General features: G+C 36.5%; 5 protein-coding genes, 1 long non-coding RNA gene, 1 other non-coding gene, 1 pseudogene and 4 gene segments (V, D, J or C); 5 read left to right on the forward strand and 7 right to left on the reverse strand.

Annotated features, from left to right (window-relative positions):
• The first annotated feature begins 6,030 nt into the window (after nt 1-6,030).
• Nucleotides 6,031-11,769, forward strand: LOC132104110 (SH2 domain-containing protein 2A-like). Its single transcript, XM_059509339.1, has 9 exons — nt 6,031-6,123; nt 7,063-7,265; nt 8,772-8,947; nt 9,094-9,183; nt 9,365-9,542; nt 9,647-9,922; nt 10,543-10,873; nt 11,075-11,214; nt 11,309-11,769. Exons 1-9 carry the CDS (start codon nt 6,096-6,098, stop codon nt 11,468-11,470), a joined length of 1,584 nt encoding a protein of 527 aa, XP_059365322.1. The 5' UTR covers nt 6,031-6,095; the 3' UTR covers nt 11,471-11,769.
• A 240-nt stretch (nt 11,770-12,009) lies between these two features.
• Nucleotides 12,010-17,980, reverse strand: ssr2 (signal sequence receptor, beta). Of its 2 annotated transcripts, none has more exons than XM_059509340.1 (6): nt 17,834-17,980; nt 17,088-17,245; nt 16,843-16,941; nt 12,824-12,932; nt 12,580-12,657; nt 12,010-12,490 (listed from the first exon to the last, which is right to left on the reverse strand). In XM_059509340.1, exons 2-6 carry the CDS (start codon nt 17,243-17,245, stop codon nt 12,380-12,382), a joined length of 555 nt encoding a protein of 184 aa, XP_059365323.1. In that variant the 5' UTR covers nt 17,834-17,980; the 3' UTR covers nt 12,010-12,379. The 2 variants fall into 2 exon arrangements, with proteins under 2 accessions (XP_059365323.1, XP_059365324.1); XM_059509341.1 differs by lacking the exon at nt 17,834-17,980 and adding an exon at nt 17,769-17,789.
• Nucleotides 17,981-19,667: 1,687 nt separating this feature from the next.
• Nucleotides 19,668-23,093, reverse strand: LOC132104661 (interferon-inducible GTPase 5-like). 2 transcript variants are annotated; one of them, XM_059510227.1, is made up of 4 exons: nt 22,997-23,093; nt 22,593-22,673; nt 20,654-21,221; nt 19,668-20,438 (listed from the first exon to the last, which is right to left on the reverse strand). In XM_059510227.1, the coding sequence occupies exons 3-4, from the start codon at nt 21,219-21,221 to the stop codon at nt 19,810-19,812; spliced, it is 1,197 nt and encodes a 398-aa protein (XP_059366210.1). In that variant the 5' UTR covers nt 22,593-22,673; nt 22,997-23,093; the 3' UTR covers nt 19,668-19,809. The 2 variants fall into 2 exon arrangements, with proteins under 2 accessions (XP_059366210.1, XP_059366209.1); XM_059510226.1 differs by having other exon boundaries at nt 22,593-22,676; nt 22,997-23,068.
• Nucleotides 23,094-41,615: 18,522 nt separating this feature from the next.
• Nucleotides 41,616-94,011, forward strand: LOC132104108 (growth factor receptor-bound protein 10-like). 3 transcript variants are annotated; one of them, XM_059509335.1, is made up of 17 exons: nt 41,616-41,811; nt 54,672-54,784; nt 60,829-60,922; nt 67,725-67,971; nt 69,836-69,971; nt 83,925-84,081; nt 87,501-87,616; nt 89,125-89,199; nt 89,476-89,613; nt 90,269-90,379; nt 90,575-90,673; nt 91,025-91,102; nt 91,546-91,662; nt 91,758-91,824; nt 91,947-92,034; nt 92,119-92,212; nt 92,752-94,011. In XM_059509335.1, the coding sequence occupies exons 2-17, from the start codon at nt 54,698-54,700 to the stop codon at nt 92,896-92,898; spliced, it is 1,851 nt and encodes a 616-aa protein (XP_059365318.1). In that variant the 5' UTR covers nt 41,616-41,811; nt 54,672-54,697; the 3' UTR covers nt 92,899-94,011. The 3 variants fall into 3 exon arrangements, with proteins under 3 accessions (XP_059365318.1, XP_059365320.1, XP_059365321.1); XM_059509337.1 differs by lacking the exon at nt 41,616-41,811 and adding an exon at nt 43,129-43,147; XM_059509338.1 differs by lacking the exons at nt 41,616-41,811; nt 54,672-54,784; nt 60,829-60,922; nt 67,725-67,971; nt 69,836-69,971 and adding an exon at nt 82,964-83,168.
• LOC132104109 (uncharacterized) lies at nt 62,193-89,334 on the reverse strand. Of its 2 annotated transcripts, none has more exons than XR_009423510.1 (3): nt 89,098-89,334; nt 88,827-88,932; nt 62,193-62,702 (listed from the first exon to the last, which is right to left on the reverse strand). It is a non-coding gene; the product is annotated as an uncharacterized LOC132104109 (long non-coding RNA). The 2 variants fall into 2 exon arrangements; XR_009423511.1 differs by lacking the exon at nt 62,193-62,702 and adding an exon at nt 87,579-87,702.
• A 1,997-nt stretch (nt 94,012-96,008) lies between the features above and the next one.
• Nucleotides 96,009-96,080, reverse strand: trnap-agg (transfer RNA proline (anticodon AGG)). The gene has a single exon. It is a non-coding gene; the product is annotated as a tRNA-Pro (tRNA).
• A 4,739-nt stretch (nt 96,081-100,819) lies between these two features.
• Nucleotides 100,820-101,582, forward strand: LOC132104662 (immunoglobulin lambda variable 1-51-like). The segment is given in 2 exon segments: nt 100,820-100,894; nt 101,272-101,582. Coding segments are annotated over 2 exon segments (360 nt in total).
• Nucleotides 101,583-101,929: 347 nt separating this feature from the next.
• LOC132104865 (uncharacterized) lies at nt 101,930-114,322 on the reverse strand (annotated as a pseudogene).
• LOC132104113 (immunoglobulin lambda variable 3-25-like) lies at nt 107,098-108,160 on the forward strand. The segment is given in 2 exon segments: nt 107,098-107,207; nt 107,586-108,160. Coding segments are annotated over 2 exon segments (531 nt in total).
• Nucleotides 114,323-114,560: 238 nt separating the features above from the next.
• LOC132104112 (immunoglobulin lambda variable 2-23-like) lies at nt 114,561-115,422 on the forward strand. The segment is given in 2 exon segments: nt 114,561-114,645; nt 114,900-115,422. Coding segments are annotated over 2 exon segments (546 nt in total).
• Nucleotides 115,423-117,579: 2,157 nt separating this feature from the next.
• Nucleotides 117,580-125,348, reverse strand: LOC132104866 (Ig kappa-b4 chain C region-like). The segment is given in 3 exon segments: nt 117,580-118,072; nt 119,321-119,440; nt 125,288-125,348. Coding segments are annotated over 3 exon segments (504 nt in total).
• Nucleotides 125,349-134,503: 9,155 nt separating this feature from the next.
• LOC132104663 (growth/differentiation factor 6-B-like) lies at nt 134,504-136,943 on the reverse strand. The gene is made up of 2 exons (XM_059510228.1): nt 136,507-136,943; nt 134,504-135,944 (listed from the first exon to the last, which is right to left on the reverse strand). Exons 1-2 carry the CDS (start codon nt 136,856-136,858, stop codon nt 135,055-135,057), a joined length of 1,242 nt encoding a protein of 413 aa, XP_059366211.1. The 5' UTR covers nt 136,859-136,943; the 3' UTR covers nt 134,504-135,054.
• Nucleotides 136,944-140,424: the final 3,481 nt, after the last annotated feature.

Here is a 140,424-nt window from a genome sequence, read left to right on the forward strand (position 1 = left end):
ATAAACACATTGCATTACACCAAATACACCAAATATTGTTATTTTTTAGCAACCTCATATAACCCATAAAAAAAAAAGTAACAATATATTAGCAGCCATTGTATTCCTTAGATGTACAGGTGCATCTCAATAAGTTATAATGTTGTGGAAAAGTTCATTTATTTCAGTAATTCAACTCATTGTGAAACTTGTGTATTAAAAAATTCAATGCACACAGACTGAAGTAGTTCAAGTCTTTGGTTCTTTTAATTGTGAAGATTTTGGCTCACATTTAACAAAAACCCACCAATTCTCAACAAATTAGAACACTTCATAAGACCAATTAAAAAACATTTTTAGTAAATTGTTGGCCTTCTGGAAAGTATGTTCATTTACTGTACATGTAGTCAATACTTGGTAGGGGCTCCTTTTGCTTTAATTCCTGCCTCAATTCACGGGGCATTGGAGGTGATCAGTTTGTGGCACTGCTGAGGTGGTATTGAATCCCAGGATTCTTTGACAGTGGCCTTCAGCTTATCTGCATTTTTTGGTCTCTTGTTTCTAATTTTCCTCTTGACAATAGCCCATAGATTCTCTATGGGGTTCAGGTCTTGTGAGTTTGCTGGTCAGTCAAGCACACCAACACCATGGTAATTTAACCAACATTTGTGCTTTTGGCAGTGTGGGCAGGTGCCAAATCCTGCTGGAAAATGAAATCAGCATCCTCAAAAAGCTGGTCAGCAGAAGGAAGCATGAAGTGATCCAAAATTTCTTGGTAAACAGGTGCAGTGACTTTGTATTTCAAAAAACACAATGGACCAACACCAGCAGATGACATTGCACCCCAAATCATCACAGACTGTGGAAACTACACAGCTATGAGCTTCTCCACCCTGCCTCCAGACTCTAGGACCTTGGTTTCGAAATGAATATACAAAACTTGCTCTCATCTGAAAATAGGACTTGGGAACACTGGGCAACAGTCCAGTTCTTCTTCTCCGTAGCCCAGGTAAGATACATCTGACGTTGTCTGTGGTTCAGGAGCGGCTGAACAATAGGAATAGAACAACTATAGACAAATTTCTTGACACATTTGGTGGCTTTCGATTCCTTGACCCCAGCATCCGTGCATTCCTTGTGAAGTTCACTCAAATTCTTGAATTGATTTTGCTTGACAGTCCTCATAAGGCTGCCGTTCTCTCGGTTGGTTGTCCACATTTTTGTAGCAATGTGGTGTCATGCAACAGAAATGGAGTGTGTGGAGACGACTACGCCACCCTAGGGCTTGCACCCAGGGAAATACCATGCACCCTCACGTGCTACACAAGGAAACAGGTTCGATACTACTAAAAAAGAGCGAAAGACGTGACTTACCCAAATAAAACATTTATTTTACAGTCAATAATCCTAAAACATTCAAGAATGGTCTCGTGATTTACCAGTTATGTACCCACAGTTACAAAGAGACCGTAATAAAGCTTTACCATTAACAGAAGGGACAAACCCCACAGCAAATCAGTGCATACAAATCCATAAGCAAGTGACAAACAAAAAGAAACTACAGCAAAAGGAACAGATGGTATACAAAACAGCCGTAAGAACAGCCGTAGATGAGGTTAGTGTTAGAAACAGCCGTAGATACAGGTTTATGAAACAACAGCTAGCGCTCTCAGGCCACACATAAAATACAAATAAAAACACGAATAGACTTCCAATTTAAACAATCTCCCCCATTCAAAAGAAAGGAAGCCCAGAAGAAAAGTGTTTCTTACCTCATTCTTAGACTCTTCGGACACACACACACACACACTCACACACACACAACAGGGAAAAGCAAACAGACATAAACCCCTGGACCTTTACGGCCCACAAGACAGAAAAACAGAGCGGAGTGACACTGCCACACTTAGACTTGCTTCTTATAAAGCCACTAGGCCTCCACTAAAACACAACTCAAAGATTGAGCCAGCAGGTGTAATCAATGACAAGACATCAGTCCATGCCAGCGGGTGTGTCTTCCCATTGGGAATATGCAGAAGTTAAAATGGAAACTGATTCTAATGAATCCACAAACCATGATAAAACTCACCCGGTCACATTTTTCTTCCACATTTTTTCCTTCCACTCAACTTTCTTTTAACATGCTTGGATACAGCACTCTGTGAACAGCCAGCTTATTTGGCAATGAATGTTTGTGGCTTACCCTCATTGTGAAGGGTGTCAATGATTGTCTTCTGGACAACTTTCAGATCAGAAGTCTTCCCCATGATCGTGTCAGAGAGCTGCACGGGTCCGATTTTGTAAATCCGCACCCGCCCGTACCCGCAGTGCTTAAAACCGCATCCGACCCGTTTTCCGACAGCAGCACTAATTAAAATCCCGACCCGACCCACTTAAAATAGAACCGGCACCCGACCCGCACCCGAAATCAAATCAGTTAAGCCAATCACATTAGACACACTTTTTTCAAATTTTATTGCCAGGTCATACAGAAGTTATTACACGGCCTTTGGCATTAACACAAGGGCAACCTCAGCCGAAGCTGTCAAAAAGCCTGTACATAAAGAACATGGCTAACGTTACCACAAAACTGAGTAACGCAATTTCGTCTAGCCTACATCAGACAATGTTGGGTGTAGGCCTATAGTAGGCTGTGTTATGTATCCTGATTGACTTGATTGAAATCTGTTTTGCACATGCTTCGCCAGAGTTAGCAATTTCAGACAGTACAGGACAGCATCTGTCTGATTTACTTCAGGCCTGTGGGCGTTACGCAGAGCTCAGTGTGGCTCAGGCACGGTGCCAGGATTACAGTTTTTGAATGGGCCAGACCAATTGTGGGTGGGCCTTAAATTAAAAACGTAAAAAAAAAAAAACGATTATCCAATCACTGCTTAACCTAATAAAAAGATTGACTAATATAGCCTACTGTTATATTATCTGTGCGTAAACATAATATAGATTTTAATAGCTTGATGCTCTTTAAATATTTTGTTGCATTGTTAAAAGTTTAGGTGCATAGGACAGACCTATCCGCAATTACTATCGATGGTTCTGACCAAAGAAGAGCGCTTTGGAATCTCCATTATGCATGAAACGCAACATACCTGGGCTGCGTTTCCCTATAACATTGTCTCTTAACGCGATACGAAGACTCTTAAGGTATAACTTAACTAAAGGTATACTACCACTAAAGGTATATCATTGCTAGGCATCTTCAGGGCTATCATCCACTCGCGAGGCAGAGGCGCTGGCGCCCTACTACGGCACTGTTTTTGGTAAAACATGATTGCATTAAGTTTTGTTTTATGGAAAACTCTTTTTAAAAGATATTCCTTTTTTATAAATTTTATCTTAATTTTGATCAATGTTTTATCAATCAATTGCCCGTATTTAATAAATAAGAAGCAAATAATAACCTTAGTGTAATTGACAGAATTACTAAAAAATATTTTGCTACCTAAAAGTTAAAGACTTTTTGTGTCACGCATGCATGCATGTCTATTTCCCTCATATTAAATATAAAACGCATGTGGACTGATATTTTTCCAATGTCTGGACTACTTTATTAATGGAGTATATACACAGACGTTTCAATATATTGGTATTAAATGCATTTTCTGAGAATTTATATTTCACGTTTTTACTGCAAATGTCGAAATACGTGCTCTTTGGTCCATCAGTGCTTGAGTCACTGATCACACATATATATATGTGTATGTGTGTGTGTGTCTGTGTGTGTGTGTATATATAAACGGAAAACAAAAACAACGAAAAAAAAACAGCTGGCTGATCTCTTTTACATCTGTTAACTAATAGCTCATGCAGCCGTTCGCGCGGTTGTGATTTTTTTAAAAAGTGGAACGTAGGCCTATTTTTACGTTTGCACGTGACTGTTTTGAACCCGTGTTTAGACCCATGTTTCCCCTGTGTCCGACCCGACCTGCACCCGTATCTGACACAGTTGGATATTTTTCACCCGTTTCAGCCAAATTTGCGGGTCACTCGTCGCCCGTGCAGGACTCTAGATCGTGTAGCCTAGTGAACCGAACTGAGAGACCATTTTGAAGGCTCAGGAAACTTTTGCAGGTGTTTTGAGTTGATCAGCCGATTGACATGTCACCATTTGTTGAAAAAGTGAATTGGTGGGTTTTTGTTAAATGTGAGCCAAAATCATCTCAATTAAAAGAACCAAAGAATACTTCAGTCTGTGTGCACTGAATTTATTTAATAAACAAGTTTCACAATTTGAGTTGAATTACTGAAATAAATAAACTTTTCCACGACATTCTAATTTATTGAGATGCACCAGTATTTGTAGTAACAGCCTACATCAGGTAGTTTTAAACAGTAAGTGTTAAAACTGCTTGCCGTGGCACACCTTATGAAAAACGGCTGGTTGTATCGGTAACTCTCTGCAGCGCCATAAACCTCTGGAATTCACGGTTGAGAGATTGAGGCTGAAATGATGCATTACTGCAGCAGAAAAAAAATGACTCGTTTGTGCATTTAAGCAGGAGAAACAAGTCGGAAAATTTTCGGAGAATTAGTTAAGGTGACTAATAATAGTGCAGGCAAGAATTAGAGTGGACTCAGTTTAGATCTAATGGCTGGACAGCTGTTCTTATTTAACCAACACATTTTTGAAACAGACGTTCTGAATCAGATTAAAACGAAGTGGAAAGCAAAGAGAGAACAATATGTATGACAATGCTAAATAAAAGTCCAAAGAATGACAGGTAATTTTCATTCCTGTCTCGTGCCGAGTTTCATTCTGAATGTTAAGGTATGTGCGCCATCTAGTGGAGGTGCCCTGTAACTGTTCTAATATAAATTATTTTGGAAACAGAATAAATAAATAAAAAAATAAAAGTAAAACCTTTTTTAAAAAAAAAGGGGGGGGGGGGGGCAAACCTTTGTTAAATGAGAATTAATTTGAGAATTTTATTTTTGACTAAATATATGAGTATCATAATATGTAATTTTAATAATAACCTCATAATAACATTATAATAATGTGGTCCTAAATAAAATAGCCAACAGAAAAAAAAGCGAGGAAGAAAGAAAAAAGAAGAAATCTCATTGTGTATCCCAATACATTATTAAGAAATGTTAAAGTAAAGCTTGCGGGTATTGGGTACAGTGTACTTTGATTACCATTTGTCATCTCTTTCTATTTTCCTCACCTCTCTTGTTCATTGTGGTCGTTCTTTCTCTTCCTGTGGTGAGCAAGTCATGTGACGCATCTGCCTCTTCTCTCTCTCTCTCTCTCTCACACACAACACACCCTCGCTCTTTCTCTCACCCTAACAACACTCTCACTGTGCTTAAGAATAAACACACATAAAAAGCACATGAACATAGAGACAGGTTGCATAGATACAAATGTAGATGTTTAAAATTTGTGTTGAAGAGGGAAAACATTCTACAGAAAGTTTTAAACATGAGTTTTGTTTTATAGACAAACATGAAAAAACATTTAAACAAATCTACAGAAACTCAATAAAACAGCAGTAACATGATATCATGAGTACCTCCACTTTTACATATCATTTTTTGCAAGCTATGTTAATGCATTTCCTTTCAAAGCTTTTTTTTTTTTAAATCATTTGGTAATTGTGTTGTAGTTCAAATTATTGAAAAATTCATAAATTGTGGCACACTGTAAAAAATGATTTTTCAAAGTTGTAAATAAAAGGTTATTGTAATATGTTTAAAGGAAAATACCATTTCAGGTTTTCTACTTCAAATGCTCACATGTAATTCAAAGTGTTAAGTGTTTTCTGTTTCTATGTAATTGTTTGTGTAATTTACTAGAAATTTCTGATGCAATTTGGTTTCAATACTAATTATTTTTTGTCCAGTGCACTGCAGGTTTTGAAAATCAATGCAAGTTGTTAGGTTGTTTATTTTATCAGTTGAATATTTCACAAGAAGTTTAAAAATGAAACAGTTCACTATCAGATCTTTGCCTGTGACCTTTTCCGCTCTCTTTCTCTTTCTCTCTCTCTCTCTCTCTCTCTTTCTCTCTCAGTCACACATGCATTAAACAGGATGAGGCAGAAACACTCAAGAACAGACAGAAAGAGCTAACATTTTACATCCTGCACTTGAGCATGGACTTTGACAACCAAAACATTAAAGGTCAGCCATATCTCAACACCTTTTTGAACTTACATAATAATTCTTTCTAAGGTAGAAATCAACTGTGTTTTATTACAAAAAATAAACAAACAACAACCTGATGGTTTTGAGATAAGTTGCGTTTACGGTACTTGCTTCTTCTGACGGTACACTGACGACTGTAAATCTTTCTTTTAAAATCTTAAAATCTCCATATTTATTAGAATGTCACATAATGCTGTTATTTTGACACGGTTATACTTATTTAATTTATCCTTTTGTGAAAGTAAATATACTTTTTATGTTTTATTTACTGTCAGAATGAAGCTATGTGGTGCTCAAGCTGTACTTATTTTGTTTTAATGTGTTAATATAATATAGCATTAATATAGAATTGAGAGTTAGTTTAAAAAAACAGAAATATCCTAGCGTATATTTGCGTAATATAAAATTACAATACATGGTCTACATGATAATCTACTCCTTACAATTCTCAGACACATGCAATGATTCTGACTGCATGGCTATAACATAATCACTCAAAACAGCATTAGTGTTACAAAGAGCCTTTAATATTTGTAACATTATAATTTAGTTGATTGTTTGGTATCTAGAATGTTCTTTGTTGCTAAGGTGCTTGTGGAGAACTTGACATTTCCGTTCAGGGTTATTTTGAGCCTGACTTTGTGTGATTCTAACTGTATCTCAACTTTCAAAGTCTCGCACACTGATATTGTATCTGATATTTAGATACTCTACATCTACAAGTTAATATTAAACATCTGAATGTATTTAAAGATAAATACATTCAATTAAAGGTCGAAGGCACTAATAGGGAATCATTTTAACAAATTAAATTGAAATAAAATCAGATCCATCTTTCATTTACTATTGTTAAGTTTTTCAATACTGTCTGCTTTCATGATCAAATTTAGGAGGATTCATTTTATTTCTGTACAGATGCTGAATCTCAGCAGAGAGAAGAGCGACTGAGCACTCTTCCTGTCCATTACCCGAGACCAAAGCCCCGTCCATCTGTAGCTCCAGAGGATCATCCCACGACCAAGAAACCTCCCATAAAACCCAGACGGAGCATAAAGTGTCGTCCCACAGCACAACAAGGGATAGAGCAATTAAACCAGGGACATCAGAAGGAAAATGAGGTGACTATGTCAAATTATTGACGTGTAACCAACCAACTTTAATAGTCTGCAGAGCTCTGTTCCAAAAAATAACTCTTCTAATAATCCTTCAAAATATTGAATTCAAATAATGGTTAATTAAACTACCTTAAGCTTGTAAGATACTATGATTATTCACATACGCAGTACATATATATAATTTATTATTATACAATTTAATCAGTTTAAAAAAAACTTTGGTAACACTTTTCTATGAAGCCCATATTTATAATACATAATATCTTGCCATTTTTCTGATGCTACTTTACTTAAAACAGTCAAAGACCACTTATAAGTAGTAATTATAATAATAATAATAATAATATATATATTTTTAACTCAAACAGCCATAAGATCAGAAAGATCAGATGAATGTGTAATATGACACATTTGCTTTTAACAATTTTTTATTGTAATATCAGTTTGATTATTTTGATGGTACCCTTAAGACAGCTGTTAAGTACCTCTGCAACTGCATATCAACTAAGGGTCATCAGAGTATTAGTATGTCTGCTACTGTAAATATATGTTTTTTAATATATGTCAGCTTATACTATCATACTAGATTCTGCCATCCTTGAGCATTCTTGAGCATACTCTAATGAGAGTTATTTGGGATGTAGTTACAAATTTGCTTATAGTCGATTGATTAAGGGGATATAAAACCATATAAAACATTGAATTTTTTCCACTTGGAGTATTAAGCTCACATGAATAAATAAACATGAGCTCCACAGGAAACACTCAAATAACACTCAACATCTAACCACTCACAAGCTGTAGTAAGATAACTGTGCAGATCTTTAAATAAACAATGTCAAGATACGATACAGTCCATTATACTGTAAATGAAGTAGATATAATATGGTGTCATAAATAATCATACGCTTAAACTTATAACCATATATACGTAAGTATTATGATGTATCGTAATTGTTGTTATGATTATTCATGAGTTGATGTAACATATTATAAAGTTTTTTATAATGCATTATGCATTCATTATAATGCCTTAAGAATACCTTCATAAAAAATTACAAATACGGGCTTCATAGAAAGTGTTACAAAAACTTCTAATGTCCTCAAAGTAAAAATGCGCATACGCTACAATTTCCACAAAACAAAAATCACTTCTATCAGCGGTTCACCTGTTCTACATTCTCTCTAAAGAGCCTTTTGAAGTAAAGAAATAGCAGGTTGGTCAGTTCGACCAAAAACAAAGTAAAAACTGACAAAGCTTTTAATTTTCAGGCCAAATTTATCAAATACAATATTTTTAAGTATTCTGAAATAACCCACGAGAAAGTATCTTGTGGGGGCTTTTGAAGTCATTTTCAAAATCACCGCAAGCTGATTTTCATTCTTCAAATGATTTTAAAATAGTACTTTTATTTTTATTTGTAAGTCTATTTCCATGTTTATGTGTATTATGAGATTTTGTAGTTTATAATTACACAGTACATCACACTTGGATTCTCTATGTTTAAGACGACAGTGAAGCGAATAGATCCTGCTCTGGTTTTGGGGCCCGTGAGGCCCCTGGAGGCTCTGACTCCATCTCTACGCGCTCACACTCTGCTGTGGTTTGAAAGAACGCAGCTGCCTCGAATGCACAGGCCCGGACAGCCTCTCCCCTGCTGGCTCCACGGTTTTGCTACACGCAGGTTACAGCCACATCTAAATATTCTTCCAAAAACATAAAAGAAAACCACGTGCACAAGCAAAGTTGCACAAATGCAGATGTGAAACAGTGTCAAACACATATATTCGGTTTCCATTTTAACACAACCTGTCTTTCTCACTCTCTCAGGGAAGCGGAACAGCTGCTGCAGGATAAGCCGCAAGGCAGTTTCCTGTTGAGGCTCAGCGAGTCAAAGATTGGCTTTGTGCTTTCTTACAGGTACTTTCATTTTAAAATACTTGCAAAATACTAGTATATCTTATAGAAGTGAGATATTTTGTTATCTAATGCAATGTCATTTAGGTTATGCAGTGTGTTCAGCTACATTTTGGTGTCATTGTACATATCTTCAAAATCCGTAATCTCACTTACTAAATAACAAATTCATTAAAAATCTCAGAGGAGAAGACCGGTGTCGTCATTTCATAATTGAAGAGGCAGAGTGTGGATCAGCTGGTAGTGTGTATCTAATTGCTGGAGAACACAGCCGTCATAGAAGCCTGGATGACCTAATCAGCTACTACACCCATAATCCTGTGGGGCCCTTTAATGAGATGTTGACTGTGCCTTGCATGCAGGTACACAAACATTTTTTTCCCCTAGCAAATCTTTATAGTTTTTAATACAGAAAGGGGGATATTATATCTCACTTCATATCCTGTCATTTTTTCTTGCTATCTAGCCTGATGGGAGTATTTCTGAAATTAATTGGTGGAGGGTGAAGGACGGGGAAGAAGAGAGAAATGGAAAAGCAATAATAGATCAAGAGGAGCAGACACAACTGCCCATGGCTATAGGTCCAGCTGTTCTGAGCTCATTACCCACAAACCCCTCCAAACAGACCACTTCTGCTACAGAAGAGCCTGTGCAGTATGCAGCTGTGAGAAAGCCATTAAAAAAGACTCCCTCACAGCCAGAATTCAAGTCTGGAACTGAAACAGCGCCTCCTGGGTTAGAAGTAAGAAAATTACAGACAATGAAAGCATAAAGCAAAATCTATTTTTTTTTCTCTCTCTCACATTTCTTGTATTAAACTTTGAGGGATAATGAGACTGATTCAAAATCCCATAGCCTTATTTCAAAGTCATACCTGTGTACAATAATATCATCTTTGTCCTTTGTTGAACACAAAATGATTCGTTTGAATAGATCAATTTAGTGAATCAAAAACAACTCAGCTAATGCGAATCCCGAAGCAATTGATTCTTTTAATTTATACTTCTAAAGGGAAGTTATCTAATGCCAAAAACAGCTCAAATTTACTGGATAACAACATTTTCTTGCCTTGTGCCATCAAATCAGACTACACAAAGCTTATGCTTAAGAAAATTAACCATGGTTTTACTACAACCCAAAAAACATGGTTACAATAGTAGTTCAACCAGGGTAACCACAAGTTAACTATGGTTTTGCTACACTAACCATAGTTTAACCATGGTGTTTGTAGTAAAACTGTGGTTATACAAATGGTAAAAAAATGTTTTCGTAAGGATAAAGTTAGTTAAGACTTTTTTAAGTATTTGATGTCATATTATAAACAGGACATACTTCATTAATACTATTTTTCCCTTCCTCTAGAATGGCAGATCTGAGGTTGCTGAAAGACCCTTAAATCTTAATCTAACAGGGGAACAAGCTTCTCCTGTGGATGTTCCATATGCTAGAGTTAACAAACCCCCCAGAGCAGTATCAGAAAATCCCCCCAATTTCAGTGCCCACCCTGACCTCCAGGGAGCGACAGCGGCTGTTACCACTCCATCCATCCCAAACTTTGACACAACAGCAGACCCAAAATACTGGAAAATGGAGCCCTTGCACACTTATGAAGAAACTCCACACACACGCAGTCATCCAGAAGAGATTGACTGCTATGCCGTGGGCCGGTGGAGGCAGGCAGCTGTGGATGAAGGTGAGAAACGAGGAAAACAAGCATCAAACTTGCTCAGGACTTAATAGCTTTTAACGTTTCCTGTCTGGAGTTCAAATATAATAATAATTTAAATTGGTTTCAAAAGAACCATGCACTAAATAGGGTCACTGAAATAGTATATAGTAAATATATATACATGCTTATTTGGTACATTATTTGCTTTTTTGACCTTTTCTTCAGTGAACCATCATCTATATTCAGAGGTGAATATCAAGGGTGCCCAAGAAGGCTATGCTGTACCAAGACCTGGGCCTAGTCTTCCTCTTCGACCACCCCCAAGATCTGTTCATGCTCCTTTACGACCAGAGCTTACTGGGCAGGTAAATATCCATGAGATTTTATGAGTGATATTCTGTGTAGTACAAAGTGCTCAGTCTGTTATAAAAATGCTACATTTTATGATTTTTCCCTCAGAGTTTTGGTGTGTCCCCAATGATGACTCAACCTCAACACTCAGGTTTTCATCATTCAGAGCAGCCAAATCTGATTGATTCCTCCAGCTCAATTTATGAGCAAATTCCAGAAAGACCAACCAAAAAAAGAGCATGTCTTCCCCCACCAAACCCCAAACGCTGACCTTATGATTGTATTCACCTCTGTACCTCTTTCCTTTATAAATACTCTGTATGAGAAGTTTAAAAAAACAGCATAGTAATAAATATTAGGATGATACATATATGTACTATAACATAGCTTATAACCTGTATATACATTTATAAGGCTTGTTAATAGTGACCTCCCCGTGGAGGTTATAAGCATGTTTATTAGTTTATCATTTAAATGTAATTAATGTTATTTTTCATACAATCACTCTTTCAAAGTTGTAATTGCACTGCAAAAATGTCATAATTAAATAATCACTTTAATCAAATATATTTATTCATCTTAAAAGGCATTGATTTTGTTTGTTTCAGTGAACTGATAGCTCCAAATGAGGTTGGATAGACCATAATATAACTAGCTTTTTCATTGCATTACTTAGTTGATAGAAAGATGATATTACCATAAGGACCAAGAATGCACTAATCACTACATGAGAAGAAAAGCACAGAAGAAAGCAGACACACAGATGAAAGCACATTTCAGTGAGTGACCAGACACACAATGAGAGGATCTCTATAAATCCCGCTTTTATTTCCACAAACACGCTCGACATTGATCATGAAGGACTGTACAGCTCTGTTTAGCATTTGACAATTAAAAAAAAAAAAAAAAAGATGGTGCACATGAAGTCACCCTGAAAATACCACTTTAAATGTCAAAAAGTAGTTAGTGATCCTACTGCTTGATGCTTATTCCTCACAAGTTCTGATGAAGACCAACCTCACTTAAAAGATTAATTCACTGACCATTTACCCCAATATGGGTAATTCATTTATTCAAAAACAAAATTCTCAACTTCCGCCAACCATAATGCACATCCATTCCAGCCTCCTTCCATTCCCACAATGATCCCCGATTTGTTTTTATCCTGTATTAGAGAACTCAGTTCTTTTTGCTCTTCTGTGAGTCGTACTTCCTCTTGCTGGAGTACCACAAGAGCAGAGGAATGCCAATGGAGGGAAGGGTCATGACACCAAAAGCTGCCCAGTCCAGCTTTTAGAAGGAAAAACAGATTAGATGTCAATATAACTGCACATACATTAAAGATAATTTTACACCCTTTTCCATATTAAAGCACTTACATAATGTGGAGAAAAGCGTCTGTCAAACTCTCTTTGGGCCAGGATGCCTCCCTGACCTGGAGCACTTGTGTAACCAACCTATCAGATGCAAAGAATGAGAAAAGTCTTAGCTAACAGCCAATAACTACATTTACATATACTGTAATAACAAAACATTGTTCAAACTTAAAGCTAAACTATGTACCAAAAAAAAAAAAACTTATACTGACTATGTACATGAAAGGTATCATAGGACTCCACTTACCACAACCTGTCCACCCTCCTGGGCCAGATAACTAACGGAGGCAGAGGTGAAGTTGAAGTATCCAGCTTTCAGAGGCCGCAGAACCACTGTGTGAGAAACATTACTAGCACTGAAGAGAAGAAGAGTTAAGAACAATCTACTGAAGAACAAAGTAAATAAAGCAACTTGACTGTCTGATACAGTTCTAATGATGTCAAGTGCTATCAATAAAGAAAAAAGTGATCGATTTAAGTTTAAACAGGATTATACAGTTTAAACAAGGATGAGAGTCCACATCGGACTTAGAATGCTCCTAAACAATGTAAGGACACACACATACACATACAGGCCCGTAGCCAGCTATGAGATCACAGAGATCCGGACCTCGGTAAATTTTTCATGTTCGAAAATAAAATTTGTGCAAGAGCGTGGACGCAGCCTCCGTGTTGCCAGATCCAGCAATTTTTTTACTTGTTTTTCCTCTTAATTTGACACTTTAGAAAGTCAGTAAAGTAGGATGTTGCGGTTTAGGGTCCGTGATAATTTTATCTTATCTAATTTCAAAAATATCTTAAATAATTTTGGCTTATGTTATTTATAGGTTTTTGTTTATTTTAATAAAAATATCTGCCAACATTGCATCGCTGGCATTAGTCTGCCAATTATCAATAAAAGGCAGCGGTACACCAAGTGCAAATAGTTATAGATTCTATTTATACTATGTTAAAATAGCTGGATTTTCTGCTATTTATACTACTTATTGTGGCAATTATCTGCACCTCAGTATTGTAGTACATTATAAAACAGTATGCAACAATAACTTGTGTTAATTTTATTTTGAATTCAAATTATTAAATGGATGCACCTACCCTTACCCTACCCAATACTTTATTCTCAAAATTTTGATTTACTTAATTTTCATTGAAAATAAATGATTTTCTGATGTGATTTGAAATTTGAAAAAGGAGAAAAAAAGTTCACCAAAAGGCGGATTCGAACCCAGGTCTATCACGTCAAAATATGTAAGTCACACTTCTTACCTTCTGTGCCACTAGAGCTTATGTTTATTTATGGACAGGGTATACTTATTTTTATGATTAACAAATGAACATCCCTCCAAAAAAATGCAGATCTCTGTCTTTAAATCTAAAATAAGGGGGTTATTATAGAAACCCCCTGGACCTCAATAATTTTCAAAGCCTGGCTATGGTCATGTATATGCGTGTATGTGTGTAATATATATATATATACAGTGGCGCCCCCAGAAAATGTTAACAGGGGTGGCCAAATGAGGCCACAGTAAATTTTGGGGGTGGCACATTAAAATAAAGAAAAAAAAATTAAGGGTTTGCAATATAGATAAAAAGTTATATCTCTGAGTTCTAGGATTTTATCGATAACGATAATTACACTATTTTGCTGAGCGTTATTCTGCTGATATCTTATTTTTAATTGTGCTGACACCTGAATTTTTTTTTTTTTACCTTTACACCAATGTTTCTAAAAGTGTGCACCATATTTTAGGTCAAATACTTGCATTTGGGCTGTTACCAAGCAAATGCAATCAGTATCAACAAAATTGATCTTTGCAATGTAGATAAAACAGAAGCTGCATCTGAAGTGCCATTTAGATGTTTTTACACACTAGCCTCTTTCACACAGTAATAACAGTAAATTGCCGTAAAATTACCGGAACGACTTTACCAGTAAATTAAAAAATGCGCTGTTCACACAGTCAACAACATTCCGTCTTTTTTCCAGAAAAGCACCATTCACACATCCATTCCAAAATACCGGTAAATTCTGTGACGTCATTAACCTCTAAACAGCTGCGCTTGTATTTTTAAACATGGAGGGTAATACATGGTCAGTATTTCTGTTGATGGTTTCATTTTTTGTTTCAAACTTTAGTATTCATGCAACTGCTTTTGTTACAGAGACATCGTAATAGACGACTGGTTTGAATAATTATACTCACCATTAATGAAACACCTGATGCTGTAGGGAGCTGACCAATTTAGTGAAAATTTGTCTTGAAAGGATTAATAGCCCAATGAAGTTGCGATTGTAAATTGCAGTCTGTAAGACCCGCGACATCGCAGAAAAGGTGCGTTCACAAATGTAAACTTGTGATCCAAATTTGCTGATCCAAATTAATATCAAATAGTCTATCAGCGCAGATAAACAGTTCTGCATTCATTTGAGTTAAAAATATGTTGCAAAGTACCGGAAAAAAAGTAGGCTAATTACCATGAATGTGACAGAGGGAAATAGAATATATATTATGTTTATTATATATTATTATATATTATGAAAGCATGTTTATTTTCTTTATTTTATATTTCTTTATTTTATATTATTATCTCGCTGGCACCTATATGTCCCAAAAAAGCGTGCTTTATCTTGCACTTTCCGCACAAAATATTCGAGATAGTGTACATTTATATGGGTTTAACGTTAAAACATCGTTACATGCTTGAACTGTTTTATATCTTTAGATTTTATTTTAGACAATTCGTGATGATTTGAGAAGGCTAAACTGATCAAACATAGGCTATAATCAACTCTCCCTCTCTGTGCTGGCCGCTTGTTACTTTAAAAACAAAACTTATAGGCCTGTTTAACGATCAAAAACTGCTCCAAACATACAAAACTGAACTATTTTAATAGCTGAAACAGTATAAGCGGTTTTGGGAGAATAGGGAAAAAAGACGGGCTGAACATCCTCAAGTGAGTTGCGGGGCAAACTGAAAGTTGATGCCGAATGTCCAGCACTCTTCTTCACTGCTCCGACTTCTCGTTTGTACCCTATGTGTTTTTCCCTAGGTACAAACTAAAATAAGTTGTAAAACTTAAAAGTTTTTTTTTAATTATTATTGTGTTCGGCATGGTGGGCCGCATGTGATTTCATGACGTGCCGCGGGTTGAGATCCACTGGTTAGAACTACAGGATTTATGGAGTAGCAGGATCCCCAAATAGATTGACAAAATTCATAATAGGAACAAGAAATACTTCCACTACTACTTCGTTTGTGATGGTCGTTTAATTTTTAGATATTAAGAAGCAATTTTTTCAGTTTATTGATGATCTGACTTTGTCCTGTGAATGCATTGCTCTCAGAGACAGTTAACAGTTATTTTATCATACGTCACTGCATCACTAACAGTTCCTCTCAATTGACGACAAATTTCTTCATCCGCCCGGCTAAGGAGAAGCGGTTTAATTTCACTGTCGCTTCAGTTGGATGACATTTATTTAATTTTCTTAAACGGTGCGTGAATGCGTCACATTGTTATGATTGGCCCGGAGTAAACGTCTTACGTCATCGCGTTCTGAACTCGTACTTACTCATACCGGTATTTTTCCTTCTGTGTTCACACAGAGCAGAATTCCGGCAATTTACTGGTAATGTTACAACTTCTCATACCGGTAAATTGCCTGAACGAATTTACCGGTATTTTTTAAAAGATCCTGTTCACACATGATCTCTTTACGGCAATTTACCGGTAATTTTCCGGAAAAGTCTGTATGTGTGAAAGGGCTTACTGTTTAATGCATCTCCGTGGAACATGGAATACTTTAACCTGCAGTTACAAATGAATAAAATATGTTTTGATATTTTAAAGATAAAACATTGAAAACTGATGTTTGAAATTATTTAAAAAATGAAAAGGTTCCATTAAATGTGAAATTAAAACCGCCAATAGGTGACAGCGAGTCACTGTTAATAAGTGAGTCATTGCGATTGAACCGAATCATTTAAACGGTTGATTCATTCAGGAACTAAACACTTTAATGTTGCTCAGAGACGCAAAACTGTGGCTGCAGCAGGTGCTGCACTTTTTTTCACTTTTTAAACTATTGTGAATTTACATTCTGCATTTAAATTAATAGGACCCACTGTAAATAATCCTAGGGGTGGCCAGAGTTTGCCACCCCTGGCCACCCCTTGGGGGCGCTCCTGTATATATATATATATATATATATATATATATATATATATATATACATACAACTATTGCTTAATGAATGAGGATACGGAGCAATACGATCCCATTTCACATTGAGCATTCCAGAGACAATGCCGAAATCTTCAGGGGGGAACGAGTCATCAGACAGCTCAACCTCAAGAGCAGCACTGGAAAGAAGCAAAAAAAGGAGAAAAAATATTAAACAATAATAAACTAGATTAGAAAGATACTTAAATTGTATGACGTTTAAACAAAACACAAAGCCCTTTATCAGTCCTTAAACTTATTTGGTTCAATTCGGAGAGAACAATACCTGGTGCCCACATTGTAGATGTTGTACTGCAGGGTAAGGTCTCGTCCCTCTACAGCATATCGGTTAAGCAGGGACTTGGAGGCCAACAGACGAGCCCCTTCTTCTCCTGCCACCAGACCCACCACAGCAACCAGAGCAAATATACAGAGCAGCCTCATCTGTGGGGGTCAAATTAGGATTTTAACGAATATAATGAACATCTCAATTTGTTAGGAATAATTAAACCACAACAAAAAACGTTATCACCAGTGCTGGAAAACACACGCGTATGATGCGGTGGATTACACATGTGAAGAAGTGAAGCCACTAGATTATATAAAAGGCAATAAAAGGCTCGTGTTGACCAGTTTAACAGTTGTATAATTCACGTGTATTGACCTTCAATATAACACATTTTAAAATACAATTTAACGACTTTTGATACACTTCAAACGGGTAATTTTGTTTGCTTACGTGTATAACACAAAAACAAAATTTCAGTATAATTATTGTACGGAGCATAATTAACTGTATTTAATGCAGTATACTAAAACATATGTGTTGGAAGACTAATATCAATTACTCTAGTATATGACGTTATCTATAATGTAAATGCTACACACTATGATACATTTCCATTTTACATTCGTTTTAGAGTATTAAACAAGTCGACAGTTAACCTATACACAATCACATAAAAACCTCCAGTTTTAATGAGTCATTCTCACCATACTTTCTATAAAATATATACTGAGCAGGCACGTTACCTTCGTCCGTCAGCTTGAACCTCAAAATTACGAAGCCAGTTGAACACACATGAGCAGATGATTTTACGCTAGCATGACGTGTCCACTGTATGTACGGAAACACTCTGAACACTACAGCGCCACCTCCTGCTTCGGATGACAACTTGTTTTAAAATACAGCGTAGAAGGCAGCGAATACTAATCCTTAAATCCCAATGAATTGAAACTGAGAAAATACAGTGAAAAGTCTGTATATAGAAAAATAAATATAATCTCATAAAAACATTTGTTTTCAAAATAACTACAATTGTTAATGTCAAAGAACTTGTTAATGTATTGAGTCATGTGAACACTATTTAAAAATGATATACAAAACAACATTTATATATATTTTTTTATAAAAGTACATACAAAAGTAGCAATATACAAAAATGGTCTGAGAAGTACCAAAACTAAGATACTCAATATAAAGTGTTCTCAAACTGTCAAGCCAGATCTCGATTAAGGAATCCAAACATAGATCAACACAACTAAACACCAAACTTAATTACTAATGTTCAAATGTTTTTGCAAATATTATTTGTCAGTTTCGTATAAAGTAGTATGTCTTACACAGCTAGTCTTCAGTTTTCAAAGAAGCCATTGGCTTTTTGGCCAAAACCTGACTAATGCAGTCCATTTTTAACTTATTAACACTTGCAGTCGATCACAGTTTGTGGGGTTCTGCCTGTCCAGTCAACTTTTGAGGACTGGCCACAGGTTCTCTATGGGATTAAAATCCAGGGATTTCAATATAATGATCTCTAAACCAATTTTTATAGCTCTTGCTTTCTTGTGACGTGGTGCTCCATCATTCTAGAAAATGCACAGATCATCACCATATTGTTCCTGGATCGTTAGGAGAACGTGTCTTGCAAGATATTTTCATACCATTCTTTATTCATGGTGGTGTTTTTGGGGGGTAACCCAAAATCACACTTTCAGTGTAAAAAATGCTGGGTTCATCCTGTTGGGTCATGTTATTGGGTTATTTTTAACATTTTAAATATATTAATACCCATGTGCTGGGTATTTTTCTGCACTCTTAAAAATGTCGAGTTATTTTTTTAACCCATAGTTTTTCCCATAGCGACGCGTCATTCAGGCACAATAGCGCTGCATGACATATGCATCACTTTTATTTCAATTTTCCTTTTTTATTCAAAATATCCACAAACAAAAACATAAGTGCTGTTATTTTGCCCATAACCCAAATGTTTAACCTGATTTTGCAGCATTAAGTATTGTAGCTAATCACAGGCCGTTGAAAATAATGACCAATCTGAAGTTTATATCTCCCAATTGTGAGTCTATATGTTATATTTGGTTAGTATTGGCCTAATGGTTAGAGAGTTGTAGGTGAGGGGAGGGAATGCATAGTGCTCCTTTTTTTCGTCTTCATTAAACGGTGGAAACAGGCTTTCATAACAACCATACTTAAATGGACTGAAACTGAGATGATAGTGAAAACCAAAGCTATGGATGGGACAAAATATGTGTATAGCAAAATAGATCTGTGCATAAATGCAAACTAGATCTGCCACTTATTCTATGTAGTGTGTAATGTTACTTTTTAATTGGAAGATTGCACTTTCTGTATGATTCAATATTAGTAATTAATTAACAGTCTAACAGGCCACATGAAAAAGAAAATTTTAATTGTATCACTTTTTGTACCAAGTTCTACTATGTAAAAAATAATGAGAACTTTTCAATTCAATTATCATTTAATTCTGCTTATTTGGTATTGAATTATTATTTATTATCTAGTATTGCTTTTCTTAGAACACTAATTTAAAACAAAAATCAATATAACATAAATATTTATCACAATTATAGGTTAAAATTCTGTGTATAAAATTCGTCAGGACCATTTTTTTTCTTCCCAAAGGAATTAACTTTTAAGTATAGTTTTATAAACCTTTTGACCACTTTACATAGCTGGCAGTGGTACAGTATTACACTTCAGTCTCCAGCAAACTGATGAGCACATTCCTGGAATCTTCTGCTACCTCATTCAGAGCACTCTTCAGCATTGTTGACACAGCCCAATAGGACATTGCTCCTGCCGCCACAGTGCCTAAAAGGGGTATAAACCTAACAACAGACTCAACAGCATCTTCTGTTATCAGAAAGGATATGTCTCTTAGTATGGTTGTGATTGAACCTGTGCATATTTCTTTATACCAAGCTGACTTAATCAGACCCTCCACAGTCTCTATTCTCTTCCCATATCTTTCACAGAGCTTCTCCAAAGACTCCTTATCAAGGCCAAAGGTGGTGCAGTACTTCTCTATCTCGTGAACTATGAAGGCTAAATCCACAGCAATTGAAAGACCAGGAACAGGAACAGCAGCCACACAAGCAGACAGGAAGGCAACTTTTCCAATGTTCTGCTCTAGAGCTTTCTTCTTTTTTTCATTAATCTCCAGTGTGATATTCGGCAAAGCCAACATCAGCACAAGTCTCTTATGTTGTGGAAGCTCCTTCTCCATCCTCTCCTGCAGAACATTTAGATCAAACTTTTCAAACTCCCATCCAGAAATCAGGAACACAGCAGGATCATCTATACCAATTTTTCTCAAACCTATAAAAATGAGAGAGTTATTATGTAATCATTAACAAATGATTATTGTATTATTCATATGCGAAAATGCCTATTATCATGAATTCTACAATCATGTATATTAATATCAGTTTTAGATGGCCAAATATATATCCACAATAAAGCATAATGTTAATGACAACTTTAAAAATGTAACGATAATTGTGTTTGTCAAAACATTGGAATAATAAACCAACCGTTTTCACAGTCCTCTCTGATGATATCCAGTGTCTTTTGCAGGTCAAAGTTTTTCTTTCTCTTTTCGGCCTCAATGCTCAAGTCAATCTTGCAACGAACAAAATAAAATCTTTTCTTCATTCTCGTGATCTCTGTGGCCAGCTGAGTGTGGCATTCTCTGAACCGATCTGAAGCGATGATGATGAAAAAATCATAGCGTTCAAACTGAACCAGTTTAAGGTACTCATCAGCTTTAAAGTTTGGTGTTCCGATGCCAGGAAGATCCCACACTTTCACATTTTTGTATTTTGGGTGAAGGTAAACCTCAGGCAGCATAGTGGTTTCTACTGGGCCGGTTTTAGCAGAGCCCTCGTCTTCATCTCCTAAGCCCCTGAATGCATTGACAAATGTGGACTTTCCAGAACCAGACTCTCCCGTCACACCAATGTTAAGTTCTACAAGATCCTGCTGTTTGAGGTATTCTTTGATCATGCTTATCGCTGATGGGAGATCCTGAGAAGATATGGTCTCTTTAATATCCTCTAAGTCCTCCTGGGTTATTATGCAATAATCTTCAAATGTAGCCATCTAAAAAAGAAACATGTCAGCTGTGTTATAAAGCGTATTGTAAAGTTATAAATATAGGTCTTATAAATGCAAAAAGGAGGTAAGAAACACCTGAAATTAAAAGTAAATTTGTATTAGGCCCTATAGTTTGTAGTCATTGTGAAATCATAACCTTTGACAATCCTGCGGCACATTCAAGCTCAACGTTTTGCTATGGTTTCCGGGTTGAACGACATGTTTCCTGGAAATGGTGTGCAACAAGGTTTGAGATCCGTTTTCTATTGTTTGGTAAGTGTGTCAAAAAGGTCTGTCAAATCAGCAGCAACATGTATATAAACCAAGTGGTATTAAAGAGACAGCTTGCACAATGGCTCCACGTAAAGTCATATTAGAAGTTTCTATACACCTAGATGCTGTAAATAAGCTACACACAAATCTTACTAAGGCTGTTGTATACACACACATGCACAAACTGCTACAGTGGGAATCTGTAAGTAAATTCAATTAACATAAAAATAAATTCACAAGAGCAAGTATATTGTTTGCACATGTTTATTTACAAGGTAAAATAACTGAAATAATAAGAGCACAATCTGGAACGTTTTTAAGTCTGTCTAAATATTATTTAGTAATTGAAATGTCTTGTGGTCCATATCCTTTCCTTAGGAAGGTGTGCTAGACACGGATTAATGTAACATAAAAATACTATAAATATTTATATATTTTGCTATTGTATTGTGGAGTGACACTTTAATAACATTTTCTATGCTCCTTTGATTATATAATGGTAAATATTACAATATTATATTACAACAACAGTGATCAGCAATAATGATAAGCCTAATTCTCACAATACAAATAATAAAATCATATACATCAAAACACAGTCTCGGGGGTAAGATGTGGATTATCCTTCACCTTAAATGTTTGTTTTTTCATCCTGAAATGCGAAAAGCCACAATAATTAGGAGCCACAGTTTCCACAAATACCTTTACTCGATTGGGATGTTCTCTTTTATTCTGGCAGTGACTGTAACATCGAGAGTACTTTGCAGTATTAAACATATATTTATTCCCATTTCATCCGAAAATTCTTCAAAAAGAACACAAAGAATGGCCTCATCTGCCATAGTTGCATCTCTTACGTCACAGAACAGGATGTTCAATGCACCACCGTTTCCGTTTAAAAAACGTCTTACAAAAACAACGTTTTGTTGTGGCTGAACGCAGCCCATATCTGGCCAATTTATCTAGCTATCTAATGCCCCGCTGTGCCAGATATCAACCTATTTTAAAATAAATGTTTGCTATTGCGATCCATGAATTAACACATTATGATAAAAAAGAAATCTTACCACTGATCCATAATAGAGAATATACAGTGAATCTTACCTTTCTTCGATCCTCGAGCTTTCCGAGCACGAGACCCAGGAAGAATTAATAACTAAGAGGAGAAGCCCGGTATTTCCTTCACTGTTGTACGATTAGAAATTTGAAGCACATAACTGAATTATAAAGAGAAACTTGATTCGTCAATGTTAGATTTATCTGTTGAAAAAGAAGAAAAAAATTACAAATGGATCAGTAGGTAGTTAAAGAGATTTTCTAAATACATTTACAGTCGATAATCGTATTCGGTCGGCTCACACATAAGGTTTTATTTATATCCATATTGTTGATGTTATGAAATATTGTTCTATAGAAGTCGATGGCTTCCAGAAAATCAGATTATTGCAGTGCTACCAGAAGAGTACAAATGCATCGCAATGGAGACAAGCAGCCTGAATGTTTCTTACCAAATTCTTCTGAGCAATCCACAAAGCAAGAATACCCTAAAGCATACGATCTGAAATTATAATGCTGAACCGAAAAGCAGAGCGAGCTCCACCCGAGAAATGCTTTCACTTTCGCTGCCACAGTGACGAGAGGTAACTGCTAACCCTGGAATAGCTGAATTTTAGCATGGTTTATTCTGCATGCAGATAATATTTTAAGTTTTTAAAGCAAAATAAAGGCGTTTATAAGACATGTTTATTATTTCTTTATACTTAAGACATGTAGAACATCGCGTTTATGCATCAGTGTATGTAACGTGTGCTGTTTATGCGAAACATTTAGGAATCTTATCTAATTTGTAGGTTAGTCAATACTGCTCAGTAGTATGACATAAAGGAACCACGAATTAAACAAGGTTGAATTAAACTGACCAATGACACCATTAACTTGAAAGGCAGTTATCAGCTATGTGCATTCACACTAATCACTTTTTATTTGAATGTTTCAATATGTGTTGAGACAAATTACTTTATTTGAACATGTCATTGATACAACATAGCACGAGTTGTTAGAAAAGAAATGCGTAAGTGACATCATTGTTTAATGATGCCAGGAACCGATGAATCGGCTTTTTGAACCGGTTAAACCGGCTTGCGAAAAAGAATCAGACTTTTTATCACTATTATGAGATTCTCTGTTGGAATTTTCATATAGCCTAGATAATATGAATGTTTCTCAACTTATATAATCAATCTCTCTCCTCGCCACTTCAAATGGCTCTTCGGAATAAAGGACTTCGAAGGGCACAGTACAACTGATGGACACTGCCACATTAGACCTGCCTTATGTGTTGCTTGTGTTCGGTAAGATGATTTCTTTTTTGTGTGAACATTTGGACGCCGTTATGCAAATCTTCCCACATCGTGACATAGACATGTGGGGGTGTGTTAGAATGAGCTGTTTTAGGAGGGCATAGTTGACTCTTAACATTTATTAAGAAAATATCTCTGGATTTGAAACTTTAGTCTTTGCAACTTTACAGATTTTCTTTATGTACCAAGAGCTTGTAACATTCCAAACAGAAAGGAAAAATGTAAATTGTATTATACAACCCTTTTAATCAAACACACCTGATTAAGCTCATCAGTTGATAAGAGACTCAAATGATGCTGGCTGCATCCAAAAACTGAAAAATGCTGCCTTCAGAGGATGCATTCCAAGGATCAAGGCACGTTCAAATTCAATGTTAGCTTCAGTTCCTGTCTCTTGAGATGCCTTTGATATCCCACAATCCTGTGTGTTCCATTCTGTGACAGTTAAGCTAAAAAAATAAACGTATTTTTGCCTCATACGGCAGACAGGCAGCAAGTCAGCTGCCTCGTATGCAACTGCAAGTGTTTTTAGCCAGCTTATGAAAACCCCTTTCGTGAGCGGTAAGAAATTATGTGAAAACACGGATTGCTTTGCTACATCAACAAAAGCATGTGTACAAAGCTGTCCAACGTAATGGATTAAATCAGGGTTATCAAACTCAACTCCTGGAGGGCCGGAGCCCTGCAAAGTTTTGTACCAACCCTGTTCCAACTCACATACCATGTAGTTTACTTACTTGATTAGTTGGATCAGGTGTGTTTAATTAGGGTTAAATCTAAACTCTGTAGGGCTCAGGCTCACCAGGAATTTTCCACCCCTGGATTAAATTATATTGAGTGTAGTTCACTGTTGGATGTTAACTGTAGGGGGCTCCAAAGTCGCAAAAATACACAAAACTATACATTTGTTTTAAATTTAACTTGAAATATCCCCTATATAATTTACACAATTTAAGTTTTCTTTTTTTTTTCTTTTTCTTGGACTCATATGCAACATGACCATTATTAGTATTGCTTCTTACTTCCTCCATTTCACCGTATATTGTCATATGAACGAGTAAGTAACAAATCTGCCATGCTTGTTCTGACCAACTTTATTCTCAAATTCTTAAGGTTAACAACATCAGTATTGTGTGTGTAGTGTGTATCAGCGTGCAATTTCAGTTCCTGTGCAGTCTAATCTCTAATTGTCATGCCATTCAAATTTCATATTAAGAATTTTTTAACCCCAAAAGACAATTATGTTCCATTTAAACTGGTTGTCTTTAAAACACAGATCTTGTGTACTTCCAGGCTGTAATCAGAAGCACGTTTGAAACTGGGATATAATTTCATTCAATTCACATGTGTTTCATAAACACATAGCCTAATCCTTTCTGGATTACAAACCTCCATTAAAATGATCAAATAAATTATTCTAGCTGCTGTGAGAAAAGGCTATAAACAGTCCGCCACCTGCAGGATCCTCACCTGCGAGGGACTAGGAGCTGGGAATGTTCGACTTTTAGGTACTGCCAGAATGAAAATTACAATCCTGTGTGTATTCTTAATAATCTAGGTTTTGCCGTAAAGATATTGTGGTAGAGATATTACTGGGTTTCACAGAGATAACATTTTCACCATTATTTGACAGCAGAAAGCACAGTTGCAAGTCATTTGTTACGAAATGTTTATAAAGATTCCAAATAAATAAACAGTTTATTTCATTTTCTACACAGTTGCTAGATTCATAGTTTCCCTTATACATCAAGCGGACACGGACAGTAGGTCCGGACAGTAGGTCCGTGTATCTTTTGGTCATTTGATTTTCTATTTAAAAATAAATAAAGATAAATGAGAAACGGTTTGATTTTCGTTTTTTCGTTTTGTTTAAGAAACGCAAAACGAAAATGTAGCTGGATTTTTCGTATTTTTGTTTGTGGGTAAAAAATGAGATTATGCTTTAATATTTGTTTGAATGTGTGGGCGGCGCTGAAACGCCCCTTTCATCCCTTCTGTACTGCACCGACAAGCGGCAACCGCAAGCTCAGTTCATTTACACCAGGAGAGAAGCGGCAAACAGCAGAGCATATTAATCCCGCGGATTCTTTGCTAGTGGTGCTTGCAAGATAAAATAATAATAATAATAATAATAATAATTAATTAATTAATTAAATTAATAATGAAATAAAAAATAATATTATAATTTTCCAGCTGCTGCATGTTATTGACAAAGCAGACTTGACAACTTTATTATTTTAATTATTTTAATTTTTATTTATTTTATTCTAGGCCATTCATAAAAAAAAAAAAATAGGAAAAACCCAACCCCACATTTATAATAAAATTTATATTAAAATAAGTTAAGTTTTCCCCATAATTAGTCTACTTTAAATGTTTTAATTATAGGCTATAGGCTACTTAGAATTATGAACTGAATTCACGAATTCTGTAGATGACAGTATGAATATAGTGATGGTGTGACATCATTACAGATAATGAGTTCAGACGGGAAACACTGCACCTCTCGTTGGTTTCATTTGAATTACATAGGCCTAAATATAAAATTATTATTATTATTTTTCTATTTAAATGGATTATTTTAAAAGTAGACATGTCCAGCTAGACATGGTTCGTCTGATGCATGAGCCTGGTTCATTTCTGACGTTTCAGAAAGAAGTTAATGTAGACCGAGATGGCAGAAAGCACATCGTGTTGAGTTTTGTAAGGTTTTCGTGTTATTTAGGGTGTTTTACGATCCAAACTGACGGAGCTGAAGCTCTTTCCCCTGTATTCGGGATGGAAGGTGTGGATCGGGATCCGCCGATCGGAGAAGTGCAGCAGACTACACTCTACAAGATAAAGCTTCAGTTGCTGTTGTTTGTAATAGCAAATGAAAACATAGGCTACTTGTGAGGTTTTTCTTAAATAGGTATAGAATAAAATTAGTAGGCTAAAAATCCGCATATTTCATGTCATTGTAGATCATATAGGCCTACAGTAAAATTCAAATGTCATTGAATAAATTAATTTCTGTTTGGTCAAAATTTATATATATATATATATATATATATATATAAAGCTTGCAAGCACCACTAGTATAGAATCCGCGGGATTAATATGCTCTGCTGTCTGCCGCTTCTCTCCTGGTAAAAATGAACTGAGTTTGCGGTTGCCGCTTGTCGGTGCAGTACCTACAGAAGGGATGAAAAGGGGCGTTTCAGCGCCGCCCACACATTCAAACAAATATTAAAGCATAATCTCATTTTTTACCCACAAACAAAAATACGAAAAAAGCAGCTAAATTTTCGTTTTCCGTTTCTTAAACAAAACGAAAAAACGAAAATCAAACCGTTTCTCATTTATCTTTATTTATTTTTAAATAGAAAATCAAATGACCAAAATATACATGGACCGTACACGGACCCAAAAAAAACAGTCATTATTTGTTTTTTTAAATATTGTATATGAAACGAATAAGGAAAAAACAAGTCCTTTTTCGATTTTCCTATTTTGATTTCTTAATTGAATATGAAAAGAACGAATGATACACGGATTTATCTTCCGTCCATTCCAAATCCGTTTTCAATTAAAAAACAGAAAACGAAAAGACTCAAGAGGATTCAAGTGAGATAACATGAATTCAAAAACGAGAAATTGAAAAATGGCTCGTTTATTCGTTATTCCATTAAGTCTAACAAATGGAAAACGAGTTTTTGGCTCGATTTCTCATTTTGTCGTTTGGGGTTTAAAAAACGGTTTATGGCTTCAATATTTCATTCGCACTTGTGGGCGGTGCTGAAACGTTCCTTTCATCTGATTGGTCGAATCGCTCCGCCTTCAACTCGGTCTTACATTCTTTCAGAATAAGAGTCTTATAAGAGTAATGTCTGAAACCACCGCTCACTATTAATTAACATAATATTTGAATCAGATGTTGGTGCGCACATAATTCGTGCTGCTGTGACTTGCAAGTCACCCCTTTAAATTATTTCTAGGTTATAGTATTGTATGAATAGTCTCCCACTGTAAATACAGTGCAAATAGTTCTGTCTCCTTGGATAAAAGTGAAGTGGAAATAAAAATCAATAATAGACTGAACAGTTCCATGATAATATGTCTAACATTTACCACTCTCGTCTTTTAAGTCAAAAGGCACTAGGTAGGTGTGTGTGACATTAATAATTAATTGGGAAAATTAATATAGTTAAATTTATTAAATAAATTAGTAATATTAGTTTTATTACATACTAAATTGAATGATGTTTTTTTTTCAGTCTTCTTTGTTGGCCTTGAGAAAGCCAACATATATTTGAACATTATTATCATTTAGTATGAGAGTAATTGACAACGACTAAAATTTTAATGTTTCACCAAATTCAGCTGAGATCTTCAGACTCGTTGCTGTAACTGGTCAGACTTTTTCCTTCTCAAAAAATCCTAGTGACTTTCATTATCTGAGCAATGAAGGTCTTACACTTAATGTCCACTAGAGGGGGAGACAGGATTTCTATTTATGTAAGTTTAAATGACAAATACATGAATTTCATGTGTACTACCATGAATATGCCATATCTGTGTAACTTCACACTTCAAGCTGTACTTAAAACTTCCCATTCTGGCTTTTTCAACCTACCCCCAAATTTATTTTAAGATTTATTTTTTATTTATTTTATTCACACTGGTTTATGCATTTAATGTTTGTCCATCTGGAACTTTTATTTTTCATGAGCTGTACATTTTAAGATGTACTCTGTGTTGATAAATCACGTGCACTGAATGTAAAGTGCTAATGTCACGACTCTCAGTTCTGCTCCTGGATGGCCAGTGTCCTGCAAAGTTTAGCTACCCCAAATAGACATTTCACAGATGGCAGTGATGGTAATTGTTGGTTTCTAAAACCCATAAACAAAACCATTAATAAATACAAACACAATAGCAAACCTATTGATAAAAATCATACATCTGAAATCAGCTTTAACAATCAAATGAGTATAGCATTAAAGAGCTACTAAACATAACTAGAATTCAATATCTCATATCAAACACAATTATTTAAACTAGAACAAATCAAGAAGGAAACTTACATAATCAACAACGCAACAATTCCACACAAGCCATGTCTGAACAACAGCTTTTGGTTCAAACAAAAGGAGACTGAAACATAATTAGTAAGGGGCCACAGGTGCTCTTTATCAAGACTCAGTCAGCCAATCGGATCACAGCAGGATTTTCTACAAGTAGCAATGTCCAAGCAAGTGTGTTGGAACTGAACTCTGCAGAAGATGGTTCTCCAGGTTCAGGACTGGGTTTTAAATCTATAAATGAATTTGTACAGTTGGGTGTCTGCATGCAGAGGTGTACTTCAGTAAGTACAATATAAACTGTAATCTATAAAGACAAAATCTTCAGATCAGCATTTAGGCCACTACCTTGAGGTCTCCATCCATTGGTCAAAACAGACCTCGCACCCCACCACACTCCTGCTAACTGTCAACATTAACTGGGGCTGGTGCCAAAAAAAAATTATTATGTATCCCTTGTGCATTGTTCTTGTGCAGCAGGTGCATAAACACACTTCTTTTTTTTATTGTTTACTCCATGTAGTTCTGAGAGCATGAGGTGAATATTTGGATTTTTTCAGATACATCAAGGTAAGTGCACAAAGGTCTCTCTCACAATCTTTCCCTCTCTCTCTCTGTCTCTCTGTCTCTCTCTCTCTCTAACACACACACATACACACACACTCTCACACTATAATTTGCTGTTAAACTCCATATAACTCCATATACAAGCTAGAAACTAGCTATTGAAAATATGTAATTTTGTGTGTTTTTTCTTCCCAAATCAGTGACATCATTTATGAACTTGGTAATTAAAAAGTTAAAATCTTGGATTTGTTTTTAAAAATTTGGTAGTTTTGATCAGGACTGAGGTTGATTAATAGATTTATGCAAAAAAAAAATATAGATTTGATACATGTATGATACATTTTTACAGCAGTTTAATTTAGTGTGTGTTTTCATCCCGAACATAACGAAAGGGTAGTGAATTTGCCCACAGTGTTCTGTTGAGTTTTTGAAAAATTTCAAGCATTTTTTCCCAAAATATGTGTCAAAATAAGATTTGTCATCAAAAATCATTCCATTAGCTGAAACACAGAGAATGTTGTGGCCAAAATTAGACTCAACTTTACCCCCTAGTGGACGAAAACATCCCCAACAACGCATAAGGGGTATTATGTAACAGCATAACACAGTACATTTGTCTTGCAGTCTTGCAATACGTAATCATTTTTATTTGGTACCAGCTGCAGTAGTTAATGTTGTTTTATATTATACAGCTATCATTGAGCTAAGGTATAACCCCCTCCCACCCCATCTATCATTGAAGAACCTGTGTTACACAGATATGGCATATTCATGGTAGTACACATGAAATTAATGTATTTATCTGTCATTTAAACTTACATAAATAGAAATCCTGTCTCCCCCTTTAGTGGACATTAAGTGTAAGACCTTCATTGCTCAGATAATGAAAGTCACTAGGATTTTTTGAGAAGGAAAAAGTCTGACCAGTTACAGCAACGAGTCAGACGAGTCTGAAGATCTCAGCTGAATTTGGTGAAACATTAAAATTTTAGTCGTTGTCAATTACTCTCATAATAAATGATAATAATGTTCAAATATATGTTGGCTTTCTCAAGGCCAACAAAGAAGACTAAAAGAAAAAAAGTCATTAAATGTAGTATGTAATAAAACTAATATTACTAATTTATTTAATACATTTAACTATATTATTTTCCCAATTAATTATTAATGTCACACACACCTACCTAGTGCCTTTTGACTTAAAAGACGAGAGTGGTAAATGTTAGACATATTATCATGGAACTGTTCAGTCTATTATTGATTTTTATTTCCACTTCACTTTTATCCAAGGAGACAGAACTATTTGCACTGTATTTATCAGTGTGACAAAATTCATATAATACTATAACCTAGAAATAATTTAAAGGGGTCACTTACAAGTCACAGCAGCACGAATTATGTGCGCACCAACATCTGATTCAAATATTATGTTAATTAACAGTGAGCGGTGGTTTCAGACATTACTCTTATAAGACTCTTATTCTGAAAGAATGAAAGACCGAGTTGAAGGCGGAGCGATTCGACCAATCAGATGAAAGGAGCGTTTCAGCACCGCCCACAAGTGCGAATGAAACATTGAAGCCTTAAACCGTTTTTTAAACCCCAAACAACAAAATGAGAAATCAAGCCAAAGACTCGTTTTCCGTTTGTTAGACTTAATGGAATAACGAATAAACGAGCCATTTTTCAATTTCTCGTTATTGAATTCATGTTCTCTCACTTGAATCCTCTTGAGTCTTTTCGTTTTCTGTTTTTTAATTGAAAACGGATTTGGAATGGACGGAAGATACCCTGATTTGATTGACCCTAAACCTTCCACCGGAGGTCTCTTTCGCATTACTTATTTTTTTGTGACCTCCTGTCTAAACGGTCTCAAACACGTTAGACTGATGCAGTGACGTTTTAGTAGGATCAGGTGGTGTTGCATGAACAGTAATGATGACACAATGACCTTTACTGAAAAGCTTCTGTTAAATGGAGAGTCTGAAATTAAATTAGTGTAAGGGAGGAGAAATGGGGTCATAACTCGTGACTACCTCATTGAAAGATAATTGTGAAACAGATGTGACCCATTTATGCCAAGATAAAGCTCATAATAAGATCTGGATCTATTTGCACAACATATAGGCCTATTTGCTGTCTGCTTTATATACGATAATGTAGGCTACAAGTTAAAGAAACCAGATTATGTTTGATTAGACTAAATTGTATGGTTAAATGGCTGTGTGAATGAAATGGACAGTATGACACCCATTAAAACACTGTGACATCCAGTTCATTTTGCTTTTAACATCTAGAAAACTAGTTTCCTGAAGAGTATGTATGTTTGATTAACTAATACAGACAAACACATCTTCTTTTTTTTCTTAAAAGAGGTTTTTCTTAATGCTGACTGAATTCCAACCATCTGTCCTGCTGTTGATAGCATGATGCATTTCACTTCAGATGATGAGAAGAACAAGGAGTGAAACGGGGAAATTACTATCAGTGTAGTTTCGTCAGCATAGTCCTTATCTGGCATTTCTGTTTACTGAACCTCGGTCCTGCCTATCGACTGTTTTGAGTTTTATTTTGAAACCTATAGCTTTTGTTTAGGGAGTGTTAAGGGATTGTTGGGGATAGATATCTCACTAAAACAACTTTTGAACGCTCTCTCTCACTTACACAAGCACACACATGCATTTGTACACTGTGTTCCGAGAAAGACACGTCTAGCTCTTCAGAATGTTCTGTCCTTCCTCAGCACTATTTCCCAGCTACATGCTTCATGACACACGTAACATCAGGACATCTTATACATCACAGAAAGATCAGTTACATTGGCTGGAGCAGCTGCAATTAACCTACCAATACAAATGCACACAATGTATTTAAAGGTGGATAATAATAGTTTGAATATGATACACATACACACACCCAAACAAAATTATTATTATTATTATTAGCAGTAGTTGTAGTATTATACATCCAACCCAACCAAAAATAATAATAAAAAACATTTAACAAAAGAACAATATTTTAATACTACTTCTACTACAACTACAAGTAACTTCAAGTAACTACTACTATTGTAATTGTCTTTATAATAGTTCTTTTTGCATTCGTACCATTATTTTTCCTTTTATTTGTATAAATGTTTCATTGTTTTTTTTTTATTGTCACTGAAAAAATGTAAGGCTAAAAGAATTTCTGCGCTTGACCATAGAGAGGCGCTATTGCGGTCCATACTGAAATGTTTGTTGTAAAAATCCTTATAAACCAATCAAAAGACTTATTATATATAGGTTTGCAGCATTTCTTTTTTCTTTTTTTATAAATGCATTGTTAGTCAGACACATGTCTTATATAACTTTGTGTTGTTGATGTGTGCTCATTGAATGCTGTGGCATACAGGATGTGTCAGAGTTGGTCAGCACACCAGGTCAAAGGATCAGGCACAGCAAGGGTTGGTGGTGGAGAACAAGGAAATAACAGGCGATAAGCTTCTATCCTGTGCTAATGTGAATGACGTGAGAGAGTTCATGCAAAGTCACACTTATTCTCTTGCCGATAACCTCTGAGTGAGCACAGGGACGGGAAACCTGTGAGAAATCACCAGCTGAAGAGTTTCTGGACGTATGACATTTGTTTTTCCCAGATATGTACAAATCAGACATCTAGGTAACACAATCTAGGAACAAATTTTCTCAAACTAGAGATTTACTCGATGAATGGACAGAACGTAATATTTGCCATTAGTTTCATTTGGCTAAAATACAATCCTATTTATGGGAAGTGATTTTCTTCTCAAATCTTCTGATTGTTGCTGTTTAGCAAGTGCAATCATTTTTAGTATTTATTATAAATATTATTATTTACTGTCTCGAGAAAAATTCTAAATGTACGAATATAATTATAATTAAATCTAATGAATGATTTAATTTTATTAATAATATTTGTTTGTCTTACAAAGGATGCTGGCAAACAAACAAATAAATCAAATTTGCTTATGATTTATAAATAAAAATATTCATATTGACATTTCTAGGAGTATCTTGATGATCCAAAAATGAAATATGCTTACAAAGTTTATGAAGTTATTTATGTCCAGTGATAAATAGGATTACTTGGCTTGGATTAGATGTATTAAAAAAAAACAAAAAACAGCCAGAACTCAAACAAGGCATACCATAAATCCTCATTTTGAAACTTCAAAGATGGATAATATGTCACCAGCATAAAATTAGTCTTGGAGACTGTAATACATAGAGGAATTTCCTTTTGGGTGAAAATTAAATTCCTGAACTGATTATTGCACAAGCCTCTCTTTTTTATGGCATCTTTTTCAGCAATGTTGTAAATGACTTGCAGGTGCAAGAGAAAGTGCATTGTGTTATTTTACAGTCCTGTCAGAAACAGCGATGGTGTTCTTGTGTTTCTTAGTACTCTATTCTTAAAGGCCCAGTTTGGCCAGATGTCAGGCAGGGTGGTGCAGTGTCTCCCTTTCACAAGCCAAGTCAAACACTGGCCTCGGACATTTAGCTCTCCATTTCTGTGGGCCTTGCGCCCCAAGCACGAGAACAATGTGGGTTTGAAGCCTCCTGAGTTTCTCTCTGCCAGACACCGACAGGAATGAGAAGAATTTCAAGTTATTAGAAAAGAGAAAGATCATGTTCTGTGGATTAGTGGAACAGCTAAAAATACTTTGATCTCCTAACGGACTCCAAGTAGTCTTGTATCTTGGAGGAAACACCGTACGCCGCACATTTTTAAATCCATAAACTTTAGTGGAGGGGGAAGAATTTTGGACAGCAATCAGTCTGAAGCTGGGTGGCCAGAAAGCAGATAGAAACCTCTTTGTGTGTCAGCACACAGCGATATGGGATTTTAAGATGCAGAACAGTTAGTGTTACTCACTAACTTGCATCCAAGTCCTTCTGACTACTAATGACGAATTAAAACTTGAACATAGAGATTATATTAGGCCCTTAAAGATTATTCTTATGATTAAAAGCAGTGGTGCATGTTTGTATTACCTTTTGATTGCGTTTTCGTAAGAAAAATATCCATATTTAAAACTTTATAAACTGTAATCTGAAGCTTTCACTAATGTTGTACACATGTTCACAAAAGAATGCCATTCCGGTGGATGACATAGGACATAGGTGTAATGTAAGCACTGGTGAAAAGTGCCAACCACGAAAGCGCAGAGGCAAGAGCAAAACAAAACAACAATCACGAATTAGAAGTACAAAACAAGGATTTGGAAAGAAAAATGTCAAAAGATATCGATATAAGCCATAAGGAGACTGGTTTTCCTTTGCTAAACAAAGGAAACTTTTACTTTGCCCCGTAAACAAAACTTCTAGTTCTCGCTAGACTAGCATATTCTCACCAGCCCTTATGCTACGTCTACATTTCACATCATCCACTGGAATGCGATTCTCTTGTGTACACACGTACTACAGTTAGCAGGATAACTGTTTATACAGTTTTAAATAAGGATATTTTTCTTACAAAAATGCATCAATTCACTTCAGGGGGCTGTTATTAACCCCCCGGAGCCATGTGGAGCACTTTTTATGATAGATGGATGCTCTTTATTGGACATCTTTTGGACTATTGAAAAATATGAGCCAGTCACTGCCATTATAATGCTTGGAAGAGCCAGGACATCCAACTCCGATTGGATTAATCTGAAAGAAGAAAGTCATGCACAGCTAGGATGCCTTGAGGGAGAGTAAATTATTGGGTAATTTTCATTTTCAATTATTCCAACGTTTTGCTGAACATTGTAGTTGGTGGAGCAGCAGCAGCGCTGTTGAAGCGTTTTAAGATGCACAAGCATGGGAAGCGAGCCGGCGCGCTCGTCAAGCTCTGACAGTTTGACCTTAGAACAGCGCTGCTTTGCATCAATCTAGCGGTTCTCCACTTTCTACCTAAAAAAATGGACGAACTTCTCTCCTGCTCACCAGAATGGTGAACTCTGCTGGGCCTGCTCTGTGTTTCATGGAAACCTGGTTGAATGAAGCCATTCTGGCTCAGGGATGCATTCTCTCTCCACTGCTCTTCTCCCTGTACACCAACGACTGCACCTCGACTGACCCCTCTGTCAAGCTTCCTGATGACACTAGTCATTTGCCTCATTCAGGACAGTGACGAATATACTTACAGATAAGAGGTTGAGCAGATGGCTGTCTGGTGCAATCTTAATAACCTTGGAGCTCAACACACTCAAAACTGTGGAGATGATGGTGGACTTCAGCAGAAACCCCCCAGGACTCCCCCACTCACTTAACAGCACTGTGGCTGAAGTAGAGTCATTCAGGTTCCTGGGCCCCACCATCTCTCACGACCTGAAATGATAATCATATTGACTCCATTGTTAAATAGGCCCAGGAAACTTGTACATCCTTAGCCAGGTGAGGAAGTTTAACCTGCCACAGGAGCTGCTCACACAGTTCTACTCAGCCATCATTGAGTCTGTACTGTGCACTTCAATAACTGTCTGGTTTGGCTCAGCTACAAAATCTGATATAAGAAGATTATTTTTGCTCCTCTGCCTATTCTTCAAGAACTGTATATATCATGAGGAAAAGGGCTCACAAAATCACTCTGGATCCCTCACATCCAAGCCATATCATTTTTGAAATTTTCCAGTTTGGTCAGCTCTACAGAGGACTGAGCACAAAGACAGCAAGGCACATATTTTTCATTGGCTCAAGTTAAATTATATGAATCATTAATTTTTTTTTTTATTGGACTAATGAAACATTTTTTTCAGTGTTTGAAAGACCAAGTAGTTCTAGTACTGTTAATAAACTAGAATAAAAAGATTAGTTACTAGGAAAATGTAGCTACTAAATCCACGGAACCACATTTTACTAGCATGCCAGTATTTGGCTAAAGGCTGGCCTTTGTAACAGCTGTTGCTAGAAACACATAGCAACACTCTTGGTTATGTTTTATTCCATAACATCCATATATGCATGCATAGCTCCATATTTTGTAGATACTGACACAAATCCCTCTGGGTCACCGTCCACCCCAAATAACTTGAATAGCTCTGGTAATGCACAGCCCTTTGTGGCTTACCAGTCCATGTATTTGAGAAAGTCAGTAGTGCAAATGTTTCCTTGTCAGACCCTTAAGCATGGCTAATGTGTAATTTGTGTTTACAGGGGATGTTAAATGTGGCTCTCCTCTTCAGTAATACTAAAAGTCACTCACTAAAGGTTTTCTCTGATTTCTGCGAAAGAGAAAAAGAGAACCAGGTCCACAAAAAATCTGTATCCTCCAAACATTTGTCAAAGTAACCAGTGGAATTTTTACATAATGTGGCTTCCCAGTGTAGGAAATGAGTGTGTTTATGTGGTTAAACCATTTTCAGTGGGAAATTTCAATTTAGAGAACTTTCAATGACTCTTTTATGTTTGAGATGAGTAAAACCACATTTTTTCAATCCAATACCATGACCAGTTATTTCTCAGATCGATACCGCTGTAACTACTATTCAGTTAACTCTTTTCTGTGATCTCCAAAGACAAAAAAAGGATACTGCCATTTTAGCACTTAAAAGCCATTTTTAAGACAAACATGTGAACAATCACTCTTTTTTTAATTGTCAAAAAAGGTAAAACATAATTTAAAAATGAAACAGTTTATTGACCTATTAGACAAAATATAAAAGAAAATATAATATAGTTTGCATATATGTTTTATGTTTGCTGCTGGATTGAGCTGGTCCTAAACTGGTCCTGAGCAGGAGCTACGTAGTTGTTTAGGACCATCTTAGGACCAGCACATGATCAGTTCAAACCAGCTGCCATGCTTCAAAACATACCTAACCAGCATATGCAGTTTTTTATTTCACTGTGCATAGTATTAAATAGACAGGAAATGGTATTTCCCTTCACCTTCCAGAGGTCCAAGACTGTGCAAAAATGTGCAATTTGGTGCTGTTTGTTATATAACCAAAACCTAAGCTGAAACTCTGATAGCTTGGAATGTAAATCAGTGAAATTTTTATAACAGTAATGTGCTAAAAAAAAAAAAAAAACAATAAACCTGACTTTAACCTTTGACCTTTCAGCATTTATGCCTCTGTTCAGTTATTTAAGTCACTCAAGATGAAGTCTGTTACTGACCAATAAATACATAAATAATAATCAACACTCTATGAAAACATCTTCAAATATCTTGTCTATATGAGGCTTTACTAGGCAGAAGAGATGCTGTCTACATCAGAATTGTGCAATCTCAGTGTTGAGTATCAGTCCCATAGGAGCATCTTATAACAGCGTCTCCTGGAATTCCAGAGGCGTGTCCCACCAGGTTTGGCTGAGGGCCACGTTTTTCTTTGATGAACAGCCGAGGGCAACGTTTTTCTTTTTACTGAAATGCTCTGAGATGGCTATGTAATGCCAAGCAAACCCTCCTGCTCTGATCCTGTCAACACCCAGTGTTCATCGCTCCTGGAACTGATTTTCTGGTCTCCACTGTGCGACACTTCAGCTTCTGGAAGCGATGAAAGCCTCAGATGGATTCTGTACTGTACAGCAATTTCAGAGAGATGGCAAATGTATAGAAGATGTAATCTGATTACCAGGCAATATCATAGATTATCAGATGTAATGTAGGTCTCATGTGCTGTAATACATGGACCCGTTGTGGAATGTAATGGAAATTTCAGTTCAAAGAGAGGAGAATATGAGGCCATATCACTTACACACTGAATGTGTCCTTCACAATGTTGTGGTTCACCTTACATGATTGTAGACCTTCATCAGATTAGATGCTGAATTTAACACGGAGGCTGAGAGGGATAGGCTTATAGTCTTTTTAATGGCATGCACAGAAGGTCAGAGATCACATAGATCACACTTCTTCAACTCACAACTTTCAAAACGGTTTTATGGAGTTTTTGTCTACTGAATGTTTTTATCTGAACATGGCTATGTTGTTAGCAGTACAATCCACTGAACACACTGTACTTCTATCCTCAAAGACTCATTTCCATCCTGACTGAGATCTATTGGATGGAAGGAGAAAATATGGTTATCTACTTCATTCATTTTTTATAAAATACTGCATGTTTTCACATAGTCAATATTAATACTTCTTGTTAGTTGTAAGTTGTTTGATTCAAGAGAACCGACTCAGATTATTCATTAGTGAATCGGACTACACTGGTTGCGCTACATGCTAGTATTTAATACCTCAAAAAGAATCAGTGAATAGAGTCATGCGTTTTAGAATAGTTTATTTGATCAACTAAAAATACCTGACTAACAAGAGTGGTTCATTTCTGCGACAGTAGTGTTTGTTTAATTAAAAAAAGAACCGACAAAAAACCGAGTCATTTGTTCGGGAATTGGACTATATTGGTCGAGTGATAATGATAATTTAGTTGGTGTGCCCTCACTGTGCACGATGAAGAATGCACCTGCGAAAACTAAAAAGAACTGTTCTAATTTTACGAGAATTTAGGGAAATCCACATACCAGGAACGATATCCTTGGAATCACTTTTAGAACGGTCGTTCGCTCTGCTTATTCGCCGTGGGGCCCCCTCAAGTGCGGCCGCACCAGTTGCACCCCCCTAAGGACGGCCCTGTCTCGGTGTATGTGAACTTTAAGTGCTGCCTATGATTTTAACTTTATTATAAGGTGAAATTACTTTTTGATAGTTATCTCATTTCTCAACAATCTGCTATTGTTAACACTTGTGTTGTTCATAGTCAAAAGGGACAGAGCACCTGAAATGCAAATCTTTTTTTCAGTAAAATCTATGTATTTTTATTTTGTATTTTGAGACAATTTCATGGTACTAATTAATTGTATTCAATAATTATGATTAAAAATGTTCACATAAAAAATTTTTTTTCTTAATATTCTATATTACTTTTCAATTATGGCAGTATTTCATATTAAAATAGAGACAATTCCTTTAAAATCTAGTTTTTTAATGCAGATTAGTGCCATCTGGCGGCAGTGAAAAAAAGAAAAACATCTGCATTTCCATGGTTTAGCCACTAGATTGCTAACTCTGTATAAAAAAGGCTACACATTTTCTCTAGATATTTTTTACGACTGCGTTTTAGTGCCATGTTGAAAAAAAAATTCTAAGATTACGAGATCGTAATATTTCAAGAATAAAGTCGAAATATTATGAGAATAAAGTCGAAATGTTTCGAGAATAAAGTCGTAATAGGCCTACTATGAGAATAAAGTCGAAATATTATGGCAATGAAGTCTAAATGTTTCGAGAATAAAGTCGTAATACTACGAGAATAAAATCGAAATATTACGAGAATAAAGTCGAAATATTATGAAAAAAAGTCTAAATGTTTTGAGAATAAAGTCTAAATACTTCGTTAATAAAGTCGAAATATTACGAGAATAGGCCTACATTTTCACATATTTGGAATTTTCACAAAGAAAACAGTTTAAAGGGACAATAAGTAACTTTTTAGGTATTTTATTATCTAAAATCAATATTTTTATTCATAAATATGCCCTCAATGGTGTACAAATACCTATGCCAATGTTTAAACTAATCCTCGTAAATGAAGAATTTATTATCTTTATATACATGGGACGGGTAGGTCGACGGAGGCTTCCATGTAGTTCCGCCATCTTGCAAAACTATAATAGCAGAGAGGGACAAAAAGTACTAAGCCAACGCGTTTACACAACGCGTTTTCGGTCAGAGCCAGAGCAGGTGCAGAGCAGTGAGAGGCGCTTGAAACTGCACCGGCAAGTTTAAAAGGCTGGATTGCATTCTTATTATGGACCATACATATGCCGCGCCACAGGAGAAGAAAACATCGTCGCCAAAACGAATTGCTATTAGAAGACATCCTGTCAAAGCTTTTTGGTACATATCGCCTACCGTAGATGCAACGCGCATTTGAAAAAGCGAGGCGCTGGAGAGCAAAATTAGTTTGAATGCAAAATACAATTTCACCACTAGATGGGAGTAATTCCTACTTACAGTCCCTTTAATGAACTGTTTCACATAAATATAGCGATCTGATCATTAAAGAGCGTGAAAAACACATTATTGTAAGACATAATTTGTGTTTCGATATAAAACTGATTTAGAAAGCTGAGACATTAAAAGTAGGACTAAAGCACAAATCTTATTGCTATTGGGTGGGTGGCGCACTACAAATAACGAACGCAATGAAAGATATTATTTCCGAGCATACTGTCTCCGCGAGAATGACAGATGGTATTATTTCTGCTAATAATTCCACATAAATTTATAGTGTATTTTAAAAAAGCGTTAGCTAAATAAGATAGCTACAGCGCCCCCCAAAGGAATGTCGATTGGGTGTGTTAGCTGATGTTAAGATAAAAAGTTGTTCCTGTTAAGTCTGTTAATAAATATCATATTCTTGATATTAAGTTGTTTCCGCGAGTCCTTAAAACTGACTCTTCCTCATCCTAGTAAGATGATGTGGCCGCTCGGACGCAACAATATTCAAATCAATACCGGTGGCCTCCATCTTCTCCCGGTGCTCTCAATCAGGGCCATTTGCATGCGCAATCAAGGCCTACTCTCAAAATAATATAACTTTAATTTATACTATTTAAATCCTTGAAACATTTTGACTTTATTCTCGTAGTATAACAACTTTATTCTCGTAATATTTCGACTTTATTCTCGTAGTATTACGACTTTATTCTCGTAATGTTTTGACTTTATGCTCGTAATATTTCGACTAAAATGACTTCGTAATATTTTTTTTTCAACGTGCCACTAAAACGCCGTCGTTGTTTTTAGACATACTAGACATTATTTTTTTAACGACAATTTACCTTTTTCGAATTAAGTCAAAGTTTTTTTTTTTTTTATGTGGTTACATAGCGACTACCATAAAAGTAATTGAGTTTCGTACCATTGCGATGGAGTAGCGATTTTCTAACATTTCAAAAAAAAAAAAAAGTCTAAAATGATCGAACATTACCAAAGGGTTAATGAGAATATGTGCTAATCAAGCTTATACTAAAACAGACAAAACAACCAGTCAGATCATTCTGAAGGTGTACATCTTAAGTTTAGAAAAATGCGTTACAGTATGCGGTCTGTAACTAAGGAGGTGTGTCTTGTGCGTAAGGGGGCGGGGCTTGAAGAGTTCCTCGCCCTCATGTGTTTGAAGCAGTCAGCTGAGCCCAACTTGTGCGGACGCGGCTGTAACCTCGTACAACATGCAGGATCACAAGGATCACGTTTAACCCTGTGCACAGTTTGTCAACGTGTACAGAAAACAATCCAGTTTTAAACACCCTCTCTTTTAATTACACTTCGCCGTTCTTTCCCCGTGAAGAATAGCCTACCGATTTGGAGGTGAGTATTCCAGATTGTTTGGATGGATGGGGGTGTGAGAGAACATATGGTTTCGTGCTCATGCTACATCTAGAAGTGTTTTGAATATAATTTACGGTCAGACCAGTCAACAAAGTGGGGTCTCACATATTTCACAATGGGCTCGATTTAAGGTTAACTTGCTATTTATGAATGAGATGCAAGCATGCATAAACTTTGAGTGAAACTAGTTTCGATCACAGTCAGGTTTGCAGCCGATATATACCGGTAAACTTTGCGCACGCGTGTTTACAAACAGCTTAAAGAGTTCATGTATTTATATCGTATTTATAGATTTACTTATAGGTCGTGTTTACTGTTGAGTCATCTCTTCTTTAGGATTGGTAGTCGAGAACCGGCTCTTTTTTATATTTATTTTTTTATAAAATACTGGAACCAAATAATTTTCTTGGTGTGATTTTTGATGATCTGTTAACGGATCAAACGATGCGGACACCGTACTGAACCACTGACAGACAGGTTTTAATGCATTGCTGATCGTTAAAACGCTAGTGGGCAAACAGCGCGAAACACACCAAGTATTTAACTTACAGTGAGTTAAACACACATCCGACAGTGAGTTAAAAACACGTACACCCTGCCAGTAGACCGGTTCGCCAAATGAATGTCTCATGCGAGCCGGTTCTTTTAAGTGAATCGAAAACATCCAGCGCCACTGTATACAGTAGTCGTATTCCTGACCAGATGATTTTCATGACTCGGTTCTTTTTAGCGAATCAACAGAGCGCCACTTGTAGTCCGATTCCAGAATGACTCTTATGAGCTGGTTCTTTCTAGTGATTCTGAATCAACAGGAGCGGTTATTGATTTAATCTGAATTGCTGAACAAATACTTTCGTAGTGTCTGAAGTAGGGTGACGAGATGTCCTGTTTTTCCAGGGACAGTCCCGTATTTTCAGCTCTTTTTTTGTGTCCCGACTTATTTGGAAAAAATCTTGTTTTGTCCCGTATTTCAAAATTTCTTTATGACTGGGTGATCAGAGCGAGTTGTAGCATAAGTGTTCTGTCACGCGAGAACTGCCTAATCAAAGGTAAGTAAGCTTGTCGTAGAACCAAATTGCCGTCCAATTATAATTCGTTATCGATTAACTTTGAGTAAGCGAAGGCGGGATAGACAAGGCGGAATAACGCTGAAGGACAGACACACAGAAGCGCTGTCTCGGCCGCGCGCCCGCGCGATACCAGCTCTGCGACCAGTTCTGCCTGCGCCTTAATATTTAAAAACACACACAGCTGTCAGTTGTGTGGAGTGTTTCACGTAAATACAGTCGGTTTTGACTTAAGTGAACGTAAACAGGTAGGGGAAAAGTGAATGTGTGTCAGTATCATAGGCTATTAGGCTGTATAAAAACAGGGTCAATATATTATATTCATTCGTTCTTAAAGGGACAGCAGCCTAATTAAACACCTGTCTGTCTCATTAATGTTAAAGGGGTGGTTTACCGTTTTTTTTCTCCCTAGGCTTGTGTGTTCATGCTTCGTTTTTTTAAAAAACGCATTATTTTTCACATAATTTACCTTTATTCCACACCGATCTGTCCCTTCTCTGACAAACACCTGAACATCCCGCCCCTCAAGCTCAGAATGTGCTTTGGTTGTATTGTAAACATGACGTCCCCTATATTTCTTATCAATTTGAGCCCGACTAAGATGCAGAGAATTATTAATGAAGAGGATAGATCCTGTGCAAGCATGGCTCTTAATGGTATGTTTGTTTGTTGTTGTCTCCTACTTTTAGATATGCTGTTGTTTGTAAATGCTACTGCTTCTGTTAGCTTTTAATATACAGTTTTATTCTGATTAAAGCTTTAATAGAGCACAGCAACCTTACGTTTATGCATGTATAACGCTTCTCATTGATTTGTGAAAATAAGTGCATAAATGGAACAGTTTGTTGGCCCTGATCTGACGATTTGAATGAGAGAGGAAGAAAGAGAGAGATGCAAAGCAGGGCGACTCGAGGAACAGGATTGAGAACCGCTGCTTTTGAACATTGGTTTTGAAACCTGGGAATCCATTAGAATCATTAGAAGACAGAATCGCGATTCATATATGCACAGATTTTTACGTGCACCCCTAGTTTTCTCTTCCTCTTCTCTAAAGCAGCACAGCATGGCCTCGACCCCTTCGTTGTGTGTTCCTGGGGTGGGGTTTATCTGGGTTCGTGACATAATGGACCCAGCAAGAAGCTCGTTGTAGTCCCTTACCAGCCATTTTTGTAGGCATTCAATTGCCAGATTTTTAAAAGACAATATCTCCATTTGCGTTGAACTCTCAGTGCTGCAACTTTGCAGATAATGTTTATGCCCAATCAGCAATATTACAAATGAACTAACGTTAAAGAAGTGAAATCGCAGTCAGTCACCCCTTTAATCAAACAACAAAAGATGTTAAATTAAGTATACACGTTAAACCTACTGTATTAGAAAAACAAGTTTATTTAATATTTAATGTGTATCTATTGTATTTTTCTTATGGTTTGTAGGCTATATATATTCATTTAGATATCATGAAATAAAATTTCTCATATCATCTTGTTTTAATGCAGGCTACTTAATTGTAGTTTTAAAAATTAAATGTCACCATGTTTATTTAGTGTTTTTATTTAATGTATAGGGTCAGTATTGGATTGCATTTATGGCACCTATAAAAAGTCTATGTAAACAAACCTTTTGAAATAATTTGATTACATTTATTTCTATTATTTGAGTTATGATTTCTTGGAAAGTTCTATGATTCCCATTCTGAATTTTGACGTGGATAATGCACATTTGGCCTTAACTTTGTTTTCATGCATTTTGGACCTGATTCATGAATTTAAGATAATTGTTCTAATATTCTTATTTGAGAGTCTAATGCTTGATCTTGATGTTCTACTACTATTAGACTTTAAAATGCAACATAATCTTACATTATGGGATTATGCAAAAATGTTTGATTTGCATGTGTCACAAATGCAAACGAGCTGTTTTTCATTTCAAACAGTTGTCCAAGGAAATTGTCCAGAAAAGTTATGTAATATTCTTGTGCGATAACTCTCTCTTTCACTCTCTCACACACATATGCTAACACAAAGAAGGTGTACCTGTTTTCTTTAGTCAAGGAAGGAAGGGAAGTTGTTCGGTGGTTCAACAATAGACTGGCCGAGTGCAGGAGTTGGATTTTTAAAGGCATGTTCAGGCACATATATATGAGTATGTCACTCTCCCTCTCTCACACACATCTCAACTAGAAACGTGTGGGTTTTATTTGGCAGAGATTCTGCAAAAAGCAATGAAGCAAGACGACAACTCCAAATTGCTGCCTCCAGGGCTAGAGAGTTCAATTTCATGTCATTTCAGTTCACAATTTCATATATCTAGTGTTCACTAAGGGAGGTAAGAATAAGGAGAAGCTTGATCACAAACACATCAACATATTCTGGTTCATATGGCACAGATTGTACCTTATTTCACTTATCCCCAGTTTTGGGCATCAGTTTTATCTGAAAGCCAAGATGACATGTCAGATTAGTTGTATATTTAGGTTTTGGTGTTTGAGATGTATATTGATATGACATGGAGTAGTCACACGGATTTGTGGCAACAAAACAACCAAAAGTTTTCATTTTTATTGCATATTTTGGAAGATAAAGTGATATCCATTACCTTCTTAAACCTCTTTATTTCTTTCTTTTCCCCATTGTTTCTTGTGCTGCTAATTGTCTCCCACTATCCTAGTTTATCTGGCTATGTTCCCTCAATCTTTAGCACCTAATGTAAGCGTTCATCCTAAAAATATACAAATCAGCATGCACTCTACAGTTCTGTAAAACAGCAGTTATCTTGCTAAAAAGAAAGCAAGAGATAGAGAGAGAAAGAAATGTAAAAAAAAGTAGTTTATGCATTATTATTAGCATTGGCCACATGGAATCTTTGGGGGGGGGGGGGGGGGGAGAATAAGCAAAGATTTTGACAGAGAGTAGTGTTACATGTGCTCTTAATTTAACCACTGGTGACTGATCCAAGACCCATTTTGTTTGTTTTGGTCAGACTTGCTGAAGTCTATACAAAAGTGGTTTTGGTCAATCCATAGGCGGTTTATTTAAAGCAGGAGTTCACTAAAACTACACATGAACTGTCATAACCCATCAAACTCCGCTGGCTTGCATAGACAGTAAGTGGGAACCTGTGTTGGTTTGTGTTGCGTTTCAGACGCTGTCTACAGTCTGGTTTTTCTTTTTCTCACTAGCTCTTTTGTTTTGTGTGTGGTCACACGGGTGGTCCATATTTGATAGATTCTAATTCTGACCTGATTTTGGAGTCTTGGAACACACACATACCTAGCTGCCTTAGATGGGCTGTCAATCCATCACAGGGCAGTAGTTCTTTTGATCTCCCCACCGTACCACTGAATCAATTCATGGGGCCTTTGACCTAAATCACCCTATTAGCCAAGATTACTGCTTAAATGTAGAAAACAATAAAATATCCGGTATCCAATGATAAATATGCATTATTGGTCAATAACAGATGCCCTATTGACCAATAATCAACATAGCTTTACGTGTAAAAAATTTACCTTCTTTTCAAGCAACATTCCTTCAAAGTATTGGTGGGAGTCGAAGTCTTGGAAGGTTCTGGGCATTTCTGCCTGTTTACTTGGGTATGTGGTGGTTTAAGGTATTTACTCATGTCTTGAACTTTAGTTTTAGCCTTAGTCTTTCAGACTGAAATACATTTTTTACAGAAACCCCAAATTAAAGAAAACTTAAAGTTTCAGTAATTCAGGTTCAGTTAATTGGGTAATTGAACTTGATAATTCAACTTATCAGCTTTTACATATTGTTACTGTAAATTCAATTTTGGTCACAGTAATGTGCATCCACACTGCTGACTAGGCTTGGGCGGTATCCAAATGTTGATACGTCATACCTCCTCCCTATTTTACCTCGGGATACGGTATTACCGTGAATTATTAAAAAATGATGATGTAAGGCTGAGACAGCATCACCAAACTGTTGGCTTGTGCCTAAACCATTCATAAATTGAATACCAAACACTAATACTGAAACAATAACAAAATTACATGCACAACAATATTAACAACTTTTATTAGCAACAAATAGAAGTAGTCAAACAGAACTAAATTAACATAAACATACAGAACAGTTTTTGCGCAGAGACGCGCACACAAATCAATAAAATCACACCGCACGAACAACTTTTAATAACAAAGAGCAGCTTATAAAAAAAGAGCAAATAGACCCACAACAGTCAACCAGAGTTGAATTAAAATAAACATCCATATATATATATATATATATATATATATATATATATAATACAAATTATTGAAAAGCAATAGGTCTAAATAAAAACTTCTTCTTTCCAGTCTTCTTTCCAAAATTGTTTTTAATGAAAACCAAATAAAAATACCTGAATCCATTAAATAAATAAAAAATAAACAGTGCCAATAGGAACGAATGGCAAGTGGCATACAATCTAGTCAAGATTTTTAGCTAGGGCATGTTGTGGACCGACAACTTTACCTGCGGTGCTGAAAACCTGCTCCGATGGTGTGCTTGTGGCACAGACGCACAGGTACTTTCGTGCCACTCGCGACATCTGGGGAAAACACCAGGCAGGTGCACGATTCAGAAAATGTCACGATTCGATTCCGATTTTTAGGCTCAAGATTCGATTCAAAATCGATTTTCGATTCAAAACGATTCTCGATTAAAAAAAAACGATTCACAGTATGTAAATCTAGTTTACTTTTTCCTATGTGATTGATTGTAGACATACAATTTTAAAGAAAAGAAACACAAAAAACTCAATGTAGTTTGATATTACTTTACTTTGTCTTCATGCAAAAATAAAAACTTTTTCAACTAAAAAGTGCAAAGTGCCAAGCTTTGGCCAGCTTTCAAATACATTTCAAGTTTCATTTTGCTTTAAAGTGCTGTAGGCTACTAGGTTAACTGTTGAAATGTGAACTCGACTGGGCACATTGAACTTTATAAAACTAGGCCCTTTTTTTTAGAACTCTGGCAATACAGATTCATTCAACAGAACTTGTGTGATGTATCAGAATCACATAAAGGATTTAGGTGTATGCGTGTGTGTGTAACCAGTTCATGGTCCACCACTAGCTGAAATGTGTAAATTCTTTTGTAGAAACAGAAGCTGGTCTACGTGTTCTGGAGTGAGCATGCTCCGCTGTGCAGTTATTATGTCTCCGGCAGTTGAGAACACTCTTTCTGACGCAACACTAGTACCAGGGATGCATAAATAGCGCTTAGCTAACTTAGCCAGGAGGGGAAAGACAGTCTCATGGCTCCTCCACCAGATGAGGGGGTCTTCTGAGAGTGATAATGGGGAGGTTTCCAGGTACTTTTTCATCTCCTCCTCAGCTCTGGTGTTAGAGGATTTAGGGACCACCCCGGCACCGGCATCACTGAATGTCTTGCCTAACAGGCTTTCCAGTGAAGTACATCTTCTTTTGGGTCCAGGAGGGCCTTCATCATTTAGCCCTTCATCTGGGCCACTGGGCACCTCAGCATAATCCTTATGCCCCACCTCATGCTGCAGTGAAAGATCATAATAGAAAGCACAATTAACAAATAATCCTCATGTTTAAATTTCAAGTTTAGTGTTATTATCCCTTGTATAACACGATCCCACTACAAGATACAATGGAATACATCTGAAATATGTGACCCTGGACCACAAAACAAGTCACACAGGTATTTTTGTGGCATTAGCCAATAAAGCATGGTATGGGTCAAAATTATTGATTTTTCTTTTATGACAAAAATCATTTGGATATTAACTAAAGATAATGATCCATGAAGATATTTTGTAAATTTCCTACCTTAAATATAACAAAAATGTATTTTAAGGCAAAACTTTAAAGGCAATTTTCTTAATATTTAGATTTTTTTGCACCCTCAGATTCCAGATTTTCAAATAGTTTTAGTTCAGTGTATGTATAAATCTCAAGTTTAAAAAATGTACCCATAACACTGGTTTTATGGTCCAGGGTCCCATAGGCTATTGGTGCATCTCTCCACAAGTAACATTCATCACACACACACACACACACACACACACACACACATACACACACACACACACACACACAGTATGGTTGTGCTAATAAAATCTGTATTATAAGCTATTATGTTAAACACATACTTGTGATATAATACAGTTTTGCAACATTGTTTTACATGTTTTATTGTTAAAGATAGAAATAGTTAGCCTACCTCAAGTGCTGCAGCTTCAGCTATCACTTTGGATTGTGTCAGTGAGTTGTAAGTGCGTTGGTTGACGGGAAAATTAGTTACAGGTTGTTGTTCGTCCGCGTCTTTAATTTTAATCTCTGGGTGATGGCGTACCATGTGATTTCTCACGTTTGTCGTGTTTCCAAAATACTTAACTTTTGCTTTGCAAAGCCGGCATATAGCATGAGTCCTATCAAGTTCCGTCTTTCCCTCGAGGTTATAAAAGCCGAAATGCGCCCAAATTATCGCCTTCAGTGAGGATGGAGCAGGTTGAATAATTCTTTCTGTGAGGTTTGCCATTGTTTGCGCCGAATGACTTTTGCTGCAATTCTTCTTTTGTTATGACAAGCGTGTGCAGGCGTCAGTGTGAATTCGACGCAGCGCCATCTATAGGAATGCTGAGCTAAACTCATTTCAGGACAATATTAACACGGCAAAAAAAAAAAAAATATATATATATGAATCGATTTTTGAAATTCTATGAATCGATTCTGAATTGGCAAAGCCTGAATCGCGATTCAAACGTGAATCGATTTTTTTGCACACCCCTAGTTTTCGTCTCCTTGAGTAACTGGCTCCAAACAGTAGGCTGTTATTTCAGCTCCGACTCGGTCCTCTACGTTGCCGATGCCGACAGGACCTGCCATTGCATCGTCTTTTTTTTTTTTTTTTTGCAGCATATTCCCAGAGTCATCTTTTTTCGTGAGGGCACAATTTCCAAATAGCCTCGTCCGTATTTCATGTGAGGAGTTTTCTCTCTTCTCTGTGTCAGAGGTTATTTATACATATATAATACATACTTTAAAATATAATTTATTTTGTGATGCAAATCCGAATTTTCATCAGCTGTTACTCCAGTTTTCAGAGTTATTATCCTTCAAAATATAATTCTAATATATTGATTTATTACCAGTGCTGGAAACAGTTTTGCTGCTTAATATTTTTTTGGAACCGGTGACATTTTGTTTAGGATTGTAACTAGTAACTAACTACATGAGTAGATTTTTTATCCGATACTTTTTTACTCTTACTCAAGTAACTATTCAGACTAGTACTTTTACTTTTACTTGAGTAAATATTTCTATAAGTACTTTTACTTTTACTTGAGTACAGTTTTTGGGTACTCTACCCACCTCTGCGTATTACCGCCTACTGCTGACATGTTTACCTTGTTTTAGCTTAACCACGTTTTGTGCATGAAATGGTGAAACAATCAAAATACATCATCAGAGAAGCTATAATTAAATGATTCTGTTTCAAGGAAAACGCCACCTTTTTACCATATTAGACGAGTTGATACGCACCTCTCCCGTCTCAGAGCATGCACTCGATCACTGTAGCATGCGGCACCACTATGCTGGCATTTAGCTTAGCACCATTCATTCCTTAGGATCCAAACAGGGTCCAAAGTCCTCTTTTCAGATGAGAGCAAGTTTAGTATTTCATTTGGAAACCAAGGTCCTAGAGTCTGGAAGAAGGGTGGAGAAGCTCATAGCCCAAGTTGCTTGAAGTCTAGTGTCCAGTCTGTGATGATTTGGGGTGCAGTGTCATCTGCTGGTGTTGGTCCATTGTGTTTTTTTGAAAACCAAAGTCACTGCACCCTTTTACAAAGAAATCTTGGAGCACTTCATGCTTCCTTCTGCTGACCAGCTTTTTGAAGATGCTGATTTAATTTTCCGGTAGGATTTGGCACCTGCCCACACTGCCAAAAGCACCAAAAGTTTGTTAAATGACTTTGGTGTTGGTGTGCTTGACTGACCAGCAAACTCACAAGACCTGAACCCCATAGAGAATCTATGGGGTATTGTCAAGAGGAAAATTAGAATTTTTTTTTTTTTCAGAGCAATTATCATTCACATGGATATTCAAGTCACTGAATTCTACATGCGTACCACTTTTCACGCCAACATATTGATTAGCCCAGCTTCAACCCTGTACAACTACAATGCAAAGAGAAGCTGGATGATGCATCCTGGCATTTCCCAGCATTCATTACAGTACTTGTTTGCATTTAGAATAGCCAAAGTCACAGTAGACGTGAAGCTTAAGGCACCTCAATCTTTGTCATTTTTGGATCCATTTGATCTGGTTGACTTGGCTTTCTCTACAGGATTTCCTGACCTATGGTCGTGAGTGACTCTTGACAGTAGGATTCAGTGGTTGTCTTGTACACCTAATTGAGCATTCCAGAAAGAATGCTAAGACTCTATTAAGAAGGAAAGAGGGGCACTTGACCTGTGTTTATGTACTTACTAAAGGGAGGGCGGGACTCTCTTGGAATTATCATCTAGGCCTTGAAATTCCTCAGAAGACATGAGAGGGAGTGGTGGGATCCCTGATACATCAAGCATTTTACCCATCTCTAAACAATGAGTTTTGGCCCATAACAGCTTTGTGTATATTTCTCATCATCAAGTCTGGTTGTGCTTTGGTCTAAACACAGTGGTTCTTGTCGGTTCTTGTGCAGAGCACTACCCAAAGCACTGGTGGACCATATCGGTATGTGGCAGCTTTATGTAGTGTCTGATATCTTAACAATAACAGGTTGGATTACGTAACTGACAACAATAGAGCCTCTGTCAATCAGCGCTCCAAACTATGGGAGGTGAAGATAAATGAACTGGATCCACTTGAACTTGTAAAGTTTTTTTTTTTTTGCAGTGGATTTCAACATCAAGTTAGGGCCTCTGTCTCTTTTTATTCTTCGAATCACCAGATGATGCAGAGAATAAACCCTGGTGAACTTAGAAAAGCACAGAGGCAGTTACGGAAAGTCGATTTGTCATGCATCTGGACTTCACGCAGGCTTTAAAACCTCAACCATGGCGATTTCACAAGTTTTTCAAGATTTTCTGTTTAAAATGACTTAATTGTCGTCAACCAAAGGCATGTGGTTTTCTGATTATGACACAGACACATGAGTCAGTCAGTGTGTACTGTTTAGCATGTCCAGACGTTATAGACCATGCTCTTTGAACACATGCAAGGCTTCTTTTTTGGTAGAGATGGTTAACATTGTGCTATGCTTTAACAATGTACACGGGTCATTTATCCATTTTAAAATCTTTGAGATGCGTCTACCATAATTTATGATGTTTTATTAACAAAGTTCAAGAGGAGCATGGACTCAATTAGCACAATAGTAAATATATGTCTCTTAGAGATTTTGAAAAGGTGTTTCATGCATTTATTTAGACAAGACTACTGTAATTGCCTTAATATGGGCATTAATCAGTCATCTCTTTCCCGCCTTCAAGATGGTACAGAATGCCGCTGCCAGGCTCCTTACTGGTGTGCGCAAACGAGAGCACATTGCTCCAGTTTTAATTTCACTGCACTGGCTTCCAGTCCGTTATAGAATTGTTTTTTAAATGTTGTTGCTGGTTTAAATCCTTAAACGGATTAGAGTCTGAATACCTTTCTGACCTACTGTTCATTCACAATCCAGTAAGGTCTCTGAGGTCATCCAACCAGAGATGGTTCCTCTACTAAATGTTCCTCGAGCTAGGTTGAAACTGAGAGGTGATCGAGCTTTTGCCATTGCTGCACAGAAACAATGGAACATTCTATTTTCAAGAACTGCTACTACGCTACAAGACTTTCAGGGTCAACTTTTTCAGGGAACCCTCTGACAACTAATTTTTTAACTTCATAAAAAATTAAATTGAATTTAAGGAAAACGCCACAGTTTTACCATATTAGACGAGTTGATACCACTTTTGCTGGCCTAGCAGAGACAACTAAGAGTGTGGTCTCAATCATCAGCAAGAATCACTGTGTATGTTTGTGAATGAGTGTCGCTTTTCTTCTCTGTCAGTATAATGAGCTTGGCCATTGATGCATAGCAGGCCTGAACGGTCTTTCAATGCTGGATGTTAATTTGAGGTTTTGGTGCTGTGCTCTTGCTGTTCAGCTGCTCCAGGGTTGAGCACCACATGTTTGGGCTTACTGATCCTCATTTTGGACTTTCACACGGTGCTAAAGTACACTGTCAAAAAGTGCTTTCAAGCATGTTGTATCCAAAATTTTCCAGGACTGAAATCAAAACTTTATTTCAGTTTATTATTTTTTGTCTTTCTCCAGCTCTTTCTTTCATTCTTTCCCAATTCACTTTTTAAGCCCTACCACAGCACAGCCCCCAGCTCTCTCGAGATAAGTTTGAAATGATGTGCTATTTTAAGTAGTAGAGTCTGTCATGTAGCATGCTGTCTCAAACAAGCTGGCTGTCAAAGTGCTACAGCTGACAAAGTATTACAGTCACTAACTGCCCATGTCTATTAGTGCTTGATTGTTTTACCACATGCACTGATTAGTTTATCTGTAGCAGTATAGAACAATTTCAGTGTTTGCAAACAGTGATGAAGTTTTTTTTGTGGACGCGACGGGGCCCATCTGTTGGCAGAAAATGCCAGTTTTTATTATTTTTTTTCTCTTTAAATTCTGAGATTTTATGTGGTAATTCTGGTAAGAAAAAATGGTCAGCTCATCATTCTCTCTTTTACCCTCGTCTCAGAATCATACATTTATAATCCCACATTTCTGCCTTTTTTTCCTCAGAATTTACAAACTCACAGTTGTTGAGTTTAATTAAGTTATTAAGTTCGAACTGGGAGATAAACTTAAATTTGCAAGAAAAAAACTCGGAATGGTGAGATAAAATAGGTAAATGTTATGTAAAATGCTATAGGTTAAAAAAGTATTTCATGCTTTAACTGTTGGGCTAAAACAATCCAAATTGGACTATACTAGAAGTTGGGGGCATAGGAATGAGTTGAAAAGCAACTTTGATAAAACAGATTTCAAAAGCTCTTTGGATCATGCTGGATAACATGATCATGGTTTTAAATAATTTGTGGAGTTCATACAGTTTGAGTGCTGTTGTCATTAAAGCTAAAGAGACTTCTAAGAATTTGTCATTTTCACTTCAAGGCGGAATAAAATAAATCACTATTCATAAAATGAAAATGTTAATTTGTTCTGAGCTCATAATTCCTAAAATTGATGTCATAATTCAGCTTTCAGGTGAAACAATAGACTTTTCTCTGTTAATGTAATCTGCTTGTAATATAATCTGTAATCATAAATTATGGTTTACCAATATATTTGTTTAACATTATAGTAGTGGTGGATTTTATCTCAATGATTGGAATCTATGACTTTGTTTCAATGACTTTTGCAACTTGCATTGTTAGAACAGGAGGTTGTGACAAGTGAGTCTTTTGTGTTATGAGTGATCATGAAATCATTCACTCAACAGAGTCGCTCAAAGATGACTCACTGATTCAGTTTGTTTACATATTGGTTCAATAAGTCCAACGAATAAAATTTTCCTTTACAGCACTTACATTCTTAAAAAATCAGGAAAGCTTTCACAAGCTGTCTTTATGATTTATTCCCTGATTTGCTCACAAACAAAATAGTTTTTCCTTTTTGCAAAAGGGGTAATCATAATTTGTTTATTATTTTAATTTAGTTTCTCATCTTTAGTGTTGATCCCAAATATAATTCAGTAAATTTGTGATGTTAACCAAGTCTCTCTCTGTTTTTCTCTCAGGCTGTTGCGCAGGGGTTTGGAGGTTCATGTTACCGATCAAACCAAGCACAGTGACACTGAGTATGGCCTTAGCTGGATGCCCAGACTACTTCCTCCATCATCCAAACTACCAGGTAAAGACTAGTATAGCAGTATTTATATTGCTCCTTCTGAAGCAATGGAGTCTACAGAGCTTTGCTGACTCTTCAAACGGGATATGCACGGAAACCTGAACGCTCAGATGCACAAATGCTCCTGAACTAGCATGAGGGGACTCGTCGCTTCAGCACAGCGGTTCCCAAGGGTTCTGTGGCATGTCCGCATGCCTTTCGTCACCATGGCGTTGTCATGGTGCCACACAGCTGACATGCAAAGTGGTGGCTGTTGCTATTTATACCCGGGCTACGCAGTCAGTCCTCTCTCTCGGTTTGACTCTGCTTGTCTTCTCACTCTCTCTAATATGATTTCTTTCATTTAACTTTTATAAACTATCCAGCACTTCCACAAACTTTCTTTCTTTCTCAGACCCTCCCCCCTCTTCCCTGCCCCCACCCGGGTCGCCTATACAAGCGGCTGTTGCTTGTGAACGTGGCAGAGCTTGGATGCATAGAGTGAAGGCAGGGGTGTGGGCCGCCCTCTGTCTGTGGCCGTATATATCTCTGCAGGGGTTTCTCAGAGCCACAGACACCTGGCCTGGATCTTCCCAAGCAGGGGGGCAACACAGCCCAAATATTCCCTTTAGGCATACACAACCCAGGCACCCTGGCTTGTAATGTGGTTCTGCTCTTTTCCTCTTTGAAGCATTAAAGAGGCCATATTCTGCTCTAGCATTTATTTATTACAGATGCATCATCTCTCTACGAAGGACCAAATTACTTAAAATTATTTAAATTATTAATAAACAAAAAAATCAAGTGGCTTTGGATTGAAATTAATCCAAAGATAATGATAAAAATGAAAGAAATATTTATATGAATTACGAACTAATGATAATGTGAAATACAACTGATATTGTATTGTATGATTTTATTTTAGGGCTTTTAGGGCTGTCGCAATATAAGATTTTTCACTACATGATTATCGTGCCCACAAACATTCATAATATAATATATAGTAATATATCTGAAAAAAAAAATATATATATATATTTATTTTAAACTTTTTTTGACTAATGAATCACACAATTGCATACAAAAAGAACAGTTACACCAAAATGCCTACAGGGATTTCCTGGAACTCTTAATGTTTTTCACTCCTATGAGTCATGCGGACTTTCTGTGAGAGGGTGCCCTCCGGAGACAAGTATGAATGAAACATTATGTGAGAGTTTATCACTCCATAGTGATGCTGGTGATTTTAAGAGATATTTCTTGTTTAAATTATTATTATTTTTTCAGAGATTTATCAGTATCATTGAAAGTGTGCATGCTTTTTTCTCATATTTTTATAGCCCCTTTCACACTGCGATTCCGGCTAATACACGGGTAAGGTGTCCCGGCAATTGTTCCCGGGTTGCTAGATTTTGCACTTTCACACTGCCAGTGATTACCCGGGATATGTGCGTGCTTTCACACACAACCCGTAAAGGTCCCGTAACGACACGTGACATCAGGACGTGACGTGTAATGTACGAGTCGAAAACGCTAGGCACGTTAACTTTCACTGAAGCTAGCGAACAAGCTCGGCGTCAGCGCGGAAAGTGAGGAACTAACTGATCTCTGCTTCATTACAGTTTGCACATATTGTTTCGTCGCGAACGTTGATCTTCCTTCAAAACACCTGGTAAAAGAGTCGCATGGTAACGTGCGTCAAAACTACAACACAGCATTAGATCTGGCTTTTGTTCAGACAGCACTCATCCCGGGATTGAACCCGGCAATGTTACTAGGTCCCCGACCCGGGTTCAATGCTGGAATCAATCCCGGGACGTGTTTGCTTTCACACAGAAGGCAAACCGGCAATGTTCCGGCAATTTGCTGGGTCCGACATGCCGTGTGAAAGGGGGCTTATGATACTTTTAAGTTAATATTTAAAAACTTAAATGTAATGTTAAATGTAATCTATAGCACCTATTCTTAACCATAGGGCCGCGGTCCACGCTTGGGCCGTGAGCGCCACCTGGAGGGCTGCAAAAAACTGTACGTTTTTCACCTGTGGGCCGCGAGGGCCGCGGGACCAAACAAGATATCAATTTAAGACACCAGAATGACCACTGTTTTCCATGAGACAGTTACAGCACACCATCCCACCACTAGTGGCAGTAATGCCTCAGTTGTTTAACAAACGCTAATAAGCAGAAGAAGACACTCAGTCAACCGTAGCCTGAAGCAAAAGTTACACCTGTTTCACCTCTGATTTCCACTGCACACGTCTGTGGCGCGTTACGGCTCCAACGCGGCTACCGAAGCTGATCGCGGTCATTCTAGTCTATGCTTGTGTTTACACCAGACGCTCTGTGACACTTTTCAAAAGCGTCCCAGAAGTAGCTCTCCGCGCCGCTTCGCTAAAGATAGGCGCCTAGTCTATTTCTGACGCACCCCGTGTACAAACCGCACAGCAAATACAAAATAGAGGTAAAAAAATAATAATGTGCATTTAAAAATAAACACCCTGTGCAGACTCCCAATCGTATTTCACATTACTATATTCATGCGGCCAGAAATAGATGACAAGAGGTTCATCCTTAAAGTTGAAAAACCTCACATTATTATATGACACCACAGATCTCTTTTACAAGGACAATTAAAAAAAAAAGGAAGTGGTGTGGAGTTCAACTGCAGGAGTTGCATGACTGGAATAAACATAATTAAACCGGACAAAACATTAACATTTAGCCAACCATGTTAGATCACACAGAAATCAAGAAAAACAATGTTGGACCATAGGCTGTAGTGTTTGACAGGCAAATCACGTGGTCTTGCGAATCCTACCGCTGTGCTTCTGATCCGCCTGTACCGAGTCTATTTTTGTTGTGCTGCACGCGCTGAATTACACACATACTCCGTCTGAAGTGCGTATGCGTTGCATGTTTTGTTTTACGCACCCATGTTAAAGGATTCCAGCGTTCACACTGCATGCGGCCGAGGTCTGTCAGTGTGTTCAAGGAACGGTCTGTCAGTACGCCTGTATTTTTTCATTTGCACTTTATTTCAATTTTCATTTACAACTTATTTAATTTGAAAAATATTATTTTTAATTTATTTTAGCAAAACATTTTATTGTTTTTATTTTATATAAATGTTATTTTTTTGTAAGTAAAATCTGTCAAATCTTACTGATTTTTTGTGTTAATATGCCAGACTTGAGCCTTTTTAACTTTGTTCTTGATGCAGATTGATTTGTTCCTTGAATTGTTTTGTGTTTGACATCATGTTTTATGTGCAGGTTTATATACATATGAATAATAAACTGTTAAACTGCAAGTGGATTTCATTTAGTTATTGAATACAAATCAAACCAAGGCTGAGATCAATAAACCAATACAGTGCTAATATTTGATTGGGCCCTGGGCCACTTTGTACTGTAAAATTTGGGCCCCGACATCAAAAAGGTTAAGAACCCCTGATCTATAGCAAATCTCAAATTTTATATCCATTTTTCATATTGTACATTATCATACTGTACATTTATAATGATGCCTAAATTAATTTCGTTTTTAGGTTCATTTAAATATTTAGAAGATATACTAGATTTTTTTATATTGATCATTTATTGCTTTGATATGAAAAAAATGTATCAGCTTATTGTTATTGGCCATAATTTTAATATCGGTTTATATCGGGTTTTTTTGGTCTACACTCCCTTTTTAATTTCTTCCTTCCTTCTCAGTATTTCTCTTTATTTATTCTTATCCTATTTTTTTCTGAGAAGTATCTTAGTATCTTATCTGGAAATTTAGTTCAGTCAGTCTGTGATTCGTTATTTCTCCTCCTTTTTAGTTATGGTTAGGTATAAGTTACATGGAGAGTTGCAAGTCTTAAGTTGCTTGTAGTTAATGAGGATGAAGATTAGGGTCATGGGTCAAAAGGAGGCTTGAAATTGGGTTTCAGGTTTATAACCGTGGGTCTGGTCACCAAGAGCCAAATGGGAAAGTTGAGTAGTTGTGTTTATGTTTGTCAGTGTGTTTGTGTATCACAGCAGTGCCTCGAATGGCCAAGTTATAGCTTTCGAGGTCAGAGGTCAACTCCAAAATGCTTTGACATTCTAACCACTCTTTAGCCTAGTCAATAGCCAAGGCTCTACATGGGTCACATGACCTGCCTTTCTAGGAAATTCACTGCCTTTGTTGCCCCGTGGAATCAGCTGGGGGTTAAGGTTTACATAACGGACACAAGGCCTGGAGCCCATCCAAGAAAAAAACACACACACACACACACATACATACACACACCCTCTCGCATTCCTCTGTCATCCCCTGCTACAGATCCTGGAGCTTTCCACTTAAGAGCCTTCTTGAAGAGAGTAAAACTATGTAAAAAGCCTTAGAGTTTGAATTTAAAATATTATGGCCCAATTTAAACCCTTTTTACATGAGCAAATAAAAACTGAATACTTTCTGTTGGTGTTGGTGTGCAGCATCTGTTGACTTTTTTGGTCTTTTAACACTGCGCAAGATTAACTGTACACAGACAAAAGTTTGAGAGAAGCTTTCTCAGAGCTGTAAATTTCCCTTCTCGTTTTTATAGATGTTTTCTCTTTTTTTTTTTTTTTTTGAGAGCCGACTGGCTTGGTGCAGTGCAAAGAGAGAGCAGAAGAGAAATAGAAAGAAGGCAGACTGAAAAGAGAGAATGGGGACCTCTGGCAGAGGCTAGTTCCTGGAAACTCGGCTTCCATGTTCTCAGGTTTCCTAGAAAACTGGAAATTGAAAATGTGGCTTTATTTTTATAATTTTTTTTCTTGGACTATTTCTTCCAGCTTTGAGCATGCTGCTTTGAATTATATGGTTTGAGATTGTGTTTGCGGTTTGAGAGCAAAGCCGTTGCTGTGTGCATAGTTTGCCTTTTTTTGTTCATCGTTCTATGTTGATGCATTGGGAATGATGGATGGGACTTTCATACACACATATATGCATATAATTGCTACTGTCAAAGACATTATATATTGTTTTTGCTCACATTGATTCTGTTTTTGCATTTGGTACACATGCTATACTGTATATTTGTGCATTGGCATTTGTTTTAGGATATGGACATAACTTAACATGTTATTTTACTTTCCCCAATAAATAAATAACCTAGTTGATGTATTATTTCAGAGATCAAATCTATATTGGAGTGTATTCTCATTTCTAAATTATACCTGATATGGAAACTATTGACATTAAAGGGGTCATGAACTGCCTTTTATTATTGTGTACTGTTTTCTGAGGTCTACTTATAATGTTATCAAGAAACTTCATCATTTAGAAGTAATAGGCTATTTTTCTGTCCTGTTTTGACAATTTGTATAAGGTTGTTGTTCCTTGGTTTTAGGGATGCGTGATTAATTAAGTTTTACTATGCAGTTTATTGTTTTCAATGATTGACATCAAAATATTCATGATAAAATTATTGTTGTGCCCCATCTCATTTCGGTCTTGTTTTGTGTTATCTTCGGAATCCAGTGAAACCATTTCCTTGACAGCACTGCACTTTCACCCTTCCCTAAATGTTTAGTAGTTATCATTAGGTTAAGAAAGTGCTCTACAACATAGTTCATCTTATTTATTTTTATATAATATTTAATGTTATTTATTAAAATGTATATGCCATATGCAATATATTGTAATCTTGTGATTCCTATATTGACCACAATAATTGTGATTTAATATTTTAGTCATTATCGAGCAGCCCTGTTTTCTTTCAATCTTCATTCACTTTCATCATATTGAAGAATGTACCAGAATATATATATATATTTTTTATAAATCATCTTCTTTTACTTAATGGAAGAAAATAAATCATACAAGAAAATTTTAAGGTGAGCAAGTGATGACAAAATCCTCATTTTGGGGTTGAACAGTTCCATTAAAAATTAGGAGTATACACATGAGCACACGAAAAAATTCTAATGCTAAAATTCTCATAAAGTATTGGGGGCAATTGGTCATGGCACAGACTGGCAGGGACATCATCTAGCATGCATCTCTTCGTATGTATTTTTTATGTTCCAGCTTGACCTTCTCCATTTTTCTGTTCAGGACAATGTTGACTGCACACCCTCTCACAGACCATCAAATCTAATCAGCTCAAGCTTCCAGCAGTCGACGATTCAGAATTCTCCTAATCACCCAGGTGGGTTATTTTTAAAAAATATTTTATTTGAATATTTGGGCTCATAATAAACTAATATTTTCATATTTATTTAAATAACATTTAACAAGAAAGATGTTATTTTTTAATAATCAAGTTTTTGTCATAATTTCTGAACAAGCTTATGATTAGGCTTATGATAGAGTTATAGCTCAAGATTTTTCTTTTCTTTTATACATACATACATATATATATATATATATAAGAACAAGCAGAGCAAACGGAAAAAATAAAACAGACTGTGTCAATTGCAGTACATTATGTACACTTGGGTCAGCTTATGTTTATCGTGTTTGTCATGTTAATGTTGAGAAAAACAATAATATCCACATGAAAGTTGGCTCTTCAACTGATAACAATAAGAATGTGACTGCAAAGACATTTCAGAGACACAAAGATAACAGTGTGCTAAGCAAAGTTTCTTACAGCGATTTGTGTTTTCTTTTCTTTAACCACTCTACCTTGAGGAAACTTTAAGGAAGCATATGTCTCAAGATCATTTGGCAAGATCAGAAGCTCCCTTCTTGGCTCACTCGAGCTACAGCTGCGCTTACCTGCAGTCATCAATGCAGTGAATATCCGACTATTTGTGCACACCTCTAGTTGTTCCCTTGCTTTATTCCTGTACATTCAATTATTTCAGTTGTTGTTTTTTTGAATGGCAACATCTAATTGGATTGCACATGCAGCATTTGTCCTCAGTAGCATTGTGGAGGTCACTGGGTTCTGTAAGGTCACGGAGGTTACTGGTGACCCCTTCTGTAGCTGCGGTGGTTGTGTGCACTCAGGGTTGTATATCCTCCACGAGCTGTGCAAGCCAGGGCCTTCCCCGAATTGCTAACAGTTTTATAGCCGTGAGGAAGGCTCTTGGCCGAAGATCTTGTTGTGTGCATGAGAGTGTGTACACTGTGTGAATGTGTGTGTGCGTGTCAGTGTCCTGCTCTGCTCTCCAGATGCTGCCTTGCTTTAAAGTGTCACTACCTTGAAGCATATAGATTTTTCAGAAAGCCATATGGGCTGGTTACTTTGGTCAGGGTTGTAAAAAGAAAAAATAAATATATATATATATATATATATATATATATATATATATATATATATATATATATATATATATATATATATATATATATATATATATATATATATATGGACATGCTATGAGCTTCTATTGTTTTTTATAAAAAATATAGTTATAAATACTACAGACTTACCCAGAGGTATCTGAACTAGGTCCATTGACCCTCTAGAAGGTGAGAATTTATATTATGTACATTTTATATTATATTATTTTTAGGGCTTTCAAATGTTACAGTGTTAACATGACATGTTCAATTAATACTTCCTTTATACATAAATATAGCTGCTTTTATATTTTAGAAATTGAGTCCCTCAAAAAAGGCCATACTCAATATATTAAGCCATTTTCTTCATGAGGACTGTTGGCTGCTTCCTACAGTGCAGGGCGAGAGGGCAGTAGTCCTGTATCCCATACAGAGACACACACTTGAGGAAACACACAGTGTAAAAGCCTATAAATCTTTCTTGTTGTGTTCTAGTCATATGTGGCCACTGGCCAGAAGTTGGGTGAGTGGGTGTGTGTGCATGCTTGCACTTACATGCCCGTTTTTGTGCTCTATAAGTTGAGGCTGCAGTTATATGAGGTGACCTATATTCAGTACAGAGAGAGAAAGAGAGAGAGAGAGCTAGGTATATGAGGTTGGACGGTCTTCTGAAACAGTTCCACAGTGAGGAAAGGGAGCTGAAAGGAAAACAACAGGAAAGAGACAGTCAGTCTGTATTAGCCTCTGAAGATGTTGGTGTATCTGCTTTTAAAAAAAATAGCTAGGATCTTCCTTATAGATTGCTGATGAATGTTATTATTAGTTCTGTAACTAACTCCATTGTATGTCATTGCTAATTGTTTGACAAGGTCTGAAGTCAATACTAAAGTATTGTGTCCCTCATACAATAACTGATAAACTGAAGTGAACATACGGTTGTAAATCATTCTGGAACGCTTGTCAGACTTGGCCACTAAAATAGACCACTCTTTGTAAAACCCCCCCTGCAAACAATCTAGTGTGCAGTCGAGATTAATTTGAATGTGATTCATCAAGGATTCATAATTTGTGAGTACATACTGTATTAATTATGTGATTTGTAGCAGGCTTATTATGGTATTAAAACCCCTGTAGAATTATCATAGTGAATGTCCAAAAACACTGTTACCATGATACTTGTTACCATGGTGAGCCGGGCGTTTTAGAACCTGACCAAAGTCAACAGGATTAACATTGTTCATGTAACATACAGGAACACCACCATTAACTAAAATACTATGGATTTTTATATGACCATGGTAGTGGTATGTTCTTTTACATGTAGCAAAGTAATGGCATGGTTTTTAAAATGGATTTACCTTGGTATCATATACAAAAAAAAGTCTATAGTCCATGGTCATACCATTGTAATTATATTGTTTTTTTTTACTATGGTAATAGCATGGTTTTTTTAATGTAACATGGTAAAACCATTTGTTTTTGAAGTTAAAGTAACCTTACATGGTGATACCATGTTATATTATGGTAATATTTGTTCTTGTTAGTAATGTGACTGTAAGTTAAGGAATGTGAAATGGAGAAAAGAGGAAGGGAGTGTTTGGAAAGACGGGGAAAACTTTTAAAAGCTCTTAAAGCATTTTTGGACCACTTAGCGCTGAGAGCGGCAATGGGAAGATGCTCTTTGACACTCACTTGGACTCGTTGTACCTCTTGAAGATCTTGTACTTGTAGTACCTCAATGTTTTACAATCCTATTCATCCTATTTTTATGTGGATGTTTGCGTTTGAGGAGACTTCTTTTACACGTGCTCTCTTCTTACATACACAAACACTTACACTCGGACACACGCGGAAGTGTGTGGGTCTGGGGTATGTATGGAATGCACCATTCTGATGCTGCTGATGTAGAGGAAGTCAGAAGCAGAGCTTTTGATTTTAGACCTGTTTTCGAATCAGCCTCTCTGATTGGTCACTTGTCAGTTGCTAAGGTAGCTAAGGTGTTGTTAGGAAGCTAGCTAAGTTAACATTAGCTATATAGTTAAGTTTAAGTTGGCATGAAACGCACTTACCTTCCTCCATTTTTGAGTGCAGCGGCCACATCTCAAAAGCCAAAGAATAAAGCCAAGTTCCTGCTTTACATTTGTTGTTTTTCAGTAATCGTTTAACACCTGATTTATGTAAAAGTACAGAATAAAAGATCTGTCGCCACTTCTGTTTCATTGAGATGAATCTGTATATTAGCTAGTTAAGCTAATATTTGTTCGCACTTAATCAAAGTTCAGTTAAAAATTAAAGGACCTTTACACAAAGAATGATAACTATAAATCCTCCTTTTGATTTCACAATTCAATGTTTTCTTTTTTTTTTTTAACAAAATATTGAAGACATTATACAGTAAATGGAAAGGTGTCATTTTATTAGGCTATTGCTGCACGTTTCTTTGTGAAATTGACATATAACAAAACTAAATTGAAAACAAACCCCAAATCAAACAAGTTACACAAATAAAATAAATCTTAATATGAACAAACTGAGGCTTTGTCTGTGCTCTTTCCATTTAAAATGAGAGAAACCTCTGGATTTGAATCATGATCCAAATAAAGATGCAGCATATATGCAGCATGAGTAGTGTTCCTGTAGCTCAAGTGGTAGAGCGTTGCCATATCAAGCACAAGGTTGGGGGTTCCATTCCCCGGGAACACGTGATAGGTAAAAATTGATAGCCTGAATGCACTGTAAGTCGCTTTGGATAAAATCATCTGCTAAATGCATACATTTATTTATTTAAATTTATTTAATCTAGACTGTATAATTTTGAAATGTAAAGCAAAAACATAATGGTCCAATGCCAATTTATGGACATTTTACTCACATTCCATAAAGTACATTAGTATATCACTCTGTTATATCTTTCCTAACATAGTTGAGAATCATCTTTGTACAAAGTTTGGCTAAAAATAGCCTGAAACCTGAAAACTGAATGGAAAAAAATTAATGAATGAAATGAAATGAAAAAATAAAACAGTTTTTGCCTATACATGCCTTTTTGTGTCAGTTTTTAACGTGTCAAAATAACCTGGTGTACTCTGCAAAGGACATAGAATAAATTATGAACAAAATGTATTTAAAAAAAAAAACTAATTTCAACAAATCAACAAATTTCACACACAAAAAAAATCTGATTCTGAGGAGGATAACAATAACTATATTAGCATCCACACCAACACTTGATATTATTGTTTATTTGTTGAGACATTAAATGCTCAAGCACTGAATTAGCATGAATTCTTGTTGGCTGTCAATGGTTTTGTCATCATGATTCGAAAGCGGTTCCCATGACATTTCATTAAAGTTGTAGTTTGGACTTCTCCGTTATCTTAGAATTAGATTAATTATTAAAAACTTATAGTTATGTAGTTATTGTTCTTGGTGTGAACAGCATTAAGCCAGTATATCAGTAGTGCTCCTGTTTCTCAGTGAGCTAGCTTAGCTAAATTTCCTTTATTAGCTAGTTTATGAACCTTTCTGAGTATTTGTCTGAAAGCATGGCCATCTCATTGCCTTCCCTTTCCCTCACATGCCCGGATGGATGCAGGACGGCATGTTTCAGCAATGGGAACTGTTCATGCTTATGAAGGAAAAGCACTTTGGTGGCCCACACTGCATTAGCATTACATTTAGCATGATTTGCTAACATTTTAAACGTACCAGTTGTTTGAGGAAATCACTCCTTAAAAGCTTATTTGTTTTTATGGGTCTTGATTGCACAAAGTGCTTCTCAACTAATGGGTCATGACCCAAAAATGTGTCTCAGGGCTGTCTTGATAAGGTTGTAGACAGAAGTGGAAAAACAACGCTAAGTGCTATTGATAAAATGCAGTTTTGGTACTGTGAAGGTTACCACTCGAGGTCCGTTACCAAAACCAGTTGAGAATCACTTGGTTAAAGGAATCCAGTCATCACAAGTTAGTGAAAATGCGCATGCCAACCATTGAACCTGTCCTTCTTGCTTTATTTAACAGGCATGTACTATTATTACTGAACAATTCCACAAACCACCTGCTGTTTCTCCCACAGACCAGAATGTATTATGATGATGTGTTTGCTGTGTGAGGAAGATTGCTGAAATATTTGGTTTTGGAGATGTCAGTGAGTAACGTTTTGTGGTCATTGACTCATGATAAGTTGCTCCGAGTCAGATTTGAGGGGATTGATCAAATCAGGGAAGGCTGGGGAATGTGACCAAAGCGCTGACCGCTTTGGTGTTTATTCATTTAATTTGATACTGCCATCTTGTGGCAATTTATTGTTAGTGGCATTGTACATTTAGTGCAATGTTTTCATAGTTTATGCTAATACTGTTGAAATAAGACCATTAAATCTTGATTACGTTCTCAGATCCTTAACCGCTATGTCACACCATCTCAAGACGCAAATGTATTTGATTAAGCAAACCATACTCAAAGGAAACTAAATAAAACATAAGGGCAAACTAGACACTAAAGTTTTTGTGATATCAATTCCTGAGATTCTGGGGCACCACTGAACCATAATACATATGGAGAACAAGTGGACACAGTGGTAAATGTTCTGTGGCCGATCTGTCAAAGTGTGTCCAAAGGCTCAGCTTAAAATCATCCAGGAAGCCAAAGTGGATCCTTAAAAAACTCTTCCAAAGAAATGTGGGCTGGGGAGAGGAGCAATGTGGAAACCACTGCTAACCAAGAACATAAATGCTCATCTGCCAAAGAGCACCTGGCTGATCCCCAAGACTTTAGGAAGAATGTTCTGTGAGTCAAAAATGGAACGCTTTGGATGACATGCATCCCATTATGTCTGAAACAGCATTCCACAATCTAAGAGCATCTTACCAACAGTCAAACACGGTGTCAGTATGAGAATGCCTTGCTTCTTCAGAATTACCATGATTGGTTTAATGGTTTAGTGAAATTGTATAATCAAAGTAAATAAATAAAAACCCTTATAAAATATTGATGTGGTGGAGCCATGGTACAGCGTGACTTTTAATTTTGAATTAATATGAATTAATTAATAAATAAATTAAATTAAAATAAATTGATGCATTTAGCAGACACTTTTATCCAAAGCAATCTACAGTGCATTCAGGCTAATATTTTTTAGCTAACGTGTTCCCTGGAAACCGAACCCACAACCCTGCGCTGTTAACACAATTCTCTACCACTGAGCCACAGGAAAATTATTTAATACTATTCAACACTAATTAATAAAATTAATAGAATTAATATATATTATGCTATATGTATATGCTATATATACATATAATGTATGTGTGTGTGTCTGTGTGTGTATACGTATACATACATGAAAAAAAAAAAAAAAATATATATATATATATAGATTTTTTTTTTTTAAATTCAGTTCAGTGTCTTTAGTTACTTTTGATCAATTTAATGTGTCCTTGCTGAATAAAATTATTAATATTATTTTCCTAAAATCTTTTAAATGTTTTTTTTTACATTATTAAAATTCTTCTTCAGCTTGACAAATGTTCAGAAGTACAAATATTGCAAATATAGTATTTTAATTACTATGCATAAAAATGAATTCTAATATCCTATTGATGTCGATTGAGTGTATTTCTGTCAGTATTGTGGCTGCTGCTGATACACTTTTGTGGCCTGTGAGTGATCTAGGACTCAATCTCTTTCTCTTTCCGTGCATGTTTTGTTTTGCTGCAGAGGATGATGTAGATTTGGAAGCCCTGGTGAATGACATGGCCTCTCTTTCGTCCTATGAGAGTATCTATGCAACCTGTGGGACCCAGCATTCAGACTCCGCCCCTCTCTTGCACCGCACTGATGGCAGTGGGCTCCATGGCAACAGAGTGGCCCCACTGCCACGGGCCCCTAGCAATAAAGTGACTGCCCCCCACTGTCCTACCCAAAAGCTCCGACGATCACAGCCAATGCACATACAGGCTGTCAGGTAATGTATATGCACATATAGAAAAGTGTAAGTGTGTGTGTCTTAACTTATAACAGAGACCTGAGTACATCAGTGAAATTTTGATTTCCAGGCCTGGAAAATCATGCAAATTTACGAAGTGAATTACTTTTTTTCTACACTATAGTAATACAGTGTGTGTGTGTGTGTGTATATATATATATATATATATATTTATATAGTACAGACCAAAAGTTTGGAAACATTACTATTTTTAATGTTTTTGAAAGAAGTTTCTTCTGCTCATTAAGCCTGCATTTATTTGATCAAAAATACAGAAAAAAATGTAATATTGTGATATATTATTACAATTTAAAATAATTGTTTTTAAATTTATTATACTTTAAATTATCATTTATTTCTGTGATGCAAAGCTGAATTTTTAGGCTTTTAAGCTTCATATTTCAAGGCTTTTTATTACATAAAGTTCAAAAGAACAGCATTGAATTGAAATCGATTTTTTTATTTGCACATGTAAATGTCTTTACTGTTACTTTTAATCAATGTAAAATACTGAAGTGTAGTTGTCCTGAGATATTCTCTAATATTTCATAATTTCATCAATTTATATGACATTATATTAATTTAAAATGATTTGGTCAAAATGTGTCAGAACCCTGCTTGTATCACGTGCTGTGATTATCAAGAGGAATATGAAAATCCACCACCGTTCACTGATTATAACTAGTGATGTGAATTTAATTTAGCGCAGTTTAATAATACAAAAGTTCTAATCTTAAATGTGCTATGTTACGGCAAAAGGTTTTTTTAATTAAAATCCTTTATTTAATTTTTTTTATAAAATGGTAATTTAAATGATTAAAATACAGTTAAGTATTACAAATAACATTAATATATATTATTTTAATTAATTTATATATATATATTTTTTTTAAAAATATTTTTTTGTAATTAAGAAACAGAATTCATACTCTCTTCTAAGACACTATTGATTTATATGTTATGTACGTGTGCTACATTTTAAAGTCATCTTTCTGTTGATAGTCAGAATCTTTCTCTCCCCAGAATCCTCTCAGATAGCTTGTTCTAATCAGCTCTTTTACACCTCACCTTTCTGCCGGGCTTCTGTATCATTCGCTGTCTTTCATCCGCTCCTCTCTGATCTCCATGACAGCAGGGTGTAGTTTCACACGCATACACACACCGAGATGGGTTCACTCAGAGGTTCCCGTCTCTACATGCTCACACAGACACACAGTCTTCTTTCGTTCTGACTCGGCCATGAACCCTGAACAGCACACCCCCTGCTACGGTTCAGATTTTAAAAATTCCCTCAGTTATTCCCTCAGTTATTATGGTCGCTCCAACTGCGCTGAGGCAGTCATGTATTATTCCTGGTCTTATTGATGTTGATCAAAGACCCGAAGACGAGTTTAGCATCTGCAGTCTATGTGTCTGTCTGCTGAACTCTGCCGAACGCTACAAGAGTTCATGAACCGTTTCTCAGTTGGCTGAGTTGGTTTCAGATCTCTCAGTTTCATTCATATATTCTGTAGTAGAATCTGTAATGCAGCAGTGAGAATTTAATGCGGATTCTTCTGATTTATTTTTCATTAGCCTATCACTTTACAGCACTGGAGTTTACATGAACTTTAAGGCTTTAATTCCCTGCTCCGTTTCATGTTGATTAAAACATGGATGATATCGTGAATACTGCATGGTTAATGAACCGGTGAGATCTTAATGAAATGAGAAGATGTTTACTAGTAATCAAGAAGCTAGATGTTTTAGTGTTAGGAACGGTATGTGTTTTTAAAAAAATTTAAACATGCATTCAGTACAAAGTACAGTCTTTTTTTTCTTGTTTCTCTGTCACCCCTTGTAGACGACTTCAAGAAGAAGAGTTTCAAGTTCGTCCAGCGTCTTTGCCAGCTATTCCGAACCCTTTCCCTGAGCTCTGCAGCCCCTCGGGATCTCCTGTGCTGAGCCCTGGATCTCTGCCACAGCCATCAGAGTCACATGTAAGGCTTGAAAACAGACACTGTCCTCTGAGCCCTATAGCTATTATCCACCAGACACACATGAGATGCTACATGAGTGATATATTGCAGGTATGAGAGTTCTCTGTTTCAGTATTTCTGGCATCCTTGTATTTTCTCACATATGTTTGTTTGAGAAACCTGATTGAGGTTAAGATAAACTAAAATAATTAGTTTCTAAAATAAAAAGATTCTTTGGCATTTAATGACATTTCTATGCCGTTTGTCTGTCTCTGCAAATAAAAACTAGCCTTGCAATACTATGCATTATGGATGCCAATGGTACGTTGGTTGTTTTAAAATCTAGTCAGCTGCATTTGTAGGTAGTATTTTAGGCATAAAGCCGATGAACTAAAACTGTACTCTTACAATTGGTAGCAAAGTTATGGGTCTATATAATGTCTTTATATTTGCAAGTCACGAAGATGAAAGAAACCTGTAGGCACTTTTTCTACAGTACTGACATAAAAAAAAAAGTAATTTAATATTTGTCTCCTACTGTGTGTAACTAACTTAGAGCCTGATATTAGCATAACTACATAAAGGCTTAAGCCAGAAATATTTAATCCCCTGCCTTAGTAGTCAAAAGGTGCTCATCACTTGTCAAAATGTTTGAGGTGGCCAAGAAGGCGTGCTTTACGTACTCTGCTTTACTGAAGAAGAGTGCAAATGGATGCTTTTCACATTTCTGGGGTTCTCAGATGTGAAAGTCTGAAAAGAAACTAGCTGGTTTAGTAGGGATGCACCGATATGAAAATTTTGTCTGATACGATAACCGAGATATATATATATATAGAAAGCCGATATTTTGGCCAATAAATCTATATCCAAATTTTTAGCCTGATTACAAAAAAAGGTCTCATCAATAAAAGCCACATCCCATACACTTCAACATAAGCAGCCTAGTGTACATTTTAAAAATAGTTTTACTCTCTCATTACCAAATTTCATCATACAAATCTTACACGCAAATAAAATAATGCATAAATATTGCAAACAAGTCATCTCAAGTCAACTGTTTCTGAAGGAAATAATGCATTATTTATGGCCTTTAAGATATCGGCCAAATTTTCTTATCGAGCTGATACCGATAATAGAAAAATGTAGCATTTATCACCCGATACTGATATGGTGGCTGATATATATTGTGCATCCCTATGGTTTAGACATATTGGGTATTCATGAACAGTGAACTTGATGAACAGTGAATGTGCGTATTTAACCCCTCTAATAACATGGATACGTCCTTGTTCTGAAATGCAACCAGGGGTTAAATTGAGCTAGGATGATCAAAAATCCATCTTGTGAAGCTAGAACTGTTTGTTTTCACATTGTTGCACAGAGTATGTTTCAGGCCTTGGGCTAATTGAGAAGCACAATTCTTCCCGTAAGGATTATTTCAGATCAGTTACTAATGAGGTTAAATTTCAACTTGGAGGCTGCCTTAGAAGGTAACAGCCAGTGTAGACAGTGGAGCAGCTCCATAGGTTTTTAGTATAGAACCTATGACTCTTATCAGGATGCAGTCGTACATAGCGCTTCCTCTTTAATCTCCTGTACATCCCACGCACACTCTTTGGACTTCACAGGGTCAGCCAGAGGGATTGTTTGTAAAGCCTGTACTTTTCAAATGTGCAGTATTTGTGTATAAAGATTCCGCTATGAGATGATATGTGCATTTGTCAAGCATTGTCAGGAGTGTGAAATCCCGAACGGAAAAGTGTCACTCTTTTTTTTTTTTTGGCCCTCGACCCCCTTTATATCTTTCCTTCGCATCCTCTGAGCGGAGACTCTTTTCTTGGAAATGAGAGTTGCTTTCCTTTCACACACTGCTTGCGTTTCCACTTATGAGTGTGTGGATGTTTATATTTGTCCAGGTCTGTGCCAGCAGTCAAAGCCCTTCCTTCCTCTTTCCTATCCTCTCTGTCCTTTCCCACAATGCCTTGCCCTAAGCTCCCTTTCCAAAGGAAAAAAAATAACTTTAGTTATACTTGTTGGCATGCACAAGTACATTACAGAGATCATGTTTTGTGCGTCCTCTCCCTGAAGCATTCCTGGAGCTGTGTCATTGTGGGATGGTCCTGTGTTTCCAGTTCTTCACTGGGAGTGACCTCACCTCGGATGGGGTGACGTCTTGTGATGTCCTTTATGTGCTGCTTGGCTCTATTTTTGTCTTTTCATGTGAATATGATCATTTTGTTGTTGTCAACACCCTTGGCACAGTCTATCCAACACTCCTTTGTCCAATTTCTATTTCTCTCTATTCTGTCTGATCAATCACCTACGGCCCCATCAGCTGCTATAGACTACTACAATACCACAATTTTTATCCATTTAAAAAGTATTTTTGCAGTTTAATATTCAAAGACATAATTCCATATTGCGTTTTCTAGTTCTGACCTACTTTTGATTTATTCATCCAAAATTTGGCAAATTCCATGACATTCCATGTTATAAGCCTACAGTAAATTCCATTTTTATGACCTGATTCCGCAATTCTGTCCACTGTGGAAATCATAGGGCCCGAAGTTTTTCTTTCTTTCTTTTTCTTTCTTTCTTTCTTTCTCTCTTTCTCTCTTTCTCTTTTTTCTTTCTTTCTTTCTCTCTTTTTTTCTTTCTTTCTTTTGTTGTTTGTTCCTTTTTTGTTTCTTTTTTCTTTTATTCCTTTTCAATTAATTTGGTTGTTCATTCTTTTGTTCTCTTTTGTTGTTTTTGTAGGTTCTTTTGTTCTATTTCATTGTTTCATTTGCTCACTTTTTTGTAAATTTTGATTGCTTTGTTCTTTCATTTTGTTCATTCTTTTGTTCACGTTTTGTTTGTTTGTACCTTTTTCGTTCTTTTTCATTATATCGTTTGTTAGCTTGATCATTCTTTTTCTTTTGTTTTGCGTGTCTGTTTTTTGTCTTTATTGATTCTTTATTTTGTACTGTCACTCTTTTGGTCTTCCTTTCAATCAATAATTTTTTTCTTTCATTCATTTTGTCATTCTTCCTTGACGTTCTGTCTTTTCCTCCCAAGTTTATTCCAGAATGCACTGCAACAAGCTCAAGTGGAAATCTTCATCCAAATTGGCAGACGAAGCGGAATTGTTGTCATTTGTGAATATTTTCTTCGGTTTGATGTGTATTGATAAAAATTAGAGCAATTTAAAAATGCAGTATATTATCACCCAGTATTTCTGTGTGCTATGAATTTTGGTCTACTTAATTTGGAGATTTAGTTCAACAACATCCCCATCAGTTTCTTTGTGCTATGCAAACATGCCATCCTGTTAATTCTCTGTGCGTTTTTAACAGTGTTGGTCCATCATAAAGAACATTTATGCAAGTATCTTCTATAGTGGTTATTGTGGCAGTGCTGAGAACACACTATGTACTTTACGCTGTAGTGTGAGTGGTCATTGTTGAGTCATTTCAGGTATACAGACTACAGTAAGCTTGGAAAGGTTTAGTTCTTTTGAACATACAGCTGGAAGAGATTCTTTGTCTAGACTAGGGCCACAAGATTGTTTGGAATGACTTGGAATTGTTTGAAAACATGGTCTTCTTCTCTTTTTGTGCTTTTGCCCTTGAGTGAGTGAGAACAACCGAAAGAAATCTGAAAACAGGATGCTGCTTTAGCTTTGAGGTTGAACCCAAGGCAGTCTGCTGAGGTAAGAGTTCCGTTGTCAAGATGTATAGGACATCCTGAACGTTCATGTTGATTTTGGTCCCAAAGTTAAGTGATTAAAGTTAAGTGAACAATGTGTTCTTGTATTCATTTATTTATTTATGCATCCTAAGAATCAGAAAAGCAGAAATTGGTTAAATGGAAATAATATAAACTATTCAAAAGTTTGGGGCTGGTAAGATTTGTATTTAATTTTATAATAAGTCTCTTAAACTCACCAAGACTGCATTCATTTGATTGTAAATGAACACAGTAACATTGTGAAATATTATAACAATTATAATTAACCGTGTATTTGATATTTAAAAATGCATTTTGTTTCTGCTGTGATGGCAAAGCTGAATTTTCAGCAGCCATTACTCCAGTCTTCAGTATCACATGATCCTTCAGAAATCACACTCGTATGCTGATTCACTGACTCGCTGACCTCAGACCTTTGAATGGTAGTGTATATGGATATAAATAATAAAAATTAGAGGAAGATGTCGTTAGAATAGCTTTTAACTCCTCCTCAGAATGATTCATAAATTTGTACCAATAATACATTTATAGTATATTACATTATAGTTATTATTCCTGGAAATTAAGTTAGAAATGGCTTATATTTGAAATAATCATATGGTGCTGACAGTTTGAAGATAATCCAGCGAAATGTATGTGATTTATCATTTTTTTATTTGGTACTTCATGGACCAAAAGATAAGACCATTCATAACAAACGAATACATCTGGCATCCGTGAACAAACATTCATAATTATGTAACACTTGAGAGAGTAAAAACAGTAAAACTGATATTATAAACAGACTCCAGACCCTGATTGTAAACCATTTTCCAAGTCAAATGAAGTCTAATATTAAAGTTTCAGTTACACCTGAATAATGTACAGCTGTCTTTTTCACTGTGTATAGCAAAATCACACTGTACATACTGTTACACCACCCAGCCTTAATATTTCTGACCTTTGTTCATATACTTTGTTTGTTCCCAAAAGTTCTGACTAAGTTGATGCTGGTTATGGTATTTTTTCAGAGAGTTTGGAGGTCACACCAGTAAGCTATGTCTAATTATGGTTGGCAATACTTTTTGGGCATAATTGTGTAGATGATATTACTACTGAAAAATGCTGTAGATGGGTTATGCACACATGTGGTTTCTTAATGATCTCTGAGGATTGTCTGACCCTTTGTGACCGGCGGGCATCAGACAGATTTGGCCAGGCTTTGGCGTGCATGACATGGGCACAACACGCATTGCTTAATGTGGTCTCATGCTGAGCGTGGGAATGGAATAAATGCTGCTGCTGTGTTTGTGATACTGACAGTGCGTTAGCGTGATTATAATCAGGTGCTTGAGATTTCTGTCAGTAAGCGTCACAAAGATGGAATCTTTTGTAATTTCTCGTGCAATGCTCCACAGAGGTCTTTCTGTATGTGTGTTTATCTGAGCGTCTTTGTATTTATACTGCCACTGGCCTCAGACTAGACAGGATTACACTCTGCCTGCATATGCAACTGAAATCATACGCTCTCTTGCTCAAATACAAAGCAGATTCAATCCGTACCTTTTTTGACAGGTGAATGCATTTGTGTGATGTATGAATTTACAACTCTACTGTCACCCCAATAAGTACTTGGCCATGCTTGTGTGCGATAAATAGCAAAATTGCAAAACCAACATATTAAAGATTTGAATTTTCAAGAAAGCTAACACAACTTTTCAAGAAATCGGTTTAGTAAGAGACTGTTTGAAGTTAGATTTCAAATTATATAACCTGTGTGAACTTCTAAAACTTAAATGTAACTAAATAATAAAAAAATGAAAGATTAGATGATTTTGATATAATCTTATAATTTAAACATTTAAATAATTAAATATTTATTAAGTATTTTTTGTAGATAAACTAGTAGAGCATAGCACTAATAATTATGTATGTTTGATTCCCATGAATGCATGGACAGATAAAAAGTGCGTAGTTTAAATGCCCTAGAAAAAGTACGTAGTTTAAATGCCCAGAAGACATAAATGTAAATGTTTTTCAGAATGATGTGCATTGATGAATTGTCCACAATAAGATCCAAAACATGCCTTAAAGAAATTAAATGGGGTCAGTTTTGACTTCAACTGCAAGCTTGTGTGTAACATCTCCGAGTGGTGTTATGTGTGTTTGTTTAAAACGGCAAGAGCGCACAGGTCTGCCGCAGTGGGATTAATTAGGATTCGCTAGATTTTCTTATTTACTCTTTTCTTTATTTATGTGTGTCAGCTTTCCCCTTCTGCATACAAATACTAATACAGTGTTCTGTGCATGAGTGATCCATCTTTGATGTAGTAACTTGAGTTTCAAGCGCTGAACCTGCCATGACCTCTGCTGGATTCAAGTGATTAATGGCAGCGAGCCAGAGCGTGGAGCCGCAGGGGGTGCGTGCGTGTCTGTGAGTTTGTGTACAGTGCGAAACGACACCAGGCCCTGAAGACTCTCGTAAAAGTCAGACCATAAATTGACAAGTGATTGAGTGCTAGCAACACACACAAAACCGACACAGTCACATCTGTGCGAGTGACAGTGACACCTAATGTGTGTTTTTTTTTTGAGCTAGTCATCTTTGTTTCCAGTTAGTCTGGATTTTTTGAACGTACAGGTAGCAACAAATCAAAACAATATGGGTGCATTTCATGCCATATATCAGGTCTTCTTAACATTTTGGTATACATTTGCATGCCGATAGAGAACAGAATCTTCAGGCTGCTGGCTTGTGGTTTTATTTGAGAATGATGGTATCATATGATTTTATTTCAGTTAACATGTATTTTGTTTCACTTAACAAAAAAAGTTTTTTGTTTTAGTTTTAGCAACTATAATACCTCTGGTATTTCTTTAGCTTAGTTGTGAAAAATTTAGGCTGGTTGTCTAGAAGTTGTAGGTTCAAACCCTTCAAGGTGTTGAGATGGACAAAAAATGCCCTTTGCTTTTCTTCTGTTTCTCACACTGGTAAAAGCTTCAAAGTCACATCTGCCACATCATATTACAATATTGCAATATACTCTATAGAGTTACCCTAGAAAACGTACAATCTTTTGAGATTTTTCATCGCTATTTTGACTCTCTCAGACCAAACCGATTCATTCTGAAATAAAAAATACCATAAATTAGATATTAAAATCAGATTTTCCATTGAACTGTATTGTTTGTCTTCTGGCTTCTAAATGTTGTAAAAGAAACCTTTGTATACTCTGTCCTCACTTACTCTTTAAACTGCAGTTCAGCCAAGCTTAGACGCCCTCATATAGGAGACAAAGGCTGAAATTTGTTAACTTATAACTGAACTCGAGTGCTCCGAGCAGCATGGGACCGCACTTTTTTTTGTTAGTCTGTCTTGTCCTCGGGATGTTGCAGTCAGCTGATGAGACTTTCCATGAATGCTTTGCCTGATTGGAGAAATCAAATTCCTCTGTATCATCTTTCTTGTTCTCTTTGAATGGCTCTCTTGTTGTGTGTGTAAGAGAGTGTACGAAACTGTACTGTACAATGCTTAATTTATCTCTAGCGAATTAGTTAACATTCACTGTACTTATACAATGGCCGATTGTTTTGGATGTATGTTAGGCGTCTGGTTTCCTTGCACATTTGCACAAAACATTTGTCTTGTTCAGCTTGTTTGCGCTGTCCTATTTCACATCCATCCAAAACCCACCTTAGATGAGAGGGATTTCTAAGGAGTATGTTGCATAGAATTTACCATGTGACTTTTCACATATGAATACATGGGTGTGTGTTACAGTTTCTATAGGAGCACGGCTAAAGCATTTGCTCAATTGAAACAACACCTATATGTTTCAAATACTTGTTTACCTGACACACACAGCATTTGAGGCATGGCTAGTCACGCTTATGTGTTTAAGGTAAGACTCTAAGTAGCAAAGGTCACACAGTTTAATTCACCTATTTATGTAGCATTTTTAATGTCATGAAGGAGGTTTACTGGGTGTGATGCCCCAAATCCCAGTGAGTCAGCACAAAATAATTGGAACAGAAGTCAATTAAATTGACTGCTTGTGAACGTGGCATTGTCAGGTCATGAGGAATTTAATTTGATTTAATTTGACACCCTTTTATAAGCAGATGCTCATGAGATGCTCCTGTTTATATGAACACAGCAATAGAATTATTTTGTATTTGATATATATATATATATATATATATATATATATATATATATATATATATATATATATATATATTTATTTATTTCAATTCATTAATATTAGTTAAAGCATTAGCTGTCATGAACTAAAAATAAACGTTTAACTTTCTAGCTTTAAACTTCTAAGATCTGTTCATCCATCTATTCAGAAAACATTAACTTATTTGTTCAGTTTGAAATGTTAAAATGTATTGGTAGTAATTAACATTCTTTCGGAATGCCTTGTATGCTAGGCATTTGCTAAAATACTGTTTTAGGGTAGTTTTGGATCAGATGTGTTACATACCCACTTATCTTATTGCTGAGTTAGCAAGGTTTCATTGTTATACCTTTATACTCCTGTTAAAACGGTGAGGAGGGCATTGGGTTCCCGGTCTCGTTTCATGCAGTTAAGTAGGATGATGCACATTTAAACTTTTTTTAGACCTATCACACTGACGATCCACATATTTGGTTTACCTGTCTCCTGAGACATGCTCTGTGGGAGAGCCACTTTGTATTCTTAGTTCACACAGTCAAACAAATTCAGATGCCCCATTTAGCAGAACCCTTGCCAAAAATCCCCTCCCAGGTGACCCGTTAAAGGTTTGTGCTGTGAAATGAAACACTGTTGCAGCAGAGTTGAATATGTCTGTGCGTGTGGATCCTGTCTCCACCCTAGTGTACACTCAACACCAGTTTGCTTCGGATTGTGTGCCAGAGCCTTAGGACACACACACACACACTCTCACTCTCACACACTGCCCAGTCAGCTGACTGCAACACAAACCCCTGAGAGATGACATGTGCCAACATTGCTGAAAACAACAGCATGAGAAAATAATCCTCTCCTAAAACTACCCTTGTCCCTCTTCATTCTTAATTTATCTCAAATGGTATCTATGTCTGGTCTTTTGATGTCAGTTAATTGGAAAATAACATTTCAGGAGAAACAATGTACCGACTCATGATGATTGCTGGATCTCTATATTGCTTGTGGAGTGAGATGGACACTGAAGACCATGGGATAATAAATATGTTTCAGTCCTAGTGCCAGACTACAGCCTAATGTTCTGTGTTTTAATCTTTTAATGCTAATTCAAATTTAAACTTGTGTGTATTTAATTAATATATATAAATTAAATACACATACAATACACATTATTTTATTTTTGTTACACCGACAATGTGTTCTGACCTTCTGCTTCCAAGTTGGTGGAAACATGACTGTGTGGAAAATGCAGATGAGGAATGAAACTCGGTAATAGTTAATTTAGTTATACAAGTTATGCAATATAGTGTTATTCTATATTATATATATATATATATATATATATATATATATATATATATATATATATATATAGTATTATTAATGTACAGTGAGGTTCAAAGTCTGAGATCAGAAATCTAGAATTAATTTGTATGCATTTATTTATTTGAATTGAAATTCAAATGTATTTTATTTTTTTTTTAAATCAGCTTTTTTGATCATTTTTAATAAAAGCTTTCTCTCTCTATAGAGTCACCTCTCCAAGAATGGTTGCACTCTACTTTTCGATATGCATATGTCATATTGTGTCATATGTATCCCGGTCATCTCTGTTTTTATCCTTTATTCATTCAGGGTTTGTTTCCACTTGCTGATAAACTGTGAAACACGCTGGGTTGCACAAACATATCTCTCTCTCTTTGTATCTCACACACGGACTGGCTCCTCTCAGTGAAACCTGAAACTTCCAAAGCTGTCACTGACGTCTATCCCCTAAGATCTCTAAACAAAGGCGTGTGTGTGTATGTATGTCAGGGCAAGTTATATTTTTTGCCTGTGAATGTGGATTTTTACAGTATATTTGTGATGTCACTGAAAGTCAGGGTCACGTAGGGTTCAGCAAACTGCAGATGGTAATTATGCATGAGTTTGAGTGTACATGCATGTGCATCAGGCCTGTGTGGGGTTCAAATCAAATTTGCACTGTCTAGTTAGGTAATAAGAGTGAGGTGAGTGATCGCAGCACACAGGACTGTTTATGAACTCACAGGGCCGTATTTCTAGAGAGCCACTGGTTTCTCATAGTATTTTGCACTTATTTAATTTACTCTAGCTTAGACAGTGTTTTATCATGCTAAGTTGTACAATACATAAAACATTATTTTCATTTAAATGGATGGCTGTTTAAGTTCAATTTACCATTTTCGGTTATTCAGTCTTTTATCTGTGATAATGTCTTGTTTCTTATGTTTTTGATCTTCCGCTGTGGGGATCAGTCTTGCATAAGCAAAATCCCTTTAAAGCAAGTCATTTCACTCAGCAGACATCTTTGAAACGCCTCTTGGGCATGCAAGTGCAGCTCCTATCTCTTTGAATGGGGAAACATCAAGTTCTCCAAAACTGGTTAAAACCTTACAATTCAATTTCATATTTGAAATAACCAAATGAAATCTGACAACAGCCGTCTCATAAAAAGTGTTTATTTTGCTCAAATAGCATTTTTTTTTTTAGACTAGACCAGCCAGTGCGCATGCACAGTCCTAAGAGTGCGTCTCAGAATGCTGTTTCAATAGCAACTGGAGCTTCTAACGGCAACTGCATTGACGTGATGACTACCTATTAGTGATTGGCTCTTTTTTTAAGAAGACAGTGCTTGCTTTGATAGAGAGGCCATATTAAGCATTGCATTTTTCCCAATGCAAAACTATACAAGTGACACATCTTTCGTATTCTATAGTCTTTGGCATAAGTGTGTTTTATGTGCTGCGGCAAGTCGGTTTAAATAGTTTCTCACTCACTTATGCTCATGTATGCTTACATGCATCTGCGTGCTTGTGAGTATGCTCTGTGCTTTACACACACACAAAACCCAGGGCAGTTTTTAGATGCACATGAGTTTGATTATGTCACAGCGGAGTATTGCACTCACTCGCATGCTCATTTACTGAAATCTTACTATTTGTCTTACTATCTAGCTGTCTTTTTAACTAAATATCTAACTGTATACCCAACTGCCTCTATCTGTGTAACTACCTAACTGTGTAACAATCTACCTTTTACACCCGTCTATCTACTAACTGTATACCAGTACAATATACCTGTTTATCTAACTATTTATCTACATACTGCTAAACTTATATACCTGTCTATCTATTTGAATTTTACCTTTCTAGCTGTATTTGTAACTGTATACCTGTTTATGTTACTATGTAACTATATACTGGTCTATGATATAAGTATCATAAGGCATATTTATCTGTCTAACTGTCCAACTATACACCTATTTAACTAATTATACATCTTTCTAACTGTGTATATATATATATATATGTGTGTGTGTTTATATATATATATATATTCCTAACTAGCTGTGTACTTGTCTGTCTTGCCATCTAACTGTATTTATATCGATTTAACGGTTTCTAACCGTATTCCTGTTTATATAAATAAGCTTTATATCTGTGCATATATAATCACAGAACCTGATGTATCAAAAGTATTGGCCATATACTGTGACCTCTGTTCTATTTCTGGATTACCTCTCCCCTCTTTATACAAACTCTGAACAATGCCTCAATCGCCCTCTATTAACTCCCAACAAATACTTTGTTGCCATGTGACCCTCAATGTTTGCAAAACCTTTATTTAACATTTAAAGATCCTCCCATGTGACCCGCGGAGGCAGGATGGAGCAGTGCAGAGCAAACGTTTGCTCGTAGCCACATGATTGTGAGGATGCGTTTGAACAACATTGGGTAAACGATCTTACGTCGTAAAGCTTGTAGAAAATAGTATTTGCAGCAGTAGAATGCTATATGCTTAACTAAGAATGAGCCATGAAACAATGCTCTGCAAACAGTTTCCACCGCTATACTGGTCTCGCCAATAACTCAACCCTCAACATCCTTTTCTTCATGGTGTCGAGTCAGATTACATGATACTGCTGTCTTCTGTCTGAGAGGACTGAATGGTATGTTTTTGAATTTTTTTTTTTTATTATTTACCATACTTGTACATACATCTTCAAATACTGAGAACTGGTAAGGTTTTCAGAATGTAGAGTATGAGAAAGAAAATCACTAGTTTTACTGGGGAAGTGTTGTGGGAGGAGGGATTTTTTGCTGGGATTTGGCCACTGATGTGTGTGTTTAAGAAACACTCGCCAGTTGTGATACGCGGAGTTTTAAGAAAAGAGAGGGAACGGTTTTCTTTGGCGTTCAAAGTCAAACTTCAGGGGGGAAATGGGAGTGAAAAAAAAAGAATGAGGACAAAATCTCACTCTGTGTGTGTGTGTGTGTGTGTGTGTGTGTCGAGATCTGGATGTGGGGCTCTGTCTCAAGGCTTTCCAGAAAGAATTTGAAACTTTGACACAAGCCAAGAAAGAGTTTGATGTGGGGGAGAAAGAGAGAGTAAGGTTGTGGAAAAGAGAGAGGGAGAGACAAAAGGGAGAGATGAGAGGACGAGATGGAAGGGGGTATATAGAGGAGTTTCTATAAAAAAGTATATGATAATAAAATGAGAGAAAAAATGTGCACAACTTTAATGAAATCAACTTTTTTCATTTAACTTTTTTTTAATTCTAATAAAAAGTATATGTTTTTATCGCACTTTAAAAACGAAAATAAACAAAGTACAATTATTACACGCATATTTAAATGCTTGATTGCATTCTGTGTTTTGTTTTGGTAAACAAATACTAAAGATCTTAAGTTAAACACCGGTGATATTTTACAATTTTATTACTAAATTTAATGTTTTATATTTTAATTTAATTTTAATTATATATGAAATTTATCAGCACAGTCACATTATTTATGATGTTTGCCATCATTGACGTCAGCTATATTTGAATAAGATTTGACAGCAAGATGGACTCGGCCCCAATTAATTTTCTTTGTTGCGGCTATCCTCTCCCATGTAATCTCTTTTTGTTCCATGGACGAAAAAAAAGTTATGTTTGGAATGGCTAAATGAAGGGAAACCCATTATATTAATTTTATTGACCAATTGAAATCCTAGTCATCTCTCTCAGTCTTTTTCTCGCAGCTTAATCCAGCAGAGTATTGTAGGACACAAGCTGCTTGTCAGCTGAGTCTCTCTCCCTTCTTTTCTCTCTCTCTCTCCCTCTCTTGTTTCAGCAACTCTCTTGGTCTCATCTCAACCCTCTGCCCATTCTCAACTCCTCTCATCCTCTCGCTTTCTTTCCTCCTCCCCTTCTCTCCTCCCTTTCTCTCTAACTCACACACTCTCTCTCGCCGTGTGAGTGAGCAGAGGTTGTCTCAGAGTGAAAATGCCATCGTGTTCGCCGGACTGTTGCTTATATCAGGCTGTAGAGGTAAGACTGACAGTAACTACTTTCTCCAAGAAAACCATACACTTCTTGCAGATGCCGATATAAAAACATTTCCAATTTAGTCATGCAGATCATCTTTGTGCATTTGTGCATAAATTGCACACTACTGTTCCCTGCTTCTGTGCTTTTAGTAAAAAAAAAAAAAGGTGTCTATAATAGTTGCAAATGTTTGCATTTGTGCATGAATGTGTGTATCTAGTTGTGCACTTGCATAAGTAATTTCTTGTTTTGTGTGCACGTTCATTGGAAGAATTTCTCCCTTTTCTGTTCCTTTCTTTGTATCTGGGCCGTTGGCTTTGGTGTTAACGTGAATTCTGCCTATTAATGGAGTATATCCTCTTGTGCGTGCGTGTTCAAGTCAGTCATGCTTATGAGCGCCAGGTTCCATCTAAACACGATAAGAGTCCATGCGGATTGAGCTAAGGACCACATAAACAGATGTGCATGGTTTGCTACAACAAAAACATGAACGAAGTGAAAATAAATGTGTTTTTTTCCCTTCAAGCATCATATTTATTCTTCGCTACCTGAAAAGTTTGTATTTGAATCACATAGCGTTTAGTTTAGATGGTTCACACAGGACTATTACAAGGCTAAATTCTCGAAATGCAAGCTGTGAAAATAATCCGGTGTGGAGCATTGTGCGAAAGTGTGTCTGTAGTTGTTCGACAAATTAGACTCGTTGAGAACATCGCCTTCAGGTCATATTAATTGACAATCTGTGTGTGTCTTCAACAGATCATCAAGGTTTTCAGCGAGGATGGTGTGGGAAAAGTTGTGGAAGTCCCCGCCGACATGACGGCTAGAGATGTGTGTCAGTTCCTGGTCTACAAGAACCACTGCCTGGATGACAACTGCTGGTCGCTAGTGGAGCATCATTCCCTGCTTGGTCTGGGTAAGCCAACCATACGTGTATACATTAATTTTCTGCGTCTGTATGACTTGTGCGCGTGGCACACACCCAGTCTAAGAGGACACGGTGTTCTGTCCAGGGACACTGGGTTCCCAGTGCACTGCATTTCGTGTAACAGGAAATCAACTTTCAGCAAGCCCAGACTCAGAGTCTTATATAAACATACATATTTGTTCTCCTATTAACACTTAAGCTCTCAAAAACGACTTTATACATCATGCACGGCTGCACATTTTGTATGCGTGCCCGCTCGTAGAGTGTCTAACCTGAATTCGCAATACAGATAGTTTTGAGGAGATGAGCATAGAAAAGATAAGGTTTGTGAAGAACTAGTGCTTAATCTCGTAGGCAATCACTGAGGACACGTGTGGCTGCCTATTTCTCAGGCAGATTACAGATTAACCCTTGTCTAAATCATACTAAACAGATTTAACTCTGCCTGACCTTTAGAGATGCAGTCATTGCTCTTGTAGGGTGTTAAAAAGCCCTTTATTGAGCTTCTGAAATAATTCAGGCGGACACAATCAGCTCTTTATTTTAAATCGTCCACTTTAAATCTATCAAGGAAAGTCGTGACGCTTGCATGATTGTGCAGATCACATGGTATGATGAAGGTGTGGTCTCTTTTGTTGAGCTGACATCTCTGGAGAGGTCAAATATTATGTGGTGTAGTTAGATGTGTTCCCCTCATCTCTTCTGGAGACATTAGAGTGTCAACATTACGGAAACCTTCTGGAAACGTTGCTCTTACGTAAGCCATTAGCAGAGAGACTATGCTGACTTTGCTGCCCTCGGTGCAATCAAGCTAAATACATGACCTCATCCCTCTGCAATGCCTCTCACTTTCCCTTGCTTTCTCTTTCATACACACAGTCATGCTCCCTCTCCTTCTCTTGTGCTCTTCTCGGAGGAGTGAATTAGAGGATGAGGGATCAGATGCACAACAGATACATTAGATGGGGTTTGAGCCAGTGCTTTGTTGTCTTTGACATATGAGTACTGCTATACTTAAGAAGCATAGACATTACAGTGTATGGTTAATTTGTCTCGTTTTCTCATTATAGGGCATCATGTAATGTTAGATATTTAAATATTTCATTTGACAGTTTTCAACATGTCTGTTCTTGCTGTTTAACTGGTAGAGCAACGTCAAGGTCACGGGTTTGATTCCCAGGGATCATGCATAATGAAAAAATGTAAAGCTTGAATTCACCGTAAAACACTTTGGTTAAAAGCTTCTGCCACATGCATGAATTTAAATATAACATTTAAATGTTTAACAGATTACTGCATATTTCTGACAGATTTGGATTATTAAAAACATTAGACTGAGCATGAATATATAAATCGTATTTTAAATTCATTTTTTATTGAAACATTGCTTATTGGACTGTATAAACTGATGAATAAGATGATTCTTTGTTAAAGTTAGAAAAGCTTTTCAATCAAGAGCAGTGAGTGATTTCTTTGTTGTTGCTGTTCGATTTAATATTTAATATTTATAATATATTTATATTTTAGTGTTCCTGTAGCTCAATTGGTAGCGCAAGGTTGGGGGTTCGATTCCCCGGGAACACATGATAGGTAAAAATTGATAGCCTGAATGCACTGTAAGTCGCTTTGGATAAAAGCGTCTGCTAAATGCATTAATTGAATTTTAATTTAATTTTAATTTAATTTAATATAAAGACTGTCACTTTAAGAGAATGAACTGATCCAGTGCACTGATAGAGAAGGCCAATGTTCAGCTGGTTATGTCTGCTGTAGGATACTTACCAAGACATGCATTTTGACAATTTATGTGTGAATTTGTCCATTTAAACACAATAGTTTAGAGAGAGCTTAATATTTGTGCACATTCTGAGGTGCGGGTTTGCACGCTTCGGATGAGCGCACGCACAAATCTTCTCACTGCGCGTGCATCCATCAACAGAAACATATATTAGCTGAACCCTGTTTGTTTTACGTGCTATTTATAGCAAACCATATTACAGATGCTTTGTCAGATTTAGGTTGAACCACGGTCCCAGTGCGTGCCGAACCGTGTGTGGTGAACCAAACGGTTAAATTTTTTTTTCAGTGAACCGTTCCACCCCTAATAGATTATATAATTTGCAATCTATTTTATACTTAAAGGGTTAGTTCATCGAAAAATCAAAATTATGTCATTAATAACTCACCCTCATGTCGTTACAAACCCATGAGACCTCCGTTTATCTTTGGAACAAAGTTTAAAATATTTTAGATTTAGTCCGAGAGCTCTCAGTCCCTCCATTGAAGCTGTGTGTACGGTATACTGTCCATGTCCAGAAAGGTAATAAAAACATCATCAAAGTAGTCAATGTGACATCAGAGGGTCCGTAAAAATTTTTTGAAGCATCGAAAATACATTTTGGTCCAAAATCTGGCTCATTATAAAATATTCTCATTTTAATGTTATCTGGCTCGGCTCGGTGTTCATCTTCAGTTCTCTCTTCACATCAGTTCAGTTAGTGTACTGTTTGAGTAAATGAATTACTCTGGGAAATTGGTTTGTTTTAACTCAGAGGGAGTGTCAGCCACTTTAAAAAAGTTAACAACTTAATTGATTTGTGGATTAATGCGTATTGGAGACGCGAACCGTTTAAAACGATTCAGTTCGATTTGGTGAACTGGTTCAAGAATATCCGGTTACATCGAATGATTCGTTCGCGAACCGGATATCACAAACTGCTGTGTTTTAAACTCTCTCACAACACACACAGAAGAGAAGACAATGATGAAAAAAAAGTCGTAGTTTTTGCCATTTTTGGACCAAAATGTATTTTCGATGCTTCAAAATATTCTAACTGCCCATCTGATGTCACATGGACCACTTTGATGATGTTTTTCTTACCTTTCTGGACATGGACAGTATCCCGTACACAAAGCTTCAATGGAGGGACTGAGAGCTCTCGGACTAAATCTAAAATATTTTAAACTGTGTTCCAAAGATAAACGGAGGTCTTACGAGTTTGGAACGACATGAGGGTGAGTTATTAATGACATAATTTAGATTTTTCGATGAAGTAACCCTTTAAATATTCTCATTTTAATGTTTTTATATTTGTATATACGTATGCAGTGTATACGTTTTTTTTTTTTTTTAAAGAAATTATAAAAGCATTAAAAACATTGTTTAAATGTGTTTTTTACATGCTTTAACTACTGTGGCTTAGTGGTTAGCAAAACTTTTTTTTATAAAAATGTCCCCTTGACAGGGTTTTAAATATACCCCAGCTTCAGAGGTCACAACACATCCCATTATGCTCTGATACAGAGTGTTTTGCAATCTTAAAGTGATCTTGTGAAAATCCGTTACAGTAGTAACAGCCACCTTGCCAGTAACTAACACCGTTTTAATGTCATCTGTTTAAATACAGAGAGGTGCCTGGAAGATCATGAACTGGTTGTTCCTGTGCAGGCCTGCATGTCTCCAGAGAGCAAGTTTCTCTTCAGAAAGAACTACGCCAAATACGAGTTCTTCAGAAACCCACTGGTGAGTTGTCACAGACATCAGCCGTTTTCCTTCAGCCCACCCATGTGTTTCCTTGCCTCTCAAGACCACCACTTCATGCTTAAATCCTATGAAATTAAAGTCTAATTATCCTTGAAAATCTTGCTAAGAACACTTGATTCATGACCTGTGAGCTATAAATCCCTTAAATATGTAAATATCTTAAAAAAGTTCCCACATTCCTGTTTTCCAATTGTGAGAAAAACCTCCTTGTTAATCCATTTCCAGCCATTCAAGCACAGCTTGCACGTGTTCCATCTCACTAAGCAAGTAACCTGCTTTTTTCTAATAAGCCAGTACTCAACACCTTTTAATTGATGGCATTTTGACAAGTACATTTGAATGTGTCGTATAAGCATCTTACGATGTGAACACTGTGAAACATTTTATCCTGCTTTGTAATCCATGGACTTTTTGTATGCTTGGAAAAAATGTTCATGCAAAAGCTTAATCTTATTTGAGCCTCTGCTTTAGTACGGTATGTACAGTGTGTGTCAGCACTTGAGGCATCTTTGGGCCGGTTAGCCCGAGTCTGTTTTGACAGAGCACTTAACCTGCTCTTGGTAATCCGTGGCTTTGGCAAATGCTTAGTGCAACTCACCTAAATTAGCTTTAGATGAGTTTCAGCTTGTGTGTATGCTGGTTTCTTACCATGATCCTGTAACTCAACTGGTACAGAATCACGCCTCGATTTAACGGTTGTTCAAAAAAGGAATTGTTGATTACTGTGATCAGCTGATCTGTTTATTACTCATCTAAACTAATAATTGTAATTACACATACACACAGTGTACTGATCACATGTAATCTGTATACATAATCAGATTCAGAAAATTAAGTACTTGTAATTAAATACTACATTTTAAAATACTTAATCACATTAGTTACTTTTTGTGATTACATATTATTCACACAATGACAGTAAATTATTCATAATTTAATTTGCTGGTATGCTCTATTTCTTATTTTTCCCTTTTTAAAATTCTACCACTTTTATAAAAATTGAATCTTCCTTTGAATCAACCCACAACCCATTCATGAACCCCAGCTTGGGAAACCCTGGCATTATCCAATATTTAGTATACTTTATGATGTTGATAACAGTGGAATATAATAAATATTAAAAGTAATAATAAACATTTACAGAAAGAGAATTCAGTTAAAACTTTAACAAAAAAGTGCAAATTCAAACCCTTGTAACAAATTCAGAGCTTGTTCCATTCTTTGCCCTCAGTTTAGTAACAATCATCTTATGTAATTGTCTACTAAGAAAGGCATCCGCTCTTGGTGAGGTGATCCTAAAACAGATTAATTATATATGGCTTCCTTACTAATCATTTAAACTAATCAATGAAAAAAAAACACATTTGCTCAAACTTAGTTCATACACACACACACTAGTTGATCCATTTAGTTTCTTGTGAACTACTGGCATATGTTCAGTGCAGACGGTCTTTTCTTACCTCTCACCCTTTATCTTGCTCTCACAGAACTTTTTTCCGGAGCAGATGGTAGCGTGGTGTCAGGAAACTAATGGCTCTATCCCACAGTCACAGCTCTTAGAGGTGAGGAAAACATGGATCTGTGACACAGCAAAATCTGAATTAGCCCACATTATTAACCTGTACGTCACACTTACATGACTGTTGCAGCTGAATAAGCATTTTAGTGGATTCAAACAACTTTTGAAATGCATCCTCATGTCTGTTAACCTGGTTAAATAAAGGTAAAATAAATGTATTGTGTTGGCAAAGAGGCCGCGTTATTGAAGCATGAAAGGCATCCAGGTTTAAAGAACTCATTTTCCAGATGGTCCTCTGCTTTTTTCCCCTCCTGCACAGAATTTCTTGAATTCCAGCAGCTGTCCAGAGATCCAGGGCTTCCTTTATATGAAAGAGACGGGCCGCAAGTCCTGGAAGAAGCTCTACATGTTCTTGCGCCGTTCTGGACTGTACTACTCTACTAAAGGAATGTCTAAGGCAAGCTTCTCTTTAATATTATAATAAGAATTAAAGTCTTTGAATTGAATGTATTTCTGACCACATCAAGAACTTCTGACAGCTCTTATGTGGCTATTATTCATAAACTTTCTTGCAAATAAATAGAGTGCAGTCCAAAAGTCCATGTTGAAAGTCTGGGAACATGAACCTGGAAATATTTTTTTGTGATTTAATGTTGATTTTATATTCATGTCATCTGTTTTATTAGTAGATTATAAAAAGATGTAATTATTTATTTAAGAATTTCAAATAAATTCCATGAATTATTATTGTCATTTTATAAGGACCATAATTGTAATTGTATCATTATAATTTAATTATTTGTATTATTATTACTATTATTATTATTATTATTATTATTATTAAAAACCTGTAAAAACAGATAAACAAATAAGCATATTTATGTTCATTTTTCCATTTTCCATTTATGTAAATAATTCAAATTGTAATAAAAAATCAATCAAATTAGTCTCACTACAGCTGAAATGCTGAATAGATTTTTTACTAGTGGTCTTAGACTTTTGGACCATGTTGTATTTTTATTTTCATAATTGATTTCACTCTTCATAACAGTCATTATGTAGGTCTGTCTTTGGGAGTTGTATTGTGATTAATTTATAATTGGGTTCTTTAGGAGCCAAGGCACCTGCAGTTACTGTTGGACTTAGAGGAGAGCAATGTTTTTACTGTGACGACGGGCAGAAAGATGCACAACGCACCCACAGACTACCAATTCTGCATTAAGGTGAGCAGGATGATGGTCAGTAAATGAACAAAATCATTGACATTGAGAATAGAGGAGGCATGACTGGCACAGTTTCAAAAGTCTTAGATTTTTCCCCTTTAAATAACTACCCATGCCTCACCTGGTAAAGTGCATGCTAGTCTTCATTAACTTGAGCGCCTTGATTTGACAGTAGATATATTGCTTGATTGACAGCCCAGTAAGGGCAGGACAGAACAGAAGGAGTTGAAGATGCTGTGTGCCGAGGACGAGCAGAGCCGTACGTGCTGGATGACTGCTTTCAGACTGCTCAAGGTATACAGTAAAAACAGCACAATGATGACATATCATTACAATTAAAATATCTTGTTTCTGTTTTAATGTATTTTAAAATCCAATTTATTCCTATGATAGCAAAACCTAATTTTCAGCAGTCAAGTCTTCAGTATCTGCTTAATATTTTATGGAAATCGTGGTACCACCAGATTAAATATCTTATTTAATTATTTTTTTGTTGTTGTTTGCTAGGAAACTTATTCTACAAGCATATAAAATAATTATTAATTAGTTACTACAGATTTGTGGTGAACAAGCGGTCCCTCACATATTTCCCACACACACTCTTGTCCATCCTTGTTAACTCATACACACTCTTTTCTTTTGTAGTTTGGAATTCTCCTGTATCAGAACTACAAGAGCCCACACCAGAGAAAGACTGCCATATCAAACTTCGCCACACCTATGGTAAGAAACACATTCATGTGTTACTCAATGCTGACTCTCTAGTGCACTTGATGGGTTAAATGTTCTGTTTTCACACTTCTGTGAGTTCACCTGGTATTACATGCACCTTGTGAGCTCTTGCTGAGAGTTCTCTTAATCTGCTCATAACAGTATGAGCAGCGTGCTAATGAAGCGTGTGGCTATAGATTCCTTTACGCAGATTTGCATTTGGAACTTTCATTCAGGGCAAATGTATGAACACAGGGGTTGCCGTAGGGATTCATTTAGAAGGTATTTAATAAGGCTTTAGTGGTTTAATTAGAGCGGTTTAATGCTGATCATAGCAGGTTGTTGTTGAGGATGACGTATAGGATTTGTCTGTCATGCCTTTATTAATTTCTACATGTAAATGAACGCTTGTTTTCTACTAGACTGATCTAGTGTAATATTATTTTTTATTACAGCGGAGTGTGTCTGAGAATTCGCTGGTGGCCATGGATTTCTCAGGAAGGACGGGTCGTGTGATTGACAACCCTGTGGAGGCTCAGAGCGCTGCCATGGAAGAGGGACACACTTGGAGAGTGAGTGGTTGGATACATGTATACTCGGATCATGAATTAGGATTTGTAAGGTCTTTTTTATGCATTTATAGCAATTTTTTTTAATCTCTGTTCAGAAACGAGGTCAGAGAATGAACGTTTTGGGAAGCCCCAGTCCTCTACATCCCTCGCCGTTAAGCTCAGGTGAGTGTCGCAGCATTTCCTTACTGTTTAGCACCTTTAACACCAGTTGATTTAAGTGGTACTTCAATAGAAATAACAATATTTCATGCCAGTAAATGTGGACATTGCATTTATGTCCCCAGTGATCCACAGGACACAGTTATGGTTCCATGGCCGAATTATGAGAGAGGAGTCCCACAGGATGATTACACAGCAGGGCCAAGTTGATGGGTATGCTGTTTTCCACATTTATAGTCAATGTTAATTGCTGTTTCATAAGAGGGTAGTGGAATTAATCAGTGTTTTGTCTCACAGGTTATTCCTATTGAGAGACAGCCAGAGCAACCCGAAAGCATTTGTTCTCACGCTGTGCCATCATCAGAAGATTAAACACTTCCAGATTTTACCTGTGAGTCCCTAATAAACACAAACTGCCCTTTTACATGCATTAATGTTCATACTAGTATAAAGAGCAGGGCAAACTGCATGTTACCATATACTTTAAAAAGGCATAATTTATAGCTGTCAATGATTAAGAGAGGTACAGGAGAAACTTAAATGTTAAAATCTTTTTTAGGTTAAATTTATTTGTAAATTAATTAAAAAATAATAATTCTGTTATTTTCAGTATTGTGAAAAGCAAATGTTTATATTGCGTGATTTATTAAACGAAAAATTATAAATTATTGTGTTTATTAATTATATTATTTGTACTTAATTTGTAAGTATATTTTTATTTAATTTAGTGTAATATATACTGTTTAATATAATAAATATATAAGTAAATAATAGAAAAAGTATATTAAATGATTATGAATGGAATTGTGATTGTCTCTCTATAGGTTCTTGTTATCTTGATCAGACAGTTCAGCGATTTAAAAATTGGTTGACTGATTTAAAAATTAGTTTTATTAATGTTTTATTTTCACCTCTTTCTCTCTCTGGCAGTTTGAGGAGGACGGCCAGGTCTTTTTTAGCCTTGATGACGGCTCTACCAAGTTCACAGACCTGATCCATCTGGTAGAGTTCTACCAGCTCAACCGGGGCATCCTGCCCTGCAAACTCAAACACCCCTGCACCATGGTGGCCTTATGACCCCCTCCTGATCCTTACAAACACACACACACACCACACACAAACACACACACCCCCACACGTACATATACACACAAGTAACTGAGAACCTGGATGCTTTTTTAAATAATAATTTCCAGTCATTTTCACAATAAGCTGACGCAACCCAAGGGCACGAGAAAGATCTCTGCTTTTCTCGCTGCTCTGGGATTAGCACGTTTGGGAAAAATTATGGGACAAGATCAACTTCCCGAACACCCTGTCCTTTGTTTTTGAGCAGGATGGCGTTTTTTTTTTAAAACAGTCTCTGTGGTGATATTCATGAACTTTCAGTGAAATCGAGACTTTTTCATCATTCAGGACATGACACTAGACACACCCCCCATGAACTGATTGGATCGGGACGGTCGTTTCGTGTGGTGTGTCTGTGGAGAAGTTACTTGATGACGATTGATATGTATTATGTTTTTTCCTCCTAATATTTACCTGAATATTTTGCACTCTCAAGCTGAAAACCCTGAGCTTACCGCAACAACTGTTACCCATTTGCTTTCCTCCTACAGCTCACCCTTTCATTTTTTGTCCTCTTCTAAACTCTTCCTGGGGATTCCCTGTGTAATGATGGGATTAGTGCAGCAGCGATCACAGTAATGACAATTTGAGGTGACAAATCCTCAGCCAAATAATGTTACCTGGTCTTTCAAACATTGCTATGTCTATGTCAGCGAAGAGGGACTAGCAGCAAGGGGTAGCAGACTTGCACTTCGATAAATTATACTTGATTGCTATGCTTTACCAGCATAAGAAATAGTTAAATTTGGAGTTCTAATTAAGCTTTGCCTTAAAGGAATGTTCTGGGTTAAATATAACTTAAGCTCAATCAACATTCTCAGTCGCATGCCGTTGATTACAACAGAAAATGTACTTTAAAAAACAAAAGCATGTCGACAGTCACCTGCTTATAATGCAGCTCCATTTTTCTCAATTAACTTTCTTTGTAAGTGGATTTCAATCAAATTTTGTATTCAGTTTGATTCCAAGCTGTCAGACAAGTATTTCTGTTATAAACTAAATTATGCCACAGAGTTTAAAGGGACAGTTCACCAAAAAAAAAATTGTCATCATTGGTCAAAATGGTCATCATGATGTTGTTCCCAACATGTATGACTTTCCTTTTTCAGTGAGAGACAATTATTATTATTTTTTTTTTAGTTAATTGTCCCTTTAAATCTGATTTAACTCAATGTAGTAGTTTGGGGCGCAAAGGTTTTGATAATTATCCATCAAATATTAATTCAGATCATTTTTGTTTAAGAAGATGATGGCCTGTTTAGTCTCAATGAATTTGCAATGTTTCCTTTCAAAATGCACGTATTTCGCTCCTGGCATTGAAAGGCCATATTGATTGTGCGTAGTTTATATTTAGAGCCATCAAAAACTTGACTCGGGCCTTAAAGTGCCACTGAAACTTGACCCAGGCCTCTTACACAATTCAACAGGGTTGTTATTTGTTTCCTAAGCTGACTCCAGGTTGTGTTACTTAGCTATTAGTATAGCCCGAAGCTTAACAACTGCCTTTCCAAATCACTGTGCTGTTCTTGAGCCATGTTAAACCCCTAAAGTGACAGGCCAGGCCCATACTTAGCACCTGCAGGGACGCTCGAGGCCTTTGTGATGTCCCGTCTCACAGGCGTGTTCGTAATCCTCCGGGGCTGCGTGACATAATGCGGTGAGGAGATTATCTCCCGTGCCAGTTTTGCAAAAGGAGGTTAGTGGCAAAAAAGCCGGTGTACGGTTACCTGCGGCGCTACTCCAGTAGTCTCCTGTCTGTCCCTGACGCCCGCCTTGTTACCCTTCCAACACTGGCCCAGCAAGACTAAGCTATGGTTTTATATGCTAACTCTGACAGCTGACTGTTATACTGCTGAGCTAGAACCACACACGCCTAGGACGAGAGTGTGTACCATGCACACTGCGATTGACAAACACTTTATACCACACAAGCACCTTTTGATTTTCACATTCGATTCACGCTGCTTAACTTATGTGAAATGCTTTAAAAACTTAATCTAATATGTTAGCTACGAGCCTGGTCTGCCTTATCTTACGTTAACGCTTCTTTGCCGCTTCATACGCAAATCGTCTTTTGTAAATTAGCAAGCTTGAAGCTTGAAGCATTCATCGTCAGGGATTGCGGTTGGTTGTTCGTTAGATTTTGTAATTTAGTCACAGTTCCAGCTTGCATGAGTTAGGCAAGGACGCCAATACGCAGTATGTTCTTATTGGAATAGGCTATGTAAGTGTGAACGCTGATTCCTTCCGTCCGGGTGTTTGGATAATGCTTCTTTTTATCAGACTTGTGCTGTGTGGCTCACAATTATGAAAAGCCAAACATGCATGTAAAAAATCAACTTCCCTGATCTTTAATAAACCGTTTTGGTGGATTTTTTGAACACATGTGACTTGAGATTATTTGACATGAAGGCTATGTTTGGCTCAAATGTAGCTTTGTCTATTAGAAACATGGAAACCGTCACGCTCTTCTAAGTATGTGAAGCCTAAGGAGAGGTAGTAGATCTAACACTGTATTAAAACACCATCTATGACTATATAAATGTGGTCCACTCCAAAACAGAATGAAGATTTTGTGCATAAAGTGCAAATTATGCATATTCCCTCTCGACTTGTACCAGTGTGAAATATTTTTTAGCTTATATTGTGTTTTCATTTTTATGTCACAAATGTCTTTTTATAAAGAGTATATATTACAGTATTAAATTAAAAAATGTCTTCTGTTGTCTTTATTTCTCTATTGGTTTGATGTTCAGGATGTTTAGATTATTAGATTATGTAATGAGATTTTCCAGTATACCATTACATCCAATGGTTTTCTCATTCATAAGTGCTTTAAAAATACTTTTAAAAGGTTGAAGCTGAACAGCTGATAGATAGATAGATAGATAGATAGATAGATAGATAGATAGATGAGTTAGCCTATTGCATATTTCTATTTATGTAGATAGATGGATGGCTGGATTGATAGATAGACAGATACATAACTTAGACTATTGCATTTTTCTCTTTATGTGATTAATATAAATTCAAGTAATTTCCGAGAAAGATGTAAAAGCGGGCTCGTCCGGGATTTGAACCCGGGACCTCTCGCACCCTAAGCGAGAATCATACCCCTAGACCAACGAGCCTTAAAAATCCCAAGTAGAACTGTGTGCCACGTTGCATAGGACCATGAAGTGAGTTTGAGACGCTTATTTTGGCGGCGTCTACCGACTAATGGCGCCATCTGGTGGCAGAAACCGGAAGTTACAGAATTTTGTACTAATTATCTAGATTAATTTCAGCAAAGTAGCAGTTCCTTTCCTTTGACACTATAGCAGTGTTTAAAAGCCTGCAAAAAATAAAAACATGATGTCTGTTATATGAAAACTGAATGACATTAAAATATGACTGAATATATACTTGTAAAAAATATCTTCTGGTACCATATACCTTGTCTTTTACAAAGGACATTAGACATGCATTGTCACTGAATTAAATATTATATACATAGCACAATGTGGTGTATACCAGATGTGATTAAAAATAAAAAAGTCAACTCTAAGATAAAACTTTGCTCAAGGTAAATACCGATTCTATTACCGCCTTAAAAGTCAGTTAAAATGGACTGAGCTTTATGAGACAGAATACTTTGACAAATATGCTTAAAACGTGTGTGCTGTTTCGTGTTGAAATAGGACAACTGACTGCATGATTGTTGGTCTTGTCATAGACCATACATTACAGAAAAATTTTAGATACTTCTTGATATTTTGGGGAAGTGGTGGCCTAATGGTTAGAGAGTCGGACTCCCAATAGAAAGGTTGTGAGTTTGAGTCCCGGGCTGGCAGGAATTGTGGGTGGGGGGAGTGCATGTACAGTTCTCTCTCCACCTTCAATACCACGACTTAGGTGCCCTTGAGCAAGGCATTGAACCCCCAACTGCTCCCCGGGCATCACAGCATAAATGGCTGCCCACTGCTCTGGGTGTGTGCTCACAGTGTGTGTTCACTGCTCTGTGTGTGTGCATTTCGGATGGGTTAAATGCAGAGCACAAATTCTGAGTATGGGTCACCATACTTGGCTGAATGTCACTTCACTTCACTTCGATATACAGGTCCTTCTCAAAAAATTAGCATTTTGTGATGAAGTTCATTATTTTCCATAATGTAATGATAAAAATTTCATATATTTTAGATTCATTGCACACCAACTGAAATATTTCAGGTCTTTTATTGTTTTAATACTGATGATTTTGGCATACAGCTCATGAAAACCCAAAATTCCTATCTCAAAAAATTAGCATATCATGAAAAGGTTCTCTAAACGAGCTATTAACCTAATCATCTGAATCAACTAATTAACTCTAAACACCTGCAAAAGATTCATGAGGCTTTTAAAAACTCCCAGCCTGGTTCATTACTCAAAACCGCAATCGTGGGTAAGAATGCCGACCTGCGAGAGGGTAAGACACAAAAAGAAATTTCTGAACGAATAGGCTGTTCCCAGAGTGCTGTATCAAGGCACCTCAGTGGGAAGTCTGTGGGAAGGAAAAAGTGTGGCAAAAAAACGTTGCACAACGATAAGAGGTGACCGGACCCTGAGGAAGATTGTGGAGAAGACCGATTCCAGACCTTGGGGGACCTGCGGAAGCAGTGGACTGAGTCTGGAGTAGAAACATCCAGAGCCACCGTGCACAGGCGTGTGCAGGAAAAAAGTGACATGAAAGTGACATGACATTCAGCCAAGTATGGTGACCCATACTCAGAATTTGTGCTCTGCATTTAACCCATCCAAAATGCACACACACATTGCAGTGAACACACACTGTGAGCACACACCCAGAGCAGTGGGCAGCCATTTATGCTGCGATGCCCAGGGAGCAGTTGGGGGTTTGATGCCTTGCTCAAGGGCACCTAAGTCGGGGTATTGAAGGTGGAGAGAGAACTGTACATGCACTCCCCCCACCCACAATGCTTGCCGGCCCAGGACTCGAACTCACAACCTTTCGATTGGGAGTCCGACTCTCTAACCATTAGGCCACAACTTCCCCTAATATTCCCCTAGAATTCCCCTAGAATTCCCCTGTAGCCCATTTCCTTCCCCTAAGGAAATGGGCTACAGGTGCTGCATTCCCCAGATCAAGCCACTTTTGAACCAGAAACAACGGCACTGGACTGTTGCTCAGTGGTCCAAAGTACTTTTTTTCGGATGAAAGCAAATTTTGCATGTCATTCGGAAATCAAGGTGCCAGAGTCTGGAGGAAGACTGGGGAGAAGGAAATGCCAAAATGCCTGAAGTCCAGTGTCAAGTACCCACAGTCAGTGATGGTCTGGGGTGCCATGTCAGCTGCTGGTGTTGGTCCACTGTGTTTTATCAAGGGCAGGGTCAATGCAGTTAGCTATCAGGAGATTTTGGAGCACTTCATGCTTCCATCTGCTGAAAAGCTTTATGGAGATGAAGATTTCGTTTTTCAGCACGACCTGGCACCTGCTCACAGTGCCAAAACCACTGGTAAATGGTTTACTGACCATGGTATTACTGTGCTCAATTGGCCTGCCAACTCTCCTGACCTGAACCCCATAGAGAATCTGTGGGATATTGTGAAGAGAAAGTTGAGAGACACAAGACCCAACACTCTGGATGAGCTTAAGGCCACTATCGAAGCATCCTGGGCCTCCGTAACACCTCAGCAGTGCCACAGGCTGATTGCCTCCATGCCACGCCACATTGAAGCAGTCATTTCTGCAAAAGGATTCCCGACCAAGTATTGAGTGCATAACTGAACATATTTATTTGAAGGTTGACTTTTTTGTATTAAAAACACTTTTCTTTTATTGGTCGGATGAAATATGCAAATTTTTTGGAATTTTGAGTTTTCATGAGCTGTATGCCAAAATCATCAGTATTAAAACAATAAAAGACCTGAAATATTTCAGTTGGTGTGCAATGAATCTAAAATATATGAAAGTTTAATTTTTATCATTACATTATGGAAAATAATGAACTTTATCACAATATGCTAATTTTTTGAGAAGGACCTGTGGTGCAGAAAGTTCACTTTGCACGTTCGCATGAGTTTATCCCATATGTTGATCTCAGCTGGCTCGTTGGTCTAGAGAAGGGGTGTAAACTCAATTCCTGGAGGGCCGCAGCCCTGCTCCAATGTGCATAGCATGTAGTTTTCAAATAAGCCTGAAGGACTTGATTAGCTGGATAAGGTGAGGTTCATGAGAGTTGGAGCTAAACTATGCAGGGGAGTTTGACACCCCTCTGGTCTAGTAGCATGATTCTAGCTTTGAGTCCGAGAGGTCCTGTGTTTAAATCATGGACGAGCTTGTCTTTTCATTGCCAAAATTTAGGGGGAAAGATGAGATCAAAGTTAAGACCCCATGCTTGTTAAGTCTGACGTCACGTAGCAGCACTTCCGTGTCCAAAGGCTCTATCAGTTACCATGAGAAAACAACAAAAGGTGCTAATATAAACTCACAATGTGATAGAATACTAGCGAAAAAGTTATAATCTTAACCTTTACCTCCATACCGAAGTACCAGATAGCCAGACAATGAAAATATAAATATATATAATGATTGGTTTTTGGGACGCTGTGAGCACGGAGACTGTAGTGTATACCGTAAGTTTGAAAGCGTTTAGCTTAAATTATTAACATGAATAAACAGTGCTCATAAACGGCTGCTGAGGTCGTATTCTCAAGTGAAGCGAGTAGCCTAGAGGCTTGGACCCGGAAACAGCGCTTCTTACGTCATCACTTAACAACCGACCAGTGGCCAAGAAATAACATTACTTGTCTAAGATTTCCACTGTAAACTGTGATTTTATCAAAATTTGGGATATGGAGACTACTCAGGGCAAAAAAAAAAAAATCAAACATTTGATTACCTTTGTGATCACACCATTAAAGCAAAATAAAATGTAGATATTTATTAAGAAATTTAATTATGGAAAACAAATACTAACTATTTTGCACCTTTTTTCTATGGACTCTTAACAGGAGCACCTTCACAGGGGCCTGGTAGAAAACTCTCTCTCTGTAACAGAGGAAATTCTATCGGTGGTCTGTAAATGTTTTTATAGACCTGTGAGTTTAAACATTTGGTGGGCATATACTGTAAGGTCAATCATGGTCCCATCGGTTTGTAACTGTTGGAAAACCCCTCAACTTACCATAGACTACACTTTAATATTTAGCGACAACTCAGTAAACAATTTGCTATAAATAGTTATTGTAAAACTGAGACAAATCCAGAACCTTTATTTTTGGGCTTGTCCACGATTTGAACCCGGGGCCTCTTGCACCAAAAGCGAGAATCATACCTAGACCAACGAGCCTTATGCTCTGATTAATATATGTTTGGATCCATGTCAAATTGCGACATCTAGTGGTTAACAATCAGATGTGCCGTTCTTCAGTGGACGTGTCCTTTATTCAGAATAGATGTTATATTTCATTTTTAATTTTGATAAATTTTTTAACGAGGCTGATTTGTAATAGCTAATGCGAACTCGGTTAAACTCTGAAAATAGTTCTTCTAAAAATGTTCCTGGTGACAGAAGTCTCTGGAAAATGTTGTGAATGTTAGATGTGACATTTATATTTTTCACTGTAGAACAATAATATCAGTTCTATCGATTAATACATTTAATTGATCAGAAACAGTGGTCTCAGAATAATTTTTTATATTTTTAAGAAAAAAAATCTGGCTCAGACAGATTAGCAGGTGAAATATGTTACTTGACAGTAAGAGATGTTGTTGTTCTCAGAAAGAACATTTACATTGTGAAGACACTTTGCATTGAACTGCATGCTTCAGTGCTCTGGAGGTCTTTATAGTAGATCTGGGACTTTATGATTGTATGACCTTCTCCTTCTTGATAACAGATCATAAAGCAAACATGACTTTAATAGCCATCATTATTTGGACACTCACAACCTGCACCTGGAGTAAGTATATAGAAATGAATATCATCAGCTGATTTAGAGAATATAAAATAAGCAATCCACAGATCCACTGCAGGTGGTGAGATCAGGATGTAGTTCAGACTTAATTCCCTGCAAATACTGTATATGTATTACTTAACCTATATATATTTCTTATATTTATGTTTTTGACCTGAGTATGTGCAGTAAAAAAAATTTTACCTAATATGATACCTAATACCTAATAATATTTACCCAATTTGACCTAATATGTTTTGACTTTATATCTTCAAGTCAAGTCCTTTATTGAAAAATGTTTAGTCCTTGTATAGTGCAACAGTAAGAAATATTAAATGAGCTCATCAGTTTTATATTATTCTGTTTTCTGTCACTTTCTTCAGGTTCTGTGGGACAGATTCTGACTCAATCTGCAAACCAAACAGTGAATCCTGATCAGACTGTCACTATTCACTGTAATCATAAACCAAAAGTTAACAGTTTTAAAAAAGATACCACTCAATACAGCATGGCCTGGTACCATCAGATTCCTGGAGAAGCTCCTAAACTCCTGATCTATCCGACAGAGCTTCAGGTGTTTCTTCTAGATTCAGTGGCAGTGAAAGTGGAAACCACATGGATTTTACTCTGGCCATCAGTGGAGTCCAGCCTGAAGATTCAGGAGTTTATTACTGTCAGAGTAAACACAGTATGACAGGAGACTCAAAGAACACAGATTGGGTGTTCACACAGTGTGAAAGCGTTGTACAGAAACCTCTTTGTGTGAGACTGCAGCGCTGCAGCTTTGAGCTTCTGCAGATGTTGAAGATCATTATTCACCTCAATGACTCACTGTTGATAAAGAAAAGCTCATGGCCAAAGCAATGAAATTAAAATGAATTTCACATTCTAGGTAATTTCCCATTCTAGTTAATTTTTGGAGAAAATATGATTTAAGATGCCATGTTATATTAAAAAATAATATATTCTCCAAATATGCTCGATGCTGCTCATCATGATTTAGCATAAATAAATACAATTGATTAAAAGTGGTATTTTTTTATGTTTAATATAACTGTGTGTATAAATCAATCACACTGCTTTGTGTTGAGGCTCTTGGTGACTGCAGTGTGGGACGGGTGCGTGGCTTCACAGCTGACGGTTGCTGCTCTGCTCCACTCACTCTCAGTGAGGCTCAGGCTGCTGCTCCAGCTGTACAGTCCATCCTTCTGCAGCTGACTGGGACTCAGATCCACACCAGAGCTCCTGCTGCTGCAGTCCACCTTCCAGCTCAGCTTCCAGTCAGAGGGGTATCCCTTACTGGCCACACACAGCACTGTAGCCTTCCCCTGCTGCAGCTCGTCTCTGGAGGGCAGCAGCACTGTGAGAGCGGGACAAGCCGCAGCTAAAGAGAGACAGAGATGGAAACTGTGATGTTTCATTCTTCTGAAAAACAGCTCTGTCAGTCATTCTGAGAGTCTTTCACTTCCCTTTAAGAGATTCAGAGTTAATCAAGCAGATCTGAGTGTAAAAGTCCATAAAAATACAATTACTTACTCATAGTATTTGGATTTTAGACAATCAGTATTTATTATAACATATGGTAACCAGTGTTGGGGAGTAACTAGTTACATGTAACGGCGTTACGTAATTTAATTACAAAATTATTGTAACTGTAATTAGTTACAGTTACTACGAAAAAATGAGTAATTAAATTACAGTTACTTATGAAATTTTTAACGATTACAAAGGGGATTACATTTGAATGTTTACACGCATCCACATACAGATTTAACTGATTTCTTTCCCAAATTGCACTGACTATTCTGAGACATACCGCCCTAATAATTTCTGGGATGCGGAAATACAGTCTGGTTCGTAGAATCCAGTCATAAAAACGAAATGCCTAACGCGGACGGAATATGCCACATTTTGGATGACTAAATCAAAAGTAGGTCAGTACACTTGAATCAAAACATGACATGGACTAGTGTCTGTGAATATTAAGCCACAAAAATGCAATATATGACTTGCACATTCTGCGTGTCTGTGGAAATCAGGCGCCGACCGGACACCGGGAGAACCGGGACAATTCCCGGTGGCCTGGCAGCTGATTTTGCCCCACTATTTAATATCATTATTGTATAATTGCCTGCCGAATGTACTAAAGCGATCATTTGCGAATCCGCCATTTGAGAATTAAATCTCTAATAAATCATGAAGTGTGAATCATGACTCGCGCGCTCTCCGCGCCTCCGCCAAACGGTTTGGATCAGACTCTGAGTAATCAATGCGAAAGAGAGAGAGAGTGCGAGAGAGAGAGAGAGAGAGAGAGAGAGTGTGTGAGAGAGAGAGAGAGAGAGAGTGTGGACTGCTGGAGCAGAGAAGCAGAACTCCTGTTCAGGGTTTCAGGTCAGTTTCATTTGTAAAGATGCTTTTTTGTCTTTGTTTTTTTATTTATTTAATCAAGCAGCAGCACGTTGCTCATCAGTCATCACTCAAAATACTATATAAAGGACATCATTATTATCTGTTGTAATGTTACAGTAGTAATTTAGCTGAAAAAAATTCAGATTTTTTTATAGGTTTAGGGGGAGCTACGACAGACAACAACACAACCCTTACGAAAATTAACATTTTAATATTTATCTATAAATCCAGAGAAAATGGTTACTATTGTTTAACTGTGATAACCAAAAATTTAAAATTATTTTACAAATGCATTTATTTAAAAATAAATACAAATCCATTTGCAAAAAAAAAAAATTAAACAAGGTTATTTTACTTTTATATAGGCTAATAAAAGCATGGTTAATTTTTGTAAGGGAAAATTATGACTCGTGTACAGTATTAGGATTTTTCTATAAAGATATTGTAGTATTGTAGAGTATTGTATTGTAAAGTATAGTTTTGTTCAATCTTGAGTATTAAAGTCACGAGAGAGATGGATAACAGGGCAAAATAAAGAGACTGAAGAGAAAAATGGAAGTGAAGGTGCAGTTAAGGAGAAAACTTTTAATTATTTTGCATGTCCCCAAATTAAAGATTTAAAATTAGATCGTTAGATAAACGATTATAGACGAAATAGATAAAATAAAAAATAGTTTGGTCCATGAATTTGTTTGTATGAGTTTGAATTTTCCAGTCTGAATTTTTTTCCATGGTTTTTATTTCCAAAGACATGGTTTCATTTACTACACAGAGGCCTACTGAAGCTCGCAGTGTTTTCAACCTCTGCTGCCTCAATATAGGAGTAAACGAGCACATAAACACAATTTCTAGAACTGCTCTGTGTCACTTCATGTGCATTTTACTTATTTTGAGAAAACTATCATCATATACAAAGAGACAGCAAAAACACCAATGTTTAGGAGTTTATTACACAGAATACGTCACATGCTTATTAGATAACTGTATTTAAGTTGATGTATATGCTTTTATTTATTATTCTTTATTTATCTTTTCACAAATTTAGAAAAGTAATCAAAAAGTACTCAAAAGTAATTAGTTACATTACTTTAATAAAGTAATTGAAAAAGTTACACTACTATTACATTTTTAACAGGGTAACTTGTAATCTGTAACCTATTACATTTCCAAAGTAACCTTCCCAACACTGATGGTAACACGTTACTTTAACCTTAGAAAACTATAGTTAACATGAGCTAATACTACTAAAGCATTTGTTAAACTTAGTTAATGTTCATTTCAACATTTAATAATAATAAAAAAGTTTTATCTTTTCATATTATTTATTGGACCTAAGTTAACATGAACTAACAATGAACAGTTATTTTTATTTACTAGCATTAATAAAGATTAATAATTGCCATATCAATTGTATTGCTCATAGTTAGTTGGCTAAATGAATTATAACTATATCAGACTTTAAAAAGAAAATTATTTTGTATTTTATTCAATAAATATTTCACATAAAATTAAGATTTTGTATTTTGTTTCTTTATTCAAATATCCAAGTATATATAAAAATTAATTAGACAGTCATTAGACATTTAGATTTATAATATGATATATAACAATTTATTTAGATTTTATATTTGTTTAGAATCCAATTATAATGTAACTGACATCTAAAACAGGAGTAAAATATATTTCTTATGTGAAACACACACACACACAAAAATCAAGAATATACTAACAATTATAATTTACCAATTAGATAAATAAATTATTGATTGTGGTCATGTTACACAAGTTTTTTTTTAATCGTAGTTTGTTCTTGTATCACTTGTTCTGTGATTTTCTTTTTTTTATATAAATATTTTGTGAAATAGACAGAGATTTACTGTACTTCCAACTGAGAGTTGAGCTGCTCCACAGCAACACAAACCCAGTCACTGTCTGGTCAAAAACCTCCTGCACTAAAACTGACCCTGACATCAGCACTCACAATAACACTGACACTGCCCTTAAGACTGACACTAAAACTAATAATGCATTTTAGCTTAATACAGTCACATCCACAAATTGAAATACTCTTTTAATTAATAAAGTGCAGCAACATATATTTTTTACAGATTTTTAGGTAAATTCCAGGATGCATCTGAATGTGTTTATGAGATGTTTTGCATATGAACTGAACACTGCGCTTAAAACTCCACAGAAGATTATTAGTATGTAACACTGACACACACACACACACACACACACACACACACACACACACACACACACACACACACACACACACACACACACACACACACACACACACACACACACACACACACACAAGAAACAACGATTTCTCTTATTCTAATGCTGTTAACACTTGCTTAAAAATACCTGTAGGAGAAGAAAAAAAACTGTAATTTATTGTTCAAATATTGGAATTTGTGTTTTGTTTTTTATTTTGTAGTGTATTTAATTTACTGGTTTTGTAGCAGATGTAACTATGTATTTGCTTGTTTTTTAAAGTATTGTAATATTAGTTTTTGACTTCTCTCTCAGTGTCCCATGAAGAGGTTCAGTCTCCTGAGTCTCTGTCTGCTAAAGCAGGAGATTCTGTCTCTATCAGCTGAACTGGGACCATGAGCTGATATCTGCTGAAACCTGGCGAGGCTCCTAAACTCCTGATATATGGAGCCAGTGAACTTGAACCTGGAGTCCCAGATTCGGTTCAGTGAAAGTGGATCTGAACCTGATTTTACACTGAACATACGTGGACTCCAGCCTGAGGATGCAGGAGATTATTACTGTGTGGGGATATATGATGGTCCAGTGTTCACAAAGTGATACAGCTTCATACAAAACCTCCCTCAGTCAGACACCGTGAGAATATGAGAATGATGAGAAGATCACAGTATCAATATCATAATAAGTCTTACTCACTATTATGGATTAAATTTGAACAAACATATTCTTAATCCTAAAGGCTAGAACAGAACTAAACAAATTTCAGGATAGGTGCCACAATTTGAAACATTTTAAACAACAATGGGTAAGATTTTAATTCATGAAATTATATTTAACAGTACTGCAGCTGAAAACAATCTAAATAAAGATATGCCTTAGGCCAATTATCAACAATTATCTTTGACTCAGTAATTACTGTAAAATTCTACAACTTTTAAAAGCAGATTCAGACGCTGGAATAACGTTTAAATGCAGCATGTATAAAACGCATCACATTATTCTGTATATGAACATGAACTCAGCCAATAAAACCATACAATAATTCTCTTTTTAATTATATTTTCAGTTTTTAAAATGTAAATATTCATGCTCCTCACAACCACAATACTTATTCTTTATTTCATAATATATATTATAAAAGTAATTATCAAATGTGTAACAGTTTTTTATTTAATTTTGTAGAATTGTTGGTATTTAAATCGTATGTGAAGTTGGACATCATCTGTTCCCGGATGAACATCATTTGTTGGTTCTGGAAAATTCAATGTGTGTGTCAAAGAAACATATCCTAACCCTTGCCATAAACTATTGCACAAAAATATAGGGAAATTATAGTTTGATAAGAACGCTGGATCTTTCTGCATGTTAAATCCCCAGTAGGAGACAAGAAGTGCCTGTCTTTATGATGGAATCATTAAATCAAAAATATCTGGCTTAGATAGATTATGAAGTGAAAAATGTTCCTTGATATTTAGAGGTTGTTGTTCTCAGAAAAAAAAAACTGCATTTACATTGTGAACTCACTTTGCATTGAACTGCATGCTTCAGTGCTCTGGAGGTCTTTATAGTAGATCTGGGACTTTATGATTTTATGACTGACAGCTCTCCTTCTTGATAACAGATCATAAAGCAAACATGACTTTAATAGCCATCATTATTTGGACACTCACAACCTGCATCTGGAGTGAGTATATAGAAATGAATATCATCAGCTGATTTACAGAAAACTAAAAGTTTAGCAATCCACAGATCCACAGGTGCTGGGATCAACTTTTGACTTAATTTCCTGCAATACTGTGCATTAATTAACTATATATATGTTATTATTTCACCTGATGTGCAGTAAAAAATACATTAACATTGAACTTTAACTAATATGTTTGGATCTTCAAGTCAAGTTCTTTATTCTCATTGTGTATGATCAGCGAAATGTGAAAAATGCTTAGTCCTGTAGTGTAATAAGAAATATTGTGTGCTCAGCCTGACAGATGCCTTATAACTAAGTGTGAGAAAAATGTGCTCATGAGTTTTATATTATTCTGTTTTCTGTCTCTCTCTTCAGGTTCTGTGGGACAGATTCTGACACAATCTGAAAATCAAACAGTGAATCCTGATCAGACCGTCACTATTCACTGTAAACACACACCAGCTGTGAATTGTATTAAAAAGGATACCTCTCTGTATTGTATGGCCTGGTACCATCAGATTCCTGGAGATGTTCCTAAACTCCTGACCTATTACACATCAGAGAGAGCTTCAGGTGTTTCTTCTAGATTCAGTGGCAGTGAAAGTGGAAACCACATGGATTTTACTCTGACCATCAGTGGAGTCCAGCCTGAAGATTCAGGAGTTTATTACTGTCAGAGTCAACATGGTAATAAAAAAAAAGACTCAGAGGATCTAGACTGGGTGTTCACACAGTGTGAAAGCGTCGTACAAAAACCTCTTTGTGTGAGACTGCAGCGCTGCAGCTTTGAGCTTCTGCAGATGTTGAAGATCATTATTCACCTCACTGACTTCACACACAAACACAGAGAATTTTAAAGGCTGCTGAACTGTTGATGTTCATTATCATTACACACTCTACTTTCAAAATATTTTATCAATAATAAACACCAGAATATCTCAATCAGGTTTCCACATGAACTACTATCCAATAAAATCCACCCAACCTTGATGAAAGCAAACTAACCATATCCAAAGCAACTTCTCAAATACACGCTTTAACTAACAATATTAATAGCTCGGTTCAGTGTGAAATAAACCAGAATCCATATTTTGTTTTAGTTAACAACCACAAAAGGTTTCCCCTGCTATATTTAAAATTACAAATTTATTAAAATACAAAATATATTAAATTAAAATACACTCTCAGTGAGGCTCAGGCTGCTGCTCCAGCTGTACAGTCCATCCTTCTGCAGCTGACTGGGACTCAGATCCACACCAGAGCTCCTGCTGCTGCAGTCCACCTTCCAGCTCAGCTTCCAGTCAGAGGGGTATCCCTTACTGGCCACACACAGCACTGTAGCCTTCCCCTGCTGCAGCTCGTCTCTGGAGGGCAGCAGCACTGTGAGAGCGGGACGAGCCGCAGCTAAAGAGAGACAGAGATGGAAACTGTGATGTTTCATTCTTCTGAAAAACAGTCTTTCACTTCCCTTTAAGACATTCAGAGTTAATCAAGCAGATCTGTAGTGCAACAGCCTGTACAAACACATTTTATCTGCAATCACACATATATCTATATTTAGATTAAAAACAAGTTATTCACTATGCACATATAATAACATTTTATATTATGGTTTCTGATCTCTTTTGTTAAAATTGTTAAATTATTTGTTAAACATTGATTATACTGTATTACTTAAAGTTAGTTTTTAGTAGTTTAAAAACTATACCTGAAGAATACAAATTGTTGTCTTACGTGACATTCAATAAAAATGAGTAACACAATTATTGAAAGATGACACTCAAACATCAGGGCCACACACCAAATCTGCAAAACCATATACTAATTCTCGGCCTTTTACTCTGTTTTCAATTTCATAAAACACTTTTTGCAAAACACAACTCACTATTATCTATGTAACATACAAAAATCTAGCAGGAAGTTTCTTGATTTCCTTTTTTGAACACAACCAAACAAAATGGCACACTAATTCACCAGTGCCTCAAACTAACTCATCAAATGTGTAAACACTCACTGCTTTACTTATCACCCAAAAAAAATGATGGCTTTAGCATAGGCCTATAAACACAAATCTACACAACTACACAAGATGGATGTATTTCTTTTCTTTTGCACTGTGTAACTGTATTCACAACCACAAATGCTTAGAGTAAAAAAAGTTTGGTTTTAGTCTTGCTTTCATGTTTACCATGACTTTTTCAATGTCTCTCTGCCAATTACATTCAACCTTGAACAGAAATGTACATAGAAACACATGAAAGAAGAGCTTTAGGTTTTGAATAACTGTGTGTTTATGATATATCCAAAAATATAATATCATGGCAAAGGTGTTTGCAACAATGCAATGTAATACAAATGTTTGCTTTTGAGATGTGTTTGTGATATTTTGAATGCAGTGCTTTATTTTGCAAGAGATGTGAGGCATTTAGGATTTTGTGTGTACAATTCTTGGATATGTGTGTAAAGCTTTGAAAAAAAAGAGGCAAAGATTTGAAAATGTGTATAAGCTGTTGAAAAAAAACTTGGTGGAAAAAGTGATCATCAGGCCCTTGGAATCATCCTAACCTTCACCCTCGTTCGTGGCACGCCCGTGCAAAACACTTTCAAAAACACATCCAGATGCATCCTGGAATTTACCTAAAAATTTTAAATACACTACTGTTTACAGTAAAAGTTTGGCATCTGTAAAAATGTTTATGTTATGCCTCATATTTTCAGTGTTTAGGCGGCATTTCTTTTAAAGTTAATTTGTGACAGTAATGTTGTAAAATGTTGTTACAATTTAAATTATTTGTTTTTTATTTTAATATATTTTAAAATGTAATTTACGTAATATATCAGGAAAAACATTTGTAACTTTTTCATTGTTCTTCGCAAAGATCACAAGCATTTTTGTACCATTTTCAAAAAAAACAAAAAAAACTCTGTGAATTGAAAAATAGTCAGTTGCACACCTTGTGTCTTCAATTAATGCCAAATTGTTATCTGATGAGTTTTGTAATCCACTCAACACAGAAAAAGCCAATTTCCTAATTGTTCACACAGCTGTCTTACGTAATTACAACAAGAACAAAGAAGACAAATGAGGAGATACAGTAAGACAAAAAAATAATTATGAGCAGTGGAAACAGAAGAGGTGTAAGAGTGAGAGGTGGTGGCCAGGGAAGAGGGAGAAGAGGAAGAGGAAGAGGAGATAGAGAAAGAGAAAGAAGAGCTGAACATGTAGGAGGAAGAGCGAGAAGAGCTGATGATGTAGGAAGAGGAGAAGAGATTGAAGAGATGGATAGATTGGAGGGCAATGATATAGTGGAAAGAGAAAATATAAGAAGAGGTGGACAGGGAGGAAGAGGAGGGCAAAGAGGAAGAGGAGGCCAAGGTATAAGAGGAGGGAGGAGAGGTAGAATGAGGGTAGGGTACACGCATGTTTCAAATAAAATCAGAGCCACACTTATTGACCATGTCATAAATCATGGTCTCTCACTGAGAGAAGCTGGCCAGAGATTTCAGCCCATTATAAACAGATCCACAGTGGCTTCAATTATCCGTACATTTTAAGAGGGAAAACCGGTAAGTTACTATCATTCTACTTTTATAAGGAGAGTCCATGTAGTCTTGTTTGACACAGGTCTAGATCTCTACAGTAAATGTTCCTGCTTGTCCAAACCTTTTTCAGAATTTAAATTCTGAAAGATTAAATTCTAGAGAACATTCAGGTGGACGAACAAGACTTTTTTCAGTTGAACAAGAGCATGCGATTGTTGACATGGTGGTCCAGAACAACACCTGCCGCCTCAAAGAAATTCAGCAAAGATTAACACAGGACAATCAACTGTTCCACAATATCCACCAATGCAGTCTCTCCACAATTGACCGTGTTCTAAGAAGAAATGCTATCCGAATGAAGCAAGTATACAAAGTGCCCTTTGAGAGGAACTTCGTTAGAGTGAAGGAGTAGTGATTCCAGTTTGTTCAAGTATGTGCAACCCAATTACTGCAATTTTACTGTCAACTCAAAGATATATTTTCCTGAATTAAGTATGTGTCCATAAACTATTCCATGCTACTATATGTGAAAAGATTTAGGCATATCTATGTATACTGCTGCTTCAAAGTGTGAACTCAAACTTCAGCAACAATTTCACAGTAGTATAGACTGCAATCAATGCCATTACTGTAAAACCCAAATTAACTATATTTTACCTTGTGCACTTTTTACTCTAGAGAATCGTGAAGTTGGATAGCAGTGCAACTCCTTACCTGTATATTGGTGAAGCAGGCTTCAGTCTTCAAAAACCAGAGAAAGTACACTCTTCTTGGCGTTCAGTCTCAAACCCAGCTCCCCCATATGTGCGAGAACAACATCTTGATGCCGAGCCACAACCTGCTCTGACTGGGCTAAAATCAACCAATCGTCGATATAGTTGAGAATGCGGATGCCCTGCATGCGCAGGGGGACCAGAGCCGCGTCTACACATTTTGTGAACGTGCGGGGTGAGAGTGCAAGGCCGCAGGGAAGTACTCGATATTGGTAAGCTTCGCCCCCGAAAGCGAACGACAGAAACTGTGAACAGAAAACAGGTTGTGTTGTGGAAGGATGGATATGTGGAAGTATGCATCTTTGAGATCTATTGTGACAAACCAGTCCTCGGACCTGATCTGAGCTACAACATGCTTGATTGTGAGCATTTTGAACTTCAATCTCATAACTGAACGATTTAAGACCCTCAAGTCTATAATCGGACGCAACCCACCATCCTTCTTTGGAACTATGAAAAACCGGCTGTAAAATCCGGACTCCCTGTCTTGAGGAGGGACCATCTCGATGGCCTCCTTCTCTAATAGGGTTTTCACTTCCTGTTCCATAACCAGACCCTGCCTGGGGCCGACTATCATCGAGATGATCCCGTTGAATATTGGCGGCGCAGAGCCGAACTGAATACGGTAGCCTTTTTCTACTGTGTGCAGGACCCATTGAGATACATTTGGCAGTAGTTTCCACGCTGCTAAATAATCTACTAAGGGAATCAGTCTCTCGAGACTGACTTCTGGTGTAAGAGTCCCCCGCAGGGGCGGCGAGCGTCTCAACCCTGCTACGCACACGGGCGGAAGATACTGAGACCGATGCTCGCTGGGGACCGCTGCGCCCTGGAACACTGGCAGAGGGCGCTGAGGCGAGACAGGCACCGTGTACTGTGGTGTGTACCACTCTACCCCAGCAGAGGCTGCCCTCTGAAACCCTGGGCTTTTGGCGTCAGGGTTTCTTGGCCGAGGACTTCTTAGCTTCTATGACTGCCCTAAGATCTTGTTTAGGCTTAGAAGACCTCGGCCGAGAGCGTTGCTGGGACTCTCGTACCCGATGCGGAGGAGCACGAGAGATGATGCTCTGTTTCTGGGCCTCGCGATACGAGGAGCTAGGGTGCGGCTGGGGCATCTCCCGCCCAGATGCCCCGAGAGATCGACGAGGGAGGAACTTATGGAACACTGCCGCTTGTTTGCGGGCTTCCTGAAACCTATCGACGACAGAATTGACTGCGTCGCCGAACAGGCCAGTCGGCTGAATCAGCGCGTCCATGAGGCAGACCCTGTCCCACTCTTTCATATCGGACAGGGTCAACCATAAGTGCCTCTCCGTGGCCACCATAGCTGCCATGGACCACCCAATCGCTCGGGCGGTCTCCTTGGTGGCGCGGAGGGAGAGATCAGCGGTCCTTCGAGCGAGCGTCTGTTCCACCCGGGGCATCGCTCTATAGGTGGAAGGAACTGCAGAGAGTGCTTCCGACTCCAGGGATTGGGCGCCGGATCTGGCGGAAGTGGAAGGAGATAGGGACTGGCCCGTCTCCATTCCCTCCACCAAATCCACTTGCGAACCCCACGAGTGCAGCCGCCGTTCTGCCTCGGGCAGAAGCGGGACCAGCACCGCGGGGAAGAGGGCCCTCCGGGAATGAAGCAGCCGCACCGACATACGCTCACAGTGCGGACAGTCGGCCCCCTCGAGAGCCGACTCAGCGTGCTTCGCTCCCAGGCAAACCACGCACAAGCTGTGTGTATCCCCACCCGTTATATATCGCGGGAAGGGAGGAACACACAACCTATAACGTGATTTGGAATCGCCATCACAATGCTTAGATTTCGCCTTGCTCTTCGGCATGACTAGGAGCTCTAACTGGCCAGACAACAGTAAATAAGACTCACAAGACAAACAAGTGACATTCACACACAGAGCGCTTGCTGAAAGACGCAAAGCTGATGCCAGCTGCGCGGCACGTGCTTTTATAGCTTCCTGGTCGCTTACGTCACCCCGCCTGTGACGTCACGCTCTTCCATTGGACTGATTACACATGATATTCAGAGTCGCTCAGGCTAAGCGTGTTCCCCAAAGCATTGTTCGATGCAGCTTGAGTTCCTGAAGAGGAACTGTAAATAATAATATATAATTAATGATTCAAAAAGCAAAATAGACTTTTTTAATTCACCTCTCAGTGATGCCCAGGCTGCTGCTCCAGCTAACTTGTTGGTAATTCTGTTTCATTCATCATTATGTATTTTATTTAAGATAAGTATCAGAATGTATCTGCTTCTGTCTGAACTGACTGATATTGTGACATTTTTGTTTGGATTTTGTAAGATGTTGTTGCCCATGTGAACATGTCACTGTAAGCCCCAATACAGTAAGAATCTCCTGTATCCTTAGGCTGGACTACACGTTCAGTATAAAATCAGGTTCAGATCCACTTTCACTGAACTGATCTGGGACTCCAGATTGAAGTCAACCATCTCCATAGATCAGGAGTTTAGAAGCCTTACAAGGTTTCTGCAGATATGTCATCAATGAACACCAATGGTCCCAGTGTAGCTAATAGAGACAGAATCTCCTGCTTTAGGAGACACAGACTCAGCTAGGAGACTGAACCTCTTCACGAGACACTGAGAGAGTCAGAAACAAACTTTTCAATTACTTCAAAATACAGATAAAGACAAATGTGTCTGCTAAGATACTGAACTAAACATAAATAAAAATAAAAAGTTATGCACAAAAACTGTCTTAAATGATTATCCTCATAACATTGAAAGTATGTTTTTGAACCTTCCAGGAGCAGACAGAGTGTCCCCATGATTAGAATAGGAGAAATTATTGTTTCTTAAGTGTGTGTGGTGTTACACTAATAATCATCAGTGGAGTTTTAAGATCAAGAAACATTTCAGATTATTATCAGTGTTAGTTAATAAACTGCTTAATATTTTTGTGTAAACTATTATTATTGTGGACAGAGGCCTGCTTTGCATTGAACTGCATGCTTCAGTGCTCTGGAGGTCTTTATAGTAGATCTGTGACTTCATGATTTTACGACTGACAGCTCTCCTTCATGAACAGATCCAAAAGCAAACATGACTTTAATAGCCATCATTATTTGGACGCTCACAACCTTCATCTGGAGTAAGTATATAGAAATTCATATCATCAACTGGTTTACAGAAAATTAAAAATTTAGCAGTCCACAGATCCACAAGTGCTGAGATCAATATTTAGTTTAGACTTCATTTCTTGTGTATTCTTTATATACTGTACATTTATAAACACACATTCTTTCTTATATTCATATTTTTTTTGTCCGAAATAGCAGTACACATTATTATTATTATTGAACTTATATGCTTTGATATGAATTATGTGTTTTTGTGTCTCTTCAGGTTCTGTGGGACAGATTCTGACTCAATCTGAAAATCAAACAGTGAATCCTGATCAGACCGTCACTATTCACTGTAAACACACACCAGCTGTGATTTGTAACAAAAAGGATACCTCTCTGAAATGCATGTCCTGGTATCATCAGATTCCTGGAGATGTTCCTAAACTCCTGATCTATTACACATCAGAGAGAGCTTCAGGTGTTTCTTCTAGATTCAGTGGCAGTGAAAGTGGAAACCACATGGATTTTACACTGACCATCAGTGGAGTCCAGCCTGAAGATTCAGGAGTTTATTACTGTCAGAGTCAACACAGTAAGACAGGAGACTCAAAGAACCCAGACTGGGTGTTCACACAGTGTGAAAGCGTCGTACAAAAACCTCTTTGTGTGAGACTGCAGCGCTGCAGCTTTGAGCTTCTGCAGATGTTGATGTTGAAGATCATTATTCACCTCACTGACTCCCTGTTGATAAAGAAAAGCTCATGGCCAAAGCAATGAAATCAAAATTAATTTCACATTCTAGATAATTTCCCATTTTAATTTTCTGTCTAATAATAAATATTTATGTTAGAAACAGCAACATAATTAAACTAGTTTTTATTTAAATTGTTTACCAAATGTACTTTTTAGAAATGACTTTTGATTCATGAACTAAATAAAAATACAAGCAATTTGTTATATTAATAATGATATAAATTTAAATAAATTTAAATACATTTACAGAAATTGTCTTCTTTTAGATGCATTTAGTTATTATTAATGAAATATTAGGGAATGTGTCATTTATTTCACAACCCTATTTTTCTCAAAACAAAATCTAAAAATCTAAAATGCTGTCTATTTGTTTTTCACCTGGTTTACATTTGTATTGTGATTTATTCAGCATTTCTTCAACCTCTTCTTTCTTTCACACACACACACACACACACACACACACACACACACACACACACACACACACACACACACACACACACACACACACTCACTCAGATGATCGGTGTGTGTTCAGTCCTGCCAGGGTCACTGACACACAACACAATCAGTTTACTAATTGTGGCTCTGCTTGCTCAAGGTTAAAACTTTTTTAATTGTATTATCAATTGTATTAACTTTCTCCCCTCTCAGTTTCTAATACAGATCAGGGCAAAGGTGAAGTTATTGTCGGGTCATTGTGCTAAAGGTCCATGAGAAAAGCTGAGAAGACTCACAGTTCAACTACAATGAAGCTAGGATCGATAAGTCAACAATTATAAGCTTGTTACTTTAATAATCCGGTGTTTACTAAAGTAATTAATATTTAATATAACTCTTAAATTAGTATGTAAGGAAAAGTGTTTTCCTTTACCTTCTTGTTCATATTTTAAGCATAGCCCAGTGTTCCTGGTGATTCAGCTAAGGTCATTCCTGTTTAATGTAACTCTCAAATCAAATGAAAACCGTTATAGTATGCAGGTAAGTGGTGGAAAATTAAGCGTTTTTAGCTGGAATGGCTTTTTGAAGCCACATAAATGCCTGTTGGAGTCTCAACAGGGGTCTGTGGTAATACTGCTGGATATTGTTGGATCTCAAACTAAAAATCTGGAAAAAAAAGTGGGCAATAGAGGCTTTATTTTATTTAGAATCATTATTGTGTATATAACATACAATATTGAATATTTAATTGTGCATTCCCTTATTTTTACATTTAGATTACCTTCACCTTCATCTAACACACATTTAAAGTTACTCTTCAAAAACAACAATAATTTAGTACCATGTTAAATATACTTTTATATTTAAATATACTTTTTAGAAAATCTAAGAATTCATATATTGTGATGCAAAAAGAAAAAAAAAAGAAAAAACAAAAACAAAATGCTAAAGTGTTCTTAAACAGACCTGCAGCACAATGACTTCACCTGTGCCCTGATCTTTATTAGAAACTGAGAGGGAGCGATAGTTAATACAATTGATAATACAATAATATATATATATATATATATACAGTCTGCTTTTAAAATGAAGAAAAAGAAGCTTCTAAAATTAACAGGTCTCTAACTAACTTAGCCGCTAGCAGCCAGCACAACACCTAAACTAAACAATTTGTTAAGTTTGAATCCCTTGTTCTGCTTGCATGTTAGATCAGGAGACCAGGCATTACCGCTATGATGGACATCACGGACATTTTGGGTGACATGAAAGTAAACCAAAAACTGATATCCCTATTTCTGGTGACAGAGCCAATTTTTGTTCATTTCTTTACATTTATTTGTGGATCATAATCTATTCATTTGGAATACTGCAACAAATCTCTCTCCATATATTATTTTGTATCTGTACTTTTATGCTCTACTGTTAGTTATTTATAGTGTTATCTGTATGCTCCAAGGGTTTGAGAGTAATGTAATTTCAATTCTCTGTATGCACGTGTTGTATATGTGGAAGAATTGACAATAAAGCAGAATTGACTTGACTTATTGTCTGTGATTTCTCAAATAGCTTATTTTAGATGTTGAACTAATATATATTAACAATTTAAATTTGTCATTCGATTAATATAGCCAAAATATTTTATTTGATATTTTGAATATTAAAATATTGTCTATATATTCAGGCTGCTCATCACTATGTTACATGTCAAATAAAAAACCCCCAATAAAATAGGTATAGTATTTCATATTTTAGTAATAATTCAGCAGCACATTTGAGACAAAATGCTTTTATTTGGCAGCAAGAATAACATAAAACATTCAAAGCATGGCAGACGTAGAATCACAACAATAAGACCTATAGGAGAAATATACTAACAGCACAAAAGATTAATTGTTGAGCAGCGGCTTAATTAGGACAGTGCGTCTGTTGGTGTATTTCACTGGTCATCACACTGCTTTGTGTTGAGGCTCTTGGTGACTGCAGTGTGGGACGGGTGCGTGGCTTCACAGCTGACGGTTGCTGCTCTGCTCCACTCACTCTCAGTGAGGCTCAGGCTGCTGCTCCAGCTGTACAGTCCATCCTTCTGCAGCTGACTGGGACTCAGATCCACACCAGAGCTCCTGCTGCTGCAGTCCACCTTCCAGCTCAGCTTCCAGTCAGAGGGGTATCCCTTACTGGCCACACACAGCACTGTAGCCTTCCCCTGCTGCAGCTCGTCTCTGGAGGGCAGCAGCACTGTGAGAGCGGGACGAGCCGCAGCTAAAGAGAGACAGAGATGGAAACTGTGATGTTTCATTCTTCTGAAAAACAGCTCTGTCAGTCATTCTGAGAGTCTTTTACTTCCCTTTAAGACATTCAGAGTTAATCAAGCAGATCTGTAGTGCAACAGTCTGTAAAAATATTTCTTTAGCAATCACACAAACAATTTTGTTTTGCTTTAATTTAGTTAGGATGTTGCATAGACTTCCATTGATTTTATATCAGGTTGGTGATATTTCATCACCTAACCCAATCCCTATACTCCTAAACATACCCATCACAGAAATATGTGAAGAACACCAGATTTACATAAAAACATTTTCATTTGATTTATAAGCATTTTTAATAGTGAGGACCACCAAATGTCCTCACTACGTTGTCAAAGTATTTCATAATATAAGTGAGGACATTTGGTACACACACACACACACACACACACACACACACACACACACACCCTTACATAATAATATTTTCTTGTTTACCTGTTAAACAGATAATTTCTTTTTTTTCCTTTTTCTTTATTTCTTTTTTCGTTTTTATGTATGTATTTTGTATTCTGGACCGATAAGAACTTTTTGATGATGTAGTTTTTGATGATGTGTGATATGTGCTCTGTTTCATAAGTGTGTATGAGGACTCTACTGCAAACAAAATCTACCTTCGGGTATAAATAAAGTAACTTGAACTTGATAATAATTGAAAACAATTAATAATAATTAAATATTTTTAACTTCCTATCATTACTAAGCTGTCCTATTATCTACATTATCTACAAGAAAACTTGCCCTTTTAGGCTTGCACTCTATTCATTTACTAACTGCTTGTTTTCTATAAAAAATAGCTTCTCTAATCTTTTTGTATTAGTTTTTTCCTTTTATTTATTATACAATTAATTTGGATAAATTTGGATAAAAGCGTCTACTAAATGTATTGTAATGTACATTGACACTTTCCATGTGTAATAAAATGTTTTAATATTTTCTTGTTTACCTGTTAAACAGATTTGTAAAGGTGTTTAAAAGACTGCATACTCATAAAGAGTCATACAAACGTTGTTTGTGAAATTCAGTTTACCATTCTGATGGATAAATGCCCAATAATAAAAAAGTTACTGTTTTAAATTGATTTAAATTCCTTTTATTAGACACTGGTATTATTTCTTAAATGTGTTTTAAACACAAACAAATCTTGCCTTGTAATTGTAATTCAGTTTTTCATTTTTAAATTAGAAATAGATTGACTTACTTCCAACTGAGAGTCGGGTGCCTCCACCGAACGTGTACCACACTGACACAAACTCAATCAGTGGCTGTACAAAAACCTCCTGCACTCCAACTGACACTGACACTGACACTAACCAGTTTGCTATTCACAGCTGATAGTAAAACTATAAGAATACTGTACATTTAAAAGTACATTTAAAATAAGGCGACGTAATTAAACCATTTTAAATTGAATACAATTTAAGAAATATATTAAATATTTTATAATTCTATTACTAATAATAATACAAACATTACTGCTCTAAAAATAAAATGTGCACATCAATACGTTCATGTAAAATAATATTTAGGAATTTAGTTTGCTTAAAATTATATTTTATTTATATTTCATATCAAAATTTTATTTGCCTTTTATAGTCTAATTTACAAGCCTGTATTACGTATACAGTATCAGTGCAGTCAGTATGTAAACAAAAACAATAATGCTAGTCACTAATAGGCTGCAATGCTATATGATCTATTCAGGTACACATTTTGTGAGTGTTTTTCCATCTTATTTCATTCAGCACTTACTTTCATCACTCAGTTTGGTTCCTCCAACAAAAATCCTCCAAATTAATTCATTCTCAATAATAAAAAAATAAATAAAACTTATCTTTTTTTTAGATAACACAAGTTTTAATTAAACTATATGATTAACTTATCATTCAAATATGTATATAATATTACAAAGCTAACTGTCATATAAATAAGAAGATATTTCAGGTCAGGAAGGGTTTTTCCAAAGTAATGATGTTTTTCCATGGGCAGGTCATGCATTAGTGCTCTGAGTGTTTATAGTCTTGTGAACACTTTTAACAAATGCCGACATTGTGCAACAGGAACAAATATGAAATATGATCTTCATCTGGGCATTTTACTGCATCAAAGGTCATTTCATTTTCAAATCAAATTGAATTATTTTTTTTCTCATGCACAAATCATTATTTTAATTCAGTTGTATTCTTTGGGGCAGGTTGTTGTGACTCAGTCTGATGTTAAATCAGTTGAGCTCAGTCAAACAGTCTCTATTTATTGTAAGGTCAACACTGTAGTTTATACAGTATCCAGAGGGCTCAACATCCAAAGATTACTACATCTCCTGGTATCTTCAGAAACCAGAGGAAACCTTTAAACTCCTTATATATTACAAAACAATGAAGCCTTCAAGTGCTCCATCTAGAATGAGTGGAGGAGGCAGTTTTCACTCTGGAGGAAAGGTCTTGAATTCACTCTGAACATAAGTGATGTCCATCTTGAAGATGCAGGAGATTATTACTGTGTGAGTGTCCATAGGATCAGTGACAAATGGGTGTTTATACAGTGAAAGCATGCTGTACAAAAACCATCTTTACTGACAATATTCTGATCCCTCTAGACCTACTGACAGGAGAACAAAAAAAAAGAAAAAAAAAAGGATTGCAGTGAGAGTGTATTAATCTTTCAATCCAGAACTCCCTTATCAAAATCATAACAGGAAATACTTTTCATATCTTACATATCTAATTACCATCAGACAAATAATACTCATATGCTTTTACACAAACAAGAGAAGAAGAAAAATATTATTTTAATTAGACAAATCTATAAAAATGGATAAATATTCTAATGTATTTGTCTCTGTAATCTGAATGTTATCATTTATACATATCATACTCAAGTTCCATATATTTAGTAATTTCAGGTCAACTATAATATAAAAGGTTTGGGCTATATGTGCAAGAATTACACCAAACCTTGAATACAGTATTACTTGAAAAAAAGAAGTGTATCCCCCCCAATTTATCAGTCAGTCTGAAGCCGTCATGCAAATAAAAATCAAAAGAATAGGACACAATAACAAAATAACAAATCATAATCAAATATTAGATTTTTTTTAATTAATATTTGTATTTAATTATTATTTTTCACAGTAAAATTAGCCTGAAACGAACAATATAAATTAACGTTAATTGCAGATATATAGTAATATTTATCCTTAGTGAAAATATTTCATTATTTTATTTTTTCATTATTATTTTGGAAATCAAATGTATATATCAACCCTGTCAAAGAAAAAACGTGTGATGTTTTACTGCCCTCTACTGGATTCTCAACGAGAACACACAAATCAGAAGCACGTAATCTACGTGACCTCAATGAACATCTTCAGTGACGTGTCAAGTCCTGAACTGAACTGAGCATGAGTTTTGGATAAAGCAACAAATGGACATTTATTTATTTATTTATTTAATCACAGAACGGACTTTGGTTTAACTGACAGTTATTGGTCATTACAACAGATATTTATGTATGTTGTATTCTGAATCATAAATAGCAGGAAAATGAGAAGAGTGGAAGTTTTCACATGTAGGCCTATTCATGTTACACAATCAGAGTTCAGAGAACCAGTGATGGATGAAGTACACAAATCAAGTACTTAAGTAAAAGTACAGATCCGTATAGTAAAATATAACTCCAACATTTTTTCGAGTGAAAGTACAAAAGTAATAGATTTTTTTTTGTATATACTTAGGTAAAAACAGATTAATCAGGCTTGTGAGAAAAAAGAAAGTAAAAACTAGAGAAAAAGCTAGAGAAAAAAAGTAGTAAAAACTGACCACGCCCAAGTCACGGCCACAAGCCACGCCCCAAAATATATCTTATATTGTAAAAATAACTACTGTCCCATAAAAAATAACAAGCAGCATTTAATTATCATGACAACAACATATTAATATATTATATTGAAGTACTATAAAATTGTATAATAAATATAGAATTGTTATTATTATTAAAGTATCTGCCAAAAGTTTGGAAACATTAAAGTTATTCATGATTTTAAAATAACCTTATATAATAATGTTCTGCTCATTAAGGCTGAATTTATTTGAAAAAAACTTAAATATTGTGAAATATTATTACAAAAACAAAATAAGTTTTCAATTTTAATATATTATAAACTGTAATGTTATTCCTGTGATGCAAAGCAGAATTTTCTTCATCACTACTCCAGTTTTCAGTGTCACATGATCTTTAAGAAATCAATAAATCATTATAATTTATTTGACTCTCAAGAAACATTTCTGATTATTGTCAGTGTTGAACCCAATTTTGCTGCATCATATTTTGTGGAAATTGTGATACACTTCATTTTTCAGGATTTTTTTAAAATATAAAGTTTAATGAACAGCGTTTATTTGCACTTATCAAATATATTACTTAAAATTGTTAATGCATTTATCAAATTTAAATCATTTTAAATGTCTTCACTCACTTTTTGACGTTTTCATGCATTATGAATAAAATTATTAATTTAATTATTAATTATTTAAAAAAATCTTATAGAAATGTTTGAGTGGAATCATTGTTTCCACAGAAATATTAAGCAGCAATGTTTTTAATATTAATAATAATCAGAAATGTTTCTTGAGCAGCAAATCAGCATTACCTATACCTATAAACTTCTCTTTGTAAACAACAACAAATTTATAAAGCAGCTCAAACCAAGCACAGCTAGCACTAACAGTGAATAAAAACTAAACAGTACTTAACAGCAGACATGTAGCACGTCAGACTACAGCCTATTTTATAATTACACCACAACTGTTGGGAATATTAGAAATCTCAAATTCTCACCACCATTCATAAAAAGCCTCCGGGTTGGGTAAGCAGGGGCGAGCCATGCAATGACTTACAACTATAACATTTGAAAGGATACTATGGCAAAGTTATTGCTTTCTTTATTCAAACTGATTTTCTTTTTCATGAATATATGGTTGACCTGAAGAATGAAAGCTGTATCATACACTTGGAATATTCTGAGCTATATCTCCGCTTATCGACACTATAAGGTGTGACAATACGCTCACCAGATGAGACAAAATACAGATACTTGGTTCACTAGAACGTGACAATATTTTAATACAATTTTTATGAAATTTTAAATGACCAAATATTTGTCTTTTAATTACAAAAAGTAAAACAATGCAGTTGTATTTAGAAATATTTTAACTAATCTAGGGCTGTAACTAATGATTATTTTGGTAATCAAGTAATCTACTGATTATTTTTACAACTGAAATCTGGTATTTTTTTTTTTTTTTTTTTTTAAATGATGAGGCAATAATAATTGTCTCAAATAAAATATCATTGACTTCCATAGGAAAAAAAAATACTATGGAAGTCAATGGCAACCACCAATTGTTTGATTAACAGCAACCTTCAAAATATCTTCTTTTATGTTCAACATTAGCAACTCATACAGGTTTGGAACGACCTGAGGGTGAGAGAATTTTCATTTTTGGGTGAACTATCCCTTTAACATCAGCCCTGTCTGTGAAACCTTGAAGTGGCAAATTAAGTTGCCCTTGTGTTTCAGCACTTGGGGGCACTCTCACCATGCAAACCAGTGATGCTTTTTGTCTCTTGTCCATGAGAACATTTGAACTGTCTTTTAATATGTTGATTGCACTATTCACATAATATAAGTCAGTGGTGAAATTTCCATTAACTAAAGGAATGGAATGGTGTTCGTTGTGGTGTATAATATTCTTGTCTGTGGTATCTCTGTTCTATCTCAAACTGATGTGCAGAGACGACTAAGACATTTAAAGCTTTGAAAAAAAAGATGCTAATTGTGCCTAATGGAAGAAAAGTCAATTGTTATATTGTAGGATAAAGTAGACGTTTTGGCAAACTTAGGTCATGCATACAGGAAATGATGAACTGTATAATATGCATACTATACAGTATGTACGGCTGCAGAAGGCTATTTTGAAAAAGCCCTTTAGTTCTGTGGCACTCTCAGTATTGTTCTGTTTGTTTGAGCATCTCGACATTTCATCAGCTCAACCAATTTGCAAGTGCACTTCTTAATTTCTGAACAATGACATTCAGAGGCAGTTTAGAAATCATTAATTTTGCAGTTCTTTTTAGTGCTGTTTATGCATAGAAATTACACATCTTTAAATGTGATTTGTAGTCTTTCTACACCACACATAACGGTACAAAAATAATTATGGCTGGCATCATTTTTATTGCTCACTGCATTTCAGTAAACTACTTCTTTGTTGCTTGCTCCATAGTTGTTTTATTGCACACTTCATGGAAAATACTTCTCTGTCTACAGTATGTCTGCTGAGTCTGTTGTAGTTTATTTTAAATTTGTAAAAAGACATTCACATGTCTTTTAATACTTCACCTGGTGAAACTCAGCCTTGGCATTGAATGCCCAGTGAAAAGCAACACCCTGCATCTAATCACTGTCCTCAGTGTGGGACTTTGAAGTGCTATCAGGTTCAGCGCTGAGGTGGATGAATAGGTAAACAGAGCTTTATTGTCATAGTGGAGGTTAAGCATGGAATAAAAGAATAGTTGAGATTGCTTGTCTACATTGGAGCCTGGCTGCCCCAGGAGGAGGAGAGACCATTCGGGGGAAGAAGAGCCAGCGTCCCAATTCTCCAGTGGTAAAGTTAGTAGGATCCAAGTGGAATGTATTTATTTAACCATGTAAAACCTGACATGTGACATAATATTTTAAGATGATTTTAAAGTGCTTGGTTTTATGATCAAAGTTCATGTTTTGCAATACAATACAAGTGATGACTGAGAAATAAAAATATACAAATAAACATTTCTCAGAATCAGTACTGTAGGGTTTATAGGGTTACTTTGCATGCCTTATAAGTGTTTGACTTTACATGTCAAAAACATTACTCACATTTTTCTGTTGTAGACTGATAACTTAAGTCAGTAGTAAAGTTTATTACGCTAGACATTATGGGACAGGCGACAGGCGTAGATTACTTTTGGCCTATTAGGTGACTTTCACTTTGTTTTACCGCTGCCTCTGAGGCTCATTAGGCCTTTTACAGCCAAGCTTCTGATTACCAGCTCTGATCTACCTTGGCTTTAGAGTTCAGAACACAGCCGTGGGTTACCTTGGGTCAGTGCACACACACACACAGACCCTCATACAGGCCAGGGGCTGTGGTCATCACCATAATTCCCGCTCTCAGTCTGAGCATCATCACCCAATAAACAGCAAGAGTCTGACTTGTGGTTTATAAGAACATTCAGTATGAATGACGTAAAAGTTTCACCAAATGGTTCTGAAGCATCAGCACAATTTTTGTTAGTGTATACTGGTTATCTATGGATTGGTGTATATTAAGATTAGGTTTTGGCACTATATTAAACTTAATTGGCATGCATATTAAATCATTATTAAACATGCCAGACTAATTCTCATTATGCAATTAAAACAATTGTTATAATACCTGGTAAATCGTCTAATATGTGCAAAAAATGTATAACAGTTGTTCATCATGAAGTTTGTCTGCAGGGAACTCTGCCCACATTTTCAGAGCTCGTTGTGAATGTCCTGCGTGTTTGTATTTACTCAAGGTTACTCTCTACTGCAGGGGTAGGGAACGTTGATCCTGGAGGGCCACTGTCCTGCAGAGTTTAGCTCCAACGCTGAAAAAAAAAAAACCTACCTGTATCCTGAAGACCTTGATTAGCTTTTTCAGGTGTGTTTGAATAGGGTTGGAGCTAAACTCTTTAGGGACACAGACCCTCCAGGATCAACGTTCCCCACCTCTGCTCTACCGGAACCCAATGTCCTCTTTACTGTAACAGAACGCAGCCAAAGAGTCAATATTGTAAATTTAGTTTCGCTGTCTGACAGAAAAAGTGCCACAGCCTGAGTTTAGAGCCTCTGTGCTGGCCTTTTCATAACACTGCATGGTTGGAAATAAATCCACATAGTTAATGGACCATGGTCCATTAGTAATTCCCTGTACATAAACATGAAACTTCTGAGTGTTTGCATGGCGGCTTGTAAGTTTAAACTACTAGTTTCTTTAGGGCTTCTTCTAAATTAGGGATGTTAATTTAATGTGATTAAATAGGAAAAAAAATGTGTTAAAAATGAATGTAATTATTCATGCCCCATGTCTAGTCAATGCTTTTTTTGTTGTTAAATTTGGGGGCTTTTCTCAGCAGATAGCGCCGTATGCAATTACATTTTTACATCATGTAATAAATTTGATAATTTTGCAAGCACATTATAGTGTAAATCATTTACATTAGTCTGAATTTAAAAGAAACCTTTTTTTTCTTTTTTACTTAACTGACTTAAAAATCTAGATTAATTAATACATTTGAGAAATTTGAAACATAAGTTAACTATATAAAATAAAAAGTATTTTAGTATTAATACAATTTATAATGTTTTAAACAGTCCCTTTTATTTATGTATTTATATATTTACATAAACCTAGATTGATAGATGATGTCTATGTTGTTAATTGTTAATTTATAATACCTAAAATATATTCATGTTACCATAATTTTTAATTTATTCATGTAATATAGTCCTTAAATTGACCATTTATATCTGTGGACAGATTCAACAACATTTTGACCTATGCTGGTGCGCACAGTCAGGAAACTGACAATTGGTGCCTCTGTGTTACACAGCTTATAAAAACTGAAAGAAATCTCAAGGCAGTGTGTTAGCTGTGCCAAAAATGTTGTGCGTTTGGACTCCCTTCGGATTTGGCCAAATTGCATTTGAAAATTTCTCTAGCTAAGGCCAAAGGATCTTGTGTCAGTCGTACATGTTTTCCACTGTTTGTTAATCCCCCAGGAGACACAGAGGGGTGAAAATGAAATCAGCGTTCCAGGTTAAAGCAAATAATCAACCTCCCTCAATGGAAATCCAGGGCAGATTTATGTCATTTGTTTCTAAGGACTAATTGTGCCCAATCAAGCCTTGATGCCAATGAAGTGGATCAAATGATTGACAAGTTCTGTTCAGTGTTGACTTTGGACCAAAGGCCGGTCGTTAGATCATGAGTTTAAGCTCAGGGAGGAAATAACACGCTGGCAGTGTCAGCAGGCCAGGTGAATGCATGGACTCTGAAGTGCAGAAGAAGAATGTGATGTCAAAGGAAGAATTTGAAGGTAAGAGAACGTTCATGCCAAGTTCGAGAATGTTTCATTTCCGTTTTGTGAAAGCATAAAGAGACTAAATGATTGCTTATGCACAGTGACCAAACTTGAAAATCATTTTTGTCATTTTCTCTGGAAAATATTGACAATATTTGGCCCTGGCAGCATGATGACATATGTTTTCTCAGCTTTAAGAAGCACTCAAATAACAGAGGTGAAAATAACATTAGGTAATCCTCCAGAGTGCCTGTTTTGTATTCAGGCCTCCTCAACCTAAATGGAGCTCCATTCTTTTTTCTTTTTTTTTCGTCATTGCAGAGTCATTTACTTCACATTTGAAGTAGTTCAGTGGTAAGGTTAGATTACGCTACACCTCTTTGATGATGAAACAGAGCAGATTTTAATATTCAGCTTTGAATCATTACAATCATTGCTTTGATGCGCTTCAAGCTTTTTTTCTCTGTAAACCGACAATAGGTAATTCCCACAGTGGGAACAAGGTGTTGAGAGAGCAGTGGCTAATGTTGAGTGATGGTGAGGCGGTGACATTGTATCCAATTTCCAGAGCCCCGTGTCGGTGTCTGCCACCTCATGGCACCACTTTAACCCCCAGAATTCCTTAAATTCCTCCAGTTGCAGGCCACAAGCTTCACTGTGGCCCATTTAAGATGACTCACTTTTTTTTGCTACCATTAAGCACCACCAGGCAATTGACCCCCTGACCCTCTACAAGCGACCTGTTAGAGTGGCTTTCAAGTGTATACTTAAATCTTCATGGGAATGGCCTTTCTGATCCAGGATCAGGTCCCCCTGAGCAATCAACACCTAGAGGTTAGTTGGGTGAGCTTGAATCTTGTGGTCAGTCTAGCATGCTAAATAGTTTCTGTCTTTGCTCTGGCTATGTGCATGCACATGCGTGACTCTGTGTGTCTGTGTGGGGATTGTGAAATGTGCTTGCCTTTCAAGTTCATTTTGACATGATCATTTTGGAAGTGTTTTTATTTTGCTATTGAATGTTTCTGATTGGTCTACACATTTAACCAACAATAATGTTGCATTGAAGAAAAATGGTTGAGGTGTATATTAGTGTTTTTTTAGGGCTGTTTTTAGATCCAAGTGTATTAAATTATCCTGATGGTTTGCCATCTTTTCCTGTGTGAGATGAGATCTTGTTACATTGGAGAAAGTGAAACATTTTTAGCTGCTTTTTAAAATGGTCAGAATTTTTAGCAGTTTGGAGACTCAGAAAATGTCCTGCATCTTTTTTTGGCTGTATTTCTGGCTTTAAATGTCAATCAAAAATGAAAATGTAGTCGTCATGTCATTCCAAATCTTTATGATTTTCTATTTTTTGTGGTACGTAAATGGAGAAATGATGTACTATTCACTTTTCCATGCAGTTACAATGAGTAAAGGGATAGGTGCTTTTAAGCTTAAAAAATAACAAAAAATAAAAATCACCATAAACGTATCATAAAAGTAGTTTATATGCATATTCTTAGTCTTCTGAAGCCATATGGTAGCTTTGTATGGTAAATGGTCTGAAATTTCTCCACAGGACTGCTAACCACTGACTGTATTTTTGAGTCAGCCAGATGAACTGTTCATGAACAAATCACATGATTCATTGAAAAATTTGGATAAATGACTCTGTTATTGTATTCTTGCATCATTGAGAAACTATTTTCCTGTTTGGCACTGTAAAGCTGCTTTGACACAACAAGTATTTTATAAAGCGTTATACAAATATATATATATATATGGATATGGCATACTAATATTATTTCAGCCACATAAAAGTTTCAGAAGACTTAGAATATAGTGCAAAAGTCGTATGTACAACTTTTAAAATTGTATGGTGCTTTTTTCATTTTGAAGCTTAACAGCCCCATCTCTTATTTACTTTCAGAATATTAAAAGTAGTTGCAAGTATGATATATCATATTTAAATTTTTGGATTAGTTACTTGTTACTAGTTTGACACTAATATGCACTGTGATATAACTACAGAAGTTTCTTAATTTTCCTTAGTAAAAAAGTATCTGAAGCAACTATACTGTAAATAAATGTTTCCCAGAGTTTCCCGCTGTAGCTCAAGCGGGATTCTAAAATAAAACACAATTTTAGTCACACGATCAGTATGTGATCTAAAACAGAGAGTGGTATTAAATGTAAAACACCCCACAAGTTCAATTCTTCAAGCTTTAAAACCAGATTATTTTCTTTGCTTAGATGTTTTATCCAAGATTTCTAAGTTCAAGATGTTAAAGTACTTTTTATCATATCTTTTGTACACTTCCTTACTAATGTCCTCCTGGAGGGAGTTTGCGAGCTGTAATTGGAAGCATGTTTTTCACGTGTTCTTGACCGATCAAGATTGTTGCTGAGATTGCTGAAATCTGCTCTTTATATTTTTTATCAGTGTATTTTTGTAGATAAGATGGCCAGAGATTCTCAGCCAGTATCAGAGAAGGCTGCAACCCATTAAGTTGATAAGTAACATACGATTCATATTACTAAAGAGGCTTTATTGTATGATGGGGTTTCTATTTAGAAAAAGTGAACATGCTTTAAAAAATATAAGACTCTCTCTTTTGTGAAAACCAAAAAAATAAACTTGAAATTCCACACCTGGAATTAAGAAAGTGCTTGACAAAGCAGGTTTTAGAAAAGAGTTAGTGTGGCATTATATGAGTGTGTCTGTATATATGTATGTATACATATGGATCTTTGTGTGTGTAAGTAAATCAAGTGTCTTAAAACCCCTCCCCCTATTTAATTATATGCAAAAAACACTTCCTTTTCCACCCTGTTCATGTCATAACACATTTCCTTTTCCTCATGGATTCAGACACTAGACTGGCCCAGCAGAACAAGACAGGTTTTGGGTTTCCTCTAGAGGACTGAGGGTTTCACAATCAATGAACACTTTGCTGATTTTTATTGACCATAAAGTTCCATTTTACTCTTGTGGCATGTAATTCATGCTAACATCTTGAAGGTTTGTATGGTGATCAAATGATATTATACTAGTTCCCACAGATGCTAATATACCTTTTAGGGACTCTTTTGATACCATTTTTTTTTTAAACGTCACTTAACTATGCGAGCGTGACATTGGCTATGTTTGGAAAAGTATACTAACATACTATTATTAATCAGTATACAATACTGTTCAAAAGTGTGGGGTCGGTAATAGATAAAGTTATGTAGAATATATGTATATATATATATATATATGTATTTATGTATGTATGTTTTATTAAGTTGGCAGTACTATATCATTTAAGTAGTAAGTATTCCATTCTGAACAGAACCAGTGACTCACTAGTGCTCGTATTTACTGTTGGACTCATGCAACATGCAGCTCATTAGAGGTTAGCCTTTTAGAAAGAATAAAGTAACATTTCGCTTGCAGAATATGGATCTTGACCAAGTCCTCAGGGAAAACCACTTGCTTTGACCCATACTATAAATATTGTTAAGAGTTCAGGGAGTCCATGTCGAGTATATATAAAGAATTGCCATTACAAAGCTGCGCAACTACGCTCACCAGCCATGACATCCCAGAAAGACCTTACTGTTGGATAAAAGGACTTTGAGTTGGTTAACGTGCTGTTTAACCTGTGATGGGGTCTTGTTGTGACAAGGTGAAGGACGTTTAGGGATAGACACTCTGTAGGTCATTACTGCCAAATGAAAGCTTGTGATCTTTGTATAAAACTCTTCTGCTAATGGGTAACCCTGTGTTTAGTGTCTATTTCCTTTTGATGTGCACATGCCACAGTGATCTGGGAGTCGAACTCTCTCCAAACGTCCTCGACAGGCACTTTTAATTAGGGGCGAGAGAAAGCCTCACTGTAGACTCCCCTCATCTGTTTCGCATTTTCTTCACCGAACCACTGTAAAGGAACACTGCGGCCCCTGTCATATCAGCTCTGCTTCTAATGTGTAAAAGAAGTCCAGAGGTCTGATTATCATTCAGTCAAAACACATGAGCCGGGGTCAGACCTGTCTAGCATTGACTCAGAGTCGTCCACTAAGTAGCCTAATCCACATATAACTAAAGCCAGTATGCGAAGCGCAGCGGTAGCCTCAACCCCTCAACCAAAGCCATATGTTTCTGAGCGCTACCTATTTCAAACATCTGCACATCTCCACATCGCTTTATCCCCATATAGATGGTGGGTCGGCGGTGACCTGTAGAACCTCACTGAGAATCTTTTTTTGGTTGGCAGAAGCACTGAGGACATTAGTTTAAAGCTAAGTTGGATCTTCAACTACAGTAGGCCAATTTGCACACCTTTGCACCAGATTCAAGTGACACATTTTTACACAAGCACAATGATGACTTTGCATGTATCACAAAAAAAATAAAGACAAAGGTAACGCAGCAACAAGTAAAAACAGTTTTATTGTGAAACATTTGTACAATTTAAAATAATGGTTTTCTATGGAAGCCTGTTTCTGCCATGGCAAAAAAATAAATAAATGCATAAATAAAGGCAATTGTGAGTTTTTGTTTTTCATGCCATTGTGACTTAATATCATGGTTCGTATTATATATATAAATCACAATACTGTTTTTTTTATCCCATTGCGGTAATAATTTAATATATATTTTATTATAAACTATTTATAAATACATAATATATAATAATATATAAATCAGAATTGTGAGATATAAACTTGAGAAAGAGAAAAATTCTGTTTTTTTGTGTGTGTGAAATTACCTTTTTATTTTTATCTTGTGGCAAAAACAAGCTTCCATACTTTTCAGTTTTAATATATTTAAAATGTTAATTTATTTCTGCGATTGCAAAGGGGAATTTTCAGAATCATTACTCCATTCTTCAGTGTCACATGATACCTTCAGAAATCATTCTAATATGCTGATTTGGTACTCAAGAAATATTTCTGATTAATATCAATGTTAAAAATAGTTATGCTGCTTAATAGTTTTTGTGGAACCATTTGTATAGCTCATTTGTGCTATATTATATCTGCTTGAAATTAAATTATCTTTTTTACATAAGTCTTTGTATTTCTCATAAGCTAATAACAAGCAAATGCTGTTCAGTGACATTGCAATCAAGTGCTACAGGATCATCTGACAATCTACTAACTTATCTGATAAATGTGCGTTGGGTTAACTAAGCTAATCCTTCATCATGCATTTGTGTACAGAGGCTAAGTAGAGCAGATTAACCTGTAGCCTTTCATTCTTTGAGTGTTGCCCGACTATCTAAACTCACCGTTCCACTTTCCTTTCCGATGTTGACATTACAAATGTCTTTTCTCAGCTCTCCATCCTTTAAATTGACTTGTAGTTCTCTAGCATTTGACTCTTTGACATAGGATGGAATCTCCTTAAACACACAAGACAAAGTACTGAATCAGTGCAAACAGTCTTGTCAAATACAGCAGTCACAGTATCTGTGTCACTGGTTAAGCTAAGCTAATCAATGACACTATGAGCTGCTATGACAGAATCAGATTTTTAGTTGTGTCACATTGTAAGTGTGTCACGTCATAACATGGCTGCCAAAACTTGAGGCAGGTGCTTGATCACATGGAGCACTTCACTGTCAATAAACAAAGATGGGCACACTGCCAATACTGCTCTCAAAAACTACGTTTATTAAAATCACAACCTTTCAACATTAAGGTCTTCCTTAGGCCTTTGTTAGTGACATGTTTCTTCAGTAGCCAATCTAAAGTGGAAATTATTCATCATTTGTAAATGTTTTTAAATGATAACTAATCATTTAGTATCTTTGTGTATTGAACTTTTAGCTGCTGTAACAAGGTTTGTGTTGAGAGTGGCTGGTTAAGTTTAGCTAAAAGCATGCTAAAAACATAACAGATTGTAATGTTTTTGTTTTTTTTTGAGGGGGGGTGAACTATCCCTTTACAACTGTACTAAAAAATGTTGATGATTGAGGGGCAGAATGTGATTTGATAACCATCATTGCTTCCATCACTATATCACAGCACTCGGTTAGTCCACAAACGTCCTTTAGAGACACATAACATTCCAGTCCATTGTTGTCAAGCAGCTGCGTGGCATTGCTCATTGCCTGTGCGTCTTATATCTTTATGTGTTTTACAGGCGAGAGAGGACTGACAATGTGTCAGAGAGACAGATAACTGGTGTAATAGCATCATGCACATTCCTTTCCCTTGTTCTGAAGCGTTGATTGCTTCCTCTCTCTACTGGATGTGTTAAACGCACACAGTGGCGAGAGACAAAAAAAATGCTTGACCTTTGACCTCTGGGTAAAAGCAAGTCTAATCTTGAGTTAGCATCCTTGGTTTTTACCATTGTCTTTTCCCAGACAGAGAATGAATGCAACTTTGGAACTGGGGTCAGAGCCGTTCAACTGTTTCTGCGTTTACCAATAGATGTGAGTTTGTGTGTGTGTGTGTGTACGTGTTCCTCTTTATTCACGCAGACACACAGGCCACCCAGGGAAGGTTGTGCTGAGTGTCTGTTGACCCCGTTTTCACCTTTACTAAACACTGCAATTATCTCCCTTCGGCTCTGTACAGGGAAGGTACACTGATTACTGGGATCTTTGTATCTCAGGATGGCATAAATGAAAGCAGGGTGCCAGGGATTTCTCTTGTGTAGACCCAGTTTTGAATTACTCTGTCCAGTCCCACTTGTCAGTTAGTGTTCTTACTGTGTAACCCAGACCAGTATAGTATAGAAAGATGAGAACAGGGAGCAGCAGACTGGTTAATAATCTACCATTCAGTCCCAGTTGCAAGCTGTTGTGCTTCTTTTATATATATATATATATATATATATATATATATATATATATATATATATATAATATATATATATATAATATATATATAGATAGATAGATAGATAGATAGATAGATAGATAGATAGATAGATAGATAGATAGATAGATAGATAGATAGATAGATAGATAGATAGATAGATAGATAGATAGATAGATAGATGTCGTAACAAACATTGTTTTACACTGAACTGATATGATACTTTTTTTTAAACAGTATACATTGCTTTTAAGGCATTTATATATACACACACAATATTATATAATATTGCTGAATAAAAGTAATAAATAATAAAGAAATCTTGCTGACCCCAGTGTATACATTAAAATTATTTGTCCAATTATTAAATATTCATATTTTAAAAACATTAATTACTCTTCATTATTATGCATCTAATAATTCAGTTCAGTACTTGTTCAAGCAATAACAAAAAGGCAATATTCAAGAAGAAATATTTAACAAATATAATTAATTTTGTGGTATTTTATTGAAGGAATAATGTGGTTCATACTTTTTATAAAATATTTACAAAATCTTTTGTGATGTTCATCTTTCAATGGAAGACATTTACACCGTAACATAATTTGTACAATGAGGTAGATACAATAACTAAAATAGTTTATTATATGGGTGAAATATTATTACTGAATAAACAATGGCACTTAAAGAGAAAATAACTTAGTGTAACTGAACATAAATAAAAATTTGCACCTGTACAATTAAAAAAATAATTTACATATAAGTCCATAAAATACAGTTATAAAGCAGGAATGTGTTGTAAGAATGAAGATGTGTAGTATACAAAACCAAATTGAAGTATAAAAATACCCAGTGAAATGGAACTAAGAGTGATGTAACAATGTTTCTGTGCTTGATTCCAGTCCAAAACTGTATTTCCAGATGAGTAGAGCATTTCAGCTAAGGCTTCCACTAGTATTCTGAAGACGGATCAGGAAGTCACAATCATCTGCAGCCGCAGGACTCCACCACCATGTCCTCATACTGCTTGTATACCACGTTATTTCCTGCGTCGATGTACAAGATGCTGATCGGACTGAGTTTGGACGGGACACAACAGCTGGGCGGCATGTTGCTGGGGTTCATGGAGTTCATGAGAGTTTGTATGATGGCATGGTTGGTTGGCTCCAGGTGAGATCGGAGGGGGAAGTCACACATGCCCTCACAGTGATAGGCCTCATAGTCTAAGGGAGCGATGATCCAATCGTCCCAACCCAACTCCCTGAAATTCACATGCAAGGGTTTTTTGCTGCACCTAGATTTGGACTTTTTGCCATGCCTCTTGCCATGGCGGTTGGGTAAAGTGGTCCGTCTTCTCCGTCGGGACTTTGAGTGAGGTCCTTTCTCCTTCCCAAAACTATCCAGACCCCACAGTTTAATCTTCTCCCTCTTTTCATAGAAAAGGCTTTGTCTCTTTTTTGACCTTGTGAAAACAACCAATATGGCTTTCTTAAGTTGCGGGCGGCCATGTCTGCGAAATCCAAGATATTGCAAGTCGATTTCCCTCTCAGGATTATCAAGCGTCGCCTTGAGCTCTAAACAGAAGCGCGTCCCGTGGAAGTGCCAGCGACGTTCCTTAAAAATCTCCCATACATCAAAAACCTCCCATTTCGGTTTATGCGCATCCTCCAGATCCAGGGTTTTGGAATCAAGGACGGCGTCCGACTGGCAGGAGAGCAGCTGTATCTCCACTGGGCCCGTCTCAGACGCTCGGAAGCTTCCGGAGATCTTTGTGTGTATCCTCAGTTCAGCACCCAAGAGCTCCACATTCTCAGAAAGAGTCGACACATCAAATAAGTATTTCTGTCTCCATAGTGGGGAGTTCAAAAGGTCATCTGGAACAAAGAGCACAAATGTTTAGTGGCTGTACAGTATTTACAAAGTCAGTTTAGAGAAGCATATAAAACATGTGAATGCAGAAGAAGAGAGAGAGAAGAAGTAGTCTTGTTGAAATGTCTTTCTTTCCTTCCTTCATTCACGATTGCTTTGTTTTTATTTTAGATTTAAAAAGAATGAAAAGTTATACAATAAAAAAAGTTTAATTCTATACTGTTTCTTTCAATGTCTCATATTGAAATTTGTTTACTCTCTCTTTCTGGACTTGCTCTTTTTATGAAAAAGGTAGAATGTAAAAAGAAAGTTTGGATCATCTGTCAAAACTTGTTTAGATACTTTGAGGATTCTTGTTTATTATTTAATATTATTTAATTAAGATTGTTCCCAGTCCCTTTAGAGTTATGACACTTCAACCATTCATTCTTAAAATATTTTTAGTCGTAGGCTACATTATATCAAACGCATCTGTAATGCAATTATGACTCTCTTTGAAAAGGGAAACAATTTTGGAGCAGATTAAGAATTTTAAATCCGAAATTAACTAATACAGAAATAACTAACCTTGACCCTCGTCCACGAAACTCGATATGGTGTTTGCTGCTTTTGACAAGCGGAAAAAACTGGCGTTCAGTCCCAGTTTCTCAGCCGAGGAAAAGGTCTTGTAGATGGAGATCATGTAATCATGAGGTTCAATTGCCTCCTTGATCGCCCGCTGTGACTGTACGTCTCCTGATAACGGTGATGCTGACTGAATACTTTTGCCGTGTTTGGCTCTCCTGTGGCCATCAGCAGCTGAAACCGTCTTGGTCACTTTCATGCCTTTGGATGCGGTTGGATTTATTGAGTGAACACAAAGACAATGCAAAAGTAACGTAAAGGTCAAAAATACCCCAGACGCTCCATAAGCACGCATCTTGTAAATGCACAAGAAAATAAGAAGGACCTGCTTGGGAAAAACACGAACACATCACATGTGTGTGTGTGGAGGAGCGCAGACCGAGAGCAGCTCCTCTGAAGAACAGCCTCCTTAAGTAGGCTACCGTCATGACATTATTAGCCCAACTCAATCCAAACATCTGCCTCCTACCCAGCTTTCAGACGATGCTACTGTCCTCCATGTCCGCACAATTTTTTAATATGCGAGATTGTACAATATAACATTTATGAGCAGTCATTATTTTGATTTATTATAAGGTTTTAATATTTGAACCAATGTACCGCACAAACATTTAATCACTGATGTAGATATGTAGAATACGAAACAATCGTAAAAAAAAACGGAATAAAAAAGTTTTTAATATCCTCCTTTTAAACCCATTGTGGATGACAAATAGCTCTCTCTCTCTCTCTCTCTCTCTCTCTCTCTCTCTCTCTCTCTCTCTCTCTCTCTCTCTCCATCTGCAGGTGTAAGTGTGAGGATTGAGGGCTCTGGACTTTATCTCCCTCTAGTGGTCCTCAGTCTCCAACTGTCTCATCCTCCACTTGTCGAATAATACATTTAAAATGTTTCAATGATTACAAGTGGTAATGGTAAAACAAAGTAATATTAAGATAATTAAGACCACTTCCTGAATATTTTATGCATAATATTAAAAAAAACTGTCTATGGATATATAAAACATTATGAAATTAAGCTTGGTAAGATTAAGAAATAGGCCATTTTATTTCAAAAAATGTTTTAAATGCCATTTCCACCCCAAAATGCTGGTGTGATTAAAATAAAAATGTAAGATATTTTTTTTAAAGGACTGAATTGTTATGCATCTAGTACGTTTGTACATTGTTTTTGTAGACATTTAAAATCACCATGAAATCAAAACTTACGATTCTTTTTTTTTTTTATGAAATATTGCAGTATTTATTTTACATTATTTAATCTGTGCACTTCATTTTAAATTCATGTGCTCTCATAATCTGATCCACAAATTTCTTGATGGTTAAAATCAAGTCCCATCCTTCATTTTTTTTTCTTCTCATTCAAGAAGCAGTTTCACTCATTATACAGTATGTTAGAGTAGGAAAGAAAAGACAATCGCAACATCTATTTTTTGCTAACTCAGCCTTCCATTCATTCAAAGTAAAGGCCAACTTTAAGTTCTCACCTGTAAAAGAGGTACAGGGAGAGAAATTATTGTAAATGCTTACAATAACAAGTGAAGGCAATCAAGAAAATTTAATTTGTCTAACTGAGGCTACCACCACTTGTAAAGATTGCTAAATCAATGTAATTGGCCTAGTAGTCACTGAATGGGATTTTGGTGTTTATGAAGTCCCTGGATTCCCATTAGCATCTTTGAGCACAGCTGACATGGTCAGTCGTTACCCTCAAACACACAAAGATACTTGATACCAGGTGCAGTTTCCAATTAAACACCTGTTAAAAATGACAGTTTCAGGTATTCTTAATGAAATCAGGAAGCGTCTCTCTCACTCCCACAGCCATGATGCTGGGCTGCACGCTGAGGGGCCCGGGGGACAATCCCGCCACGGGCTGGACCATCACCACCAGGAATGATACTGTCCTGACTGTCTCCACCTGCTGGTCATCACGGGTCACCTCCTGAGTGGCCGCCAGAGATGCTGCATTGCCATGACAACAAAATTGTAAAAGAAGCTAACATTTAACAACATTTTTTTTTTACACTAAAATCTGTTAAAACTCATACTGTTCACATCTTGTGACAACACTAATGAAAATGGTGAGTATTTTCATGATTATGAATTGGCCCCATTTACTATCATTGTAAGTGCCTCTGCCTCTTACAATCTGGGCCAATCATCAGCAATGTACTTCAGAAACTCAAACTGTTGGTCTTCTTCTGCGAACAGTATATAAATATACAATTTCAGACCTTGTATTGTGATCTAAACACTGTATTTATCATTTAATTTTAATACACTATAGATGCCGGCTCTAACTAGTGCTGTTGTTGGTGGACGTCTGGACAGGAGGCTCCCCGATCTCAACCTCCACTGTCAGTCATGTCGAGCATCATCGCCTTGGATTAGTTCCCTCACGGATGATTTTGGTGATTTGAATTTTGCTGGGGGGTATTTTTAGGAATGTTGCCAGATTTTTTACCAGATTTCCTCCAAAGAACTCTGCCTCAGTCATGGCTGGGAGATTGAAGGCCAGGAACAAAACCGTAGAGGTGCGGATTTCAACCAGTTCTGAGCCATGAAAAAGTACAGTATGTTCATCATAATGTAGTCTTGGTCAAAAAAGTTAGAGACATGACTGGAGTTGAAACTGGGAATGTATTGCCCTTAGGAGCACAGAGAGGATTTAAAGGCGTCATATGATGTTGCTAAAAATAACATTATTTTGAACATTATTTGGTGTAATGAAATGTGCTTATAAGGTAAAAAAAAACACATTATTTTCCACATACGGTTCATTATTGTTTCTCCTCTATATATCCTGCCTTTCTAAACTGCATTGATTTTTACAAAGCTCATCGTTCTAAAAAGTGAGGTGTGATCTGATTGGCAAGCTATCCCGTGCGTTGTGAATGGCCGAATTCCTTAAGTGTTTGACCCTCACCATATTGTGATGCCATTTCCTGATCAGAACACCGGCGTGACCAGACAAAAATATTAAAACCCATTATAAACAAGGCATTTGACGTGTTGCGTTGCATCGAGCCGCGTAAACATAAAGCCATGTCTGCATTTGTGATCAGAGAAATGACAAACTCACATTTGAATCATCAGTGGCAAATTCTTTAAATATAAAAATGTGCTTACGGGCTGGAAGTCAGAACAGCTGACACATTAGTCTACTCTGCAGGATCAGGAAACAGTTCATGAACAGCTTGTAACACTCCAAAGAGAAAGGAAAACTTGAATTTGCATCATATGACCCCTTTCAAAGTTAACTTTAAAAACAATTCAGCTGGCAAGAGGAGACTCATGCATTGTTGTCATTCAAGCTAGAGAGACATTTAAACTTCTACAATAACAATGCTCTTGAAACTTGAATATCAGACTATTTGATGTCCCTAACAGACCTAATTAATTTAAATGAACTAAAACAAAATAGAATGAAAAAGATTTGGACATTTGACCTGGACATAATTCTTGTAATATTCAGTGATTAACTTGAGCAAAATGTGCACATCAATCTCATTACTACAAAACTACTATAAATTTGATCATTAATATGATCATAATGAGCAATATTCCAGAGACTAGTCTACTAGATTACCAATTTAGTCTATATAATTGAACAACAGTAGCACGCTGTTCTAGTACTTGTATCCAAGAGTGATCCACTCATCTTTGTTGTACTGTAATGTACCTTTACACTTTCTTTTGCATAGTAGGCCAAATTTGAATAGGGAAGCATCTAACCATTTTTATGCTGTAATAAGAAAAAAAATACACAAATTGAATAAGTTGAATAAAATGAAAATGAAATAAATACATTATTTTCCTGTGTGAAGTTAGTGCTGATGCTTTCAAAGTGTATTGAGTTAT

The sequence above is a fragment of the Carassius carassius genome, chromosome 25, assembly GCF_963082965.1.
Source record: "Carassius carassius chromosome 25, fCarCar2.1, whole genome shotgun sequence".
NCBI lineage: Eukaryota > Metazoa > Chordata > Actinopteri > Cypriniformes > Cyprinidae > Carassius > Carassius carassius.

Bases quoted from the DNA above. Each gene is read 5' to 3' on its own strand.
- ssr2 (XM_059509340.1), bottom strand. From the start codon at position 17,245: ATGAGGCTGCTCTGTATATTTGCTCTGGTTGCTGTGGTGGGTCTGGTG. The intron at 16,942-17,087 runs GTATTGTTCTCT...GCTTCTTTCCAG, and splicing joins ATCTACAATGTGGGCACCAG to TGCTGCTCTTGAGGTTGAGC. The intron at 12,491-12,579 runs GTAAGTGCTTTA...TCCTTCTAAAAG, and splicing joins GACGCTTTTCTCCACATTAT to CTGGACTGGGCAGCTTTTGG.
- LOC132104663 (XM_059510228.1), bottom strand. From the start codon at position 136,858: ATGCGTGCTTATGGAGCGTCTGGGGTATTTTTGACCTTTACGTTACTT. The intron at 135,945-136,506 runs GTTAGTTATTTC...TCTTTGTTCCAG, and splicing joins TTTCGTGGACGAGGGTCAAG to ATGACCTTTTGAACTCCCCA.
- LOC132104108 (XM_059509335.1), top strand. From the start codon at position 54,698: ATGTTACCGATCAAACCAAGCACAGTGACACTGAGTATGGCCTTAGCT. The intron at 67,972-69,835 runs GTAATGTATATG...CACCCCTTGTAG, and splicing joins ATGCACATACAGGCTGTCAG to ACGACTTCAAGAAGAAGAGT. The intron at 90,380-90,574 runs GTGAGCAGGATG...CTTGATTGACAG, and splicing joins ACTACCAATTCTGCATTAAG to CCCAGTAAGGGCAGGACAGA.
- LOC132104661 (XM_059510227.1), bottom strand. From the start codon at position 21,221: ATGGCTACATTTGAAGATTATTGCATAATAACCCAGGAGGACTTAGAG. The intron at 20,439-20,653 runs GTTGGTTTATTA...TCATTTTTATAG, and splicing joins CAGAGAGGACTGTGAAAACG to GTTTGAGAAAAATTGGTATA.
- LOC132104110 (XM_059509339.1), top strand. From the start codon at position 6,096: ATGGACTTTGACAACCAAAACATTAAAG. The intron at 9,184-9,364 runs GTACTTTCATTT...TAAAAATCTCAG, and splicing joins GGCTTTGTGCTTTCTTACAG to AGGAGAAGACCGGTGTCGTC. The intron at 11,215-11,308 runs GTAAATATCCAT...TTTTTCCCTCAG, and splicing joins GACCAGAGCTTACTGGGCAG to AGTTTTGGTGTGTCCCCAAT.